General features: G+C 45.3%; 1 protein-coding gene across 10 annotated transcripts; it reads left to right on the top strand.

Moving 5' to 3' along the window:
• Nucleotides 1–13,934: 13,934 nt before the first annotated feature.
• LOC115206232 (stAR-related lipid transfer protein 13) lies at nucleotides 13,935–128,023 on the top strand. 10 transcript variants are annotated; one of them, XM_029772952.1, is made up of 20 exons: nucleotides 13,935–14,342; nucleotides 15,341–15,433; nucleotides 18,354–18,514; nucleotides 19,161–20,377; nucleotides 20,420–21,155; nucleotides 25,346–25,495; nucleotides 27,026–27,196; nucleotides 47,109–47,139; nucleotides 110,373–110,444; nucleotides 113,382–113,463; nucleotides 118,833–118,896; nucleotides 119,791–121,181; nucleotides 121,490–121,660; nucleotides 121,798–121,957; nucleotides 123,145–123,343; nucleotides 123,788–124,001; nucleotides 125,223–125,337; nucleotides 125,612–126,108; nucleotides 126,274–126,450; nucleotides 126,586–128,023. In XM_029772952.1, the coding sequence occupies exons 4-20, from the start codon at nucleotides 19,350–19,352 to the stop codon at nucleotides 126,701–126,703; spliced, it is 5,376 nt and encodes a 1,791-aa protein (XP_029628812.1). In that variant the 5' UTR covers nucleotides 13,935–14,342; nucleotides 15,341–15,433; nucleotides 18,354–18,514; nucleotides 19,161–19,349; the 3' UTR covers nucleotides 126,704–128,023. The 10 variants fall into 10 exon arrangements, with proteins under 10 accessions (XP_029628812.1, XP_029628816.1, XP_029628814.1 ...); XM_029772956.1 differs by having other exon boundaries at nucleotides 18,354–20,057; nucleotides 20,100–20,377; XM_029772954.1 differs by lacking the exon at nucleotides 18,354–18,514 and having other exon boundaries at nucleotides 19,187–20,377.
• The last annotated feature ends 3,761 nt before the right edge of the window (nucleotides 128,024–131,784 follow it).

Genomic DNA, 131,784 nt, shown 5'->3' with positions numbered 1-131,784 from the left:
GAGTTTATCAAAATTGGATTTGTTTTCGAATTCTTTGTGGATCTGTGTAATCTGAAGGAAATATATTTCTCTACTATTGTTATACATTTGGCAGGAGGTTAAGAAGTGCAGCTCAGTTTCCACCTCATTTTGTGGGCAGTGGGCACATAGCCTGTCTTCTCTTGAGAGCCAGGTCTGCCTATGGTGGCCTTTCTCAGTAGCAAGGCTATGCTCACTTGTCATGTTGGTATGAATGATACAGGAGACAAGCGCAGGAATGCATAATAGTTTTTTTTATTAAACCCAGATTACCGTGCCGTCGGGACGAAGACCAAACAAACACATAACAAAACACAGGGTAGAAACCCAAAACTAAAGAGCGAGGAGTACCTCGAATAAATACACAAACGCACAATGATTATCACACAGGACAAGACCCGTAATCATCTGTGCAATCCACAATGGCACGAATGCCAAAACACACAGCACAGGTACTCACACACACCAATGGGCATTGTAACAATAATGGACAGCCCAATAGAAACCAAAGGGCACACTTATGCATGTACTAATCAGTGGGAATAGGGGACAGGTGTGCGTAATGAAAGCTCCGGAGGGATCCGTGACATCACTGAGTCTATACATAGTCAAAGCTTCCTTAAATTTGGGTCAGTCACAGTGGTCAGGTATTCTGCCACTGTGGTCAGGTATTCTGCCACTGTGTACTCTCTGTTTAGGGCCAAGTAGCATTGTAGTTTGCTCTGTTTTTTGTTAATTCTTTCCAATGTGTCAAGTAATTATCTTTTTGTTATGATTTAGTTGGGTCTAATTGTGTTGCTGTCCTGGGGCTCTGTGGGGTGTGTTTGTGAACAAAGCCCTAGGACCAGGTTGCTTAGGGGACTCTTCTCCAGGTTCATCTCTCTGTAGGTGATGGCTTTGCCATTGAATGTTTTGGAATCGCTTCCTTTCAGGTGGTTATAGAATTGAACAGTTATTTTCTGGATTTTGATAATTAGCAGGTATCGGCCTAATTCTGCTCTGCATGCATTATTTGGTGTTTTACGTTGTACACAAAGGATATTTTTGCAGAATTCTGCATGCAGAGTCTTCATTTGGTGTTTGTCCCATTTTGTGAATTATTGGTTGGTGAGCAGAACACAGACCTCACAACCATAAAGGGCAATGGGTTCTATAACGGATTCAAGAATTTTTAGCAAGATCCTAATTGACATGTCGAATTTGATGTTCCTTTTGATGGCATAGAATGCCCTCCTAGCCTTGTCTTTCAGCTCGATCACGGCTTTGTGGAAGTTACCTGTGGCGCTGATGTTTAGGCCGAAGTATGTATCGTTTTTTGTTTGCTCTAGGACAATGGTGTCTAGATTGAATTTCTATTTATGGTCCTGGCAACTGGACCTTTTTTGGAACACCCTTATTTTTGTCTTACTGAGATTTACTGTCAGGGACCAGGTCTGGCAGAATCTGTGCAGAAGATCTAGGTGCTACTGTAAGGCCCTCCTTGGTTGGGGACAGAAGCACCAGATCATCAGCAAACAGTAGACATTTGACTTCAGATTCTAGTAGGGTGAGGCCCGGTGCTGCAGACTGTTCTAGTGCCCTCACCAGTTCGTTGATATATATGCTAAAGAGGGTGGGGTTTAAGCTGCATCACTGTCTCACCCCACGGCCCTGTGGAAAGAAATGTTTAGTGTTTTTTTTACAATTTTAACCGCACACTTGTTGTTTGTGTACATGGATTTTATTATGTTGTATGTTTTTCCCACAACACCACTTTCCATCAATTTGTATAGCAGACCCTCATGCCAAATCGAGTCAAAGTTTTTTATTTTATTAACAAAGCATGAGAAGACTTTGCCTTTGTTTTGGTTTGTTTGTTTTTCAATTAGGGTGTGCAGGGTGAATATGTGGTCTGTACGGTAATTTGGTAAAAAGCCAATTTGACATTTTCCCAGTACATTGTTTTCACTGAGGAAATGTATAAGTCTCTCTACCTTGCACTCTCTCTCTCTTGCGCTGTTTCTCTCTTGTGCTCTCTCTCTCTCTCTCTCTCTCTGACTCACTGTGATTACATCTACTACTATTGTTCTTCAAAACCTCAGGTCGTCTTCTGTCCTCACCTGTCAGACAGCATGACAAAAGGGAGTTGTGTTTGTTCCTGTGGTGGTGAGTTGACTTGTGGTGAACTGTCATAAATTGTAAGTCTTTTCTTTTGTTGTTTGACTGTATTTTACCTGCTATAAACTTCTGTGTGGTGTGACATATTTATATAATACAGGAACTAGGCCTATTCTCTGGAATAAAGGGCATGAAAGTCACCCTGTGTGTGTTGTGTGTCAGTGTGTGTCTGTGTGTGTTGTGTGTCAGTGTGTGTCTGTGTGTGTTGTGTGTCAGTGTGTGTCTGTGTGTGTTGTGTGTCAGTGTGTGTCTGTGTGTGTTGTGTGTCAGTGTGTGTCTGTGTGTGTTGTGTGTCAGTGTGTGTCTGTGTGTGCGCTTGTGCATGTTTGTGTGTTTGTGTGCCTGTCCACAGACAGACTATTCAGCCAAGTGTTTGAGTTCGATAAGTCCAGTCTCCACACTGAGAGATCAAATAACTGCAAAATGAATGTTATCAGGATTTACAGTATGATAGCTACAATGTGTAGATGGGAGAAACGGTTGTCTGGGTGAATAGGGAGTGCATCCAAAATGGCACCCTATTGCCTATAGTGCCCTACTTTTGACTAGAAATAGAGTGCCATTTGGGAGGCAACCTCACATGTTTGTTGTCTGACCTGTACTGTTGAGGGGTGGGAGGGTGGGATCTGACATCACGCTGAGCATTCAAACATACCTGTTAATTGCTTAGCCATTATGGCATAGATCCCCCCCCGCTCTCCTCCCACCTCTTCCCACTCCCTTCTTTCCACCTCTCCTCCTCTCCTCATGTCCCACCTCTCCCTCCTCTCACCTCGGAAGGAAGGAATTTTTACATCTGATTGCGAAGCTGGCAGAGCATGTTACAGCAGGTGGGACGGAGCTTGTTGTTCAGGTGAATACAGGGCCTTCAGAAAATATTCACACCCTTTGACTTTTTCCACATTTTGTTGTGTTACATCCTGAATATTACTGGTCTGCACACAATACCCTATAATGTCAAAGTAGAATTATGTTTTTAGAAATTTTCACAAATTAATAAAAAATTTTAAAGATGAAATGTCTTGAGTCAATAAGTATTCAACCCCTTTGTTATGGCAAGCCTAAATAAGTTCAGGAGTAAGAATTTACTTAACAAGTTGCATAATAAATTGCATCGACTCACTCTGTGTGCAATAATAGTGTTTAACATAATTTTTGAATGACTGCCTCATCTCTGTACCCCACATGTACAATTATCTGTAATTTCAAACACAGATTCAACAACAAAGACCAGGGAGGTTTTCCAATGCCTTGTAAAGAAGGACACCTACTGGTAGATGGGTAAAATAAAGAAAAAGCAGATGTTGAATATCCCTTTGAGCATGGTGAAGTTATTAATTACACTTTGGATGGTGCATAAATACACCCAGTAACTACAAAGATACAGGCGTCCTTCCTAACTCAGTTTCTGGAGAGGAAGGAAACCACTCAGGGATTTCACCATGAGGACAGCGGTGACTTTAAAACAGTTAGAGTTTAATGGCTGTGCTTGGAGAAAACTGAGGATGGATCAACAACATTGTAGTTACTCCACAAAACTAACTTAAATGACAGAGTGAAAAGAAGGCCTATACAGAATATACATATCCTGTTGGAAATAAGGCACCGAAGTAAAACTGCAAAGATAATTGCAAAAAAATGAACTTTAAGTCCTGAATAGAAAGTGTTATGTTTGGGGCAAATCCAACACATTAATAAGTACCACTCTTCCTATTTTAAATCATGGTGTTGGCTGCATCATGTTATGGGTATGCTTGTCATCAGCAAGAACTAAGGAGTTTTTTAGGCCTAAGCACAGGCAAAATCCTAGAGGAAAACCTGGTTCTGCCTGCTTTCCAACAGACACTGAGAGACAAATTCACCTTTCAGCAGGACAATAACCTAAAATGCAAGTGTCAAGGTGTGGGTGTAGCTGGTGCATTGGAAGTCAGGCGCAGGAGAGCAGAGATGAGTGGACAAGGCACTTTACTGAAGCAATATATGAATAGAACGCAACCGCGTCACAAAAACAAATGCCCACAGAACAAGTGAGACTGTTTAGCAATGATCAACAATCAATTTGACAGAGCTTGAAGAATTTTAAAAGGAATAATGTGCAAATATTGTACAATACAGGTGTGCAAAGTTTTTACAGACTTACCAAGAAAGACTCACAGATGTAATTGCTGCCAAAGGTGATTCTAACATGTATTGACTTAGGGGTGTGAATACTTATGTCAATTAGATATTTCTGTATTTCATTTTTAATAGATTTGCCAAAAAATGTAACACCATATTTTCACTTTGTCATTATGGGTGATTGTGTGTAGATGGGTGAGATTATTTTTTATTTAAACCATTTTGAATTCAAGCTATAACACAACAAAATGTGGAATAAATCAAGAGGTATGAATACTTTCTGAAAGCACTGTACATTTCCGGTGTATAGTGCCTGTGCATGTGTGTGTGTGCCTGTGCGTGTGCACGTCTCTGTGCCAGTGCGTGTGTGTGTGCATGTAGAACAGAGGCAGCCAGCTGCTCACCCACACGCCTGACTCTACCTCACTGTAATCACAGAGCAGCAGCATGGAAATGACAGGCTTGATGATGGGACAGTGCAGTATTTCAGGTCATGGTATTTCAGGCCCTCTCTTCCCATTGTCATTTCAACCAGCGCCTTGATCATCTCCACTCACACATAGTTCTGGATGTTTGAGAAATTGTTTTGTGACATCAGGGATGGAGGTGTCCTGTTGTTATGGTGTATTACCTATTGATGCTGCGCCCCAAATGGTACCATATTCCCTATATAGTGCACTACTTTTGACCAGAGCCCATGTAGTGCACTATATAGGGAATTGGGTGCTACTTGGGATGCAAACTATGTGTAATCTCTGTTCTTCCTTCTCTCCTGACCAGGATAAAGAGGCTGACATGACTTTATGCGTTAATGTCAGCTCTCGTTTACACACCAGGTTATATGCAAAAGCAACTCTGATCGCAGTGTAATATCTAATACAACACTAGACTAGAACATGTGTGAGTTTGTTCAAGGTCTAGCTTGTTCTCAAAGATAAGGGTGACACATTGCAATAAAGCATAATGAGATTGAATTCTATTTTTCCATCAAAATATTGAAAACTAGTCTTCAGTAGTAATCTCTGTTTAGGTCTGATGCTACCTGCTGTTGGCCACAGATAAACCAAATGAGATGCAGATCCAGTCTCTTGGGTGTTCTAAGGCTAACAGCTAACTGTGCTCTGAAGATTAGAACAATTCATTCACTATGGCTCCATTCCAATAGGGCCTGGTCAAAAGTAGTGCACAAAATAGGGAATACAGTGCCATTTAGGACACAGTCTGTGTTGATAATCTGGGGTCCCTGGGGGAGAAGGAGGAGGGTCTAGACCCAGCAGCAGCAGCACCAGTCTCGCCGCTATTGTCTTCGGGGGCCTTCCCAAATGGTACCCTATTCCCTATATAAACTTCTGACCATAGTCCTGTAGGTTGGTTAAGAGTAGTGCACTATATATGGAGAAGGGTGCCATTTGAGACAGCCCTGGTCCTTCTGTATCACATTCACATCCTTCAAAGACTTTGAAATCTCTCTCTCTCTCTCTCTCTCTCTCTCTCTCTCTCTCTCTCTCTCTCTCTCTCTCTCTCTCTCTCTCTCTCTCTCTCTCTCTCTCTCTCTCTCTCTCTCTCTCTCTCTCTCTCTCTCTCTCTCTCTCTCTCTCTCTCTCTCTCTCTCTCTCTCTCTCTCTCTCTCTCTCTCTCTCTCTCTCCCCCCTGGGGCTCTGTGGGGTCAGCTTGCTTAGGGGACTCTTCTCCAGGTTCATCTCTCTGTAGGTGATGGTTATTTTCAGGTGGTTATAGAATTGAACGGCTCTTTTCTGGATTTTGATAATTAGCAGGTATCGGCCTAATTCTGCTCTGCATGCATTATGTGGTGTTTTACGTTGTACACAGAGGATATTTTTGCAGAATTCTGCATGCAGAGTCTTCATTTGGTGTTTGTCCCATTTAGTGAATTCTTGGTTGATGAGCGGACCCCAGACCTCACAACCATAAGGGCAATGGGATCTAAGACTGATTCAAGTATTTTTAGATAGGTCCTAACTGACATGTCGAATTTGATGTTCCTTTTGATGGCATAGAATGCCCTTCTTGCCTTGTCTCTCAGATTGTTTACAGCTTTGTGGAAGTTACCTCTGGTGCTGATGTTTAGGCCCAGGTATGTATCGTTTTTTGTGTGCTCTAGGTTAACGGTGTCTAGATGGAATTCGTATTAGTGGTCCTGGCAACTGGACCTTTTTTGGAACACCTTTATTTTTGTATTACTGAGATTTACCGTCAGGGCCCACTCACACTGTCTATCTCTTTCTCTCTCTCAGAGGTAAATCAATTGTTTCAGTAAACCATCTTAAATACTGTAGGCTACAGTGTAAAGGTGTTGCCGTGAATTTGATAGTAATTTACAGGAAGCTAATTGGCTAAAGTACATTTCTGTATTTCAAATTGCAGTATACCTAATGTAGTCTAAATACAGTATCAATCAAATTCAATCAAATGTATTTATAAAGCTCTTACATCAGCTGATGTCACAAAGTTCTGTACAGAAACTCAGCCTAAAACCCCAATCAGCAAGCAATGCAGGTGTAGAAGCACGGTGGCTAGGAAAAACTCCCTAGAAAGGCCGGAACCTAGGAAAAAACCTAGAGAGGAACCAGGCTATGAGGGGTGGCCAGTCCTCTTCTGGCTATGCCGGGTGGAGATTACAACTGAACATGGCCAAGATGTTAAAATGTTCATAGATGACGAGCAGGGTCAAATAATAATAATCACAGTGGTTGTAGAGGGTGCAACAGGTCAGAACCTCAGGAGTAAATGTCAGTTGGCTTTTCATAGCCGATCATTCAGAGTATCTCTACCGCACCTGCTGTCTCTAGAGAGTTGAAACAGCAGGTCTGGGACAAGGTAGCACGTCCGGTGAACAGGTCAGGGTTCCATAGCCACAGGCAGAACAGTTGAAACTGGAGCTGCAGCACGACCAGGTGGACTGGGGAAAGCAAGGAGTCATCAGGCCAGGATGTCCTGAGGCATGGTCCTAGGGCTCAGGTCCTCCCAGAGAAAAAGAAAGAGAAAGAGAAAGAGAGAGAGAGAGAGAGAATTAGAGAGAGCTTACTTAAATTCACACAGGACACCGGATAAGACAGGAGAAATACTCCAGATATAACAGACTGATATAACAAAGCAAGCACTGTGTAATGACACACAGTACAATACTGTAAATGTACTGTATTATACTGTAAAAAAGTAAACACTACTTTAGTCGTAATGGATGGTTGAATGAATGACATTTTTTAAGTGGCAATGGGGTTTGTATTTCACAGTATTTTGCTGTAATTACACAGCATTACTGCAAGCAGGCTGCTTGCTAATAGTATGTTAATGAGACAGGAACAACAATACCATGCGCCTACTAGTGGTCAAATTATTTTTGGTGCAGCAGAAATATGTTACGGTACTGTATTCTGTGGGGTGGAATTACAGTACCATTCAAAATACAGCAATTCTTTCCCTGCCTACAACATTTTCCCACAATGGGCCATCATTTACAGTATGCTGTAGTAAAATGTTTCACAGTATTTACTGTTGATAATACCCCAAGTTACTGTATAAATTACAGTTTTCCATTACAGTGTACGAGTTATCTGTCTCTAAATATGAAGATAGCAGTTTATGATACTGGGTTAGGATAGAGATGGCATGGTAGAGAGGAGAGAGGTGGCACGGAAGAGAGAGACAGAGCGAGTGAGACTGAGATGTAAGGGGGGTGTAGAAGGGAGGAGAGAGAAAGACAGACTTTAGAATTGTATCTTTTGTTATTGTGACATCCTCATTTGTTTAAAAGCACCACAGAACCCCCCCCCTATCTAAGAGAGAGAGAGAGATTGCAGGGAGGAAGGATAACACGGAACATCTGTCCATTCTCTCTGGAATGCTGGAAATGCAGGAGAATTGAAAAGGAATGGGAATGGAATGGGAATATTGAGTCAAGGACAAAAGTATTGCTGCAATGTTCTACAAAAGAGCGTTATCTCACTATGGTATTTTATTCATTGTCCATGGGTGGTGTAAATATTGTGACTGTTGCGTAAGAGTACCATTTGAAATGTAACGTCTGACATTCAGCCTGCGCCCAAAATGGCACCCTATTCCGTATATAGTGCACTAATTTTAACTAGGGCCCTATGGATGCAGCCCCCGATTAGCCTATTGTCTTGTTTGGGAAGGTGATCTTAGAGGTTTTACCCAAATTTGAAGTTAAGTGAAGAGCAGTCTCTCAGACTTGGCTGAGCACAATAGCATGTTTTGTTGCTGGCAGGCAGCAGGCCTTCAACCATACAGCCACATGTTGCAGCTGGCTTCTCTCTCTCTCTCTCTCTCTCTCTCTCTCTCTCTGTCTCTGTTCTATAGGAACCACAATCTCTTGACGTTCATCTTCTGTCCTGACAGTCCGTCTGATTCATTCCACTGATTAGAGACAATATAGAGACAAGGCAAGAGTAATGACAGTGCACTTGGTTTTTGTCATACCAGAGAGATGTGTGCAATGCTCTTGACAGATTAAAATATGTTGTGCAGCCTTGTGATAACAACAGTATTTAGCTGGTGGTTAGCATGCAGCGTTAAGAGTGGTGTCCCAGTTTACTGGGAGATTTATTACTGAATGAGCCCTCATCTCATCTGGTGTCCTGGGGACCCTAAAAGGGTCTGCATGCTGCCCATCCGAAACAGTTCAGAACAGTTTGTGCATATTTTATGACAACATTTTGTAACATTTTTGTTCGTTTTGGTCTTCTGCAAGGTTTTTTGGGCTGTTCGTGCACACAACATTTTTTCTCAAGGCAAGCCGAAGTCTACACCCCTTCGTCGGTGATTGGTCAACAGGAGGGATTCTTCAATGTTTGTTGTCATTCAACTAGAGACTAATAGTTTTCATGCAAGTTTTTTCACTTGCGAAATACTGCACCAAACGTCTTAGTTAGATGTAAAATTGTGCAACTAACATCTCGGTAAAAACATCAGAAGGAAAAACATCAGAAGGAAAAACATCAGAGTGAAAAACATCAGAAGGAAAAACATCAAAAGGAATGACAGATGTCTTGAGTGATCTTAGAATAATTCTGAGATTATTTTCTGGCTACAGCGTCTCAAAATGGACAAACAGTACTATTGCCGATTTTTTCTAGTTTTTTCAAGTGAAGGTCTTTTATTAAGGAAATATGTGAGAACACTCATTCGGAAGTCGGCTAGGCACCAGCCGAACCGAAGCATGCTGACGCCTTAATTCCCCTGTGATTGGGTCATGACCCCTGTCAATCACAACTTTGTCCAATGGGCTCTCTGTTAGAAGGAGGGAATTCTATATACTATACATCAGCAGAAGATGAAGAGGTGTGTCATAAAGGAAAATAAAATAGAAATACCCAGTAGAAACATTGTAATCAACTCTAGAGGAACAGCAGTATCCTGTTTCTGGCCCTGGCATGCTTGCATCTCTAGCTGTTGGTTGTCTTGGCAGACTCCTAGGCCCTCCGGCCATGTCTTCACATAGCTGTCATAGCAGCCTGCGGGTTGGGGAAACAGCTCTATATTGCTCACCGCTCACCAGCAGAGCAATATCCCATCAACCCTGCCTCCTGTCAATCTACCACCTGAATCACACATAGAGACATGCATGAGCGCACACCCACACGCACGCACGCACGCATGCACGCACACATATACACACACACATACACACTGTTGTTGTAAGATTTTAGTTCACAGCTAGATACTAGGTACTGTGTCATTACATTAGCCAGTTAGGATTGAGACAATGAAGTAATTAAGTAACAATTAATTCTTGTGTTTGATGTAGTATTTAGTCCCCAGAGCTCAGTGTGACTGTGACTTTCTGTTAGGTCATTTTCAGTTCTCTGAATGACCCTGCAGATTCTATTGCTTCTCTGGTTATGTCCAAAAACGCAACCTGTTCCCTATTTTGCCAAGAGCCCAATAGGGTGCCATATGGGACGCAGACAGGGTCTAAACCAAGCTCTGCCTAGCACGGCTCAACTCAACTGCTTTTCAGGCCAGGTGCCCTCTTTTCCCTCATTTAGTCGTTCCTCTCTCTCTCTCTCTCTCTCTCTCTCTCTCTCTCTCTCTCTCTCTCTCTCTCTCTCTCCGTGGACACAAACAAGTCTGTTCTCCAGCGGGGCAGCAAGGCCTGCCTTTCGAAACATTGAGCTGTGTTTGACTAGAGCTGTTCCCAGCCCTAACCCTAACCTCTGGTCACACAGAACCTGGAACAGACAGACCCTGTCTGTGTCCCAAATGGCACTCTATTCCATATGTAGTGTACTGCTTTTGACCAGGGCCTCTGCACTATATAGGGGATAGGGTGCCATTTGGGAGGCAGACAGGACCTCTTCACCTCAGCAGCTGAGCCAGATGAGACCAGATGAAGACAAAGGCAGCCTTTCACTAAAACAGCCATTTTTTCAACGTGTTCCTCCAACTGTTGCCCCAATGTTGTTCATAAGAGCTGGCAAAGGGAATAATTAGTTCTCTCCTCTCCTCTTCCCCTCCTCTTCTTCTCCTCTTCTTCTCCTCTCCTTCTCCTCTCCTTCTCCTCTCCTCTCCTCTCCTCTCCTCTCCTCTCCTCTCCTCTCCTCTCCTCTCCTCTCCCTCTTCTACACTGAAAAAAATATAAACGTAAAGTGTTGTTCCCATGTTTCATGAGCTGAAATTAAAGATCCCAGAAACGTTCCATAAGCTTATATCTCTCGAAGGTTGTGGACAGATTTTTTTTACATCCCTGTAAGTGAGTAATTCTCATTTGCCAAGATAATCCATCCACCTGACAGGTGTGGCATATCAAGAAACTGATTGAACAACATGATCATTACACAGGTTTACCTTGTGCTGGGGACAATAAAAGGCCACAAATGCGCAATTTTGTCACACAACACAATGCTACAGATGTCCCACGTTTTGAGGAATTGTGCAATTGGCATACAGACTGCAGGAATGTCCACCAGAGCTGTTGCCAAAGAATTTAATGTTAATTTCTCTACCGTAATCCGCCTCCAACATTGTTTTAGAGAATTTGGCAGTACGTCCCACTGGCCTCACAACTGCGTTGTTTAGACGAGCGATTTGCTGATGTTAACGTTGTGAACAGAGTGCCCCATGGTGGCGGTGGGGTTATGGTATGGGCAGACATAAGCTATGGACAACGAACACAATTTCATTTTATCAATGGCAATTTTAATGCACAGAGATACAGTGACGAGATCCTGAGGCCCATTGTGGTGCCATTCACCCACGCCATCACCTCATGTTTCAGCATGATAATGCACGTGCCACATGTCACAAGGATCTGTACACAATTCCTGGAAGCTGAAAGTGTCCCATTTCTTCCATGACCTGCATAATCACCAGACATATCACCCATTGAGCATGTTTGGGATTCTCTGGATCGATGTGCCCGACAGTATTTTCCAGTTCCCGCCAATATCCAGCAACTTCGCACAGCCATTGAAGAGGAATGGGACAACATTTCACAGGCCACAATCAACAGCCTGATCAACTCTATGCGAAGGAGATGTGTCGTGCTGCATGAGGCAAATAGTGGTCACACCAGATACTGACTGGTTTTCTGATAAATACCCCTACTTTTTTTAAGGTATTTGTGACCAACAGATGCATATCTGTATTCCCAGTCATGTGAAATCCATAGATTAGGGCCTAATGAATTTATTTAAATTGACTGATTTCCTTATATGAACTGTAAGTCAGTAAAGTCTTTGAAATTGCAGCATTTTGCATTTATATTTTTGTTCAGTATAGTTCAGGGAGAGTATCTCCATTTATTCAGGAGCAGGCTACTGAACTGTTTGGAGTTTTCCTGCTTTGTGTCTCATTCCAAAGTCGTGTCATTTTGCACACAGAGGTCAGAGATCATAACAGACTGTATAAGACACTGTAGTAAAGATAATTTTTATCTGCTCGTTCAGGCAACAACAAAGCCAGATAGGACCACCAAGGACACTAAGGAATGTCATTCAACCTAGCAGCATGCAACAGAACCAAAAGGGGACCATGCTATCTAATGTATTCTCTCTTCATATCTCTCTAGTTACACTGTAGACTTCTGACTCTTTCCAGATTCTGTTGCCATTGAACACTACTGTATGTGAAACACCCCAGGAAAATCGCTATATTAACTGTTTTACCTAAAGAAAACATCTAAACCTCTTTCCTTACAACTATGGCACATTTAATTTAGATATGACACTACTGTACAAGCATAACAGTACTATTTCTTGTGTGTATGACTGTTCTCTGATGTTTGGATGTACTGGTATGTTAGGGCGGGGTTGGTTGATCATAAACCCCTTAAACTAGATGTATAGAGTGCCGTGACAACGGCAGGGCAGAGAACAGCTTTCCAAGGAGATGGCGGAAACTATTGTTGACAGAGAAAGATAGCCATGACTGGATAGCGGAGTATTTTATGAATGAGAGTAAGACAGAGGAGGTCAGAGTGCAGCAGGGGCTGATTTGTGATTATGGCTTCGAGAGAGAGGAGGAGAGAAGATGGGGAGGAAGATGGGTTAGGAAGATCAGGGAGAGGGGGTGAGGAGAGGGTATAGATGAATGCAGCTGCTCTCTCCCTCCTTTGGCATTCTTCATTAGCTACTTTAACCTATCAGATGGCCCCTAATGAATGTAAATAACACACACTCAGCCAATCAGCAGACAGCAGCTGTAGTGTACCCCCTCACGTGTGTGTGTGTGTTTACTCTTCTTATCACCCTCTGAGGAGCTCTGTATGACAGGCTTCTAGTTAGTTCTAAGAGTGACTCTATCTCCTACTGAATGTAGACAGAGCTCTGTTCCCCTGGACTTCTCTGGATCAGAGGTCAGGTTAGTTCAGACTCCTTCCTTTAATAGTCTGATGTCGTGCAGAGCTGCCATCAATGACTCCTGTCTGTCATTCAGTAATGGACAGCACATGGCTGAACTAAAGTAGATTAGTTATGACTAACTTCACATTCTAACTGTATTATTTTGGACAAACAAGGCACTATCACTATGGCAAATACTTCACATACCTTATTATATCTCTGTTTGACACTTTTCCCTATAACATAGCAGCATATCTTTGATCCTGAGAAGATCCTTTGGAATTCCTTATCTCGGCCATCTGTGTCTTTATATTTTAACCAGCTACAGCAGGATATCAAGGCATGTTGCCACTCCTCCTCAGTAGGAATCCACTCTGCTGCGCCTGACTGCCATGTTGTTGCATCCAGATAGGATGACACACTACACACACACACACACACACACACAGACACAGACACAGACACACGCACGCACGCACACACACACACACACACACACACACACACACACACACACACACACACACACACACACACACACACACACACACACACACACACACACACACACACACACACACACACACACACACACTCTGAGTTCAGTGACAATAGAGTCATGAGCTCACTCTGTCTTCACAGCCTAACATGTTGTGTTAGCTGGAACCACATATTACCTTGTTCTCTTACTGTGCCAAATACCAAATAATACTCCTCTCCCTCACTTCATCTCTATCTCCCCCTCCCTCTCTCTCCTATCTCTTCTCTCCTCCCCCTTCCACCTCCCACACAAATGCACACACTCACTCTCACACTCCTTGCCCTTACACATATTCTGAATGGCTTAGTCAGAGCGCTAGCAGCATGCATAGAGGTAACCAGCGTTAACCTCCACTAAGCCCTGAGGGAGGATAGAGAGGTATAGTTGAGGAATAATTGAGGAATAATTGAGGAAGAGTTGCCCTGCAGAGGAAGACCTGCTTGAGTGGCTTCACTTCTGACAGGAGACTCTTCTACTCTCTCTCTCTTTTCACTCTCTCTTCTACTCTTGTCTCTTCTGACAGAGACTCTCTTAGTCCCTCTCTCCCTCACTCTCTATCCTGCTCTCTCTTTTGTCTTAAGAGAACTGTGGCTTCACTTTAGGACTCTGTCTCTCTCCAGTGTTTTGTTGCTGTGATCTCAGTTTGTCTGTTTAGACAACAAACAGGACTATTCTCCACCTAACAGGTAAGACTCTACTTGTGTCTCAAATGGCACCCTATTCCCTATATAGTGCATTACTTTAGACTAAAGCCCTATCCATATCGGCCCGGGTCAAAAGTAGTGCACTATAAAGGGAATAGGGTTCCATTTTCTGTCTGTTTGTTTTTTGTTTTCATTGCCCTTTGAGACACTTTCCATCTCTGACTTGTCAGTCCTGGTGTCCTCACCGTGGGTTCGTGTGAGCTGTAACAGCTCCTGCTGTTACAACTCTCTGCCTTTATCAAGTTGGATTACTTTGTTCTGTGTCAACATGATTTGATCTTTCATTGACTGTTTTAAATGTAACCCATATCCAACTCTATATCTATATTCACATCCAACTCTTTGATTGTGTTTGTAGATACATTTTATAGAAGATAAAAAAATATGTAAAACATTTGTATGTTTCTTAAATTGAAGAAAATTGTTCAAATAAAATTAAACAAGAGATTGAATTCCTCAGTTGTGGGATCAGTTTCACAGAATAAAACATGTAGAGACTAGGGTTGAATATTTTATTGAGAATCTACCAATTTTCCTTCCTGAGAAAATGGAAAGAAATGACTGGGCTTCCCGGTATTCTCGTTTAAACCGGAAGTGCTATTTAAAAGCATATAATACAATCTAAAAAAATCGGACATGATTATACCACTGGAAATGGCTAAATATACACATTCACTAATGATTTCTTGTTGTATTCTTTGCAATTTAATCAACTCAAAGTTCTCTCAAAGTCACCACACTATTTTGTTGATATAGGCTAGTTTTAATGAAGGCCTATGAAGCACTATTGGCCGACTGGTCAAATATTATGAGGTTATTACAATGTTGTTATAATTAGGCTACATAAATGTTAGCCTACATTTGACTGAAAGATGCATCATGGTCCTTTTCTCTCCCCTTGCACCTGGCTATCGGGGGAATTTGGGAAAGTTGTGGCTGTTTTTACTTTATGATATCCGTTTATTGTGCTAATCAAACAGATAAACTGTAGCGGAGATTCAGCATCATGGATAGCGCCGCGGTTGATCATTGCCCGCGAATCTAAACCGCCGTGCATCATGTGCTATTCTAAGGTATGCTATATTTTACATAAAAGCTAACATTTTCTTACTGCATTTGTTATCATTCATTAGCCAAAAAAATCTATGACATTTCTAGCAAATTCTAGTCAATGATCCTCTCTCAAGGTCTTGTTTTAAAATGTTTGTCACAGCATAAAATAAATGAATCACAAGCCTTCTGGCTACACTAAGTTGGACTATAAAATGAAATTAAATAAAGAAGTCAAAATCCAGAGATGATTCTTTTCCGTTATCTGGAACTGAACACCCCCCTCTGCAACTGGATCCTGGACTTCCTGACAGACCGCCCCAGGTGGTGAGGGTAGGCAACAACACATCTTCCTGGCCATGCACAACTCCCAACATCATCATTAATACGTTTGTTGAAGACATGACGTTGGTAGGCCTGATCACCGACGACGATGAGACAAGCCTATAAGGAGGAGGTCAGTGACCTTGTAGTGTGGTGCCAGGACAACAACCTCTCCCTCAATGTCAGCAAAACAAAGGAGCTGATCCTGGGTTACAGTAAACAGGAGGGCTGAGCACACCCCCATCCACATCGACTGGGCTGTGGAGCTGGTTGAGAGCTTCAAGTTCCTCTGTGTCCACATCACTAAGGAATTAACATGGTCCAAACACACCAACACAGTCATGAAGAAGGCACAACAATGCCTCTTCCCCCAAGATTTGGCATAGGCCCTCAGATCCTCAAAAGGTTATACAGCTGCACCATTGAGAGCATATTGACTGGCTGCATCACCGCTTGGTATGGCAACTGCTTGGCATCCAACCAAAAGGCACTACAGAGGGTAGTGCGTACGGCCGAGTACATCACTGGGGCTGAGCTCCTTGCAATACATGACCTCTATACCAGGAGGTGTCAGAGTAAGGCCCTAAGAATTGTCAAAGACTCCAGCCACCCAAGTCATAGACTGTTCCCTCATAGCGTAAGTCTGGAACCAACAGGACCCTGAACAGCTTCTACCCCCTAGCCATAAGACTGCTAAATAGTTAGTTAAATAGTTAACCAAATAGCTACTCAGACTATCTGCATTCATCCCTTTTACACTCATTCTTTTGACTCATCACGTACGCTGCTGCTACTGCTTATTTCTTAGGATTATACTGGTACTCTGTGTATATAGCCAAGTTATTGTTACTCATTGTGTATTTATTCCTTGTGTTATTATTATATAAGGCGGAGTGATTTCTGCATAGTGCCACTTTAAATATGCACTATGCAGAAATTGCTCCTCCCTTTCCTGGTTGTTAAAATTCTAATAGTTCGCCGAATTTCAGTTTATGTGACAAAAAAGCAAGTATAGTGTGAAGAATCATTGTACCATTTAAACCGCTGTGAAATATGTTTTCCATAATCAAAAATATTGTATTTTCAGCTGTTTGAAGCAGGTGTACAAAACCAAAAGTAAAAGATGCAAAACTTAACTTTAAACGTAGAAAAACAAATAGCGCACATAGAACAGATCTACAGATCTACCGCATGTGTGTATTTGAGCAGTTGTTATAAGAGCTAGAGTCAGGGCCATGGTCCAAGATGCAGCAGCTGCTTGGTTCTCAGGGCAGCAGGGTGTGTGTGTGTGTGTGTGTGTGTGTGTGTGTGTGTGTGTGTGTGTGTATATGTGTGTGTGTGTGTGTGTGTGTGTGTGTGTGTGTGTGTGTGTGTGTGTGTGTGTGTGTGTGTGTGTGTGTGTGACAACAGAGCAGCAGGCTGTACTGTAGCTACATGGGAGCCAGCTCTCTGATTCTCTATAGCTGTTTCATGGATAGCTGTGTGTCAGCTTAGGAGTCATCCATTACACCATACACACTTACAAAAAGGTGCTATCTAGAACCAAAAAGGGTTATTTGGCTGTCCCAATAGGAGAACCCTTTGAAGAACCATTTTTTTGTTCCAGGTAGAACCCTTTGTTTCCTCGTAAAACCCTATTAGGTTCCATGTAGAACTCTTTCCACAGAAACCAAAAATTGTTCTACCTGGAACAAAAAGGTTTCTACCTTGAACCAAACAGGGTTCTCATATGGGACAGCTGAAGAACCCATTTGGAACTCTTTTTTCTAAGTGTGTACAGATCAACCATACTACTAAATAACCATCCATTACACCATACAGATCAACCATCCTAATCAATAATCATTCATTACACCATACAGATCAACCATACTAATCAATAATCATTCATTACACCATACAGATCAACCATACTAATCAATAATCATTCATTACACCATGCAGATCAAGCATACTAATCAATAATCATTCATTACACCATGCAGATCAACCATACTAATCAATAATAATTCATTACACCATGCAGATCAACCATACTACTCAATAATCATTCATTACACCATACAGATCAACCATACTAATCAATAATCATTCATTACACCATGCAGATCAACCATATTAATCAATAATCATTCATTACACCATGCAGATCAACCATACTAATCAATAGACTTCTAGCTCTCCATACATACAGATCAACCATACTAATCAATAGACTTCTAGCTCTCCATACATACAGATCAACCATACTAATCAATAGACTTCTAGCTCTCCATACATACAGATCAACCATACTAATCAATAGACTTCTAGCTCTCCATACATACAGATCAACCATACTAATCAATAGACTTCTAGCTCTCCATACATACAGATCAACCATACTAATCAATAGACTTCTAGCTCTCCATACATACAGGAGGAAAAGTTCTTGTCCAGGGAATATGAGGACAGTTGCAAAGGCATTCATGACTGAGTTTAAGCTGTAGCGTGACCTCACAGTTGGGGTTAGTGTATCTATCTGTGAAATGTAGGGAATGCAGTTACTGATGTAACTTTGTTATCAACTTGTTTGGAAAGAGCAGTCTGAGAAAAGCCTCCCTTTGTACCCTGAGACAGATGGGGATCCCTACACAGAGTGGAGTGATTATGGAATGTGTGTGTGTACAACAGCTGCTGGGGAGAGTAGCTATATTCCTGTGTGCAGAGATGTCACTGCCATAGTGTCAGAAAAAGATCCAGACTTGAACGTTGCAGTCTTTGAGAAATGTCCCTGTGAGGTACTTATGACTTGGAACTAATGTTTTTTTATTGTCCGTTTGTTTTAATGCAGTATCTTCTCTTATGCAGTATCTTCTCTGTATCTTCTCTAATGCATAATCTTCTTTGTATCTTCTCTAATGCAGTGTATTCTCTAATGCAGTATCTTCTAAGTATTTTCTCTAATGCAATATCTTCTCTAATGCAGTATCTTCTAAGTATATTCTCTAATGCAATGTCTCCTCTAATGCAGTGTCTTCTCTAATGCAGTATCTTCTCTAATGCAGTGTCTTCTCCGTATCTTCTCTAATGCAGTATCTTATTTGTATCCTCTCCAATGCTGTATCTTCTATATTGCTGTATCTTCTCTGTTCATTTAATGTTGTAACGTTATCTTCTATCTTTGTTTTGCTGTATCTTGTCTGTTTTTAATGCAGTATCTTGTCTGTTTTTAATGCAGTATCTTGTCTGTTTTTAATGCTGTATCTTGTCTGTTTTTAATGCAGTATCTTGCCTGTTTTTAATGCTGTATCTTGTCTGTTTTTAATGCTGTATCTTGTCTGTTTTTAATGCTGTATCTTGTCTGTTTTTAATGCTGTATCTTGTCTGTTTTTAATGCTGTATCTTGTCTGTTTTTAATGCTGCATCTTCTCTATTTGTTTCAAGTGATCTGCTGTTTGATCTGTGTGAAGGTTGGTGTTGCTAATCCAGGTGATGAGGATGTCTGAGAGGAACATGGCAAATCCATATAGCTCTTTCATCAGACAGCAGTCCCTCTGGATCTACCTGACCACCAGCCACACCACCAGACTACCTGTTCCCTAGTAACACACTGTAACAGACTGTAGAGACAACATGGACACAGCTCTGATGTTTACTCTGGAGGAGCGACAGTCTCTGGCCATGTCAGCATCACCAGGCAGGACCTTCTCACCACAGACACAGCCAACAGCACAGACACAGGTACAGCAACAGACACAACCACAGACACACACACACAAGTCCTCCTCAGACTGTGCTCCAGAGTCTTCTCATGATGGTGACAGCTCCACAGAGAGCAGTGAGGATGTCTGTCTGCCAGGACCTCTAAGCCTGGAGCTGTCGAAACTGGAACTAGACCACCAGGACACACCCCAGCAGGACAGGGAGGCTGGTAGTGAATATAACAGTACTGGAGCTCCTGGGATAGAGGGAGATCTAGCTGTTAGTACTGGAGGTCCAGGAGGGCCAGCAGGGCCAGCAGAGTCTGGTTCTGATGTCTCCCCTCCTGACCCTCTAGACCTAGTCCAGATCGTCTGTCCCGCGGGTCTCCTCAGTGAGCCAGGCAGTGTCACATCACCATCGCCTGATGATGCCAATAACAATGGATTGGATTTACACAGCACTTCTCCAGGAGCAGCTGAGGACCACTGCCTAGCCTCCAATGTTCCTTCTCCTAGGATAGAGGGAGATGTGGATGTTCTTGCTCTTAGGATAGAGGGAAACCTGGAAGTTGAGGACAGTAACAGACGTGTAGAATCAGGACATACCCTGGATGCTAACCTCTCTGGTCAGTTAGAGGACATGGAGCTGGGACATACCTCACCCAGGCAGACAAAGACCGACATGGAGCTGGGACATACCTCACCCAGGCAGACAAAGACCGACATGGAGCTGGGACATACCTCACCCAGGCAGACAGAGACAGACATGGAGCTGGGACATACCTCACCCAGGCAGACAGAGACCGACATGGAGCTGGGGCATACCTCACCCAGGCAGACAAAGACCGACATGGAGCTGGGACATACCTCACCCAGGCAGACAGAGACCGACATGGAGCTGGGGCATACCTCACCCAGGCAGACAGAGACAGACATGGAGCTGGGGCATACCTCACCCAGGCAGACAGAGACAGACATGGAGCTGGGGCATACCTCACCCAGGCAGACAGAGACAGATAGGGAGGTAGAGGAGGAGTCACCCAGGTGGACAGAGACAGACAGCCAGCCTGAGGACTACTCAGAGGGGCCTGTGGAGAACGGACAAGTCCCTACTGATCTGGAACACACAGAAGACAACCATGTCCCCGTCCCTCTAGTCCCAACAGAGAATGGATATATCCCTACCCTTCTGGTCCAATCCGAGACAGAGGTCAGCCACGTCACTATCTCTGTGGTCCAATCAGAGGCTTTTAGCTCTGTCCCTTCTCTAGTGGTCAGTGTAGACAACAACATGGATCCCTTCAGACCTCCCTCCCTCACCCTGGCCCTCTCTGAGGCCCCCTTGGCAGGGCTAGGCCTCTGCGATCACCCCTGCATTATCAAACACAAACCTAGCTCCATCACCTTCTCAGACTTCACCTGTAGTCCCTCCACCTGTCACTCTAGCACCAACCACAGCCTCTTCATCAACAACAGCTCTGACTGCAGGGAGTCTTCCTCAGAGAAGGATGATGAAGGTGAGGATGATGAAGATGGGGATGATGAGGACACATTCCCAGAGCTGCTTCAGAGCAGGGAGTTCCTGGTCAGTCGGAGGAGAAGGAGCAGCAACAGAGACAAAGGAGTTAAGGAGAGAGGATCTACAACCAACACTACAGCCAGCTCCCACCTCTCCTCCTCCTCCAAAAACCAGAACCACAGCGGCTACGAGGCAGAGACTGAGACCAGCAGCACAGAGGTAGGCTACTGTTTATTGTCATTACAGACGCATTTTAGAGACAACTGTAAAGATAGTCCCACCTGTATTCCTCACATATTGATGTAATATTCATGTCCACCTAAGGTCAGCTGGTTCAGTAGAGATGTGTTTGAAAGTTTATGTCAGAGTTGGGCACTGTGTACTAACTGTAGTTCAACACCATTAGATACAGTATATTAATGTATATGAATCCATCGTATGTTAATATAATCCAGCCTGTTCTCTCAATGAGGAAATGTAACTGTTTCTCCCCCAGGCCATGTATTTCCTGCCTCTTTGCCAGGGGCCATATGTATCAAGGGTCTCAGAGTAGGAGTGCTGATCTAGTTCTGCCTTATAGATAGATGATAATGAATAAGATTACATGAACAGAGGGGACCTGATCCTAGATGGTAATGAATAAGATTACATGGACAGAGGGGACCTGATCCTAGATGGTAATGAATAAGATTACATGGACAGAGTGTAATGAATAAGATTACATGAACAGAGGGGACCTGATCCTAGATGATAATGAATACGATTACATGGACAGAGGGGACCTGATCCTAGATGATAATAATACGATTACATGGACAGAGGGGACCTGATCCTAGATGATAATGATACGATTACATTGACAGAGGGGACCTGATCCTAGATGATAATGAATACGATTACATTGACAGAGGGGACCTGATCCTAGATCACCACTCATACTCTGAGATGCTTGATACAAAAAAGTCTTATATTATTTAATTCCACTAAGGCTCAGTACAAACACAGTGCTTTGCTATACAAACACCTTCAATAGTCTGCTCCCCACTGTTTGTTGTTTTTGCATTCTGAGATATTACTCTGCTGGAATGAGTGTGTAGGAGTAAATTCATCTAGCATTTGGTAGATTACCATCTAGACCTTGGTAGTTACCAGGCTGTGAGTCCATCCCTCCAGGTTTACTAGTTACCAGGCTGTAACTCCATCCCTCCAGGTTTACTAGTTACCAGGCTGTAACCCCATCCCTCCAGGTTTACTAGTTACCAGGCTGTAACCCCATCCCTCCAGGTTGACTAGTTACCAGGCTGTGACTCCATCCCTCCAGGTTGACTAGTTACCAGGCTGTGAGTCCATCCCTCCAGGTTTACTAGTTACCAGGCTGTAACCCTATCCCTCCAGGTTTACTAGTTAACAGGCTGTAACTCCATCCCTCCAGGTTTACTAGTTACCAGGCTGTAACTCCATCCCTCCAGGTTTACTAGTTACCAGGCTGTGACTCCATCCCTCCAGGTTTACTAGTTACCAGGCTGTGAGTCCATCCCTCCAGGTTTACTAGTTACCAGGCTGTAACTCCATCCCTCCAGGTTTACTAGTTACCAGGCTGTAACTCCATCCCTCCAGGTTTACTGGTTACCAGGCTGTAACTCCATCCCTCCAGGTTGACTAGTTACCAGGCTGTGAGTCCATCCCTCCAGGTTTACTAGTTACCAGGCTGTAACTCCATCCCTCCAGGTTTACTAGTTACCAGGCTGTAACTCCATCCCTCCAGGTTTACTGGTAGCTACCAGACTATGAGTGACCACATCTTCCAAGGTTTACTGACGTCTAAAAGTCTCTTCTGGATGTTTATGAATCATGTTTACATCATAAATCTATGGTTTAACTTTACAAGTGTCAGAGACACCAGATCTCTGACAGTGCATAGCTGTCATTCCTCAGCTAAACCCTCTGTAGATAAGATATAATAGCAACCCTAACCCTGGAGATGAGAACATACAGTAAAACAGAAGGGAGAGGTTAGGTAGGGAACACTCCCACTGTCTCTGCTGATAGCCCTGGCAGGCTTTACAGGCTGTTTGACACCACACTGGGAATGGGCTGTTTGTGAGCATAAAGGTTGTTTGGGGAAAGGGAGGAGGAATGCTTTAAATACCTGGAATTGGTTTAAACTGTGACCTTGTCAAAAGTTGTACACTAGATAGGAAACAGGGTGCCATTTGGGACGCGACCAGGAGCTCTGACAGGCAGCACTCATGTTTGTTCTTCAGACAGTCCATTTTAACTGCAGCTTTTCATACTAACCATCTGAGGGCACTATTGCTACATAGTAATCCTGCAAGGCCTATCCACACGTCTCCCTCTCTCCCCCACTTTCTCTCTGGGCATCAATCAGTTGGTTATGTATGTTTGTGTATACTGTAAAAAGACACATGTTTCTGTGATGTTGTTTATCTTTCTATAGTTTATAAGTGAAAGGATTCTACTGGTGTGACTGTTCTCACCAGGCAATAGACCTGGGAACGTAGCGGGTAACACCTAGAAAGTTAGGAGAGACTGGGTTTTAAGTTAGGAGAGAATGGGTTTTAACTCTTTTTCAGTGGAGAAACCCATTAGCCTAGCCGTTGTGCCCTTTTGCATGCCACCCTGCTCAAACTCTAACCCAGTCATCTCCAGTCCTCTCCCTGACTGGTGATCTGTACCTATCTCAGTGGGTGGTATGGTCCAGGCACGGTGCCCAGAGCTCACGCACTTAACTCCTCATTACCATGTCAAAGACCCAGCCTTGGGGTTTACAATGTGGCCAATTTGCACTGATGAAGTTATCGTCCCTCTCACATTTAGCTATCTTCCTGAAGATAACACTACTCATACCGGCAGCATTGCCATGGTATCAGTGTTTCTCACTATCGATGGGGCCAGAGAATTGAGGAGAAAGGAATCATGGGTAGTGTCTCTCTCAGCTTCAAGCCTCTGGAATTCCACTCATTCTGAGGAAAAGTGTTCACATTCCGAGGCAGGCAGGCAGCACTGTGTGTGGCTGTCAGAGAGAAGAGAGACAGTGGGAGACAGTGTGTTGTAGTGTGCTCCAGATATAGCACAGAGAGACAGACTGACAGATTGAGGAGTTTCCCCTGTCAGAGGTCAACCAGCTGACCTTAGGTGGACTGACTTCTGCTCTGATCACTAGCACCCTACTAGTAACATCTTTATGTTGTAAGAACTCTCTAGAGGCATTAACACCTCTAGTTCCCTGTCTCTACATTGGTTGTTGTTTCCCATTAATTGTATTTCCTATATTTTCTTGTCCATTCCCATTTTGTTTTCATTCTGATGAAGGCCATGGACGGCCAAAACGTCATGGCTTTAACTTGAACTAGAATAAAAAAGATCAAGATTTTAATTGAGAGGGAAAGTCGTTCCTATATACTGTATGTTGTGAGTGTGACTCTGCCTTTACATTGAAGCAGGAAGAACAGGAGGCCAATGGGAGGGTCACACCCATCTCCACCGAAGGAGGCTGTGGCTCAGACACCAGCACTACGGTAGCCCCGCTAGAGAACACACCCCTCAATAGGATGATTGTCAGGAGGAGAGGGGTTTTAATGCAGCATGGAGTAAGAACTGGGGGCACAGGGGCTCCTGGGGGCCCTAACAGACAGAACATAGAGCCGGGGGCCAGGGGCTCCAACAGACATACAGACACACTCAGAACACAGATGACAGTTCCACAGGTTAATTCCAGGAAATGAATTAATGGCTTTGTGTCGGCTGCTTGTCTTCTGAGTCACACCGTTGCGCAACAAGGCTCTCAAATAGAGAGAGAGATCGTAACCTCCAGATCCTCTAACACAGCTCATGTTTGTCTCTGGATGCGTCCCAAATGACACCCTATTCTCTATATAGTGCATATGGGCCCTGGTCAAAAGTAGTGCACTATAAAGGGACCAGGGTGCCCTTTGCCACACATCCAGAGACAAACATGAGCTGTGTTAGAGGATCTGTGTTACTGCGTGATGGCTGCTGAGAACTAGGTGGTGAAGCTATCACATTTCCCTCTATGGTGGTCTGTACTGTTTACTGCTGTTAACTTTCACTCTGACATTTATAGAAGTATTTTATTGCTCCTCTAATGATCTCTTAAATGTATTTAGAGTTTTTGTTATCACCTGGTGCTCATAACCTTCTGTTATTATCCAGAGAATTCAATGGTAACTCTCTGAATGATCTTCTTTATTTCCTGTCCATCTACGGAGTAGTGATTGTTGTGGTCCTCAATCATTTACCTTTGTTTCTGATAACTGCATGCTCCAGTTTAGTACATGGTGTCACAATAGTCTGTTTCTGCAGAATCTATAGGTTTATCCAGTGTTGTCTAATCACACACTCTTCCCCCTGCCTTTCTCTTCCCCCAGGAGTCTCCCCTGGTCCAGCCTCAGACCCCATGGTGTGAGTCTATGAGCCAGCTGATGAGGGAACTGGACCAGCTCAACCTAGACATAGAGGAGGCTCTGAGTGCATCATCCTCCCCCTCGGACACACCCTGCACTGCACGCAGACAACAGGTCAGTCACACACACACCCTGCACCTCACGCAGACAACAGGTCAGTCACACACACACCCAGCACCTCACTCAGACAACAGGTCAGTCACACACACACCCTGCACCTCACGCAGACAACAGGTCACTCACACACACATCCTGCACCTCACGCAGACAACAGGTCAGTCACACACACATCCTGCACCTCACGCAGACAACAGGTCAGTCACACACATCCTGCACCTCACGCATACAACAGGTCAGTCACACACACACCCTGCACCTCACGCAGACAACAGGTCAGTCACACACACACCCTGCACCTCACGCAGACAGACAGCAGGTGACATGACCATGTTAATTGAAATGCGAGCCATGTACTGACCAGTGGTACATATGGGAAATGTATTCATTCTTCTGCAGCCTATCATGATGGCACATGCTTTTTCATGCTCTCTGCTGTCTATAATCAATTTACTGAGCTTTGTGAAGAGGAAATCCCGATGGATTATTGTTATAGTCATTCAACAGGTGTCTAACAGGACTATAAGTCCATGCTGCTATATCATGTACTGTACATTACACATACATTCACCTAGCTAAGCCCCTGACCCAGACAGAGAGAAGACTAGACTCAGGATCAGTCCCAAATGGCACACTATTCCCTTTATAGTGCACTACTGTTGACCAAAGCCCTATGGGTGCCATGTGGGACGCATGCCTCAGAAGCTTGTAGGTCTGGGAAGGACTGTTCCGTCATAAGCCTTAAGGATAACTGTGATATATGTTGATATACATACAGTTTGTTGTCATACAGTGGAAGCTGTCTGTCTGGAACACTATGGCCATTGTCAGGCTGTCTTTGATTTCGCTTCTCTGACTGCTGCTGGCGTCCATTTTATGATGTGAGAGGAAGGAGCTGGCTGTTAGAAAAGCTGTTATAGTATGTAGTGTGTCTAGCAGTAGTCTGGCCAGGGTGGTGGGCCAGGCGGGGCGGAGACAGACAGACAGCCATTGTGTAGAGATATTGTTACCGGGACCATGTAGCTCTGGTCCTACATAAGACTCCTTTGGAGGCTTGCATCATGACATATCCCAGCAGTCAGTTAGCAGGGGGCAACAACAAACCTGTATGGTTCTGTATGTGATCAGCACAGAGGTCTTGTTGTGTGGGTAGAAGAGGTTGTTTGTATGATTGAGCATGTTAGGAATGGTTACCGAGTGGTTTGCAGAGGGGCACATGCCTGCAGGCATCAAATCAACAGCCATAACACACATTCACTGAGACAGCTTTAACTAACAGCCAGCCGCTGGTGAAGGAGATCACACGACGTCTTTACTAGGGGGAGTTGACAAGGTCCTTTGTCCTTTCAATGGACAATTAACACATGATACAGGCTGCCTTGTCACTATCTGTTGCTGTCTGTCCAGTAGAACTGGAACTAAAGACTGCGTTCCCTGCCGCTGACCATCCCAGAGACAGAGAGACAGAGAGACAGAGAGACTGACTGGGATCCAGTGTTGACGGTTGTTGTTGTGCTGTTATTGCAGTATGGAGCTGTGTCTGGGACGGCAGTAAACCAATCTCTTAACGAGGAGGACAGTACACTGCTGCAGCGAGGGGAACCAGATACAGAAGAATGTCCCAGACAGGACCAACACAAGACCTTGGCCCTGCGTAGCTCAGCCGAAGGAACCAGAGCCAGGACCAAGAAGACAGTCGTAAGTTCCTATCAGAGTCTCCCTCCTCCTCTCGACTCCTGTGTGCTCTGTGCCTGTCTGTCTGGGTCTGGGTGAAACCATGTGGTATAGATATCATCAGATAGCTCTCACTTTACATACAGTGCCTTCAGAAAGTATTCATACTCCTTGACTTATTTCACATTTTGTTGTGTTACAGCCTGAATTCAAAATAGATAACATAGATGTTTTTCCCACCCCCATACACACAATAGCCGATAATGACAAAGTCAAAATATGTAAAAAAATATATATATATTTTTGCAAATCTATATAAAAAAAGTATTCACATAAGTATTTACACCCCTAAGTCAATCCATGTTTGAATCACCTTTGGCAGTGATTACAGCTGTGAGTCTTTCTGGGTAAGTCTCTAAGAGCTTTCCACACCTGGATTGTACAATATTTGGATTGTACATTACATATTATAATTGTTTTAATTCTTCAAGCTCTGTCAAGTTGGTTGTTGATCATTGATGGAAAGCCATTTCCAAGTCTTGCCATAGATTTTCAAGCCGATTTAAGTCAAAACTGTAACTAGGCCACTCGGGAATATTCAATGTCATCTTGGTAAGCAACTCCAGTGTATATTTGGCCTTGTCTTTTAGGTTTTGTCCTGCTGAAAGGTGAATTTGTCTCCCAGGGTATGTTGGAAAGCAGACTGAACCAGGTTTTCCTCAAGGATTTTGCCTGTGCTTATTTCTATTCCGTTTCTTTTTGTCCTAAAAAAAACTCCCTTGCCGATGACAAGCATACCCATATCATGATGCAGCCACCACCATGCTTGCAAATATAAAGAGTGGTACTCAGTGATGTGTTGTGTTGGATTTGCCCCAAACATAACACTTTGTATTCAGGACATAAAGTGAATTTCTTTGCCACATTTTTTGCAGTTTTACTTTAGTGCCTTACTATGTAAAGGTTAAATAAGATAAAAATATTACAAACAGGATGCATGTTTTATAATATTTGTATTCTGTGCATGCTTCCTTCTTTTCACTTTGTCATTTAGGTTAATATTGTGGAGTAACTATAGTACAATGTTGTTGATCCATCCTCAATTTTCTCCTTTCACAGCCATTAAACTCTGTAACTGCTTTAAATTCCCCATTGGCCTCATGGTCAAATCTCTGAGCGGCTTCCTTACTCTCTGGCAACTGAGTTAGGAAGGACACCTGTAACTTTGTACTGACTGGGTGTATTGATAGACCATACTAAGTGTAATTAATAACTTCACCATGCTCAATCGGTGGCCTTCTTTGCAGGGCATTGGAAAACCTCCCTTGTCTTTGTGGTTGAATCTGTGTTTGAAATTCAACTGCGGAACCTTACAGATAATTGTATGTGTGGGGTACAGAGATGGGGTAGTCATTCAAATATTATGCTAAACACCATTATTGCACACAGAGTGAGTCCATGCAAGTTACTATGTGACTTGTTAAGCACATTTTTAGTCCTGAACGTATTTAGGCTTGGAATAACAAAGGGGTTTAATACTTATTCACTCAAGACATTTCAGCTTTACATTTTTTATGAATTTGTAAAACAAAAATAATTCTGCTTTGACATTATGGGGTATTGTGTGTAGGCCAGTGACACAAAATCTCAATTGAATACATTGTATTCAGGCTGCCTTCAGCTAGCTACAGAAAGATAGACCTTCTCTCTACTAATGTAAACAACATTCCTCTTATTAGCTGGGTAATGTAATTCATGAACTAAGGATGGCAGCAAGAATGAACGTTTTAAGTGATATACTGTACGTATTCTTTTTGTCCAGATGGGATAGGGCAGTATTCAGTGTGATGGCGATTGGGTCATCTGTGGACCTGTTGGGGCGGTATGCAAACTGAAGTGGGTCTAGGGTGGCCGGTAAGGTGGCGGTGATATGATCCTTGACTAGCCTCTCAAAGCACATCATGATGACAGAAGTGAGTAGTACGGGGCGGTAGTCATTTAGTTCAGTTATCTTTGCCTTCTTGGGTACAGGAACAATGGTAGCCGTCTTGAAGCATGTGGGGACAACAGAATGTGATATGGAGCGATTGAATATGTCTGTAAACACACCAGCCAGCTGATCTGCGCATTCACAGAGTTCAAGTAACAGACACATCTCAACTTCAACTGTTCAGAGGAGACTGCGTGAATCAGGCCTTCATGGTCGAATTGCTGCAAAGAAACCACTACTAAAGGACACCAATAAGAAGAAGAGACTTGCTTGTGCCAAGAAACACGAGCAATGGACATTAGACCGGTGGAAATCTGTCCTTTGGTCTTATGAGTCCAAATTTGAGATTTTGGGTTCCAACTGACGTGTCTTTGTGAGACGCAGAGTAGGTGAACGGATGATCTCCGCATGTGTGGTTCCCACAGTGAAGCATGGAGGAGGAGGTGTGATGGTGTGGGGGTGCTTTGCTGGTGACACTGTAGGTGATTTATTTAGAATTCACACTTATCATGGCTACCACAGCATTCTGCAGCGATACGCCATCCCATCTGGTTTGCTCTTAGTCGGACTATCATTTGTTTTTCAACAGGACAATGACCCAACACACCTCCAGACTGTGTAAGGCTAATTTGACCAAGAAGGGGAGTGATGGAGTGCTTTATCAGATGACCTAGCCTCCGCAATCATCTGACCTCAACCCAATTGAGATGGTTTGGGATGAGTTGGACCGCAGAGTGAAGGAAAAGCAGCCAACAAGTTCTCAACATATGTGGGAACCCTTTCAAGACTGTTGGAAAAGCATTCCTGGTGAAGCTGGTTGAGATGCGTAGCACTCACGTCTGTAGCCATGAAGTGCTTTGAAAGGCTGGTCATGGCTCACATCAACACCATTATCCCAGAAACCCTAGACCCACTCCAATTTGCATACCGCCTTAACAGATCCACAGATGATGCAATCTCTATTGCACTCCACACTGCCCTTTCCCACCTGGACACAAGGAACACCTATGTGAGAATGCTATTCATTGACTACAACTCAGCGTTCAACACCATAGTACCCTCTAAGCTCATTACTAAGCTATGGGCCCTGGGACTAAACACCTCCCTCTGCAACTGGATCCTGGACTTCCTGACGGGCCATCCCCAGGTGGTAAGGGTAGGAAACAACACATCGGCCACGCTGATCCTCAACACAGGGGCCCCTCAGTGGTGCGTGCTCAGTCCCCTCCTCTACTCCCTGTTCACTCATGACTGCATGGCCAGGCAGGACTCCAACACCATCATCAAGTTTGCCAACGACACAACAGTGGTAGGGAAGATCACCAACAACGATGAGACAGAGGAGGTCAGAGACCTGGCCGTGTGGTGCCAGGACAACAACCTCTCCCTCAACGTGATCAAGACAAAGGAGATGATTGTGGACTACAGGAAAAGGAGGACCGAGCACGCCCCCATTCTCATCGACGGGGCTGTAGTGGAACAGGTTGAGAACTTCAGGTTCCTTGGTGTCCACATCACCAACAAACTATCATGGTCCAAACACACCAAGACAGTCGAGAAGAGGGCACAACAAAACCTATTCCCCCTCAGGAGACTGAAAAGATTTGGCATGGGTCCTCAGGTCCTCAAAAAGTTATACAGCTGCATCATCGACTGGTTGCATCACTGCCTGGTATGGCAACTGCTCGTCCTCCGACTGCAAGGCACTAGAGAGGGTAGTGCGTACGGCCCAGTACATCACTGGGGCTAAGCTTCCTGCCATCCAGGACCTCTATATCAGGCAGTGTCAGAGGAAGGCCCTAAACATTTTCAAAGACTCCAGCCACCCTAGTCATAGACTGTTCTCTCTGCTACCACACGGCAAGCAGTACCGGAGCGCCAAGTCTAGGTCCAAGAGGCTTCCTTTTAACAGCTACACCCACTTTTTTGGTTACTACATGATTCCATATGTGTTATTTCATAGTACTGATGTCTTCACTATTATTCTACAATGTAGAAAATAGTCAAAATAAAGAAAAACCCTTGAATGAGTAGGTGTGTCCAAACTTTTGACTGGTACTGTATATAAAGACCATCCATACCTGTTTGGATATAATGAGAAGTCCACAGCAGAGCTGTCCATTATTTCCTCTTCTGTTCCTTGTTTTATGAAGTGTGTACGCAGGACGTGTGTGTGTGTGAGACAGCTGAGTGGTTTACTGTCCCCAGGTCAGGTGTTAGTCTGCCTATTAGACAGGCTTAGAAAGGGAAGCGATGCAGCAAGTGCAGATGGAGAGGTGGTGCTAGGTACATTTTGTGGCAGCTGGATGGAAACTGCTAACGGCCTGTGTTTGTACAGGTACCATGTCTGGATCAGGATCACAATCGATAGGTGAATGACTAATTCGATTGGTGGAAACAGAATGATGTGGTTTTCTGCTGTCCAGTCCTGATGCAGTCTGGTTCTCAGAGTCTCAGAGCAGATTACAAAGTCAGAAAGCTGCAGAGTAATGCGGAACACCACCAAGGTCTGAGTCAGAGACAGACAGGCTGCATGGAGACCACCTTCACACTGTACACAATGTCTTAACCCTAACCCACTGTCACACTACTGCACAATGGTTCCAACGTCTGGCCAGGAAACACTGTGTGTTTGTGTGTGTGTGTGTGTGTGTGTGTGTGTGTGTGTGTGTGTGTGTGTGTGTGTGTGTGTGTGTGTGTGTGTGTGTGTGTGTGTGTGTGTGTGTGCGCGTGCCAATCTCTATAACACTGACCTCAGGCCAGGGTTAATGATAAGCCCAGGATTACTTCCCTACAAGCCCCAGGCTGACTCCAGGATCTAGACCACCCCTAACACATGCACACGCCCCTCAGCCACTTACATTAGGGTTTTGGAGGGGGTGTGAAAGCAGTGGAGAGAGAGAATGTGATGTTAGAGTGAGCTGCTGCTGTTATGATGAGGGGCTCAGAATAACCTGACCACGGTAACTAACTACTGTCATGTAACTGGACGGTTATGAGCTGATAGAGGGACTGCGACCCAAATTACACCCTATTCTCTATATTGTGCACTACTTTTAACCAAAAAGGTTTTTGACAAAAAAAGTGCACTATATAGGGAAAAGGGTTCCATTAGGAACGCATACAGAATGTTTGGAGTCATTGTTTAACAGGACGTTGTTATGGAAGTTCCCCCTGACCCTGCCTGTCTCTAGGTTAGGGTCACCATTTTTCGGTTGGTTTCAACATGACACCTGTTGTATTGACATGCAGATTCCCGTCCACAATGGTTTGCTAGATGGAAAGGGTATTTAATTCCTAACATTCTGGTTCCACCTCCACCTGCACCCACTGCATAGTGACTGAGGTATCTGTTCTGTGTTTGATGCGCGAGGGTGAGACCGTCAGGTATGTGTTCGGTGTTTAAATGTTCTGCAGCACATGTGTTCCTGTGTGTCTCAACATGACTGCAGCCACTGCATTCCTGAGACCTGACACTTCAAATAGAGAAAGAAAAGTTCCTCCTCAGAACCTGGCAGGATGGAGCTGGTCTGATGGTCCTGGCAGACATTGTGTCAAAGCATCAAAAGACCCACAGACAGACACACATCCAGAAAGGCAGCAGTGATGGATAAATTATAAATGATCCTCTGACATGATGAAAGGTCTTCCTATTGGTTGTGACCCATTGAGACAGTGTTCTAAATGTAGCCAGGTGTTTTCCTGTCTGTCCAGGGGTGGGATAGAGGAGGCAAAGGATGAGGCTGGTCTACTGGTTTACTAATCTACTGGTCTACTGGTTTACTAATCTACTGGTCTACTGGCTGGTCTCTGGTCTATTGGTCTACTGGTTTACTGGCTGGTCTACTGGCTGGTCTACTGGCTGGTCTACTGGCTGGTCTACTGGTTTACTGATCTACTGGTCTACTGGCTGGTCAACTGGTCTACTGGTCTATTGGCTGGTCTACTGGCTGGTCTACTGGTCTACTGGCTGGTCTACTGGTTTACTGATCTACTGGCTGGTCTACTGGTCTACTGGCTGGTCTACTGGCTGGTCTACTGATCTACCGTTCTACTGGTCTACTGGCTGGTATACTGATCTACTGGTCTACTGCTCTACTGGTCTACTGGCTGGTCTACTGGTCCACTGGCTGGTCAACTGGTCTACTGGTCTACTGGCTGGTACACTGATCTACTGATCTACTGGCTGGTCTACTAGTCTACAGGCTGGTCTGCTAGTTTACTGGCTGGTCTACTGATCTACTAGTCCACTGGCTGGTCTGCTGGCTGGTCTACTGGTCTACTGGCTGGTCTACTGGTTTACTGATCTACTGGCTGGTCTACTGGTCTACTGGCTGGTCTACTGGCTGGTCTACTGGTCTACTGGCTGGTATACTGATCTACTGGTCTACTGCTCTACTGGTCTACTGGCTGGTCTACTGGTCCACTGGCTGGTCAACTGGTCTACTGGTCTACTGGCTGGTCTACTGATCTACTGATCTACTGGTCTACTAGTCTACTGGCTGGTCTACTGATCTACTAGTCCACTGGCTGGTCTGCTAGTCTACTGGCTGGTCTACTGGTCTACTGGCTGGTCTACTGGCTGGTCTACTGGCCTACTAGTCTACTGGCCTACTACTCTACTGGCTGGTCTGCCAGTCTACTAGCTGTTCTGCTGGTCTACTGGTCTACTGGCTGGTCTACAGGCTGGTCTACTGGCTGGTCTACTGGCTGGTCTACTGGTTTACTGATCTACTGGCTGGCTGGTCTACTGGCTGATCTACTGGTCTACTGATCTACTAGTCTACTGGCTGATCTACTGGTCTACTGATCTACTAGTCTACTGGCTGATCTGCTAGTCTACTGGCTGGTCTGCTGGCTGGTCTACTGGCTGGTCCACTGGCTGATCTACTGGTCTACTGATCTACTAGTCTACTGGCTGATCTACTGGTCTACTGATCTACTAGTCTACTGGCTGATCTACTGGTCTACTGATCTACTAGTCTACTGGCTGGTCTACTGATCTACTGGTCTACTGGCTGGTCTACTGGTCTACTGGTTTACTGGTCTACTGGTTTACTGGTCTACTGGCTGGTCTACTGGCTGGTCTACTGGTCTACTGGATGGTCTACTGGTCTACTGGTCTACTATTCTACGGGCTGGTCTACTGGTCTACTAGTCTACTGGCTGGTTTACTGGTCTACTGGTCTACTGGCTGGTCTACTGGTCTACTGGCTGGTCTACTGGTCTACTGGTCTACTAGTCTACTGGCTGGTCTACTAGTCTACTGGCTGGACTACTGGTCTACTGATCTACTAGTCTACTGGCTGGTCTACTCGTCTACTGATCTACTAGTCTACTGGCTGGTCTACTGGTCTGCTGGTCTACTGGCTGGTCTACTGGTCTATTGGTCCACTAGTCTACTGGCTGGTCTACTGGTCTACTAGTCTACTGTATTAGAAGGATTACCTTATCCTATCCCAGGTATTCCTTAAAGAGGTGGGGTTTCAGGTGTCTCCGGAAGGTGGTGATTGACTCCGCTGTCCTGGCGTCGTGAGGGAGCTTGTTCCACCATTGGGGTGCCAGAGCAGCGAACAGTTTTGACTGGGCTGAGCGGGAACTGTGCTTCCGCAGAGGTAGGGGGGCCAGCAGGCCAGAGGTGGATGAACGCAGTGCCCTTGTTTGGGTGTAGGGACTGATCAGAGCCTGAAGGTACGGAGGTGCCATTCCCCTCACAGCTCTGTAGGCAAGCACCATGGTCTTGTAGTAGATGCGAGCTTCAACTAGAAGCCAGTGGAGTGTGCGGAGGAGCGGGGTGACGTGAGAGAACTTGGGAAGGTTGAACACCAGACGGGCTGCGGCGTTCTGGTTGAGTTGTAGGGGTTTAATGGCACAGGCAAGGAGCCCAGCCAACAGCGAGTTGCAGTAATCCAGACGGGAGATGACAAGTGCCTGGATTAGGACAGGCACCGCTTCCTGTGTAAGGCAGGGTCGTACTCTGCGAATGTTGTAGAGCATGAACCTACAGGATCAGGTCACAACCTTGATGTTAGCGGAGAACGACAGGGTGTTGTCCAGGGTCACACAAGGCTCTTAGCACTCTGGGAGGAGGACACAATGGAGTTGTCAACCATGATGGCGAGATCATGGAACGGGCAGTCCTTCCGCGGGAGGAAGAGCAGCTCCGTCTTGCCGAGGTTCAGCTTGAGGTGGTGATCTGTCATCCACACTAATATGTCTGCCAGACATGCAGAGATGCGATTCGCCACCTGGTTATCAGAAGGGGGAAAGGAAAAGATTAATTGTGTGTCGTCTGTGTAGCAATGATAGGAGAGACCATGTGAGGATATGACAGAGCCAAGTGACTTGGTGTATAGTGAGAATAGGAGAGGGCCTAGAACGGAGCCCTGGGGGACACCAGTGGTGAAAGCACATGGTGCGGAGACAGATTCTCACCACGCCACCTGGTAGGAGCGACCTGTCAGGTAGGACGCAATCCAAGAGTGAGCCACGCCGGAGATGCCCAACTCAGAGAGGGTGGAGAGGAGGGTCTGATGGTTCACAGTATCAAAGGCAGCAGATAGGTCTAGAAGGATGAGAGCAGAGGAGAAAGAGTTAGCTTTAGCAGTGCGGAGAGCCTCCGTGACACAGAGAAGAGCAGTCTCAGTTGAATGACCAGTCTTGAAACCTGACTGATTTGGATCAAGAAGGTAATTCTGAGAGTGATAGCAAGAGAGCTGGCCAAGGACGTCACCCTCAAGAGTTTTGGAGAGAAAAGAAAGAAGGGATACTGGTCTGTAGTTGTTGACATCGGAGGGATCGAGTGTAGGTTTTTTGAGAAGGGGTGCAACTCTCGCTCTCTTGAAGACGGAAGGGACGTAGCCAGCGGTCAAGGATGAGTTGATGACCAAGGTGAGGTAAAGGAGAAGGTCTCCGGAAATGGTCTGGAGAAGAGAGGAAGGGATAGGGTCAATCGGGCAGGTTGTTGGGTGGCCGGGCGTCACAAGTTGCAAGATTTCATCTGGAGAGAGAGGGGAGAAAGAGGTCAAAGCATAGGGTAGGGCAATGTGAGCAGGACCAGCGGTGTCATTTGACTTAACAAACGGGGATCGGATGTCGTCAACCTTCTTTTCAAAATGGTTGATGAAGGAATCTGCAGTGAGGGGGGGAGGATTCAGGAGGGAAGAGAAGGTGGCAAAGAGCTTCCTAGGGTTAGAGGCAGATGCTTGGAATTTAGTGGTAGAAAGTGGCTTTAGCAGCAGAAACAGAGGAAGAAAATGTAGAGAGGAGGGAGTGAAAAGATGCCAGGTCCGCAGGGAGGCTAGTTTTCCTCCATTTCCGCTCGGCTGCCCGGAGCCCTGTTCTGTGAGCTCGCAATGAGTCGTCAAGCCACGGAGCAGGAGGGGAGGATCGAGCCGGCCGGGAGGATAGGGGACATTGAGAGTCAAAGGATGCAGAAAGGGAGGAGAGGATGTTTGAGGAGGCAGAATCAGGAGATTGGTTGGAGAAGGATTGAGCAGAGGGAAGAGATGATAGGATGGAAGAGGAGAGAGTAGCGGGAGAGAGAGAGTGAAGGTTGCGATGGCGCAATACCATCTGAGTAGGGGCAGAGTGAGTAGTGTTGGAGGAGAGCGAGAGGGAAAAGGATACAAGGTAGTGGTCGGAGACTTGGAGGGGAGTTGCAGTGAGATTAGTAGAAGAACAGCATCTAGTAAAGATGAGGTCAAGCGTATTGCCTGCCTTGTGAGTAGGGGGGGACGGTGAGAGGGTGAGGTCAAAAGAGGAGAGGAGTGGAAAAAAGGAGGCAGAGAGAAATTAGTCAAAGGTAGACGTAGGGAGGTTAAAGTCACCCAGAACTGTGAGGGGTGAGCCATCCTCAGGAAAGGAACTTATCAAGGCGTCAAGCTCATTGATGAACTCTCCAAGGGAACCTGGAGGGCGATAAATGATAAGGATGTTAAGCTTGAATGGGCTAGTGACTGTGACAGAATGGAATTCAAAGGAGGAGACAGACAGATGGGTCAGGGGAGAAAGAGAGAATGTCCACTTGGGAGAGATGAGGATTCCAGTGCCACCACCCCGCTGACCAGATGCTCTCGGGGTATGCGAGAACACGTGGTCAGACGAGGAGAGAGCAGTAGGAGTAGCAGTGTTTTCTGTGGTAATCCATGTTTCCATCAGCGCCAAGAAGTTGAGGGACTGGAGGGTAGCATAGGCTGAGATGAACTCTGCCTTGTTGGCCGCAGACCGGCAGTTCCAGATGCTGCCGGAGACCTGGAACTCCACGTAGGTCGTGCGCACTGGGACCACCAGGTTAGAGTGGCAGCAGCCACGTGGTGTGAAGCGTTTGTATGGCCTGTGCAGAGAGGAGAGAACAGGGATAGACAGACACATAGTTGACAGGCTACAGAAAAGGCTACGCTAATGCAAAGGAGATTGGAATGAAAATTAACAAAAAAACTGGGGAAGCGAGAGAGCAGGGCCTCCCTCACTAACCTTTCACTGAAACACTCAAATATAACTCTTCCAACTTCCACTTTAGAAATTATAATTGATGTAAACTACAGTGGTTTAATGTTTCCAGGAATAGGCTCAAACTTAGTTTATTCAGCTAGATAACTTGGTACAGTATTCTTCCGTGAAACCCACCCAGTGCACCGTATCCTATGACGCCGTAGCTAACTAGCATGCTAGCATCCAATAACACATGGTTAGCACCAATACTTGGTTACAACAAACTACCAATGGATCATTCATGTCCGTGTCTAGTTCCTTTCATAGCGCAGAAGTATTTAAACGTTGGCTAGCTAACACAAAGTAGGTCCTGCTAGCTACACAAGTGGACTACACATCTCGAATGTTCAGAAAGTTAAGCTTACTTTGCAAAAATCTTATTGACTAAAATGATACAGTACTGCTAGCTGGTCTACTGGCTGGTCTACTGGTCTACTGGCTGGTCTACTGGTCTACTGGTCTACTAGTCTACTGGCTGGTTTACTGATCTACTAGTCTACTGGCTGGACTACTGGTCTACTGATCTACTAGTCTACTGGCTGGTCTGCTGGTCTACTGATCTACTAGTCTACTGGCTGGTCTACTGGTCTACTGGCTGGTCTACTGGCTGGTCTACTGGCCTACTAGTCTACAGGCCTACTAGTCTACAGGCTGGTCTACTGGTTGATCTACTGGCCTACTGGTCTACTGGCTGGTCTGCTAGTCTACTGGCTGGTCTGCTAGTCTACTGGCTGGTCTGCTAGTCTACTAGTCTACTGGCTGGTCTACTGGCTGGTCCCGTGTGGTTCAGTTGGTAGAGCATGGTGTTTGCAACGCCAGGGTTGTGGGTTCGATTCCCACGGGGGACCAGTACGGGAAAAAATAAATAATAATAATAAATGTATGAAATGTATGCATTCACTACTGTAAGTTGCTCTGGATAAGAGTGTCTCCTAAATGACTAAAATGTAAATGTAAAATGTCTACTGGCTGGTTTACTAATCTACTGATCTGCTGGTCTACTGATATACTAGTCTACTGGCTGGTCTACTGGCCTACTTGCTGATCTACTGAGACCACATCTGACCGGGGAGCAGAGCAGACCCCCAATGATCTCTTTCTATCCCTTATTTTTTTCTTAGACTCAGAGTAAAACTAGATTTATTTTCCCAGGGACATAGAGAGTAGGTCTGAGGTTTTATTTTACAACCGAGAGAACTATCTGAATGTTGTGGAGAGAGATGGATTCAGTCCTGTGAGTTCAGCCCATAGTTACGTGTTATGTGTTAGGGGTTGTGGATCATGGCTATGCCTTGGCGTAGAGGCCTAGAGGAAGTCTCTGGAGATATGCTGTTAGAAGCCACAGAAGAGTAATGGCCGTGGGGAGACCTCATCCATCCTACCCTGCCCTGAGCTATGATGAGAGGCCTGGATTGTTACATATAGCTGCGTCCCACATGACAACTCATTCCCAATATAGTGCGTTACATTTGACTTGGGCCCATTGGGCTCTGACCAAAAGTAGTGCACTATGAAGGGAATAGGGTGCCATTTTGGAGGCAGCCATATACAACTATAGGTCTGGTTATATAATATCAGGCATAGGTTTGGGGGTTCTCTGTCTTTCTCTGTGAACAAATGTGATTCAGGTTAGTCGCGCATGCCAATGAAACACAATGAATGATTGGTGGGGTAACCTCAGACTTCACTCTGTGGGGTTGGGTGTGTTCAGGACTGTTAAATCCATCCCAAATGCAACCCTATTCCCTGTATAGTGCACTACTTCTGCCATTTTGGATGCATCCTAGACAGACAAAAGGGCTCTGTTGGGTTGAGAGTGTACTCTACATAGACCACAGGAGGGAAGGGGGGAGTTGAGAAACGCAGGAAAAAGTCAAACACAAACGTTAACGTTGTTCATTGGGGATGTAAAGAAATGCATGATGGGGATTATGTAATTCCTTACAGATATCGTGTGAACTTTGTACAGCATCCCATTGCCAGCTACAATGTATATCAGCATCTCAGAGAGTACTATTAGAAAGCATGGACATGTCCCATAGCCTGTTAGGAATGTTTTCCACTTGTTTTGTCTGAACTAGTTGATTTATTTAGTCACTGCAGCAGACAGGTAGACAGACGAGTTATCAATCACTAAAGACCAGACATGTCAGTCCATATAAAAATCTTGGTTGTTGTAGCAGAGGTAGCTTCCTGATAGGGCTGTGTCTTCTTCTGTGTCTTGTCACCTGACCCCTGACCTCTAACCCATAACCCGACGTGGTGATTGCTCAGAACTGAGGCGGTGTGGTATAACCATAGAGATAGAGGACTCTAGAGCCTAAAGGCTTGTTTTAGCTTGAGCAGTGCTACTGAGGACTTTCAACATTTTGAAGGCATTAACTGGGAGAGACTTCCTAGGGGTTAAGGAAGGATCACATAATTCCATCCAGGTTACCTGGAGGGATCAACCAATGCATTATAGTCATGAGGAAACATTCCATAACTGCAGGTGTCAGTATATAGCCAACCTTGGCTTCATACCTGTTCAAACAACCCTCTCCGGGTGGCAGTGTGCACCCTTTGTTTGTTTGCCAACTCATAGTAGAAGAAAATCTACTTTTTCAAAATGGAGATGGCCTCAATGGTACGATGCCCATGCTCTCACAGATGCCATAATGGGACATATCCAATGATGCAATGTCTATCTAAGTCCATGGGTATAACTAAACCAGTGAAGAGGAAAATGGAAGGACACTAACAGGACTTTATCCAGGCTGTCGAGTTACAGACATAAGTCTAGGACAGTCTTTGAAGTTAAAGAGACTGGTATCTCCATTGGGGCCATTCAGTCAGTTCTAGTAGGGTAATTTTCATCACAGCTTTATTTGTAGATGTGGGTCAGAGCCTGTTATTAGATCTATTATGTTAACACACGTCAGTTTAGAGTTTAGACAGCCCCATGGGCCCGGGTCAAAAGTAATGCACTACATAGTGAATAGGGTGCCATTTGGGATGCAGATCTAGTTTCCTCTGTCTGCAGAATTAGATGAGATGCTTGGTTAGAGCAGAGAGTTGAGAACGACTGTTATGCTCGTTGATGGAAGGATTGGACCGAGGTGCAGCGTGGTAGGCGTACATCTTAATTTATTAACTGAACACCGAATAACCAACAGAATACAAACGAAACGTAAAGTTCTGGGCTGCTCACAGGCAGCTAACCAAAAACAAGATCCCACAAACAACAGGGGGTAAAAGGCTGCCTAAATATGATCCCCAATCAGAGACAACGATAGACAGCTGCTTCTGATTGGGAACCATATCAAGCCAACCTAGAAATAAAGGAACTAGAATGCCCACCCTAGTCACACCCCGACCTAACCAAAATAGAGAATAAAGGATCTCCAAGGTCAGGGCGTGACAAAGACACTGTCAGCATTGCTTCTGTTCTCCAACCCTATGACTGAAGAGGACAGAAACTTAATAATACAATTCGACCCTGTTATGCTGAATCTCACAGTCAATAAGCAGGGATACTTTGGAAACAACATCAGTCCCTTCACCTCATAGTTCACCTCATTCTGCCTGAGACCAGATATTGTTTGTTTGTCTCCACCTGTTAACCACCTCACTCCTCTGCTGTTGGACAGAGGCTACTATTTGTAACATACAGTTGGAAGTCGGAAGTTTACATACACTTAAGTAGGTTGGAGTCATTAAAACTCATTTTTCAAACAATCCACAAATTTCTTGTTAACCTCCCTGGGCAAGGTGGGACGTTTGCGTCCCACCTAGTCAACAGCCAGTGGAATCGCGTGACGCAAAATACAAATACCTCATAAATGCTATAACTTATACAAACATATGACTATTTTACACCATTTTATAGATACACTTCTCCTGAATTGAACCACGTTGTCCGATTTCAAAAAGGCTTTACAGCGAAAGCAAAACATTAGATTATGTTAGGAGAGTCCATCGACAAAAACAACCACACTGCCATTTTCCTAGCAACTAGCATGCATCACAAATACCCAAAACACAGCTAAATGCAGCACTAACCTTTGATGATCTTCATCAGATGACACTCCTAGGACATCATGTTACACAATACATGCATTTTTTGTTCGATAAAGTTCACATTTATATATAAAAACAGCATTTTACATCGGTGCGTGACGTTCAGAAAATATTTTCCCTCAAGTACTGCCGGTGAATCAGCGCCACAATTTACAAAAATACTTGTCATAAACATTGATACAAAATTAAACTGTCATTCAAAGAATTATAGATGAACATCTCCTTTATGCAAATGCTATGAAAGATTTCAAAAAAGCTTCATGAGGAAAGCACTCTTTGCAATAATCTGAGTACTGAGCTCAGAAAAATACACTAGGCTGTACAGATAGCCGCCATCTTGGGGACATCTAAAATCATACATTGCATTAGAAATATTCCCTTACCTTTGATCATCTTCATCAGAAGGCATTTCCAGGAGTCCCAGGTCCACAACAAATGTTGTTTTGTTCGATAAAGTCCATAATTTATGTCCAAATATCTCCTTGTCGTTCGTGCATCCAGTAAGCTACTCCAAGTGTAGGAAGCGCGTGGACGATGTCGCGACGAAAAGTAAAAAAAGTTGTATTTACGCTCGTTCAAACATGTCAAACGTTGTAAAACATCAATCTTTAGGGCCTTCAGAACGTGAAGATTCAATAATATTTCAACCGGACGGTTCCTGTGTCTTGATAAAGGTTTTGGAACGGGAGGATCCTCCCTCGTGAACGCGCCCCAAGAAGTGATGTCACCCCCTGCCTCAACAACTTCCCCTCCTTGTCATTCGGGCTCTGTTCATCGTAGAAGCTTCAAACAACTTTGTAAAGACTGTCGACATCTAGTGGAAGCCGTAGGAAGTTATTACTACGTCACTGTGTATTCAATAGGAAATGACTTGAAGAGAGCCCATGCATCCAGATTTCAACTTCCTGGTAGGATTTCTCTCAGGTTTTTGCTTGCCATATGAGTTCTGTTATACTCACAGACACCATTCAAACGGTTTTAGAAACTTAAGAGTGGTTTCTATCCAAATCTACTAATACTATGCATATCCTAGCTAGTTTAATATGGGCACATATTTTTTCCAAAATTGTCAATACTGCCCCCTAGCCCCAACAGGTTTTAACAAACTCTAGTTTTGGAAAGTCGGTTAGAACATCTACTTTGTGCACGACACAAGAAATATTCCCAACAATTGTTTACAGAAAGATTTTTTCACTTATAACTTACTGTATCACAATTCCAGTGGGTCAGAAGTTTACATACACTAAGTTGACTATGCCTTTAAACAGCTTGGAAAATTCCAGAAAATGATGTCATGGCTTTAGAAGCTTCTGATAGGCTAATTGACATCATTTGAGTCAATTGGAGGTGTACCTGTGGATGTATTTCAAGGCCTACCTTCAAACTCAGTGCCTCTGCTTGACATCATGAGAAAATGAAAAGAAATCAGCCAAGACCTCAGAAAAAAAATTGTAGACCTCCACAAGTCTGGTTCATCCTTGGGAGCAATTTCCAAATGCCTGAAGGTACTATGTTCATCCATACAAACAATAGTATGCAAGTATAAACACCATGGGACCACGCAGTCGTCATACCGCTCAGGAAGGAGACGCGTTCTGTCTCCTAGAGATGAACGTACTTTGGTGCGAAAAGTGCAAATCAATCATAGAACAACAGCAAAGAACCTTGTGAAGATGCTGGAGGAAACAGGCACAAAAGTACCTATATCCACAGTAAAACGAGTCCTATATCGACATAACCTGAAAGGCTGCTCAGCAAGGAAGGTGCACTGCTCCAAAACCATAAAAAAGCCAGACTACAGACTAAACAGCAAGCAATGCAGGTGTAGAAGCATGGTGGCTAGGAAAAACTCCCTAGAAAGGCCAAAACCTAGGAAGAAACCTAGAGAGGAACCAGGCTGTGAGGGGTGGCCAGTCTTCTTCTGGCTGTGCCGGGTGGAGATTATAACAGAACATGGCCAAGATGTTCAAATGTTCATAAATGACCAGCATGATGAAATAATAGTAATCACAGTGAACAGGTCAGGGTTCCATAGCTGCAGGCAGAACAGTTGAAACTGGAGCAGCAGCATGGCCAGGTGGACTGGGGACAACAAGGAGTCACCATGCAAGGTAGTCCTGAGGCATGGTCCTAGAAAGAGAGAAAGAGAGAAAGAGAGAAAGAGAGAATTAGAGAGAGCATTCTTAAATTCACACAGGACACCTAATAAGATAGGAGAAATACTCCAGATATAACAGTCTGACCCTAGCCTCCTGACACATAAACTACTGCAGCATAAATACTGGAGGCTGAGACAGGAGGGGTCAGGAGACACTGTGGCCCCATCTGATGATACCCCCGGACAGGGCCAAACAGGCAGGATATAACCCCACCCACTTTACTAAATCACAGCCACCACACCACTAGAGGGATACCTTCAACCATCAACTTACCATCCTGAGACAAGGCCGTGTATAGCCCACAAAGATCTCCGCCACGGCACAACCCAAGGGGGGTCGCCAACCCAGACAGGAAGACCACGTCAGTGACTCAACCCACTCAACTTCTGACCCACTGGGAATACTATTATTCTGACATTTCACATTCTTAAAATAAAGTGGTGTTCCTAACTGACCTAAGACAGGGAATTTTTACTAGGATTAAATGTCAGGAGTTGTGAAAAACTGAGTTTAAATGTATTTGGCTAAGGTGTATATAAACTTCCGACTTCAACTGTACTTATGATGAGTTTCCACTGGTACTTTTCAATGGCAATTTACATAACAAAAACTAACGGTGAACTTTAACACCTCCCACAAAGAAACTGTCTTCCTATTCTATCCTCCTGATTCCTACTTACAAACAAAAATTAAAGCAGGGAGCACCAGTGACTTGGAAAATAAAAAAGTGGTCAGATGAAGCAGATGCTAAGCTACAGGACTGTTTTGCGAGCACAAACTGGAATATGTTCCAGGATTCTTCTTATGGCATTGAGGAGTACACCACATCAGCCACTGGCTTCATCAATAAGTGCATTGATGATATTGATGCTATTCATTGACTACAGCTCAGCATTCAACACCATACTGCCCTCAAAGCGCATCAATAAGCTAAGGACCCTGGGACTAAACACCTCGGTCTGCAGCTGGATCCTGGACTTCCTGACGGGCCATCCCCAGGTGGTAAGGGTAGGTAACAACACGTCCGCCACTCTGATCCTCAACACAGGGGCCCCTCAGGGGTGCGTGCTCAGTCCCCTCCTCTACTCCCTGTTCACTCATGACTGCACGGCCAGGCACGATTCTAACACCATCATTACATTTGCCGACGATACACAACAGTGGTAGGCCTGATCACCGACAACGACGAGACAGCCTATAGGGAGGAGGTCAGAGACCTGATCGTGTGGTGCCAGGACAACAACCTCTCCCTCAACGTGATCAAGACAAAGGAGATGATTGTGGACTACAGGGTAAGGAGGACCGAGCACGTCCCCATTCTCATCGACAGGGCTGTAGTGGAGCACGTTGAGAGCTTCAAGTTCCTTGGTGTCCACATCACCAACAAACAGTTGTGAAGTCGTGAAGATGGCACGACAAAACCTATTCCCCCTCAGGAGACTGAAAAGATTTGGCATGGGTCCTCAGATCCTCAAAAGGTTATATAGCTGCACCATCGAGAGCATCCTGAGTGGGCGCGTCACTGCCTGGTATGGCAACTGCTCGGCCTCCGACCGCAAGGCACTAGAGAGGGTTGTGCGTACGGCCCAGTACATCACCAGGGCCAAGCTTCCTGCCATCCAGGAACTCTATACCAGGCAGTGTCAGACAAAGGCCCTAAAAATTGTCAAAGACTCCAGCCACCCTAGTCATAGACTGTTCTCTCTGCTACCGCATGGCAATCAGTACCGGTGCGCCAAGTCTAGGTCCAAGAGGCTTCTCAACAGCTTCTACCCCCAAACCATAAGACTCCTGAAAATCTAATCAAATTGCTACCCAGACTATTTGCAATGCCCCCTCCCTGTCACGGGTGTCGTAATGTTGAGACCTAGGCGCAGCGGGTTGCGTGCTCATCATTATTTATTTATTAAGTGAACACGAAAAACAAGGAACGACAGTACGACAGTTTTGCAGGCTAAACTAACAGCAGTGCAAAGACAACTACCCACAAAGGAACAGGTGAAAAACAAGCTCCTTAAGTATGACTCTCAATCAGAAACAACGATGTACAGCTGTTCCTGATTGAGAGCCACACCAGGCAAACAAAGAAATACACAACCTAGAATACAAACAAGAACATAAACCAAAAACCCCGGAACACATAAATACAACACCCCTCTAAGTACACACACACCCCGAACCATATAAAACAAATACCCCCTGCCACGTCCTGACCAAACTACAATAACCAATAACCCCTTATACTGGTCAGGACGTGACACCCCCCCCCTTCTATGCCACTGCTACTCTCTGTTATTATCTATGCATAGTCACTTTAATTACTCTACCTACATATACATATTACCTCAATTACCTCGACTAACCGGTGCCCCCGCACATTGACTCTGTACCAGTACCCCCTGTATATAGTCTCGCTATTGTTATTTTACTGCTGCTCTTTAACTACTTGTTACTTTTATTTCTTATTATTATTCATATTTTTTAAACTGCATTGTTGCTTAGGGGCTTGTAAGTAAGCATTTCACTGTAAGGTGTTGTATTCGGCGCACGTGACTAATACAATTTGATTGGATTGGATTTTAATGATGCAGAGGTTGTAGATAAAGCTCACTATAAGTCATTAGTGTCACACTCCTGATGGAAACACAATAACACTAGAGATGACATTAACATAAAACACTGGCGATACACTGGTGTGGTGGTAAGCCTCAATGGAAAAGCTCCATATTGTAGTGCACCCTGGTCAACAGTATTTCCCCTTTATTGAGAATCGGATGCCATTTGAGATTAAAGCCATGTGGTTAGTCTAAGTTGGTCTAATAACACTAGACAGTGGATGTTATAAATACTTAAGCGATGTATAAACATGAGCCAGCTGTCCATATTGAACCAGCCATCAAGTCTCTATGGTAACACAGTAAAGCAGTCAGCAGCCATATAGATCAGTCATTAACCCTTAACTTTTATGGCTGTGTCATTACTAGGATACAATTCGGTTCAATACTCCTCTCCTCTCTGAATATATACTCTGGCATTATTAGGATGCCACAGACACCTGAGTTGTACAACACTGTAGTATTTATAACATTATTCTTTATAACATGAAAAGCTGTGTATTCTTCAACCAATCTGTTTTGTTGTTGTTTGTGACAGCCATGCAGTTAGAGCGGTATTGGGGGCTGCAGTAAACTCTGTTGTTGTCTGACTAACCATTGTCTGTTTCTCTTCTTTGCAGATGTGCAGTAAGATGACCGATGCAGGTGCAGGTAAGGCTTTTTTATGTGTACATGTTTCACCAGGCTGTGTTGGATCTGGCATGTGCCCTAAACGGAACCCCATTACCTACATATTGCCCTGTTCAAAAGTAGTGCACTATATGGGGAATACAGTGCCATTTGGGACATAGCCACTGTCATTAGATTGTCTTCAGATGGTCCTCGCTGCAGGACAGTTTTAATTCTCAGCACTGTTGGCCGGACACTCTTCTCTGTTAGTCCAGGGTCTTCTCTGTTAGTCCAGGGTCTGCTCTGTTAGTCCAGGGTCTGCTCTGTTAGTCCAGGGTCTGCTCTGTTAGTCCAGGGTCTTCTCTGTTAGTCCAGGGTCTCCTCTGTTAGTCCAGGGTCTTCTCTGTTAGTCCAGGGTATGCTCTGTTAGTCTAGGGTCTGCTCTGTTAGTCCAGGGTATGCTCTGTTAGTCCAGGGTCTTCTCTGTTAGTCTAGGGTCTTCTCTGTTAGTCCAGGGTATGCTGTGTTAGTCCAGGGTGTTCTCTGTTAGTCCAGGGTCTGCTTTGTTAGTCCAGGGTCCGCTCTGTTAGTCCAGGGTGTTCTCTGTTAGTCCAGGGTCTACTCTGTTAGTCCAGGGTCTGCTCTGTTAGTCTAGGGTCTTCTCTGTTAGTCCAGGGTCTTCTCTGTTAATCCAGGGTATGCTCTGTTAGTCCAGGGTCTTCTCTGTTAGTCCAGGGTCTTCTCTGTTAGTCCAGGGTCTGCTCTGTTAGTCCAGGGTGTTCTCTGTTAGTCCAGGGTCTGCTTTGTTAGTCCAGGGTCTGCTCTGTTAGTCCAGGGTGTTCTCTGTTAGTCCAGGGTCTACTCTGTTAGTCCAGGGTCTGCTCTGTTAGTCTAGGGTCTTCACTGTTAGTCCAGGGTCTTCTCTGTTAGTCCAGGGTATGCTCTGTTAGTCCAGGGTATGCTCTGTTAGTCTAGGGTCTGCTCTGTTATTCCAGGGTATGCTCTGTTAGTCCAGGGTCTTCTCTGTTAGTCTAGGGTCTTCTCTGTTAGTCTAGGGTCTTCTCTGTTAATCCAGGGTATGCTCTGTTAGTCCAAGGTATGCTCTGTTAGTCCAGGGTCTTCTCTGTTAGTCCAGGGTATGCTCTGTTATTCCAGGGTCTGCTCTGTTAGTCCAGGGTATGCTCTGTTAGTCCAGGGTCTGCTTTGTTAGTCCAGGGTCTACTCTGTTAGTCCAGGGTCTGCTTTGTTAGTCCAGGGTCTGCTCTGTTAGTCCAGGGTCTTCTCTGTTAGTCCAGGGTCTGCTTTGTTAGTCCAGGGTCTGCTCTGTTTGTCTAGGGTATGTTGTCATTCAGGGAGCATTCCAAGTGTAACAGAGGTGGTTGAGTGAACCTTTCTCGGGTGATGAGTAACCTTGTGTGAGACCTGAAGTCTTGCATTAGCCAATGCCTGGACTTTAGCTCAGTGGGCTAACACATAAGACCTGCATGGCTTCAAACCCAGTCGGTTACATAAGGCTGCCTGCTAGTGCTGTGGTCTTGTTCTGTACGATGGTATGGCTGTTACTGTGAGACAATGGGGTTGTGAGTGACGGATGGGGACAGATGTGCCAGCCAGGGTCCAGGTTTCACTCCGTAGCAATGTCTAGAGAATGTCCAGAGAATGTCCCTCCCGACACACAGCCTGTCAGGCTCTTCTTTTAAAGGCCTATTTATACTGACCGCCTGGCTTGGCGGGACACAGATAAAATTAGGAGGCATGCCAGATCATTGTTACTAGTACTACATAGTTACTGCTGAGGGAACTATTTGTCGTGTCGTGGCCCTGGGGGCAGCTGGAGGATTATGGGGTGATGCCATTTTAGTCTCAGGTTCCACTCTCACATGAACTCTATGAGCAGGGAGGGTAATGGGGAGTAACAGGGGGTATGTCAGTAATGTACAGGAGACCCTGTTCACATTCCATCACTCTCACCTATAGGTAGGAATGTCTGCTGTGTGGTCTGGATGTGATTTATGACGTACTTTTTGAGATCAACTGACACTAACCAAAGAGTTTATCAAATTGAACAACTCTGTACTCTGTACTCTGTACTGTACTGCTCCAATAGATAGGATTTCAAAATGTACTCTGTACTCTGTACTGTACTGCTCCAATAGATAGGATTTCAAAATGTACTCTGTACTCTGTACTGTACTGCTCCAATAGATAGGATTTCAAGGGTAATCTAGAGTGATGTATCACTGCTAATGGTTGTAAATCTATGGGCTTTGTGTGGTACTTACCTTGTTGATGACTTCAGTAACTATTTGTCAACACAACCAAGACATTTCCTTCCCTATGGTCTTGTTGATGTCATATTTTAGTACAGTGTGTTTCTACCATCTCTGCTTTAATAGCGTACAATATATTTAGCCACAAGACTCTCGACATGCCGTCTCCCTTTTACAACCATATGCTGGCTGAAATAAGACAGACAAAAGTCTGTGTCAAAGTCAATCTGATGTGGTCAGAATCACTTACAATAAGAGAACCGTAGTTAACGGAACATCTGTCTTCAATAGAAACACAGGTTATGTCCCAAATGGCACCCTACTCCCTATATAGGGCACTACTTTTGACCATAGCACATATGGGGGCACTGGTGAAAAGTAGTGCACAATACAGGGAATGGGGTGCGATTTGAAACGCACACACAGTCAGGATAATAACTGTGAGTAGGATGATGATGATGATGACGTAAAGAGATGAAGCTAACTCTGAGCGCTGATATTCTCTGCCTATATTTGACAGCCTTACCGTAGAGACTGTATAGACTGTATGATGTCATGTTACTGGACCAGATGGTCTGCAGAATCTATGGTTATGTCCCAAATGGCACCATTTTCCCTATATAGTCCATTACTGTTGACCAGAGCCATATGGGCCCTGGTCAAAAATAGTGCACTATAAAGAGAAAAGGGTGACATTTGGAACACAGACTATAACATAGCACCAGTCATCATAACCACCAGTTCACCTCGCTATAGTGACATAGTCCAGCCGAGGAAACCTCTCTGGGCCCATATCCCAAATAGCCCCGCGTGTGACTAAACACACCACGTACATATATATCCAAACCACATATGCGCACTGTCTAGGGTAGAGGTTAGGGTGGTCAGCTCTCTGGGTAGAGGTGAGGAGAACCATAAGTCAGACAGAGGCTTAAATTCTCATCTCTCTGAACCATGGCCTGTGTTACCTGAATGTATTATATGTGTAGTCTCCTGACCATAGCTTATGGCCTTTAAAATCTATACTGATGAATATCTGTTGCTATGTTTTCATGTTGAGAGGAAACTCCAAGCATATATGGGAAAACGCCATACCTTTCTGTCCAACAACAATGTTTTTAAACCCCAGACCTTTCTGCCCACTATAATGTTTTTAAACCCCAGACCTTTCTGCACAACTAAAAGGTTTTTAAACTCCAGACGTTTCTGCCCCACTAAAATGTTTTTAAAATCCAGAATATTTTTGTTAGCTTGTTTTCCCTCAACTCCCAGAAGGACAGGTTCAGGAATAGTTTGGTTTGTTTTAACAAAAATCAACAGCTTATTTTTTTGAAAAGTTTACCAACACTTCACGAGAGAGGGATAGAGAGAGAAGAAAAATGGAGAGAGAAGACAGATATGAAGCGATGGAGATGGAGAGAGGGAGACAGGAGGATGGAGACAGGGAGATGGAAAGAGGGAGCTGGAGAGAGGGAGCTGGAGAGAGGGAGATGGAGAGAGGAAGCTAGAGAGAGGGAGATGGAGAGAGGGAGATGGAGAGAGGGAGCTAGAGAGAGGGAACTAGAGAGATAGAGAGAGGGAGATGGAGATGGAGAGAAGGAGATGGAGATGGAGAGAGAGAGAGCTAGAGAGAGGGAACTAGAGAGATGGAGAGAGGGAGATGGAGAGAAGGAGATGGAGAGAGGGAGATGGAGATAGACAAAGAACAGTGCAAGAAAATAGCAGTTGCACTTAGCCGCTGTGTCGTTCAGTCGTGGCCTGTAACCTGCTGCTTTAATAACCGTCCGGGTGTTTTGTTATGGTAAACATCACCTTGGCTGACCTGCTCTCTCACAGTGATGGGACAGGACACTGCAGTGCCCTAGAACTGTCTATCACTGTCCTAGACCACACACACACACACACACACATATGCACACACACACACACACACACACACACACACACACACACACACACACACACACACACACACACACACACACACACACACACACACACACACACACACACACACACACACACACACACACACACACACAGATCTCCTCTCTGAATACATCCTCTAATCTGTGTTGACTGGTACAATCTAAAGACCGTTATTCTGTGGTTCTGTGAAAACAAAGGAAGAGCTGTGTGGAGAGGGTTCATTCTCTTAATAAGACACTCCGTGTCTGAAGGCTCCATTGGGTTATTAAGATACTGCGTTCCTCACACCTCTCTGTGAATGACTCCAGCGCAAAGCATTCAACAACCTGGCTGATTTCCCTCACCAGGAAAAAGGACGCGTCTTTAAGACTCTTTGTAAAACGGTCATTCTTCTTTAGTTTACTTCCTCTTCACTCTTCAATTTCACCTTGTTATAATAAGGACTTGAGGCATGCTGCTGGTCCTATTGACTCTACTGTCAGGCTGCTGATTTGATCAACTCAGAGTACTGACTGACTGGTTAACCATGGAGGAGTCCTCTTCCTCATGATTACACCCCAACATGTCATCCTCACGTCAGATCAGGCTATACCCTAGTATATTCATTTACAGCGAATAGTTGTGAGTAGACTATCTTTTGGAGGTTTCCTAATCTAATAGATGCTAGCTGTTTTGTTTATGTGTGATTTATTATAGAGTTCTGCACCATTAATGTGAACTTGGCTGAAGCTGAGTGTAGTCAATTGATGTTGCCACAGGGACCATTCCTAGAACACTAGGGAACACAGGAACAGGAACATTAGAAAACTTGGGAACACTGTTAGAGATAACGTGGAATAATACCTCTGTGAAGTTCTGCATTCTGCCAAGCTCTTTCTTCCCCCCAGACTCCCATAACATGGCTGTGGTCAGTGTGATCATTCATCTTGGTGTAAAACAAGGTCTGTACTGGCCCAGTCAGTATATACAATATTCTAAATCACTACTCTGGGTCCTGGGTCCAGATGACTCACCAGTGCCTGTTATATAACTCCAGGCCAGGCTGGTGATAATCATCCAGAAGATTTGTCTTTTATTTTTGTTTGACTCATCTCTGTCCCACCAGAGGCACATCACATTGCTCCCAGCTGCCTTCTCAAACCGAGGCCTCTTTCCTCTTCCTTCTCTCTCACTCTCTCTTTCTCTCTCTCTCTCTCTTGTTCTCTCACTCGCTCTCTCTCTCCCCAGCCTCTCTCTCTCCCCCCTCTCCCCCTCTCCATCTCTCTGCAACCTCTCTCTTCCACTTCCACCCTCAACTCATTTCTCCTCTCTCCTTTCTCACCCTCTTTTCCCTCTGCCAGTGACCCTAGACAGCTGCAGTTTCTCTGCTCCTCTACCAGAACACTCCCAGGCTGTCACATGCACACACGCACACACGCACGCACGCACGCACGCACGCACGCACGCACGCACGCACACACACACACACACACACACACACACACACACACACACACACACACACACACACACACACACACGATTGATGATGAGGGAGAATGGGGTATCACCTGTACAACCGTAGACAGAACACATGCAGAATGTAGGCGCAATTTAGTGTGAGGGCGAGCATGTTGAACTCAGACAGTCTCTATCTTACTGATGTGTTTATGATCACATCTATGTATGGTGTCAGTCAAGGTCAAGAGGGGGACCGAGGGGGAAGAGGACCGAGGGGGAGTCTGGCAGAAGGTGTGTGTGTGGGGGGGGGGGGGGGGGAGAGAAGATGACCAGCGACAGATCTGGAACAGAGATGTCAGGACAGATCTATAGATTCTATACAGAAATACATGACGTATTCCCTACATAGTGCACTACTTTTGACCAGAGCCATATGGGCCCTGGTTAAAAGTAGTGCACTACATAGGATAATAGGGGTTGATTTGGGACACAGCCACAGTGTTATGGATAAGTGGCTGAAGGATCACCGGCTGGATGAAGCATGTTGTTGCTGTGGCCTCAATAGAATACAGGTGTTCTCTCCAAGGTGGCCTAAATATTTAGTGAAGGCACTGTGTGCGTTCGCTTGTGTTTTCCAGTGAATGAGGCCAGGACATTCAGTGTTTTTATCCATTTAGCGACCTTAAAATACTGTAATAGACAGCAGGTCTGGACTGTGTTGATGTGTCAATAGTGACTACGCTCAGCACTTAGAACTTGGAACTCCTGGAAAACCTGTTTCCATGTCATTATACTGTTATTCACTCCCCCTCTTCTCATTGGCCAGCATGGTCTGATCTATGACATAATGTGTTATATTTACTAGCCAGTCGTCATGTGTAGCTTTATAAAGAGCTCCTGGCCTGGCCGGAGAATGAAACATTACACACGGGGAAAGATGGAAAGTAACTTGTGGTTTCCTGAGGCCACATACCAGCCAGACTGTTTGACAGATGAAAAAAACTGTCCTAGGTTTTAAAAAGACTCTCTCCTATATATACAGTCATTAGAGAGACTCTTCTTCATTAGGCTTTGCAGAAGATGTGAGTAACTACTTCAACTACTTCAAACTACTACTAGAAACCATTAGTAATGTTGTATTAAAGCTTTTGTCATTTGAAATGCCACGTTACTTCTGATGCCTTGTATCCTGGATAAAACCATGAGCTTGGCCAGGAAATCCGCATCATTACCAGAATGAATGACCCAATATAAATCCATCCTGTAGTTTGATTGTGCCATTGTGAACAGTTAGTCCATGCTGCCTGCACTGTGTCACAAATGCACCCTCTTCCCTATATAGTGCACTACTTTTGATAAGCACTCTGGAATAGGGAAAAAGGTGCATTTGTGAGAGAACAGGGTTTAGTCAGAGTTAATGAGGCAGGAAGGCCATTAACACTGCTCTGGGACATGCCTACAGAGCCAGCATGACCACCTCCACTTCTGTTGAATGGCAGTCAGTCTGTCTGTCTTCTCCTGGCTGTGTGTTTGTCCAGTGGAGCTTGGCTGTGAGGAAGCATGCAGCAGGAGCTTTACATAGCTCTGTGCTTTCACCTGTACACTGCTGTAACATTGTTACAGCAATAAACACCCTCTAATAACAAAAGGCTACTTTCTGCCTCTTTACAGTGAATTCAACTACAGTATGTGACTCAGTAATCAAAGAGCAATAAGAGAGAGACAGGGGCAGAGCGAGAGAGAGAGAGAGAGTGAGAGAGAGACACACACACAGAGAGAGAGATTGAATTGAGAGCGAGAGAGATTGTATTGAGAGAGAGACAGACGAGTGAGAAAGAGAGAGAGAGAGAGAGAGAGAGAGAGACCTATTGCTCATCTCTTGGCTACAGCACAGTGCACTATATGATTACAGACATTGTACATTCTCTCTCAGCTCATTCACTGTCAAGCCACTAACACCTCTGTCTGATCACTGCCAAATTACGTTGTTCCTCAAAAGAACAGACCTGGAAACAACCACACATTTACAGCCCAGTAAGCTGTACAAGATCAGAAATTCATACAGATGGGCCCAAAACAGCACAGAAGAATACCAGAAAGCAACCAGTAACCAAAATAGAGATGGATACCACATTCACTCACAGTAAAGATGGCATCAATCTACAACATCAAACGGCAAAAGAAGCACAACTTAAATTGATAAAAAACAAAACAAAGAAGACCACAGATGACAACTGGTTTGATGCAGATTGTAAATTCCAACCAAAAGCAGAGACCCAAATAATGGTGAATTACGCCTTCATTACTGTGAGACTTTAAAACTCTATAAACGTACACTCAGAACCTAAAAAAGCACAGTACAACAGCAAGCAGCTGACACTAATTGAGGAGTCCAGAAACACAAACAACTTCTGCCAAAATTTGAAATAACTAAAAAAATCTAAACAAGAGGAATTAGTGATACAAAGTGGTGACATACGGAAAACCCATTTTAAAACACTCTACAACACCATTCAAATTGACAAACACAGAACAATGCTAAATTCATGAGAAGTTGAATGGATTACAAAAAGCTATAAATGACAATCAAAATCCATTGGACTCCCCATTTACTCACCAGCAGCTCTATAAGAAACTTCAGGCCCTCAAATGTAAAAAAGCATGCAGACCTGACGGCGTCCTAAATGAGATGCTCAAACTCACAAGTGCAAAATGTAAATTGGCTATATTAAAACTGCTTAATGTGATCCTTAGTGTAGGTTATTTCCCTGACATCTGGAATCAAGGACTCATGACCCCAATTTTTAAGAACAGAGACAAATTTGACCCTAACAACTGCAGAGGCATTTGTGTGAACAGTAACCTGGGAAAGATTTTCTGTAGTATTATACTCTATGTAAGAGTTCTAAACTTCCTTTATAGCACAATGTCTTGAGTAAAAGCCAAATTGGATTTATACCAAAACATCTCACGGCTGATCATATTTACACCCTACATACCCTGATAGATAAACATGTCCACCAAAATAATACCAAAATGTACGCTTGTGTCATGATCTACCAAGAGAATTCTCTTCGATCATAATCACAGCCGTGTATACCCCCCCCCCCCCTGTTCCCAAGAAAGCTAAGCTAACTGAGCTAAATGACTACCGCCCTGTAGCACTCACTTCCATCATCATGAAGTGCTTTGAGAGACTAGTCAAGGACCATATCACCTCCACCCTACCTGACACCCTAGACCCACTCCAATTTGCTTACCGCCACAATAGGTCCACAGACGACGCTATCGCCATCACACTGCACACTGCCCTAACCCATCTGGACAAGAGGAATACCTATGTAAGAATGCTGTTCATCGATTACAGCTCAGCATTTAACACCATAGTACCCTCCAAACTCGTCATTAAGCTCGAGACCCTGGGTCTAGACCCCGCCCTGTGCAACTGGTCCTGGACTTCCTGACGGGCCGCCCCCGGGTGGTGAGGGTAGGTAACAACATCTCCACCCCGCTGATCCTCAACACTGGGTCCCCACAAGGGTGCGTTCTCAGCCCTCTACTGTACTCCCTGTTCAACCATGACTGTGTGGCCATGCACGCCTCCAACTCAATCATCAAGTTTGCAGACGACACTACAGTGGTAGGCTTGATTACCAACAACGACGAGACGGCCTACAGGGAGGAGGTGAGGGCCCTCGGAGTGTGGTGTCAGGAAAATAACCTCAAACTCAATGTCAACAAAACAAAGGAGATGATCGTGGACTTCAGGAAACAGCAGAGGGAGCAGCCCCCTATCTACATTGACGGGACAGTAGTGGAGAGGGTGGAGAGTTTCAAGTTCCTCGTCGTACACATCACGGACAAACTGAAATGGTCCACCCACACAGACAGCATGGTGAAGAAGGCACAGCAGCGCCTCTTCAACCTCAGGAGGCTGAAGAAATTCGGCTTGTCACCAAAAACACTCACAAACTTTTACAGATGCACAATCAATAGCATCCTGTCGGGCTGTATCACCGGCTGGTATGGCAGATGCTCCGCCCATAACCGGAAGGCTCTCCAGAGGGTAGTGAGGTCTGCACAACGCATCACCGGGTGCAAACTACCTGCCCTCCAGGACACCTACACCACCCGAGCCACTGCCTGTTCACCCCGCTATCATCCAGAAGGCGAGGTCAGTACAGGTGCATCAAAGCTGGGACCGAGAGACTGAATAATAACTGCTTCTATCTCAAGGCCATCAGACTGTTAAACAGCCATCACTAACACTGAGTGGCTGCTGCCAACATACTGACTCAACTCCAACCACTTAATTAATGGTAAAATTGATGTAATCAATTTATCACTAGCCACTTTATATTACATAATGTTTACTTACCCTACATTACTCATCTCTTATGTATACATATACTGTATGCAATACCGTCTACTGCATCTTGCCATCTGATGTAATTAAATGTATCACTAGCCACTTTAAACAATGCCACTTTATATAATGTTCTCATACCCTACATTGCTCATCTCATATGTATATACTGTACGCTATACCATCTACTGCATCTTGCCATCTTGATGTAATGTATCACTAGCCACTTTAAACAATGTCACTTCATATAATGTTTTCAAACCCTGCATTGCTCATTGCTCATCTCATATGTATATACTGTACCCTATACCATCTACTGCATCTTGCCTATGCCGTTCGGCCATCACTCATTTATATATTTTTATGTACATATTCGTACTCATTCCTTTATACTTGTGTGTATAAGGTAGTTGTTGTGAAATTGTTAGATTACTTGTTAGATATTACTGCATGGTCGGAACTAGAAGCACAAGCATTTCGCTACACTTGCAATAACACCTGCTAACCATGTGTATGTGACAAATAAATTTGATTTGATTTGACATTGGCCTGTTGGGGGAGGTTTATGACCCCCATAAATACCTTTCCCTCTCTCTACTCTACCGATGTGACTATTGAAAATCCATTTGTTAACATAGAGAGTCTGGTAACATCAAAAGGTGGGAAATTGAACCATATTTTGGTAATCCATCCAGTTGAAAATATGCGTTGGTACTTAATGAATATGATGTCAGATCAGTTGGCGTCTGAGACATTATTACTGATGATAGGACGACATAAACTGTATCTTGGAAAGTCTACACATTCCAGTTATCAGATTCACATGGAATTGTTGTGCAATTTAAATGTTTAAATATGAAACTATTTGTGAAAAGATTAAATGTAATTTTATCTTCTTAAATGAGAGAACGGTTTGTCATAGAGAATCTCTGCTCACTCAGAGGCCCCGCCCAAGTGAACAGACACTGGTTGTAAACTATGAAACACGCCCTTCTTTCACCACTATATAAACCCGTTGACGAAAATTCAACTTCCTGTTCCAAGGACGTGCGTGCTTGCGGTCCCCACATTGAAAGGACAAAGATCAGCTACAGAACTAAGCCAACCTCAGCGTGAGCTCTGGTTGAACAACAAGAACCTAATGAGATTAGCATCGAATTTCATCGTGAAGATGACGATCAACACGCCGAAAGGATGAATTTCGACTATACCAGCCAGAATATAGCTTGAGCTTAAAAGTAATGCAACTTGGTATGAACTTTGAACTCTTATTCACTAAAGAAGTGATACCCTCTCCGCATACTAAACGTGGGCTAGGAGAGGATGGGCAGAGTATCCATTCTACCACGCTCCAGTTCACCACTAGACATTCTTCAGAGGACCAGAGATCCATGCTGGACAACCCGCCTTCTATCTACGACCAATCTACCGAAGCGCAGCTCAGAGTAAATATTTATGGCATTTTCCTTTTTCAAATGGGCGGTTATTTAGAATGCATAAGATACTGTATTTACGATAGCATAGCTGCCTACGGCCCGATAGAGACACAAAATATTTTTGTTCCTCAGTCTTCCCGCTCTTTCATTATAAAACCCAACCCCCTTTCTTTGTGTAACCAGCCATCATATATGTTCCGTCCGCTTGGGACGTTTTCCTTTCTGACATAATTTGTAATCAATGTATACATTCTGTGTATATGTAATTCTGTGTGATTATTTAGGTATTTAGTAAATAAATAATTAAACCTGATTCAACTTGTTAGCCAAGGTTCGTGAAGATAACCAAGTATTTACAACTTTCAGATGAGACTGAATAAAGTGACGATTAAATATTGACTGCAACTGATGTAAAAGATTATTAGGTCTTTAAGAGTTTACTCGGAAGATAACAGCTCTATAAACATTCTTTTGTGGTGCCCTGACTTTCTAGTTAATTACATTTACCTGATTAGCTTAATCAGGTAATATTAATTACAGAGAAAGGATTTTATAGAATAGTATGTCATATCACTTAATCCGGCATAGCCAAAGACACAACACTTGCTTTATTGACTTCCAAAAAGCATTTGATTCTATTTGGCATACAGGACTGTTCTACAAAGTTATTGAAAGTGGTGTGGGGGGTAAAACATATGACATAATTAAATGAATGTATACTGGCAATACTTGCAGCATCAAAATTGGCAAGAAAGGAACAGAATTCTTTAACCAGGGACGGGGCCTTCACCAGGGTTGCAATCTGAGCCCTGTACTCTTCAATATTTACATCAACGAATTGGCCACTATTCTAGAGAAATACTCAGCCCCTGGTGTTAGTCTCCACAATTCAGAGGTTAAATGCCTGCTCTTCGCAGATGACGTATGCCTGCTATCACCCACAGCCCATGGCCTACAGCAGAGTCTGGACCTGCTAGAGCAGTACTGCCAGACCTGGGTCCTGGCAGTAAACCCCAAAAATACAAAAATAATGAATTCTGAATTCTGCATGCAGAGACCAATCAACCTGCACATGTCCTCTACTGTTTGCTTATTGTTATTGTTCAATGTATGGTTATTTTGACCCTTGGTTATTGTTGTTACTGTTGTCCTGTTGACAATTTTGATTCTTATTATTTTCATATTGTAAATATCCAAAGTAAGCTTTGGCAATATGTACTGTACATTGTCACGTCATGCCAATAAAGCAAATTGAATTGAATTTAATTGAATTGAATTGAGAGATAAAGACGAGAGAGAGAGAGAGGGAGAGTGACACAGAGAGAGAGAGAATTCAGAGAGAGAGAATTCAGAGAGAGAGAGATAGAGAATTCAGAGGGAGAGATTGAATTGAGAGAGAGACAGAGAGAGAGATTGAATTGAGAGTGACAGACAGAGAGAAAGACTGAATTGAGAGAGAAAAAGAGAGAGGGGGAGAGAAAGAGAATTGAGAGAGAGAGACAGAGAGAGAGATTGAATTGAGAGAGAGAGAAAGACAGCGAGAACGATTGAATTCAGAGAGAGAGACAGACAGAGAGAGAGATTGAATTGAGAGAGACAGAGAGAGAGGGGGAGAGAGAAAGTGGGGGGGGAGAGAGAGAGGGGAGAGGGATAGAGAGAGAGGGAGAGATGGAAAGGAGAGAGAAATGGAGACAAAGAGAGAGAGAGAAATAAAGAGAAAAGAGAAAGAGAGGGGAGAGAGTGAGAGATAAAGACATGAAAGAGAGAGAGACAGACAGGAAAATACAGACACTTGTATATTCTATGATTCATGTTTAATACTCTGGCTCCCACATTTTATCTTGCTAGACAAACATATGAAATCTATCCTTCACAAAACATTATCAATCCACCCCCTTTCCTCCTCTTCTCTTCCGTCTCTTTCTCTTAGTGTGTGTGAGTGTCCGTGCAGAAGCGTGTGTGTATGCATATGTGCGTGTGTGGGGAGGGGTGGGTTGGGTTCAGTGCTAATAGAAGCCAGGTGGTGCAGACAGTAAATGGGTTCCCATGGATTCTAGTGGCTAACAGGGCCATTACATGCCATGTCATTCGCGTCTTGTTAAACAGTGAAGAAACAATAGCCATGTTAGCTTGGCTTGCCAGTTACACTCTCTCTCTTCATTTCACTTTGTAGGCTTTGAGTGGTCTCTCCTGTTATTACAATCCTGAAACTAACAGTCTATTACAGTCTAGTACGACATGAAATGTACATACTTTAGCAGCAGGCATCGTCATGGTGTGTGTGTGTGTGTGTGTGTGTGTGTGTGTGTGTGTGTGTGTGTGTGTGCGTGCGTGCGTGCGTGCGTGCGTGTGTGCGTGCATGTGTCCGTGTGTGTGTGTGTGTGTGTGAGTAGGCTCTCTCTGGAGAACCCTACTCCTACTCTCTAACCCCTAACCCGTCATCTAAACCCACATACACACCACATGTTGCTCCTCTGGAAAAATGGAAAAGCATCTTGGGAATATACGGTCAGGAAATGTATAGTCCATGAGTGAGATGGGCCTGTAAGAGTGGGGCGAGGGGGGAGACTGGGCCGTGAGAGTTCCCTGGTGCGTCTTTTTTCCATTAGGTTGGGAGTGTAATCCCCCTGACTATTGAGGGGGCGTGGCCTGGGATCTCATCATTCAATCACAGAGCAGAATCAGCTTCTCCACATCTGGGAATTTCTCACTGCGCCGATCAGACAACATTCCACACATACACATACACATGCACCCACGCACACACACACACACATAATGTAAACATGGGAGAGGGCGAGAGAGAGAGAGGGAGAGAAAGAGAGAGAGATAGAGGAGAGAGAGAAAGAGAGAAAGAGAGAGAGAGAGAGAGATGAAGAAAGAGAGCGAGAGAGATGGAGGAAGAGAGAGAGCAAAGAAGTTAACTAGCTCTCTGAGAAGTTGCATGTTTCTCAACGAGATGAGGAGTGGTTTGAGTGGCTTGTCCAAAACAAACATTCAGAGAGTCAGAGAGGAGATTATTGATATTTCCTCTCTCTGCACCTCCCTCCCCCTTATCTCTCTCTCTGGCATGGGAGACATATGTTAACATTGCCAAAGCAAGTGAAGTAGGTAATATACAAAAGTGAAATAAACAATAAAAATTAACAGTAAACATTACACTCACAGATGTTCCAAAATAATAAAGACATTACAAATGTCATATTATGTATTTATACAGTGTTGTAACGATGCGCAAATGGTTAAAGTACAAAAGGGAAAATCAATAAACATAAATATGGGTTGTATTTACAATGGTGTTTGTTCTTCACTGGTTGCCCTTTTCTTGTGGCAACAGGTCACACATCTTGCTGCTGTGATGGCACACTGTGGCATTTCACCCAGTAGATATGGGAGTTTATCAAAATCGGGTTTGTTTTCGAATTCTTTGTGGATCTGTGTAATCTGAGGGAAATATGTGTCTCTAATATGGTCATACATTGGGCAGGAGGTTAGGAAGTGCAGCTCAGTTTCCACCTCATTTTGTGGGCAGTGTGCACATAGCCTGTCTTCTCTTGAGAGCCAGGTCTGCCTACAGGAGCCTTTCTCAATAGCAAGGCTATGCTCCCTGAGTCTGTACATAGTCAAAGCTTTCCTTAAGTTTGGGTCAATAACTGTGGTCAGGTATTCTGCCACTGTGGGCCTTCCCTGTGGGCCTTCCCTGTGGGCCTTCCCTGTGGGCCTTCCCTGTGGGCCTTCCCTGTGGGCCTTCCCTGTGGGCCTTCCCTGTAGCTCAGTTGGTAGAGCATGGTGTTTGCAACGCCAGGGTTGTGGGTTCGATTCCCACGGGGGGCCAGCACAGGGGGGAAAAAATGTATAAAATTGTATGAGATGTATGCATTCACTACTGTATGTTGCTCTGGATAAGAGCGTCTGCTAAAAATGTGTACTTTCTGTTTAGGGCCACATAGCATTGTAGTTTGCTCTGTTTTTTTGTTAATTCTTTCCAATGTGTCAAGTAATAATCTTTTTGTTTTCTCATGATTTGGTTAGGTCTAATTGTGTTGCTGTCCTGGGGCTCTGTGGGGTTTGTTTGTGTTTGTGAACGGAGCCCCAGGACCAGCTTGCTTAGGGGACTCTTCTCCAGGTTCATCTCTCTGTAGGTGATGGCTTTGTTATGGAAGGTTTGGGAATCGCTTCCTTTTAGGTGGTTGTAGAATTTAACGGCTCTTTTCTGGATTATGATAATTAGCGGGTATCGGCCTAATTCTGCTCTGCGTGCGTTATTTTGTGTTTTACGTTGTACACAGAGCATATTTTTGTAGAATTCTGCATGCAGAGTCTCAAATTGGTGTTTGTCCCATTTTGTGAATTCTTGGTTGGTGAGCGGACCCCAGACCTCACAACCATAAAGGGCAATGGGTTCTATAACGGATTCAAGTATTTTTAGCCAGATCCTAATTGGTATGTCGAATTTTATGTTCCTTTTGATGGCATAGAATGCCCTTCTTGCCATGTCTCAGATCGTTCACAGCTTTGTGGAAGTTACCTGTGGCGCTAATGTTTAGGCCAAGGTATGTATAGTTTTTTGTGTGCTCTAGGGCAACGTTGTGTAGATGGAATTTGTATTTGTGGTACTGGCTACTGGACCTTTGTCACGACTTCTACCGAAGTCGATGCCTCTCCTTGTTTGGGCGGTGCTCGGCGGTCGAAGTCACCGGTCTTCTAGCCTTCATTGATCCATTTTTCATTTTCCATTGGTTTTGTCTTGTCTTCCTACACACCTGGATCCAATCCCATTCATTGCATGTTGTGTATTTAACCCTCTGTTTCCCCTCATGTCCTTGTCAGAGATTGTTTGTTGTTATGCTCGTGATATTTGATTGGTGCGCGACGGGTTCTTGTACCCACGTTTATTTTATTATGTACTTTGGTTTTGGAGGTTTTGTTTTACGTTATTAAACTACTCCATTTATACCAAGTTTGATTCTCCTGTGCCTGACTTCCCTGCCACCTAGACACATGGCATGACAGAATCTCTGACCTAAAATATGAAGTCAGCAGGAGAAGGTACCCCGGACATGGCGGAGCGCGTCCAGGAGCATACGGACAAGCTTTACCATCTGGGTGCCGCCATGGATCGCGTTGTCCAGAATATGGACCGCTGGGAGAGACAGGGAGTTCTTCTAGTGCCTCCACCAGCACAACCGGGGTCTATCCTGAGCGCCTCTTTTCCACATGAACCCAGTGGGATCCGTCTCTCCATGCCACAGGGGTACAACGGAAGTGCTGCCAACTGCCAGGGTTTCCTCCTCCAATTAAACCTTTATCTGGCCACGGTCCACCAAGCCCCATCGGACCGTGAGAAGGGTTTCGCCCTCGTCTCGTGCCTCACCGGGAAAGCCCTGGAGTGGGCCAGCGCCGTGTGTGGAGAGGGAGATGCGGCGTTGGACCATTTTGAGGAGGTCACCCGCAGTTTCTGGGCAGTCTTCGACCACCCACCCGAGGGCAGAGCGGTGGGTCAGCATCTCTACCATCTGAGGCAGGAGACGAGGAGCGCCCAGGAGTTTGCCCTGGAGTTTAGGACCCTGGCTGCCGGCGCGGGATGGAACCACAGGGCCCTGATCAACTATTACCGTTGCAGTCTGCGCGAGGATGTCTGTCAGGAGCTGGCCTGTAGAGACACCACCCTCACTTTCGACCAGTTCGTGGATCTGTCCATCCGGCTAGACAACCTGCTGGCTGCTCGCGGACGTCCAGATCGGGGTCTGGTGGTTCCATCCTCCCGCACCCCCTATCCGATACCCATGGAGCTGGGAGGGGAGGTGCGCAGGGAGACCGGAGGAGGTTCCTGCTCGTGCACCATCTGTGGCCGCAGAGGTCACACTGCTGGTCGGTGCCGGGTTGGTTCCTCTGGGAATCGAGGTAACAGGCAGGGCGCTATGGCGTCACCCCAGGTGAGCCGGCACCATTCTCACTCAGAGCCCTCTGTTGCACATATGTTTGTCTGTCACTTTTCCTGAATTTTCCCCACATTCCCAGCATAAGGCACTAGTAGATTCAGGCGCAGCTGGGAATTTCATTGATAAAGCGTTAGCTCATAGTTTAGGGACCCCCATTGTACCTGTAGATGTGCCTTTCCCCATTCACGCCTTAGATAGTCGGCCATTAGGGTCAGGGTTTATCAGGGAGGCCACCGCTCCTTTGAGTATGGTGACGCAGGGGGTCACACGGAAAAGATGTGTCTTTTTCTTATTGACTCTCCTGCGTATCCCATGGTGCTGGGCCTACCCTGGTTAGCTTGTCATAACCCCACTGTTTCATGGCCACAGAGGGCTCTCACGGGGTGGTCGTGAGAGTGCTCAGGTAGGTGTTTAGGGGTTTCCGTTGGTGCTACTACGGTGGAAAGTCCAGACCAGGTCTCCACCGTGGGCATTCCCCCAGAATATGCCGATTGGGCTCTCGCCTTCTGTAAAGAGAAGGCGACTCAATTACCACCCCATCGACGGGGGGAGTGTGCGATAAATCTCATGGTAGACGCTGCACTTCCCAGGAGTCACGTGTATCTCCTGTCGCAAGCGGAGATGGTGGTTATGGAGACATATGTCTCCGAATCCCTGTGTCAGGGGTATATTCGGTCCTACACTTCACCCGTCTCCTCGTGTTTCTTTTTTGTGAATAAGAAGGATGGAGGTCTGCGCCCGTGCATTAATTATAGAGGTCTCAATCAAATCACGGTGAGGTACAGTTACCCGCTACCTCTTATCGCCACGGCGATTGAGTCAATGCACGGGGTGCGCTTCTTCACTAAGCTGGATCTCAGGAGTGCGTACAACCTGGTGCGTATCCGAGAGGGAGACGAGTGGAAGACAGCATTTAGTACCACCTCAGGGCATTATGAGTACCTCGTCATGCCGTACGGGTTGATGAATGCTCCATCAGCCTTCCAATCCTTTGTAGATGAGATTTTCAGGGACCTGCACGGGCAGGGGGTAGTGGTGTATATCAATGACATTCTGATATACTCCACTACATGCGCCGAGCATGTGTCCCTGGCTCGCAGAGTGCTTGGTCGCCTGTTGGAGCATGACCTGTACGTCAAGGCTGAGAAATGCCTGTTCTTCCAACAGTCCATCTCCTTCCTAGGGCATTGCATTTCCACGTCCGGAGTGGAGATGGAGAGTGACCGCATTGCAGCCGTGCGTAATTGGCCGACTCCCACCACGGTGAAGAACATGCAGCGATTCTTAGGGTTTGCCAACTACTACCGGAGGTTTATCCGGGGTTTTGGTCAGGTAGCGTTTCCCATTACCTCACTGCTGAAGGGGGGCCTGGTGCGCTTGCAGTGGTCGGCTGAGGCGGATGGGGCTTTTAGGCACCTGAAGGCTCTGTTTACCCCGGCTCCTGTGTTGGCCCATCCGGATCCCTCTTTGGCGTTCATAGTTGAGGTGGACACGTCCGAGGCTGGGATAGGAGCTGTGCTCTCTCAGCGTTCGGGTACGCCACCGAATCTCCGCCCCTGTGCCTTCTTCTCTAAGAAGCTCTGCCCGGCGGAGCGAAACTATGATGTGGGGGACCGGGAGCTGTTGGCTGTCGTCAAGGCTTTGAAGGCGTGGAGACGTTCGCTTGAGGGGGCTAAACACCCCTTTCTCATCTGGACTGACCACCGCAATCTGGAGTACATCTGGGCGGCGAGGAGAATGAATCCTCGCCAGGCAAGGTGGGCCATGTTTTTCACCCGTTTTGTGTTTATCCTCTCTTACAGACCAGGCTCCCAGAACGTTAAGGCAGACGCATTGTCCCGGCTGTATGACACAGAGGAGCGGTCCATAGATCCCACTCCCATACTCCCAGCCTCTTGTTTGGTGGCGCCGGTAGTGTGGGAGCTGGACGCGGACATTGAGCGGGCGTCACGTGCAGAGCCCATTTCCCCTCAGTGTCCAGCTGGGCGTCTGTACGTTCCGTCTGATGTCCGCGACTGGCTGATCTATTGGCCCCACACGTCACCCTCCTCTGGTCATCCTGGGATCGGTTGGACGGTGCGCTGTCTTAGTGGGAGGTACTGGTGGCCCACTTTAGCTAAGGATGTGAGGGTTTATGTTTCCTCCTGCTCGGTGTGCGCCCAGTGCAAGGCTCCTAGACACCTGCCCAGAGGTAAGTTACAACCCTTACCCGTTCCACAACGGCCGTGGTCACACCTGTCGGTGGATTTCCTAACCGATCTTCCACCTTCACAGGGTAACACCACGATCCTGGTCGTTGTGGCTCATTATTCTAAGTCCTGTCGTCTCCTCCCTTTGCCCGGTTTCCCTACAGCCCTACAAACTGCTGAGGCCCTGTTTACACACGTCTTCCAGCACAACGGTGTGCCAGAGGACATAGTGTCTGATCGGGGTCCCCAGTTCACGTCAAGGGTCTGGAATGCGTCAAGGGGGTCTCAGTCAGCCTTACCTCAGGTTTTCACCCCGAGAGTAACGGGCAGGTGGAGAGAGTTAACCAGGATGTGGGTAGGTTTCTGAGGTCTTATTGCCAGGACCGGCCCGGGGAGTGGGCGGCGTTCGTGCCCTGGGCAGAGATGGCCCAGAACTCGCTCCACCACTCCTCCACTAACCTTTCTCCCTTTCAGTGTGTATTGGGGTATCAGCCGGTTCTGGCTCCTTGGCATTAGAGTCAGACCGAGGAAACAGAGGAGGAAACATGGGACGCCACCCACGTCCACCTTCAGCGCGCCGTACTGTGGCAGAAAGTTGGTGCAGACCGTCACCGCAGTGAGGAACCGGTGTTCGCACCGGGGGACAGGGTCTGGCTCTCGACCCGAAACCTGCCCCTCCGCCTGCCCTGCCGGAAGCTGGGTCTGCAGTTTGTGGGGCCGTTTAAAGTCCTGAGGAGAGTGAACAAGGTATGTTATAGGTTACAGCTTCCCCCGATTACCAGTCACCGGTCTTCTAGCCATCATTGATGCATTTTTCATTTTCCATTGGTTTTGTCTTGTCTTCTTACACACCTGGTTCTAATCCCATTCATTACATGTTGTGTATTTAACCCTCTGTTTCCCCTCATGTCCTTGTCAGAGATTGTTTGTTGTTACGCTCGTGATATTCGATTGTTGCGCGACGGGTTCTTGTACCCACGTTTATTTTATTATGTACTTTGGTTTTGGAGGTTTTGTTTTACGTTATTAAACTACTCCATTTACACCAAGTTTGATTCTCCTGCGCCTGACTTCCCTGCCACCTACACACACGGCATGACAACCTTTTTTGGAACATCATTATTTTGGTCTTTCTGAGATTTACTGTCAGGGCCCAGGTCTGGCAGAATCTGTGCAGAAGATCTAGATGCTGCTGTAAGGCCCTCCTTGGTTGGTGACAGAAGCACCAGATCATCAGCAAACAGTAGACATTTGACTACAGATTCTAGTAGGATCTCTCTCTCTGTCTGTCTGTCTCAGTCTAGCCACAATCTTCTACAGAGATAACAACAGCCTTTGTTCTGGCTGGTAGAGGGTTTCAAATCAGGGTCGGGGTCAATTCAGTGTGTGTGTGTGTGTGTGTGTGTGTGTGTGTGTGTGTGTGTGTGTATGTGTGTGTGTGTGCGTGTGTGTGCGTGTGTGTGTGTTCCTTCAGGCATTCTGCCCAATGGGGCTTGGACAAGTGGAGCTGAAAATAGCAACAAGCAGGTCACCGCTGAGGAGTTCCATACATAGCATAGTTTATAGCCTTTATAGAGAGAGCAGCAGTGGGTTGTTTTCCAGTAAGATATAGCCTGGTGCTGACCCTGCAGTGTGTTGTCCTCCAGTAAGATATAGCCTGGTGCTGACCCTGCAGTGTGTTGTCCTCCAGTAAGATATAGCCTGGTGCTGACCCTGCAGTGTTGTTCTCCAGTAAGATTTAGCCTGGTGCTGACCCTGCAGTGTGCTGTTCTCCAGTAAGATATAGTCTGGTGTTGACCCTGCAGTGGGTTGTTCTCCAGTAAGATATAGCCTGGTGCTGACCCTGCAGTTTGTTGTTCTCCAGTAAGATATAGCCTGGTGCTGACCCTGCAGTGTGTTGTCCTCCAGTAAGATATAGCCTGGTGCTGACCCTGCAGTGTTGTTCTCCAGTAAGATTTAGCCTGGTGCTGACCCTGCAGTGTGTTGTTCTCCAGTAAGATATAGTCTGGTGTTGACCCTGCAGTGTGTTGTTCTCCAGTAAGATATAGCTTGGTGCTGACCCTGCAGTGTTGTTCTCCAGTAAGATATAGTCTGGTGCTGACCCTGCAGTGTGTTGTTCTCCAGTAAGATATAGCCTGGTGCTGACCCTGCAGTGTGTTGTTCTCCAGTAAGATATAGCCTGGTGCTGACCCTGCAGTGTGTTGTTCTCCAGTAAGATACAGCCTGGTGCTGACCCTCCAGTGTGTTGTTCTCCAGTAAAATATAGCCTGGTGCTGACCCTGCAGTGTGTTGTTCTCCAGTAAGATACAGCCTGGTGCTGACCCTCCAGTGTGTTGTTCTCCAGTAAAATATAGCCTGGTGCTGACCCTGCAGTGTGTTGTTCTCCAGTAAGATACAGCCTGGTGCTGACCCTCCAGTGTGTTGTTCTCCAGTAAAATATAGCCTGGTGCTGACCCTGCGGTGTAAATCACCAGCCTGAACCCTATTCCAGGGCAGAGCAATGAGCGGTGAATGTCCTGGTGGAAATTAAGTAATGTTATCCCAGCTGGACGCAGAGAGGGAGAGAGAGAAGGGGAGAGAGAGGGGGAGAGAGTGAGGGAGAGAGAGGGGGAGAGAGAGGGGGAGAGAGTGAGGGAGAGAGAGGGGGAGAGAGAGAGGGAGAGAGAGGGGGTGAGAGAGAGGGGAGAGAGAGGGAGAAAGAGGGGGGAGAGAGAGGGAGAGAGGGCGGAGAGAAAGGGGGGAGAAAGAGGGAGAGAGGGGGGGTGTGGGGGGGGTTACAGCAGAGTTCAGGTCAGGAGTCAGGACTATCCATTATAGAAGCTGTCTGTCAGTGTCCAGCTGGTCCTTGTGTATTATAGATTTGAGAGAATTATATTACTGCATAACTGTCTGCTGAAGTTCAGCTAGGTTGACATTATAAGACTCAGGTCAGACATGGGCTGAACAGGGAATAAGACAGTTATTGCACTTCTTCTACACTGTCTACTTCTACTCACGGCACGCCCATTATCTTGATAAAGAGTTTTTTACTTTTATATATGAAAATCGAGGAGGCTACTCCAGACTGAACCGGTTGTTGTTACAATAATATCTGGAGTTGAACTTAATATGATATTGACACAGCAAAGTCACTATGATGTCTGGTGTGATATTGACACAGCAAAGTCACTATGATGTCTGGTGTGATATTGACACAGCAAAGTCACTATGATGTCTGGTGTGATATTTTATATCAATTTTGATATAGCCCTAATTTCACATGTTCTGAAACATTCCATGGTTTTTACTTATGATTCACAAGAGTGAAAGCTCTGTGTAGTGAAAGTGAGAGTAGCCTGGTGAGTGAGAGGGAAGAAGGGAGGGAGGGAAGTGGAGGGGTGAAAGATAAAGGGAGGGAGAGAGAGCAGCTAGTGTAGTCTATCTGTGAGTATAGACTGACCGTCACCGTGGTGGAAACTTCAAACAGCCACACATCTGCTCCAAGCTTTGTCCGGCACCGGGGCTGTCGAATCAAATATCGTTTAATTGAAGGACTTGGCAAAGATGGATACTTCATACTGAACAGGTATCTGTTCTTCGGTAAAATGTATGGCTGGTTAATTAATGGTTACACTACTCTGCGACTGTAACTCAGTCCTAATCCTGTGAAGACGCATCGGCGCGAGCGCAGGGGTGGTGCATTCAGAGGAAAGACGCAATAACGGGTTCATGAGGATCGGGATTTGTTTTATTATGATGGACTCACGGATTTACTATGACAACTAAGCGCAAATCGATGGAACGGAAGCTGCGGCGGTGTTTCAGTGAGACGCTGCGCGATTCCAAGTCGAAAGCCTGGGATCTACTATGGAAAAATGTCAGGGAGCGAAGACTCGCAGGTCAGTCTCCAAAACGTATCGGTGTTGTATTGAATTCACACTATATTTATTTGATATTTATTTATGCTGTTAGAAAATAGCCATTCTTAACTTTATTAGATTTAAAAATATATATATTTTACACAGATAGATTCCAGCATATAACTGTTTTCCAACATGATTTTATTAAACAAGTAGCTTAATAAGCCCACTAAGTAACAAACTTGGCTGTTGTAGTTAATTTTCTAATCAATCAAGTGAATGTTGAAGGGGCAATCAGCAGTTGCTAGATCCATTTTTGACGTATACATTAATGATATGTAACCCTACCCATTGATTCTTGAAGAGTATATCTTATAAATGCCTCCTATGAGTTTAGTTCAACTGTCATTCCCCATCAGAACCCAAAATATAAGCTTGTTTTACTGCAATGTCTGTAAACACAGTTAATGTAAACAAAACGATATAGCCTCAAAACATGGTTACAACTATAATTGTGATATAATGGATGGTCAGTCCTTGAGTCCATAACTCTGTCTATGAATTTCAGTGGTTGTCCAGCCTCACCACTCAGCTTTTTAACGAAACAGGTACGCGGAAAACGCTTTGTTATTGTTCCTACTGTTGATTGCTGCTTTAAACTATACATCGTACCGCTGATTGGTGGATTGACAAAGGCAGCCCAAATCTGATATTTTTCCCAAGAATTGGTCTTTTGACTTTTCACATCAGATCTTTTTAGAGCTGATTTGATTGGTCAAAGACCAATTAGTGAAAAAAAAGATCAGAATTGGGCTGTCTGTGTAAACGCAGCCTATATGCACAGAATACATTCTGAACAGTTGTCCTCATAATTAGTCTTCTACAGTAATCATATCCATTAACACGTGTTCACCAGGTGTACTTACCTTAGTTTCACATGTGACTTACCTTGCTCTTATTTTTTTATTTTTAAGATCTTCTAATTTACAATAATAATTATTATTTAACAAACCAATTTGCAATACAGTTTTACTTTTTATTCACAGCTGGTTGGTTATAATGATTGATTTGGATTGAAAGCAAAACAATATCACAGTATATGTGAATAATGTTCTCACATGTAGCACCAAAGCAAGAGCCATTATTATCCCAATGTGAGTTTGTGCTAAGCAAGTAGTAGAAGATGTATGAAACGGTGGGTTAGAGACCAGACCCCTTACTGTCACTGCTGCTGAAGGCTATACTTAATGGTTAGAGGTGTTTCCTGAATTATTTTGCCTCATAATTCAAATGTGCAGAATATGCATCCCAAATAACATTTACTGTATATAGACTTTAAAAAAGTATTATTATTTTTTTCTCTATTGTGTTATTGACTGTGTGTTTGTTTATTCCATGTGTAACTCTGTGTTGTTGTTTGTGTCACACTGCTTTGCTTTATCTCGGGCCAGGTCGCAGTTGTAAATGAGAACTTGTTCTCAACTAACCTACCTGGTTAAATAAAGGTGAAATAAATAAAACAATTAATTCCCTTTATAGTGCACAACTTTTGACCAGGGCCCATAAGGCTCTGGTAAAAAGTAGTGTACTATACAGGGAATAGGATGCCATTTGGGACACATCCACTGAGAGTTATTTCCTTCTGGTAAATTTCTGCCAGAGATTTAAAATATAGCTGGAGCTGCTTGCTGGGAGAATGATATTGTATTTTCTAAAGAGCTGCTGTATCATGGTTTGTGTGTGTAGGGAGCCCAGTACACCACTAGGGGGTGCCAGTCAAATTCTCCATACAGCAGGACAGTAGTCTAGCAGGTTATTAAATAATTTTAGAGGGATTTGTTCTCCATCTGTATTTCAGTGTTAAAATGATGTTATAAGGTTATGTGATAGATGTTGACCTCAACTATCCCAGGAGATTGTAATTGAATCAGATTGGTGCCAGTTATGTCTTCTTATTGCAATAGTATGGGCCGGTTTCCTGGACACAGTCCTGGACTATATAGCACTTTCAATTGTGATTTTCCATTGAGTTTGGTTTTTAGTCCAGGACTAGGCTTAATCTGTGTCCGGCAAACCGCCTCTATAAGCAAATTATATTGCAACACTATAGGGGATATACAGTGCCTTCGGAAAGTATTCAGACCCCTTGATTTTTCCATATTTTGTTATGTTAAACCTTATTCTAAAATTGATTAAATAAAAAAAATCATCAGCAATCTACACACAATAATGTGTCTAGATAGCCCATAATGACGAAGCGAAAACAGGTTTTTAGCATTTTTTGCAAACGTATATAACATAAAAAACATAAATACCTTATTTACATAATTCAGACCCTTTGCTATGAGACTCAAAATTGAGCTCAGGTGCATCATGTTTCCATTGAGCATCCTTGAGATGTTTCTACAACTTGATTGGAGTACACCTGTGGTAAATTCAATTGATTGGACATGATTTAGAAAGGCACACACCTGCCTATATAAGGTCCCACAGTTGACAGTGCATGTCAGAGCAAAAACCAAGCTATGAGGTCAAAGGAATTGTCCGTAGAGGTTAGAGACAGGATTGTGTTGAGGCACAGATCTGGGGAAGGGTACCAAAAAATGTCTGTAGCATTGAAGGTCCCCAAGAACACAGTGGCCTCCATCATTCTTAAATGGAAGAAGTTAGGAACCACCAAGAATCTTCCTAGAGCTGGCCACCTGGCCAAACTGAGCACGGGCCTTGGTTAGGGAAGTGACCAAGAACCCGATGGTCACTCTGACAGAGCTCTAGAGTTCCTCTGAGGAGATGGGAGAACCTTCCAGAAGGACAACCACCTCTGCAGCACTCCACCAATCAGGCCTTTATGGTAGAGTGGTCTGACGGAAGCCACTCCTCAGTAAAAAAGCACATGACAGCACGCTTGGAGTTTGCCAAAAGGCACCTAAAGACTAAAGCCTCTGAGAAACAAGATACTCTGGTCTGATGAAACCAAGATTGAACTCTTTGGCCTGAATGCCAAGCCTCACGTCTGGAGGAAACCTGGCACCATCCCTACGGTGAAGCATGGTGGTGGCAGCATCATGTGGTGGGGATGTTTTTCAGCGGCAGGGACTGGGAGACTAGTCAGGATCGAGGGAAAGATGAACGGAGCAAAGTACAGAGATCTTTGATGAAAATCTGATCCAGAGCGCTCAGGACCTCAGACCGGGGCGAAGGTTCACAACAAGACAACAACCCTAACCACACAGCCAAGACAACGCAGGAGTGGCTTCGGGACAAGTCTCTGAATGTCCTTGAGTGGCCCAGCCAGAGCCTGGACTTGAAACTGATCAACATCTCTGGAGAGATCTGAAAATAGCTGTGCATCGCCGCTGTCACGTCCTGACCCTAGTAAGATGTCATTTTCTATAGTAGAGTAGGGCAGGGCATGACAGGGGGTGTTTTGGGCTAATCTATGTTTTGTACATTTTACATTTACATTTTAGTCATTTAGCAGACGCTCTTATCCAGAGCGACTTACAGTAGTTAATGCATACATTTCATACAATTTCATACATTTTTTTCCTGTGCTGGCCCCCCGTGGGAATCGAACCCACAACCCTGGTGTTGCAAACACCATGCTCTACCAACTGAGCTACAGGGAAGGCATGTTTAGGTTCTAGTTTGTCTATTTCCATGTTGGGATTAATTGGGGTTGATCTCTAATTGGAGGCAGCTGATCCTCATTGCCTCTGATTAGAGATCATATTTAAGTAGGGGTTTTTCTCATTGTTGTTTGTGGGTTATTGTCTTTTGAGCAGTGTGTTGTCCTCTCTGCGTCACGGTTTGTTGTTTTTGTATTTTCAAGTATTTCAGTGTATTGCATTCAGTTTCACTTTTAATAAATATGTGGAACTACGAACACGCTGCATTTTGGTCCACTTCTTCGAGCTGTGACAGAATAACCCACCAACGAAGGACCAAGCAGCGTGGAATGGAGCAGCAGGAGAAATGGACTTGGGAAGAAATCCTTGATGGGAAAGGACCCTGGAGTCAGGCTGGGGAGTATCGCCAACCGAAGGAGTAACTTGAGGCAGCGAAGGCATAGCGACGATACTACGAGGTGTTATATGCACCGAAAGGCAAGTGCGAGAGGCAGCCCCCCAACATTTTTTTCGGGGGGGCACACGGGGAGGTTTGCTAAGTCAGGATGGAGACCTGAGCGAACTCCCCGTGCTTACCGTGGGGAGCGGGTGACGAGGCAAGCACTGAGCTATGCGGTGATGCGCACTGTATCGCCAGTGAGCATTCACAGGCTGGTGCGATCTGTGCCCGCGCCCTGCATTAGTCGAGCTAGGTTGAGCATCCAGCCAGAACGGGTTATGCCAGCTCTAAGCTCGAGATCTCCAGTGCGCATCCACGGCCCAGTATATCCTGTGCCTGCCCCACGTACCCGGCCTCCAGTGCGCCTGCCCAGTCTGGGGTGTCCTGTTCCTGTTCCTGCTCCCCGCACTCGCCCCGAGGTGCGTGTGACTAGTCTGGCGCCTCCTATGCCAGCCCCACGCATTAGGCCTCCAGTGCGCCTGCCCAGTCCGGGGTGTCCTGTTCCTGCTCCCCGCACTCGCCCTGAGGTGCGTGTGACTAGCCTGGCGCCTCCCATTCCAGTCCCATGTAGCAGACCTCCAGTGCGCAGCCATAACCCGGTACAGCCAGTGCCTGCTGTGAGCACTCGGCCCTTAGTGCGTCTCCCCAGTCCGGTGAGACCGATTCCTGCTCCTCACACTATTCCTCCAGTGCGCAGCCATAACCCGGTACAGCCAGTGCATGCTGTGAGCACTCGGCCCTTAATGCGTCTCCCCAGTCCGGTGAGACCGATTCCTGCTCCTCGCACTATTCCTCCAGTGAGCAGCCATAACCCGGTACAGCCAGTGCCTGCTGTGAGCACTCGGCCCTTAGTGCGTCTCCCCAGTCCGGTGAGACCGATTCCTGCTCCTCGCACTCTCCCTCCAGTGCGCCTCCATAGCCCGGAGCCTCCAGCGACTCTCCTCAGCCCTGAGCCTCCAGCGACGCTCCTCGGCCCTGAGCCTCCAGCGACGTTCCTCAGCCCTGAGCCTCCAGCGACGCTCCTCAGCCCTGAGCCTCCAGCGACGCTCCTCAGCCCTGAGCCTCCAGCGACGCTCCTCAGCCCTGAGCCTCCAGCGACGCTCCTCAGGCCAGAGCCTTCAGCGGTGGTCTGCAACCGAGAGCGTTCAGCGGTGGTCTGCAACCCAGAGTCTTCAGCGGTGGTTGGCGGTCCGAAAGCCTCCGGCGATGATCCATGGTCTGGTTCCTCCGGACATACAGAAGTGGGGGGATCAGCGGGTGGTGGGGGTACTAAGTCCGGAACCAGAGCCGCTGCCATAGACATTAGTCACCCACCCTACCCTCCCTTTGTGTTTTGTGGTTGTTTTTTTTTTGTTGTTTTTTTTGTCTGTGTGCATTCGGAGTCTGCACCTTTGGGGGGGGGGGGGGGGGTACTGTCACGTCCTGACCCTAGTAAGATGTCATTTTCTATAGTAGAGTAGGGCAGGGCATGACAGGGAGTGTTTTGGGCTAATCTATGTTTTCTATTTCTATGTTTAGGTTCTAGTTTGTCTATTTCTATGTTGGGATTAATTGGGGTTGATCTCTAATTGGCTGCAGCTGATCCTCATTGCCTCTGATTAGAGATCATATTTAAGTATGGGTTTTTCTCATTGTTGTTTGTGGGTTATTGTCTTTTGAGTAGTGTGTTGTCCTCTCTGCATCACAGATTCTTGTTTTTGTATTTTCAAGTATTTCAGTGTATTGTATTCAGTTTCACTTTTAATAAATATGTGGAACTACGAACACGCTGCATTTTGGTCCACTCCTTCGAACAGCCGTGACAGACGCTCCCCATCCAACCTGACAGAGCTTGAGAGGATTTGCAGAGAAGAATGGGATAAACTCCCCAAATACAGTTGTGCCACTCTTGTAGCGTCATACCCAAGAAGACTCAATGCTGAACTCGCTGCCAAAGGTGCTACAACAAATTACTGAGTAAAGGGTGTGAATACTTTTGTAAATGTGATATTTTAGTTTTTTATTTGTGTGTAGATTGATGAGGAAAAAATAGAATTTAATCAAATTTAGAATAAGGCTGTAACGTAACAAAATGTGGAAAAAGTCAAAGGGTCTGAACACTTTCTGAATGCATGTGATCAACCTTCACAATATTGTCTTTGTCTTGTTTTAGCAACATGTTTGTCGAGTCTCTGTGTATTTAATGTTGTTTAAACCCTGTCAGTCCATCTCAGCTGTGGAGTACTGAAACACCTCTCAGATTTAACTGCCTTTAGAGTCCTGTGGCTGCATTGTTGCTTTGTTGTTGCTGCATTGTTTGAAAGGTTGACACATGAATCCAACATTCTATTCCATATTTGTATCCTGGTGATATGCCATGGTGCCATGTATCTGGCAGCCCATCCATTGGACCTACTACTAGCCTTGGCCTGCTGTCTGTTTAGAAGCACTCTAAACAATCAGGGCTGTTTATGGGCTGGGCTGGATACAGCTGACTGTCTGGCCTGTGTGTGTGCATGCGTCGATTAGACTTGGCTGGCTGGTGTTCTATTGCTTTTAACTGTCATAATGAGTCATCATTTTAACACATCTATTACATTTTTATGAGACCATTAAGTAACAGCACCTCTTTGGAAATGGTCTGGTCATAGAGATGCCTGTAGGTTGTGTTTTCACTGAGGAGTAATTCTGACATCTATTACAGAAACAATAGTTACATGTCCTATAATCCAGCTCCATGAGAAGACCTGGCTGACATTGAGGGATAGAGCCTCTCTTCAGCTGGCACCTGCTCGAGAACATGTGCTTGGCGTGAATAAGAGACTCCCAGCCAAGACTGTCCTCAAAGTGAAAGCACCTGCTACAGTCATATTGGTCCTGGGCTTTCTCTCTTTGAAATGTCTTCAGATCTTACAATCAAACAGGACATTCCTACTGCAGCCCAGTGTCATACCCAGTCTAACAGGTTGGTTATTTGGATCATGGGGTGGAATTCATCAGTCGTTCTGAAGCTACCACAGGACAGGAGCCAGACCAAAGCCAGAGTCATGCAGGACTACCAGCGTTTCTCTCTGAGTCACTCCCCACTTCAAACCAGACCAGAGCCTAAACCTTTACCCAGTTGCCTCTGATCAGTCCTGCTTCCAGCCACCTAGTAATGCTATCTCCAACCCTGGTTCCAACCACCTAGTAATACTATCTCCAACCCTGGTTCCAGCCACCTAGTAATGCTATCTCCAACCCTGGTTCCAGCCACCTAGTAATGCTATCTCCAACCCTGGTTCCAGCCACCTAGTAATACTATCTCCAACCCTGGTTCCAGCCACCTAGTAATACTACCTCCAACCCTGGGTCCAGCCACCTAGTAATACTACCTCCAACCCTGGGTCCAGCCACCTAGTAATACTACCTCCAACCCTGGGTCCAACCACCTAGTAATACCACCTCCAACCCTGGGTCCAACCACCTAGTAATACTACCTCCAACCCTGGGTCCAACCACCTAGTAATACTACCTCCAACCCTGGGTCCAACCACCTAGTAATACTACCTCCAACCCTGGTTCCAGCCACCTAGTAATACTATCTCCAACCCTGGTTCCAGCCACCTAGTAATACTACCTCCAACCCTGGGTCCAGCCACCTAGTAATACTACCTCCAACCCTGGGTCCAACCACCTAGTAATACTACCTCCAACCCTGGGTCCAACCACCTAGTAATACTACCTCCAACCCTGGGTCCAACCACCTAGTAATACTACCTCCAACCCTGGGTCCAACCACCTAGTAATACTACCTCCAACCCTGGGTTCAACCACCTAGTAATACTATCTCCAACCCTGGGTCCAGCCACCTAGTAATGCTACCTCCAACCCTGGTTCCAACCACCTAGTAATACCATCTCCAACCCTGGTTCCAACCACCTAGTAATACCATCTCCAACCCTGGGTCCAGCCACCTAGTAATGCTATCTCCAACCCTGGTTCCATCCCTACTACCCCGTTGGGATAAATAATACAAATGTATTATGGGCTATTTTCAGGGCAGACATGGCATGTTTGGGCAGGTTTGATAAGGGTTACAGCTGTTGTAGCAACCAACACACGGATCACACCACATAGAGGACCACATGTAATACCCGACACAGAGCACCTAGCACCACATAGTACCTAGCACGACAGAGCACGTATAACCACAGACCACCTAGCATCACAGACCACCTAGCATCACAGAGCAGCTAGCACCACATTCTGTAGCACCTAGCACCACAGAGCACCTAGCATCACATAGCTCAGACTACAGGAATGCTCAAAGCAGTGCAGCCATAGACAGGGACCTCCACCCCCTCACTTCCATGAACTAACAACCTTTGTGTGTGTGTGTGTGTGTGTGTGTGTGTGTGTGTGTGTGTGTGTGTGTGTGTGTGTGTGTGTGTGTGTGTGTGTGTGTGTGTGTGTGTGTGATTAACAGTAGAGTCAACACATGAAATCATTTGCACATTGTCACAGCACCACCTGAACAAATCTGAACAAACAGTTTATCCACAGTACCACAGTATAACAGCTCCTGGTGTGTGTGTGTGTGTGTGTGTGTATGTGTGTGGGGTGGGGGGGTAGCTAGTCAAAGCCAGAGGTAGTGCATGAAAGCATATAGAGGGTTGTGGGGCCCTGAAGTGAAGGGAGCTGTGGGTGAATGGGTGAATGGTAGTCTTTGTTGCCCAGGGAGGGTCCTGCCAGCCAGAGGGACAGGGGCTGTTCGCCTGCATCCCAAATGGCACCACCCTATTCTTTATATAGTGCACTACTTTTGACCAGAGCACTATAGGGAATAGGGTGCTATTTGGGCAGGGTTGGGGAGTAACGGATTACATGTAATCTGTTACATGTAAGGGATTTCAAAAACGGTAACTGTAATCCGTTACACTCCCAGCAAAAGTATTGTAATCCGATTACAGATAACCTTTGAAAAACTAGATGATTACTTGAAGGATTAATTTAAATTCAGAAAAAACTTTGACACTGTTTTCTCAATGACATTGAAAAAAGCATTGAAAAAAGGCGGAACTTTAAGTTTGTTCCACCTGAGCGAGTCTGACCACAAGTCAGACCACTATGACGACACACCAAATGGGTTTGATGGATACCGGGAAAAGAGCAAGAATAGGCTTTTGTAGGCTACAGTCCAAGCTATGTCTTCCAATGGTGCGACTGCTGTCGGCAGATTATCCAACTTGAATAAACGCTTGGAGGTAAGGATGACAGCAGTGGTGTAGTCTACAGCGATACGGATATCACTTATCATTGATATCTACATAGCACATTGATGTGAATCACACTGCTGCTCTCTCATTTAGCTATTTGCGCCTTACGGATTGTGGTTGTTGTGGATGGCTGTTCACAAATCTGAATGTGTATTTGAACCCAATAATGGTTGAATTCAAATCAGTTTAAGCTACCTATCAATCGTTGTTTTTGAAACCAGTGGACAACCAGTGAAAAATGCGCTCTTGCAACAGCTGCATAGTGTGGATCCCAGCCTATGGAATAAAAGTGGGGCTTTTATTGCTCAATCTAATTAATGCCGATAAAAACAATTAAATTCATAGGCCTTTTAAAATGATAAACTTGAATTAGCTAACACAACGTGCCATTGGAACACAGGAGTGATGGTTGCTGATAATGGGCATCTGTACGCCTATGTAGATATTTCATAAAAAATCTGCAGTTTCCAGCTAAAATAGTCATTTACAACATTAACAATGTCTACACTGTATTTCTGATCAATTTGATGTTATTTTAATGGACAAAAATATTTGCTTTTCTTTCAAAAACAAGAACATTTCTAAGTGACCCCAAACTTTTGAACGGTAGTGTAATCTAAAAGTAATTGAATGTAATCAGATTACGTTACTGAGTTTGGGTAATCCAAAAGTTACGTTACTGATGACAATTTTGGACAGGTAACTTGTAACTGTAACGGATTACATTTAGAAAGTAACCTACCCATTCCTGCATTTGGGAGGCAACCTTTGACTGTTTAGCTTGGTGGTGGGCCCTCTAGCAGCGCCAGTCCCATGTGGAGCCCTGTGGTGCTGGGCACAGGCAGGCTGTATGTTGAGAGGGGTGACAGCACCAGAGTGGCCCGCTGAGACTGGGAGTGGGTGGGTCTGCTCTGTTTGCAAGGATGTGGACTCTGTTTTAAATGTAAATGATGACTTCTGTTGTTCCATCCTGTTCCAAACTCAACAACACTACTGGAAGGTTATCAAGTTTCAAGATCTACTTTTATTACTATTTAGTTTAAACTTCACTATTGCCAACTGTATCTTATCATCATATCTCAATCTCAAATTCTAGCGGCTTTAGTGTTGTGGCAGTAGCTTGGCTGTTTTAATGAACCGGAAAGCTTATTGGGGTCTGTTTTAACCAGTTGTGTAGTGTTGAGATTCATTATAATCCCGGTGTTTAGGCTCAATGGTTTCTTCTTCACAAGGTGCCACAGGCTTCCTGTCCTGTTGAACCCCACTGGGAATGGAGACGGGCTGGGAGTGGTGTTAGAGAAGGGGTGTGGGCGGGGGCCTGGGGGTGGAGAGGGGGTTGTTGGGGAATGGTGACTTTGGGGAGGAGAGATTAGCATTCTCCCTCTCGTTCATCGCTCTCCTTCTTTTCACTCTCTTCATTCTTTCAATTCAATTCAAGGGGCTTTATTGGCATGGGAAACATATGTTAACATTGCCAAAGCAAGTGAGGTAGAAATTATACAAAAGTGAAAACATTCCACTCACAGAAGTTCCAAAAGAATAAAGACATTACAAATGTCACATTATACATCGTTACAGTGTTGTAATGATATACAAATGGTTAAAGTACAAAAGGGAAAATAAATAAGCATAAATATGGGTTGTATTTACAATGGTGTTTGTTCTTCACTGGTTGCCCTTTTCTTGTGGCAACAGGTCACACATCTTGCTGCTGTGATGGCACACTGTGGTGTTTCACCCAGTAGATATGGGAGTTTATCAAAATCGGGTTTGTTTCCGAATTCTTTGTGGATCTGTGTAATCTGAGGGAAATGTGTGTCTAATATGGTCATACATTGGGCAGAAGGTTAGGAAGTGCAGCTCAGTTTCCACCTCATTTTGTGGGCAGTGTGCACATAGCCTGTCTTCTCTTGAGAGCTAGGTCTGCCTACAGCGGCCTTTCTCAATAGCAAGGCTATGCTCATAGAGTCTGTACATAGTCAAAGCTTTCTTTAGGTTTGGGTCAGTCACAGTGGTCAGGTATTCTGCTACTGTGTACTCTCTGTTAAGGCTCAAATAGCATTCTAGTGTGCTGCTTTTTTGTTAATTCTTTCCAGTGTATCAAGTAATTATCTTTTTGTTTTCTCATAATTTGGTTGGGTCTAATTGTGTTGCTGTCCAGGGGCTCTGTGGGGTGTGTTTGTGTTTGTGAACAGAGCCCCAGGACCAGCTTGCTTAGGGGACTCTTCTCCAGGTTCATCTCTCTGTAGGTGATGGCTTTGTTATGGAAGGTTTGGGAATCGCTTCCTTTTAGGTGGTTGTAGAATTTAACGACTCTTTTTTGGATTATGATAATTAGTGGGTATTGGCCTAATTCTGCTCTGCGTGCGTTATTTGGTGTTCTTTCTCCTCTGTCTTTTACTTGAGTCCATTTGTCAGCGTGGTAGAGGGACTCCCATCTCCTGAGTAAACTTGTAGGTCGTCATTGTAAATAACAATTTGTTTTTAACTGACTTGCCTAGTTAAATAAAGGTTAAATGTAAAAAACAAATTTACTTGGCACTTGTGTGCAGATCCACACTCTACAGCGGAGGATTGTTTTGGGCAGGACGGGTCCTAACAATACTGTTTTTCTAAGCCCTCCCATATCCTCCTCCCTCAGTCAGTTTACAGGCTTTCTTCTGGTATTTATATTTCCCTCCAGACCAGCGTTCAGGCTTTCAGTCGGTTCCTCTCCCTCTCTCACACAGACAGACACTGGATAGAGCTCAGCAAGGTGGGCAGTACTCCAAGTACTGATCTGCCACTGGCTGCTGTCTGATCACCTGACCTGGAGAGGTGTAGTGTTGTGCTGGCACTCCTCCTCCCTCCCCTCCTCTAGCCTCTCAGCTCTCCTTCCGAGCCCCAGCCTTTCAGATCACACCGGGCTGCTAGCGCCTGGACGTGAAGCCTTCTGCTGCTGGATCCTGTCTGAGAGAGTGTGTTTATCGGTCAGGGGCCAGTGTAGTGTGTGTGTCTGTCAGTCTAGCAGTGCCAGTGCTGTAGTAGTAGTCATGTACAGGGATCTGTCTGACAGTCACTCTGAGTCCCAGGGACCAGGCAGTGAGTGTCTGGGCAGCAGTATGAGTCAGGACAGCCAGGATTGTCTGGGCAGTATGACCCAAGAGAGCCAGGATATCTACCTAAGGATGGACCACCACCGTCGTCGCTCCGGATACCGCCTGGGACGCATAATTGCCCGGCAACAGCTGCTCCGGAGGATAGCTGGAGGTAGGAGGAGGAATGGTAGCTCTAGTCCAGGATGTTATGTGTGGCTTGCTGGCACAGCCTTAAGCGGCAGCAAGCCTCACATAGTGCCCTGGACTAGAGCTAGTGGAGTGGATACTGTAGTCGGAGTGGTGGTGGAAACTCACTCTAAGAATGATAACTTCTGGACACACAGTATTATGATGGATGTTGACCACATGAAGGCTGGTGAAGATTGACATTGTGAATGACAGTCAGAAAGTTCCTAGTTCCTGTATGAAAAGAGCCATAGTCTGTCATGGTTATCTAAACAGCCTATAGCTTGATCCAGCAGCAGCCCTGCCCTGCTAGTGTGTGTGAGGACATGAGCTCTAGCTAATGTCTGTCAGTCTGTCCGTGTGTAAGGACATGGCAAGGTGCTGGACTCAGTCAGGAGTAACTCTGGTGTTGCTTAACTTACTAACACATTTAGCAAGCTGTGTAAAGGGTGACTAATATTGTTGTTCTAGGCTGGCACACCACAGTGTTCCTACATTCCAGAAGGTTGATTTTGTGGACTATTCCCTAGGTATGTAACATACCTGGGCTGTGTCATTCGCTGAATTATTGTTTTGATCCTAAATACGATATGCAAGTCAAGACAGCTCAGAACACCACAGTAGGCGCAGTGTGTTGGGAGCATGACAAGCTATCAGCCCCACCTGAACCTTGATACAGTAGGTGACCTACAGTGCCTTCAGAAAGTATTCACACTCCTTGACTTTTTCCACATTTTGTTGTGTTACAGCCTGAATGTATTAAATGTAGATTTTGTGTTACTGGCCTACACACAATACTCCATAATGTCAAATTGGAATTAGAAATGTTTACAAAATAATTAAAAATGAAAAGCTGAAATGTCTTGAGTCAAGTACTCAACCCCTTTGTTAAAGCAAACCTAAATAAGTTTAGGAGTAAAAATGTGCTTAACAAGTCACATAATAAATTGCATGCAATAATAGTGTCTAACATGATTTTTGAATGACTCATCTCTGTACCCCACATATACCCCACTCTGTAAGGTCCCTCAGTCGCGCAATGAATTTCAAACACAAGATTCAACCACAAAGACCAGGGAGGTTTTCCAATGCCTTGCAAAAAAGCAGACATTGAATATTATCTCTTTGAGCATGGTGAAGTTATTAATTACACTTTGGATGGTGTATCAATACACCCAGTCACTAGAAGAGAGGAAGGAAACAGCTCTAGGATTCCACCATGAGGCCAATGGTGACTTTAAAACAATGACAAAGTTTAATGGCTGCGATAAGAGAAAACTGAGGATGGATCAACAACATTGTAGTTACTCCACAATACTAACTTAATTGACAGAGTGAAAAGGAGGAAGCCTGTATAGATTACAAATATTCCAAAACATTCATCCTGTTTGCAATAAGGCACTGAAGTAAAACTGCACAAAATGTGGCAAAGAAATTAACTTTAAGTCCTGAATAGAAAGCATTATGTTTAGGGCAAATCCAACAAACACATCACTGAGTACCACTCCTGAAATGTTTAAGCATGTTGGTGGCTGCATCGTATTATGGGTATGCTTGTCATTGGCAACGACTGAGGAGTTTATTACAATAATAAGAAACAGAGTAGAGCTAAGCAAAGGCAAAATACTAGAGGTAAACCTGGTTCAGGCTTCTTTCCAACAGACACTGAGAGAGTCACCTTTCAGCAGGAGCACAAGTCCAAATATACACTGGAGTTGCTTACCAAGATGACATTGAATGTTCCTGAGTGGCCTAGTTACAGGTTTGACTTAAATCGGCCAAGGCAGCAGCTACTCTTCTTGTGGTCCAAACACATTAACGCACTTACATTACATATAAAACGAAATATAAAACAGTACATCATATAACGTTATTACACACCAAAATGTATAATACCACCATACAATAATATTACAATGTACGTGTGTGTAGAGTGTGTGTGCTAGTGCTTGTGTGCCAATGCGTGTGTCTGTACCTTTGTGTGCGTCTCTTCCGGGTCCCCTCTTGCTTGATAATGTATGTGAAATCAACAGAGAGGTATATTTTCTGGGTGATTTAAGTATTGACTGGCTTTCATCAAGCTCAGGAAAAAACTTCAAACTAACCAGTGCTTGCAACCTGGTTCAGGTTATCAATCAACCTACCAGAATAGTTACTGTCATAAATGTTGAAGCCGTGTTGAATGGACCAAACTGCAGGCGGAATGTGGATACTCATCTTTTAATGTAAAAAAAATAATAAATTAAAGCAAAGTATACACAGGAAAACAATAAACACGGCCCTCACGACATGCTTACTACACACAAAAGACTAGCAGTGTTAGCACAACCACCCACAAACCCAAGTGACAAACATACTCCTAAATATATGACTCCCAATCAGGAACAACGATCCCCAGCTGTTCCTGATCAGGAGTCACAAGACTAACACAGAAACAGACATACTAGACAACACATACAGACTTCTTCTGCCATGTCCTGACCAAAATACTACACCACTACTCCCTCTGCTGGTCAGGACGTGACAGTTACAAACAGCACATGAATGAAATCATGAACATGTATTGATCACATCTTTATTAATGCTGCATAAATTTGCTTTAAAGCAGTATTCAAATCCATAGGATGTAGTGATCCCAATATAGTAACCATATCTAGGAAAACCAAAGTTCCAAAGGCTGGGCCTAATATAGTGTATAAGAGGTCATACAATAAGTTTTGTAGTGATTCTTATGTTGATGTTGTAAAGCATATTTGCTGGTCTGTGGTGTATAATGAGCGGCAACCAGATGCTGCACTTGACACATTTATGAGATTGCTTATTCCAGTTACTAATAAGCATGTACCCATTAAGAAACTGACTGTAAAAACTGTTAAATCCCCTTGGATTGATGAGGAATTGGACAGTTTTATGCATGAGTGGGATGAGGCAAAAGGTATGGCAAATAAGTCTGGCAGCATAATCGATTGGCAAATGTAATGCAAATTGAGAAATCATGTGACTAAAGAAAAGAAAAATAAACTATACTATGAAACAAATGAATGATATAAAGAATTATAGTAAAATGCTGTGTGTCACGTTGGTATAAAGGGTCGGGAGACAGGCACAGGAATGCGCAATAGTTTTTTTTATTTCTTTACCCAAGTTACAGCGTGCCATGTAAAGGCACAGGGACGAAGACCAAACAAACACGTATACAAAACACAGGGTTGAGACCCAAACAAAAAAGCGAGGAGTACCTCGAATAAATACACAAGCGCACACAATGATTATTACACGGGACGAGACCCGTAATCATCTACGCAATAAAAATAGCACGAAAGCCAAAACACAGCACAGGTACTCACACGACCAACGGACATTGGAACAATAATCAACAGCTCAATGGTGAACCAAAGAGCACACTTATACAATTACTAATCATTGGAAAATGGGCACCAGGTGTGCGTAATCAACAGTTCCAGAGGGATCCGTGACAGTACCCCCCCAACGATCACAGGAACGCTGTGCGGGTCGATCAGGACCCACTGCCGAAGTTGCGGCGACGTCGGACGGACCAGTTGCAGTGGCGTCGGATGGACCGGTTGTGGCGGCGTCGGACGGGCCAGTTGCATCTGCTGAAGTTGCGTCGTCGGATGGACCAGTTGTGGCGACGTCGGATGGCCCAGTTGCAGCTGCTGAAGTTGCGGTGGCGCCGGACGGACTATTCCCACTGTCTCCCTTAATTGTCGATTATTCTGTCACGCTGATATAAAGGATTTGGAGACAGGCGCAGGAACACATCATCTGGGTTTTTAATACACCCAAAACAAACACGTATACAAAACACTGGGATGTACCCAAACAAAAGAGCGAGGGTAAACCTCGTAGAACGACACAAGACGAGACCCGTAATACACAATGCACAAAACACGCAGCACAGGCTGAGACAATGCATAGGCACTCACAAGACCAACGGACATGGGAACAATAATCGACAGCCCAATGGGGAAACAAAGGGCACATTTATACAAACACAATCAGTGAGGAATTGGAACCAGGTGTGCGTAATGACACAGTTCAGTACACCCTGGTGACGGTGACGTCGACCTCCGGAACTGGTGAACAGAATGAGCAGCAGTACCGGGGGGATCCGTGACACTGTGGAGCAGCTTAAATTTAGTTTTGGGTAAAAAAGCAAACTCAACTCGATCATTCATTGAATCAGATGGCTCATTCATTTTTTAATTGGCAAGATTTACTGGCTCAATTAGCCGAACAATCAGCCTGTTACCAACCCATAGTAAACTTTTGGAAAAAAATGGTGTTTGACCAGATACAGTGCTATTTACTGTAAACAAATTGACAACAGACTTTCAGCATGCTTATAGTGAAGGTCATTCAACAAGCACAGCACTGAGAGAAATTGATGATAAAAAGATTGTGGGGGCTGTTTTGTCAGACTTCCATGCGGCTTTTGACATTATGAATCATAGTCTGCTGCTGGAAAAACGTATGTGCTATGGCTTTACACCCCCTGCTATAATGTGGATAAAGAGTTACTTGTCTAACAGAACACAGAGTGTGTTCTTTAATGGAAGCCTCTCAAACATAATCCAGGTAGAATCAGGAATTCCCCAGGGTAGCTGTTTAGGCCCCTTGCTTTTTTCTATCTTTACTAACTACATGCCACTGGCTTTGGGTAAGGCCGGTGTGTCTATGCATGCGGATGACTCAACACTATACACGTCAGCTACTACAGTGACTGAAATGACTGCAATACTTAACAAAGAGCTGCAGTTAGTTTCAGAATGGGTAGCAAGGAATAAGTTAGTCCTAAATATTTCCCTAACTAAAAGCATTGTATTTGGGACAAATCATTCACTAAACCCTAAACCTCGACTACATCTCGTAATGAATAATGTGGAAATTGAGCAAGTTGAGGTGACTAAACTGCTTGGAGTAAACCTGGATTGTAAACTGTCATGATCACAACATATTGATACAGCAGTAGCTAAGATGGGGAGAAGTTTGTCCATATTAAAGCACTGCCCTTGCCTTCTTAACAACACTATTAAAAGCCAGGTCCTACATGCCATGGTTTTGTCCCACCTAGACTACAGTTCAGTAGTGTGGTCACGTGCCACAAAGAGAGACTTGGGAAAATTGCAGTTGGCTCAGAACAGGGCAGCATGGCTGACCCTGAAAAGTACACGGAGAGCTAACATTAACTACATTCATAGCAATCTCTCAAGGCTCAAAGTGGAAGAGAGATTGACTTCATCATTACTTGTTTTTGTAAGAAGTGTTGACAAGCTGAATGTACCGAGCTGTCTGTTTAAAATACTAGCCTCCAGCTCGGACACCCATGCATACCCCACAAGACATACCACCAGAGGTCTCTTCACAATCCCCAAGTCCAGAACAGACTATGGGAAGCGCACAGTACAACATAGAGACATGACTACATGGAACTCTATTCCACATCAGGTAACTGATGCAAGCAGTAGAATCAGATTTAAAAAGCAGATAAAAATACACCTTATGAAACAGTGGGGACTGTGAAGCAACACAAACATAGGCACAGACACATGCATGAACACATATGATAACATACACAGTATACACACACGTACACATGGATTTTGCATTATAGATATGTGGTAGTGGAGTATGGGCCTGAGGGCACACACTTAGTGTGTTGTGAATTCTGTAATGAATGTGTTGCAATGATTTAAAAATTGCATAACTGCCTTGGCAGCAGCTAATGGGGATCATAATAAATACAAATACAAACTATGTTGGTTATAGACCATATAAATGTGTTTTTTCATATAACCTGGGGCACAATCATTTAAGATGTCAAACATATGATTAAGTTTAAGTTGGTCCACTCTGCAATCCAAAGGCAGGTAGCCTAGTGGATAGAGCATTGGTTGGTGGTTTGAATCCCCGAAGTTACAAGGTAAAAATCTGTTGTTCTGCCCCTGAACAAGGCAGTTAACCCACTGTCATTGTAAATAAGATTTTGTTCTTAACTGACTTGCCTAGTTAAACAAATTAAAAAAGGCAACAAGCCCACCTCCTGGAACACCTGTACCCCTATATGGGTCCCAGGGGGGACATTCAGCATATACCTGATAACATTATTTGTCAATTTCAGCTTTTTTGATAGCCCACTATACCAAGCAGAGCAGGCATAATCAAAATGACACTGAATCAAGGTAGAGACAAGGAATTTTTTAACTTTGATGCTAAAATTTCTAGTGTTACGATATCTATTTGTTCACCATTTTAGAAAGAATTTTAGCAGCAGTCAGGTCTCCAGAAAGGGACTGATCTAGGGACACACCAAGATAAAATACACTTGTTTTAGATTCAATTTCCTTGCCTGCACAGTTTACTTTTATATTGCCAGCCCTAAGCAATCTATGTTTTGTTTCAAACAAAATCGATTCAGTTTTTCCCAAATGTAGCGACAATTTGTATTCAGTCAACCAGTCAACCGCCTCAGTGCTAACAGTTTTACTCTGGTTCATAGGCACATGATTACTACATACAATAGCCGTAGGATCAACAGAGGTATTCTTGCCAGTTAGGGGGACATAAATTAAGTTACAGTTGAAGTCGGAAGTTTAAATACACCTTAGCCAAATACATTTAAACTCAGTTTTTCACAATTTAATCCTAGTAAAGATTCCCTGTCTTAGGTCAGTTAGGATCACCACTTTATTTTAAGAATGTGAAATGTCAGAATAATAGTAGAGAGAATTATTTATTTCAGCTTTTATTTCTTTCATCACATTCCCAGTGGGTCAGAAGTTTACATGCACTCAATTAGTATTTGGTAGCGTTGCCTTTAAATTGTTTAACTTGGGTCAAATGTTTCGGGTAGCCTTCCACAAGCTTCCCACAATAAGTTGGGTGAATTTTGGCCCATTCCTCCTGACAGAGCTGGTGTAACTGAGTCAGGTTTGTATGGCTCCTTGCTCGCACATGCTTTTTCAGTTCTGCCCACAAATCTTCTATAGGATTGAGGTCAGGGCTTTGTGATGGCCACTTCAATAGGTTGACATTGTTGTCCTTAAGCCATTTTGCCACAACTTTGGAAGTATGCTTGGGGTCATTGTCCATTTGGAAGACCCATTTGCGACCAAGCTTTAACTTCCTGACTGATGTCTTGAGATGTTGCTTCAATATATGTATATATATATATATATATATATATATATATATATATGTATATATATATATATGTGGATCACATAGTAGCGTTCACAGCAACTGAGCCCAACTGAGCCCAACTGAGTCGTGGGATCCAAAATCAAAAAGTACATAAAATCTAACTTTACAAGGAATCACTCACAATTTCACAATGATCAACAACCAACGTGACAGAGCTTGAATAATTTTTAAAGAATAATATGCAAATATTGTACACTCCAGTTGTGCAAAGTTCTTAGAAACTTACGCAGAAAGACTCACAGCCAAAGGTGATTCTAACATGTATTGACTCAGGGGTGTGAATACTTATGTAAATGAGATATTTCTGTATTTCATTTTCATTACATTTTTCACTTTGTCAATATGGTCCTTTTGAATTCAGGCTGTAACACAACAAAATGTGGAATAAGTCAAGAGTTATGAATACTTTCTGAAGGCACTGTAGCAATACAATAGAGGAACTTACCAAACAATTAAGCAATATGACATCTGTGAGTAGAAGATAATGTCCCTGGCAACAGCCAGTACAGTAAACAGTATGAATGAGTTTATGATCAAACAATGACTGACTTGACCTTTAGCCTTGGTTACACTGTTGCCATTATCTGCTCACAGGATGCATCTAGACTGTGTGGTTCTGTGGAGGTATAGTTCAGCTCTGTTTCATGTGGAGGTATTGTGATGATCTGGGTAGAGGAGGAAGAGGCCTGTAGAATCATGTGCCTGGGTCTAACTGCTCAGATCAAAGATGTCTAGTGTGTGTCAGCTATTTAGATCAGGGATGATGATAGCAGAAAATATGGTATGTTGTCATGTTGGATCTGACCTTTCTTTTTGTCTTCATGAGTATAATTCCTCTATGACTCATGGGTGTCACCGTCATATAAAGGATCTGAAAGGTTCTCTCTGGGGGCCTCCTGAGTGACGCAGTGGTCTAAGGCACAGCATCGCATTGCTAGCTGTGTCACTACAGATCCTGTTCCAATCCCAGGCTGTGTTGCAGCCGGCTGCGACCGGGAGACCCATGAGGTGGCGCACAATTGGCCCAGGGTTGTCCTTGTCCCATTGCGCTCTAGCGACTCCTGTGGTGGGCCGGGCACAATGCACGCTGACACGGTCACCAGGTGTACGGTGTTTTCTCCGACACATTGGTGCAGCTGGCTTCCAGGTTAAGCGAGCATTGTGTTAAGAAGTAGTGCAGCTTGGCGGGGTCGTGTTTTGGAGGATGCACGGCTCTCGACCTTCGCCTCTCCTGAGTCCATACGGGAGTTGCAGCGATGGGACAAGACTGTAACTTCCAATTCTCTGTTGAGAAGATAACAGTTTTTTCCTGCTATAAACACCTATTGTAGCTAAACACAACATATAGGAGAAGGCATTTACTTTGTGGAATCATATTCTTAAGGTTAGGGTTAAGAATAGAGATTGCCAAACCTAGAGACTCCATATTTACTTTGTCCTTTGTAAACCTCACACATTATTCGCTGATAATTTACAGTGGGGTCCAAATTATTGGATCACTTGATAAAGAGGAGCAAAAAGCTATATTGAATACAAAAAAACATTTATATTATTTTATACTAATACAATTGCTCAGAGAAAGAGACACCACTATATTTTACCATAGGTATCAGGTACTTTTCTGCATATCGTCCTGCTTTTCAACGCCAAACTCACCACTGGTGTGCGTGGCCAGAAAGCTCTATTTTCATGTCATCTGACCATAGCACCGGTTCCAATCTAAGTGCCAATGGCGTTTATGAAACTCCAGGCAGTGTGGGTGACTGGTAGCCTAGCGGTTAGAGTGTTGGGTTGAATAGCCAAGTCGATAAAGTGAAAAAAATCTATTTATGTGCTCTTGAGCAAGGCGCCGTACTACTTTCACTGCAGCTAGCTGGTGTATGTGACAATAAAACATTATTAGTATTATTATTTTTTTCATATTATTTGTATACTTTTTTTATAGTCTTTTATGCTCAACTTTATCAAGGGATCCAATCATTTCGGGCCCACTGTACATTATAACGGTCTGTGTAAAAACTATTGTTCGCTAAATCCGGAGAAATGACGGACCATGTAAAAAACTGTTGGCAACTAAATCCGTCTCGAAGGACCATGTAAAAACTATTGGTCGCTAAATCCGGAGAAATGATGGACCATGTAAAAAAGGTTAGCTGGTATGCCATCACCTGTCTGAGCGGCCGGCTGTGAATGCCCTCTCCCACTATATACTTCTAACTGATTGGTTTGGTTCTGCCCACTATAGCTCTGTAAGGTTAGAACATGATGTTGAGGCCCATACTGGACACTTGGTCACCACCACATGCACACACACGCAGACACAGCTGTTTCTATTTGAGGATGTTTCTATGATTGTGGTAGTCCGAATGACTTTCAATCTAATTGTTGTGGTTATTTTCATGCTCGCACAACATTCAAACATTCGTGTTATTGTCGACAATAAAAAGTCCTCAGAAACATGCGTCTTCTCCCTTCAGACGATAGCACTCTGACCTGAGTGGGCGGGTGCAGTGTCCAGATGCGCATTTCCAAGTGTTCTGAGCTTAGTCATGGACTAAAACGCTGTTTCAAAGGAGATTCTTCATTGATCATGCTATTTATTCCAGGATATCCGCAAAACTGGCCCATAAAATGTGGGTACTATCAATGCACTCAACCTTTTGTCACACACAGTGGTATTAGAGTCTGTCCAGTGAACTGACCTCCTCCATGCCCTGTTGTGGCCTGTCTCTCCTGGCTGGAGCATTCCAGCTGGCCAGCTGCATTGACGTAGCAGGCTAGGAGAGGGAGGGACTGGGCTACCACACCTGGGTTCAAATACTATTTGAAATAATTTTAAATAATTGATCTGTGCTTGATTGAGCTTACCTGTCTGGAGTGCAAGATAGGCGGGAAACCCCATCTATCTGGCACTCCAGACAGGCTAGAACAAACACTCAAATTATTGGAAAGATTGCAAATATTATTTGAAACCATATCTGGGGGTTACCCGGCCATAGTGACTGGTTGTATAGCAGACTGTAGGAGGGAGTGACTGGGAGCTACTGGGAGTTTGTATAGTTTCACCCTGAATTCCCAGGAAGCTTGTCCAGGGGTCTTAGTCATCTTTCCGATCTGATGGCATTGCAGTGAGACTCCAGCTTCGGATGTGTGTGTGGGTCCCATTCAACTGCTTATAGCCAGTCAAAGAGAGTCCATACCAATGAGTTGCTACAGTGTACAACATTCCCAGACCCATTTTGCATTATATAAACATTTGGCAGAGTAGGCCTACAGAGCAGTGACTGTGGTCCAATATCTAGCAGGGTTTTCCTGGTCCACAGAGTGAAGGAATGAGCCACTTTATCTGCAACAGGGTATGAAGATGAGGCCAGCCTCTCTGCAGCAGGGTATGAGGATGAGGCCAGCTTCTCTGCAGCAGGGTATGAGGATGAGGCCAGCTTCTCTGCAGCAGGGTATGAGGATGAGGCCAGCCTCTCTGCAGCAGGGTATGTATGCATCCCAAATGGCACCCTATTCCTATATAGCTCCCTACTTTTGACCGGGCCCATGGGGATTTGGGGCCAGGGCCGGTCCCATTTGGGACTTTGCCTATGTGTATGAGGGAAGAGGCCTGTGTTCTATTCTAGAGGAATGTGTCTCTTTCCTGTCAATATTCCTGCAGTCCAACTCAATCTCTCTCTCTAGATCTATAGAGCAGACTGACTGCATCTCTTCCTGTATCTGCTGCTGCTACTAAGGCAGTGGAAAAACCCAACACTTCACATCCGAATATAACTATATAGGTCCTCTGTGTCCAATTCCCCCATACTGACGAACACAGACCCTCACACACGTGGTTGTCCGCCCCTTTGCCCCCTCTGGCCGTACACAATACCTCCTCTGTCCACAGCCAATGATCTTTTCATGCCGTCATGGAAAGAAATTCCTCGCAGAATTCCTGTCTAACGCCCAAAGTTATTTTCATCCGAACTTCAAGTTGCTTTGGATGATGTTCTACTGGCAAACCCATTGTAAAATACTCTGTCTCCACAGAGCAGAACAGAAGCCAGAAGATTGGTCAACTGCTCAGTCAGTAGATCATGTCTGGAGTTGTGGATATTGGTGCCTTGGTATGTTTATCAAGACTACATTCCTGTAAAACTGGCTGTCTATTTCTATCTCTATATATCTCTACCTATATCTATAGCTGCACACATATCTGTAGTGGTGATATACTGCATATCAGAGGAGGCTGCTGAGGGGAGGACGGCTCATAATAATGTCTGGAATGGAATTAATGGAGTGGCATCAAACACATGGCAACCAATTTGATGTATTTGATACCATTCCACCTATTCCGCTCCAGCCATTACCACTAGCCCATTCTCCATAATTGAGGTGCCACCAACCTCCTGTGCTGTACATGGCAGCCTGGGATTTAAAGACTGGCTGAAATGGTGCTTTACTGAAGTAGAACTCTAAACCATGAAGAAAGGCTGGCTCGCTGACACTGTTTGCTTTCTTCATGTCTTCATTGAGGGGTCTGTGTTTGGGACAGGTCCTCCTGACCAGCCTGACCTCCTAGCTGACCCCCGAGTCTGGCCCTCTAGTGGCCCTTCATAACGGCCCTCTGACCCCCCTGTGAATCTCTTGTTGCAGCCAGTGGCTCCATTCTCTCTCTGTGAAAACCATTAGCTCTCTCTCTGTCTCAGGGCTCAGGACACTGTTGGCACCTCATCTACTGGTAGGAGTTACAGCCTGGCAGCTGAATAGCAATAGGCTGGAGTGAATCTGTCTGTCTGTCTCCTCAGGAGGACTATGATAACTAGTACTGTAGATTACATGACTTGGTGGTTGTGTACAGTAGCTATATGACTTAAGGGTTATTATGCATCATAGAACCAGGCTACAGGCGTGCTACCAACCATGATAACCCTCTGTAAAATATAGCCATGTTGATCATATTAAGGATACAGCACCTTAACAGGAAGAAGCTTGGGCCAGGTTTCAAGGTGGGGTGAAAGCCTGTGGCAGAGCCTACGTTGTGCCCTATCCAACACGACCCTGATGGTACAGACAAGGACTTCGTATCTATTTCTCTAGGGAAAGTGATGTGTCGCACAGGCTACAGGCCAAATGACAACCCTGGACCTATTTAGCAGCAGTCCTGCCTCTCCTACAGCCTGTGTGTCTAACCTGACAGCTGTCATGTGCAGACCAGCCCAGTCATAGAGCAGGCTAATGATTGTCTACATACCTGAGCTCCAGTGTAACGATACACACAAGTCATATATTAACAGAACCAGGCTGGAAAACTTTCACTGCTCAGCTCAACTCAAAGGTCAATCACGTTCCTGAGGGGAAATGCTTATTAGCAGAATAATTTCCCAGTGCAAAGTGGCACAAATCAAGTCAATAACTAGATACTAACTAATTGTATCTTAGTAACAGTTACTGAAATAATACTTTATTAGGTCAGTATGTATTAACTGTGGACTGTGATTGTGTCATTTGAAAGTGAAGTCCAGGCCTCTCTTGATCTTTACATTAACCTCAGATGGAGCGTGTGTGGGTGTTTGTATTTTTGTGTGTGCGCGTGCGTGTGTGTGTGTGTGTGTGTGTGTGTGCGTGCGTGCGTGCGTGTGTGTGTGTGTGTGTGTGTGCGCGTGTGTGTTGGAACATAAACAGGGTGTTTTCATGGCAATTCGAGTGGAATAAGATGTTAGAGATGAGAGGTTATTGGTTGTGCCTCCTGGTGATTCAGTAGCCTGTCGTCACTGTTCCACTCGGTTTCCTCACATCACTGGGTTCATCCGTTCTGCTGTCCTCCTCTGGTAGTGATGTGTAACTGCAACACCACATGGAAAGTGTGTGTGTGTGTGTGTGTGTGTGGGTGTGTGCGTGCGTGCGTGCGTGTGTGCGTGTGTGTGTGTGCGTGCGTGCGTGTGTGTGTGTGATCTCCTAGCCCTGTACGTGTGACAGCTGTGGTTCTGGGCCAGAGTAAACTGGCTGTTTGTCTGTTTGTCAGTTATTCATGAGGATCTTTCTCCAGTTGTATTACACACCTCATGGAAAACCAAATGACAGTGTTTGCTATGCAATCAAAGACAGGAGAATTACAGCATACAGGCTTACATTATGACAGGGAAACAGCATTGCCAGACACCAACATTATATTACCCACACACACACACACACACACACACACACACACACACACACACACACACACACTGCTTATAATAGGTGACTGATTTACAGAGGGCTGCTGTCAAAGTGGTGCACATGCATGTCCATTAGCAGGAGGACAAGGTTACTAACTACATAGAACCCAGCTGTGTTATAAACTGCACTGGAGGATGGGGGGGGGGGGGGGGGGGGCTGCAGAGAGAGAAAGACTGTCAGTAAGACTGCTGTAGTGGTGGCAGCAGTAGCAGGAGGACAGCCAGGCATGCAGTGGTGTGGGGACCATCTCTCTCTCTCTGTCTCTCTCTCTGGCTGGAGCCTGTTCCTCTAACCTGTATCTGGAGTCAGTGAACCATCCAATGCCAACAGGTACCTCTCTACTCTTTCTCTCTACAGCCTGCCCTATACAGTACCTCTGGCCACAGGTATTAGCCCTCTCTATAACTCTCTGGCCTCACACAGGTCTGTGGATTTTTCATGCCGATGTCTAGTTTGATAACACTGCTCTATATCTCGTAGACCAAAAACAACAGAAGATAAAAAGGCTATGTTTGATGTTATCATTCTTCTGAGAAAAGAAAACTTCTGAGTTAAGTGTAAACATTTAGTAGCTAGTTCACTATTTGGGAACTTACATCAGTCATCTGGTATGTTAGTGTTTCTATGTCCCATACTGAACTACTCAGGTTATCTCTTAACGTTAACAACTAACACTCTGGATGCGTCCAGAATGGAATCATATTCCCTATATAGTGCACTTCTTTTGCCCAGGCCAGCGGAGATACAAATTTCGGCAAAATCATTCGCAAGGAGATTCCTGCAAAAATATTAATTGAAAGTCCTATGGGCCCTATATAGGGAATAGGGTGCCATTTGCGACTCATGGTCTGATTCCTGAACGGCGAGGAGGGGTGGTGGTGGTACACAATGTGTTGAGAGGGGGTGACAGACGTATGCCTTGTTGAAATGAAAAAGGAAATCTCCAAAAGCCAAAGTTGATGTTTTTCTCTCCTCTATGAAGGGCTTCCAAGATAACTGTCAAAACACTTTAGCATGTGTGGGAAAATGGCCCCGCTCCATCGCCTGGAAATGTTTATATAGAATTTGGGGCTGAGGTGGGGGCTAAAGCTTGAGATTGATCACTGTATGTATTTCACAGAATGCATGGCTGTTTGATTTATGATCTGTTTGGAGCTGCTGGCTGAGTAGGGTAGAGGTGTGAGGGGCTGTGGAGTGTGTACAGGACGGGATCTGTCGAGGTGATTTCTCTGCCCTGCCTGGGGTCGTGAGGTTTCCTGGTACAGGCCTCTCTTCCAGGATTTCTCTTCCAGGACTTGGTAAAGGGATTCATGTGGGTCAGGGTGAGGTTGAGATCTGGGAAGTACTATGGTCAAGAGTAGTGGGGAGACGGGAACACCACTACCCTGTGAGACCAAACCAGATCACTACCCCATCCTTCCCTCAGCCAGGAACAGGTCTGTAAATCACAGTGGTGGTTGAAGAAATGTAAAGCCCGGGTGTATCTCTGAGATCATGACCAGTCTTCACCATGTAGCAGCACTGATTTAGAACATATGTGATGTCTGCTTTTTTAAAACAACTTGAAGTAACACCCATGTCTTTAACCCCTTGAGGATGCATCATTCTAAAAGGTTCATTGTGTTTAAACTAAAGGGGCAGCAGCCATATAACAAATTCAGAGTCAGAAGGGTTTTTTACATCCCTGTGGGCGCTGGATGTTTTGGTGCTGTTGTCATAGTAGATATTGTAGACAGTGGTGGGTGTGAGAGTGACTGTCAAGGTATGTTGTTGTAAGTATATCTTTGTGTCTTGTGTAGTTGAGACATGGTATGTGTCACTGTGTTGTCTAAGGTATCTATTGTTCTAATAGCATTAGAAGTCTGCTCTGTGCTGGGTGAAAAGATTGGTGACTACGTTGGAAGAGAGAATCGGAGAGCCAGTTTAAGAGCTGTTATTCTGCCAGATGAAAGGCTGGTCTTTCTGGGCGATCTTCTGAGCTGTTCCACGGGGTGCATGCAGTGTTGCTACAGCTGTGCTGTTCTTGTTTGAACTCCATACCAGAGTATGCGGAGCTGAGCTGGAGCGGAAATTTTACTGGAGCTCAAGAGCAAGATTCCCAAAGCGTCGGCCTTCTCGCCCGCTCCAAATTCACGGCAATAGCTCTCCAGTAGCACTCCCTTCACGAATTCAGGACATGTCCGGCCCACCATGCATTTGTAGTCTACTTATGTGTTGTGAAAGCCCCTTGCTTTAGCTACTGTTAAATTAAATCAAATTGTATTTGTCACATGTGCCGAATATACAGGTGTAGACCTTATCGTGAAACACTTACTTACAAGCCCTTAACCAACAATGCAGTTCAAGAAATAGAGTTAAGAAAATATATGCTAAATAAACTAAAGTAGAAAATTAAACACAATAAGATTACATAACATTAACGAGGCTATATACAGGGGCTACCGGTACCGAGTCAATGTGCGGAGGTGCAGGTAAGTCAAGGTAATTTTTGGTGCCTTCCTAGTATACACCGCCTAGTATACAGGTCCTGGATGGCAGGAAGCTTGGCTCCACTGATGTATTGGGCCATACACACTACCCTCTGTAGCTTCTTACGGTCGGATGCCAAGCAGTTGCCATATCTGGCAGCGATGCAACCAGTCAGGATGCTCTCGATGGTGCAGCTGTAGAACTTTTTGAGGATCTGGGGACCAAAGACAAATCTTTTCAGTCTCCTTGGTGTATTTGAAACAGGATAGTTTGTTGGTGATGTGGACACCAAGGAACTTGAAACTCTCGACCTGCTCCACTACAGCCCCGTTGATGTTAATGGGGCCTGTTTGGCGCTCCTTTTCCTGTAGTCCACGATCATCTCCTTTGTCTTGCTCACATTGAGGGGGAGGTTGTTGTCCTGGCACCACACGGCCAGATCTCTGACCTTCTTCCTATAGGCTGTCTCATCGTTGTTGGTGATCAGGCCTACCACTGTTGTGTCGTCAGCAAACTTAATGATGGTGTTGGAGTCGTGCTTGTCCATGTAGTCATGGTTGAACAGGGAGTACAGAAGGGGACGAAGCATGCACCTCTGAGGGGCCCCTGTGTTGAGAATCAGAGTGGCAGATGTGTTGTTGCCTACCCTTACCACCTGGGGGTGGCACGTCCAGGATCCAGTTGCAGAGGGAGGTGTTTAGTCCCAGGGTCCTTAGCTTTGTGATGAGCTTTGTGGGTACTATGATGTTGAACGCCGAGCTGTAGTCAATGAACAGCATTCTCACACAGGTGGTCATTTGGTCCAGGTGGAAAAGGTCAGTGTGGCGTGTGATTGAGATTGCGTCATCTGTGAATCTGTTGGAGCGGTATGCGAATTGGAGTGGGTCTAGGGTTTCCGGGATGATGGTGTTGATGTGAGCCATGACCAGCCTTTCAAAGCACTTCATGGCTACCGACGTGAGTGCTATGGGGCGGTAGTCATTTAAGCAGGTTACCTTTGAATTCTTGGGCACAAGGACTATGGTGGTCTGCTTGAAAAATGTAGGTATTACAGACTCGGTCAGGGAGAGGTTGAAAATGTCAGTGAAGACACTTGCCAGTTGGTCCGCGCATGCTCTGAGTACACGCCCTGGTAATCCGTCTGGCCGCGCGGCCTTGTGAATGTTGACCTGTTTAAAGGTCTTGCTCACATTGGCTATGGAAAGCATGAACACACAGTTGTTCAGGAACAGCTGGTACTCTCACACATGCTTCGGTGTTGCTTGCCTCGAAGCAAGGTCTTTAGCTCGTCTGGTAGGCTCGCGTTACTGGGCAGCATCCCGGCTGGGTTTCCCTTTGTAGTCTGTAATAGTTTGCAAGCCCTGCCACATCCGACGAGTGTCAGAGCCGGTGTAGTAGGATTCAACCTTAGTCCTGTATTGACGCTTTGCCTGTTTGATGGTTCGTCTGAGGGCATAATGGGATTTCTTATAAGAGTCCGGATTAGTGTCCCACTCCTTGAAGCAGCAGCTTTAGCCTTTAGCTCGGTGCGGATGTTGCCTGTAATCCATGGCTTCTGTCTGGGATATGTACATACGGTCACTGGGGGGACGACGTCGTCAATGCACTTATTGATGAAGCCGGTGACTGAGCTGGTATATTCCTCAATGACATTGGATGAATCCCGGAACATATTCCAGTCTGTGCTTGCAAAATAGTCCTGTAGCGTAGCATCCGTGTCATCTGACAACTTCCGTATTGACCGAGTCACTGGTGCTTCCTACTTTCGTTTTTTCTTGTAAGCAGGAATCAGGAGGATATAATTATGGTCAGATTTGCCAAATGGAGGGCGAGAGAGAGCTTTGTATGCATCTCTGTGTGTGGAGTAAAGGTGGATTAGAGTTTTTTTTCATTTGGTTGCATGTGACATGCTGGTAGAAATGAGGTAAAAGTATACTTACTACATGCACATGCTAAAAGAAAGGAACAAGGTGGGTAGCTAACTAAGTGTGTCATTGTAGCAGCAATATTTATAAACTAAACATCAGATCTCTTAAAAGTTTAGTTAATTTTAGTTCTATTATCTATATAATATGCCATAATTGATTTTGACCCAATAGGCCTGGCATATTCCCACTTTCAAGGAGCTTTCCATTTTGATTGGGTTATTTTGCCTAAAAACATTTAGACCTACCTATATAAACATTAAAAAAACAACTCTGCATCTCTGCCCAGCCTGGCAAGAGTAGCCAAAACTGTGTTTAGTATCCCCAGTGGCTCTGCAAGCACAGAGAGGACATTATAAACGGCTGGCCTGCTCTCCAGGCACCATCCCGGGAGCCTGAAGCCACAAACTCTGGCCAAACTCGTGTTTCTAAAAATCTATTCAAAGGCACTGTAGACTAAATAAGGCATTTTTCGTATCATTTGTTCATAATTGTAAGTAAGTCACAGCCTATGCAGAATTTATAGACTATAATGATTTACTACAACGAAATGTTTAGTGCTGAGCACTTTATGTACCTATCAACCTATTGTGTCGCAGTCGCAAATGTTCACAATGTATTTCTTTGTAGAATAGCCTTGAAATAATTGAAATAATATACAGTGGCAAGAAAAAGTATGTGAACCCTTTGGAATTACCTGGATTTCTGCATAAATTGGTCACACAATTTGATCTGATCTTCATCTAAGTCACAACAATAGACAATCATAGTGTGCTTTCTTGTCTACATTGAATACATCATTTAAACATTCACAGTGTAGGTTGGAAAATGTATGTGAACCCCTAGGCTAATGACTTCTCCAAAAGCTAATTGGAGTCAGGAGTCAGCTAACCTGGAGTCCAATCAATCAGACGAGGTTGGATATGTTGGTTAGAGCTGCCTTGCTCTATAAAAAACACTCACAAAATTTGAGTTTGCTGTTCACAAGAAGCATTGCCTGATGTGACCCATGCCTCGAATGAAAGAGATCTCAGAAGACCTAAGATTAAGAATTGTTGACTTGCATAAAACTGGAAAGGGTTACAAAAGTATCTCTAAAAGCCTTGATGTTCATTAGTTCACAGTAAGACAAATTGTCTATAAATGGAGAAAGTTCAGCACTGTTGCTACTCTTCCTAGGAGTGGCCATCCTGCAAAGATGACTGCAAGAACACAGCGCAGAATGCTCAGTTAAGAAGAATCCTAGAGTGTCAGCTAAAGACTTACAGAAATATCTGGAACATGCTAACAGCTCTTTTGACGAGTCTACGATATGTAAAACACTAAACAAGAATGGTGTTCATGGGAAGACACCATGGAAGAAGCCACTGCTGTCCAAAAAAAAACATTGCTGCACGTCTGAAGTTTGCAAAAGTGCACCTGGATGTTCCACAGCGCTACTGGCAAAATATTCTGTGGACAGATGAAACTACAGTTGAGTTGTTTGGAAGGAACACACAGCACTATGTGTGGAGAAAAAAAGGCACAGTGCACCAACATCAAAACCTCATCCCGACTATAAAATATGGTGGAGGGAGCATCATGGTTTGGGGTTGCATTGCTGCCATCAGGGACTGGACAGCTTGCTATCATAGACAGAAAAATTAGTTCCAAAGTTTATCAAGACATTTTGCAGGAGAATGTTAGTCTATCTGAGAATGTTAGACTACCAATTGAAGCTCAACAGAAGTTGGGTGATGCAACAGGACAACGACCCAAAACACAGAAGTAAATCAACATCCGAATGGCTTCAACAGAAGAAAATACGCCTTCTGGAGTGGCCTAGTCAGAGTCCTGACCTCAACCTGATTGAGATGCTGTAGCATGACCTCAAGAGAGCAGTTCACACCAGACATCCCAAGAATATTGCTGAACTGAAACACTTTTGTAAAGATGATTGGTCCAAAATTGCTCCTGACCGTTGTGCAGGTCTGATCCGCAACTACAGAAAATGTTTGGTTGAGGTTAATGCTGCCAAAGGAAGGTCAACCAGTTATTAAATCCAAGGGTTCACATACATTTTCCAACCCTGCACTGTGAATGTGTACATGGTTTGTTCAATAAAGACATGAAAACGTATAATTTTTTGGTGTGTTATTGGTTTAAGCAGACTGTGTTTTTTCAAATGTTGTGATCTAGATCAAGATCAGATCAAATTTGATGACCAATTTATGCAGAAATCCAGGTATTTCCAATGGGTTCACATACTTTTTCTTGCCACTGTAGCCTAGATAATGTCTGGCTCCTGACCTATTTAGAGTGTTTACATGCTGTTTAATATGACATGTAGCCTTATTGAAATGATGAGGGCTTCTTACATTCACCTGTTCATGTTTATTAAACTACTTTTCATTCAAATCATATGGTTTCAATACTTCAAAACCAAATGGTTGGGCCAGGTGGTCATAAAAATAGATGAGTGTTGGTTAAATGGGTATTTTAATGAATAGAGCGAATTTTGAGCTAACGTTTTTTTTTTGCGGAGCGTTTGGAAAGGATGTAGAAGGACGTGGAGCGAAACTGACTTCTGACCCAGCTGGCAGGCTTCAACACTGGGCGTTATCCCAAATGGCACCCTATTCACTTTATAGTGCATTACTTTTGACTAAGGTCCATAGGACTTTGGTCAAAAGTAGGGCATTATATACACATTTAGAAAAATGGCTTCGAAAGGGTTCCTTTGGTTGTCCCCATCGGACAACCCTTTTTGGTTCCAGGTAGAACCTCTTTCGGTTCCAGATAGAACCCTTTTCGATTCCATGTAGAACCCTGTGTGGAAAGAGTTTTTACATGGAACCCAAAAGGGTTCTACCTGGAACCAAAAGGGGTTCTTCAAAGGTTTTTCGGTTCTTGATAGCAACTTTCTTTCTAAGAGTGTAGGGAATAGGGTGTCATTTGGGACACGGTCAGGACAACAACAGCAGCCTGCAGCCTTCAGATTTGTAGCTCATGCCCTCCTGTTATCCTGCTGTTGACACTGACAATCAATATACTCTCTCTCTCTCTCTCTCTCTTGCGCTCTCTCTCTCTCGCTCTCTCTCTCATGCACTAAATAGGGAGTAGGGCACCATTTGGGATGCTTTCTGAGGATCTAAGTATGATTCATGGCTGCTGATTGTTGACGGTTTATGTCATGCTTCGGTTTTCCCCACTTTAGCTGCCCACGCTTTTCCGTTCCGTCGATTTGCTGGAAAAACATCTGGATCAAGAAACTCCCCCTCCACCCCTCCTCCCTTACTCCCTCCTCTAAAGCTAACAATGTCCAGCTCTCTGGCTGTGTGACAGGGAGGAGGTGGTAGAGGGGGGAGATGGAAGGAGGTCTGGGATGAGTAAAGGATTCTCAAGCCACGGGTCCAAACGATACTCGTTTTTACGTAGCATTTGATTGTAGTGATGAGGTTTCATTGGGATTACGTCTTTGGAGAGAAAAGTCCCACATTGCACACAGGCATTAGTATACACAGCTCCTGTTGCTTGGCTCCTGGCATGATGTTCCCTGCCAAAAATGTGCTGAGAGAGATGTAGTGGGCAGAGCTGGGTAGGTGGGTACCGCGGGGTAGGGTAGGGATAGAGGAGGGGTATGGGAGGGGTAGAGGAGAGATAGAGGAGGGGTAGAGGTTGGGTAGAGGTCGGATAGAGGAGGGGTAGGGGAGGGTAGAGGAGGGATAGAGGAGGGGAGTGGTAGAGGAGGGGTAGGGGAGGGTAGAGGAGGGGTAGAGGAGGGGTAGGGGAGGGAAGAGGAGGGTAGAGGAGGGATAGAGGAGGGGAGAGGTAGGGGAGGGGTAGTGGAGGGGAGGGTAGAGGAGGGGTGGGGGAGGGAAGAGGAGAGTAGAGGAGGGGTAGAGGAGGGATAGAAGAGGGGAGGGGTAGATGAGGGTAGAGGTAGAGGAGGGATAGAGGAGGGGAGGGATAGAGGAGGGGAGGGTAGAGGAGGGATAGAGGATGGGAGGGGAGGGATAGAGGAGGGATAGAGGAGGGATAGAGGAGGGGAGGGATAGAGGAGGGGAGGGGTAGAGGAGGGTAGAGGAGGGATAGAGGAGGGATGGAGGAGGGATGGAGGAGGGGTAGAGGAGGGATAGAGGGTACAAGGAGGGGAGAAGAGTGGGGAACAGCAGAAAGGGGTGGAGCTAGAGAGAGATCAGAGGGTGGCCACATGGCGGTTTGAGGGTAGATGGAAAGAGAGAGAGAGAAAAAGAGAGAGAGAGGGGGAGAGAGAAGGAGAAAAGGAGAGGGGATTGAGAAAGAAAGAGAGAAACAGAGCAAAAGAGAGAGAAAGAGGGATGTTTGGATGTGAGAGGGATCAGCAGAGATCAGTATCTCTCAGCAGCACTAGAGAGCTGGAATCTAACATTACTTACTGCTGTGTGGGAAGAGGAGAACTAATACGTCTGTAGAACATCTGTAGAACCACATCATAATGACTGTATGATGAAGATAATCAGTGAGTAAACCACCATCTGTTTCTTACAGTCTGGTCATTACATAGTTGAGAATATTTTGGATTTCCTTTTATATTGGACTAATACAGGGAGCATTTGTCTCTCAAGCGTTACTCTTATTTCTTTAGAATGTAGACAAGTCTAGTGTAGTGATTGTATTTTTTTTCTTTCACAAGAGCATGTTTCGTTAGATCATGTTGTATAGGTGTTGATCTACACTGAACAGTATAACCAGTTAGCTTTGTTAACCGCTTGTATCATTCCGGACTCTGTCATGCATCTCTGTCATGTTGTTGGCAGCCAACCAGGCAGGCAGGGTTAGGGGAATGATTAGGGCTTGTACTAGCAGGGTCAGCTCAACCCTCCACCAGCCACTCCAAGTCTGCATCCCTATGAACCCTGGTCAAAAGTAGTGCACTATATTATTAGGGAATAGGGTGCCATTTGGGACACTGCCAGGGAATGTTCCTATATAGGGAATCTTGTTGCGCAAGAAGAGGAAGGAGCATCCCCTGTAGGGATAGGTTGGTCGGCCACACACACACCTTAGTAACACACCCACCGTGCTGGGTTTCATGTCATTGTGGCAATGCAACATTACAGTGTACACAGTAACATGATTACACTGTACACAGTAACACGATTACACTGTACACAGTAACACGATTACACTGTACACAGTAACACGATTACACTGTACACAGTAACACGATTACACTGTACACAGTAACATGATTACACTGTACACAGTTTTACAGCCATGGTTGTGTAGTAACAGGCAGTTCTCGTCCTGGCTCACTGCCAGACCTGGCGTACGTCCCAAATGGCAACCTGTTTCCTATATAGTGCACTACTTTTGATGGGCCCTGGTCAAAAGTAGTGCACTTACAGGCAATAGGGTGCTATTTGGGATGCAGGCCAGCCGTTTCTCCATGGAGGAAAGGAAAAGGGACGTTGGAACGTCAGTTGGAACAGAATGTTTTGAGATTGTGGAATTCCCAGATCGTTTTCCCTGTTCTGTTCCCAACAGTCCCACCTCCAGCTGTGGGACAAAGAATGGAGCTGGAGGCACTCTCACCATGTGGTTTAGTAGAACAATATGGCTCTACTGTACTCAAAACAATATACAACTGGCAGGACAGGCTAGTCCGAAGAGAGAGAAAGACCTGAACTCACGGAAAGTCTTAGTTCTTTCACTTCTGTGACCTTCTGTGATGCTGCTATCTTAAGGCTAGTGACCGTGACTGGAGGTTTTCCTTTTCTATCATGTGTCCTTACTGCACTCAAAGACTTGTACATAGATAGAGTTGAGCATGCTGGTCCTTTGTCTAGTTGGCTAGCTTAGTGTCAGTTATCTTTGCTGCTGGGAGATTTCTCATGTTGACTCAACCTGTGATGTGATCCTGTTATGGAGGTCACTGGAGTGAACAGTGATCTGACGTGAATGTAGAGGTAAACATGGACGTTGTCATCCAGGGACCTTCTGGCTGCATTCCAAATGGTACCCTATTCCCTTTATAGTGCACTACTTTTGACCAGATCCATATGGGCTCATAGAGCTCTGCTCAAACGTGTTGCACTATATAGGGAATAGGGTGACATTTGGTACACACATTCTCCCTCTGGGAACTGTTAATATTTATTCAGTTGGTGGTCTGACCTGTCGGTCTGCGGACCAAAGTCACTAGTCATTGACATGTAGACACAGCGCTGTAATAACACAGGTTAGTCACAACACAGGTGAGTCACAAAGCAGATGGTCACGGTGTTTGAGAGAGGAGTGGGGTAAAGTATAGCCACAGAGCAGGGGTTGGAGAAAGGTGTGGTACAGACAGGACAAATGAAGTTACAGTGGAAGGTTATCTCTGTCACAGACAGTTCTGTATGGAGACCCAGGTGGGATGAACTGTGATAAACAACTAGTGCGTCACAGAGCGTCAGACACAGACAGGCAGTGATTGGGGACATTGCCCTGTGTAAGGTGCTGACTTTCAGATGGGATGTTAAACAGGTGTCCTGACTCTCTGTGGTCACTAAAGATCCATGGCACTTATTGTAAGAGTTAACCCTGGTGTCCTGGCTAAATTCCCAATCTGGTCTTTATACTGTACCATCATGGCCACCTAATCATCCCCAGTTTACAATTGGCTGATTCATCTCCTCTCCCCTGTAACTATTCCCCAGGTTGTTGCTGTAAATGAGAACATGTTCTCAGTCAACTTACATGGTAAAATAAAAAAAAAACATGCTGTGATACCTGTTTGGAGTGGAGTGGTCCTCTGTCCTCTTTATCTACACCAGACATTGTTGGTGACTGTTGATGGATATGGGGTGCAGGATGTTGCTATTGTGTTGATCTACTGTGATATTAATAACACTAGCTGTGATCTAGTCAGTCTACACACCAACGTGCCTGGAGTATACTGCTTCACTGCACAAGACTATTGTAGCGGCTTCACTGTGGAGTTGGGATCATCTTGGAACAGGAGGACAGGTTTGGGATCTAAACAGACTTCTATAACAGACTTCCATATCAAATCTGGACTGTCTATGTCTGTAGTGCCAGGTAGTTGAGAATATTTTTGTTCATAGTAGATGGAAAAGAATTGGAATGTGTTTTTGAATTTTATTACATCATCTTCTAGTAACCTATTGATTTTTTTGTGAGAGTGGTGTGTTGGCTGAGAAGTTAGGGGAGTGAGAGGGGTCTGGTGTGTAAGTTGAGGAGTGAGAGAGGAGTGAGACTGAGAGAGAAGTGACAGGAGTAAGTGAGAGTGAGAGAGGAGAGAGTGAGAGAGGAGGGAGAGGGGTCTGTTCTGTTAGTTAGACGAGAGAGGTCTGTCTGCTTCTTTTCATGTGGGTCAGGAGCTCGGAACCAGAGAGGGGACGTCACCCCTCAGGTGTCAGCAGGGTCAAGTCATGATCCCACCACAGGGGTCACCGCTTGGGGTCACCTGTAGGGGACAGGGTTAGGGTTAGGACAGGACAGCTGCTCTGTCAGGAGGCTGCCTGGACATTTAAATTCAGGTTGTGTTGCAGCCCCAGTCCCTTTGATTATTGTGCTGACCACCATATACACTACATGACCAAAAGTATGTGGACAACTGCTCGTTGAACATCTCATTCCAAAATCATGGGCATTAATATGAAGTTGCTCCCCCCTTTGCTGCTATAACACCCTCCACTCTTTTGGGAAGGCTTTACACTAGATGTTGGAACATTGCTGCGGGAACTTTCTTCCAATTCAGCCACATTAGTGCATAAGTGAGGTTGGGCACTGATGTTGGGCGATTAGGCCTGGCTCGCAGTCGGCGTTCCAATTCATCCCAAACATGTTTGATGGAGTCTGTGCAGGCCAGTCAAGTTCTCCCGCACCGATCTCAACAAACCATTGTGTATGGACCTCGCTTTGTGCACGGGGGCATTGTCATGCTGAAACAGGAAACGGCCTTCCCCAAACTGTTGTCACCAAGTTGGAAGCACAGAATCATTTAGAATGTCATTGTATGCTGTAATGTTAAGATTTCCCTTCTCTGGAACTAAGGGGCCTAGCCCGAACCATGAAAAACAGCCCAGACCATTATTCCTCCAGCACCAACCGTTCTCCTGGCATACACCAAACCCAGATTAGTCCGTCGGACTGCCAGATGGTGAAGCGTGATTCATCACTCCAGAGAATGCCTTTCCACTGCTCCAGAGTCCAATAGTGGCGGGTTTTACACCACTCCAGCCAACACTTGGCATTGCTTATGGTGTTCTTAGGCTTGTGTGCAGCTGCTCGGCCATGGAAACCCATTTCATGAAGCTCCCAATGAACAGGTCTTGTGCTGATGTTGCTTCCAGAGGCAGTTTGGAACTCGGAGTGTTGCAACTGAGGACAGACGATTTTTACACGCTATGCGCTTCAGAACTCGGTGGTCCGGTTGTGAGCTTGTGTGGCCTACCACTTTGTGGCTGAGCCGTTGTTGCTCCAATACATTTCCACTTCACAATAACAGCACTTACAGTTGACTGGGGCAGCTCTAGTAGGGCAGAAATCTGACGAACTGACTTGTGGAAAGGAAGCATCCTATGACGGTGCCAGATGGAAAGTCACTGAGCTCTTCAGTAAGGTCATTGTTTATGGAGATTGCATGTCTGTGTGCTCCATTTTATACACCTGTCATCAACGGGTGTGGCTGAAATAGCCGAACCTACTAATTTGAAGGGGTGTCCACATACTTTTGTATAGTGTATCTAGAGAACATAAGACTGTCAGTCCAGGACAGTTTGATCTGCTGGCTTTGCTTTGCTATGATATCTATATTTAGTATGATTTCTAGATTTCTTCTGTTTGACAACTCCATTTTTTTGTAAAACTCAGATAAAAAAAACACAACAAAAATGCAGTGTTGAGACAATAAAAATGACAGCTATGACTTTAAAGGTGCAGTTGTAGAAATACATATCCCATGTCTTCCTGTGCTGATCCCTCTGCTGTCCAGCAGTGTATCCTGACTTGTATTTATTCCACCCCTCTTTGGGCTCTGTGGTCAGGTTATAGAGCTCAAATCCAAGCTGGAATAGTTAGAAGCTTAGAGACCAGACCTCAGATAGTCACAAGGTTTTATGTCGGTCTACCTGAGGGACCAACTATCTATCACCTTAGTACTAGTTCAAGTTCAAGTTTTATTGTTACATACAGTACAGGGAAATACTTAACTTACATACTATCTAACAGCTTTATGGTTTCAATCTCAACTCTGTTTCTGTTTTTTGTTCTTCCAAGAGAACAGCCTTCCATGGTGAGTGCTGCTAGTTGCTGATGGGTGTTTTTGTTATTGACAAAAAACAGTTGGACAAATGGATGGATTTTTTTCCCATAATTGATAAAACAAAAGAGTGAAATGATTCAGTGAAACAGTGAATACCCCCTACCCAACACTCCGTGTTGGACATATTGCTTATTGTTGTTACTCTAACTGACAAGAAATGTTTTCTTGTTCTGTTTCAGAACTCGAGGCGAAGGAGGCGTGTGACTGGCTACGAGCGGCAGGATTCCCCCAATATGCTCAGCTCTTTGAAGGTAATAAACTTAATCACCCAATAATACACCAGAACAATGCTGGCATCTCCGTAGAGCTCCGAGACAGGATTGTGTCGAGGCACAGATCTGGGGAAGGGTACCCCCACACACACACACACACACACACACACACACACACACACACACACACACACACACACACACGCAACAAAGTCATAACAGACCAACTATAAAACAAAAACGGTAGTTTTATTTTGAAACGTAACATCTGTTGTGAAATGAGCTACTGTTGATTTTAGCTTTGTCTAGAATGTCATTGTGTGCTGTAGAATTAAGATTTCCCTTCACTGGAACTAAAGGGCCTAGCCCAAACCATGAAAAACAGCCCCGGGCCATTATTCCTCCACCAAACTTTACAGATGGAACTATTTACAGTTGGAACATTCGGGTTATTGTGCTGACGTTGCTTCCAGATGCATTTTGGAACTCGGTAGTGAGTTATGGAACCGAGGACAGATGATTTTTACACACTACTCAGCACTCAGTGGTCCCGTTCTGTGAGCTTGTGTGGCCTACCACTTTGTGGCTGAGCCGTTGTTGCTCCAAGACTTTTCCACATCACAATAACAGCACTTACAGTTGACTGGGGCAGCACTAGCAGGGTAGAAATCTGACGAACTGACTTGTTGGAAAGGTGGCATCCTATGACGGTGCCACGTTGAAAGTCACTGAGCTCTTCAGCAAGGCCATTCTATTGCCAATGTTTGTCTATGGAGATTGCATGGCTGTATGCTCGATTTTATACACCTCTCAGCAATGAGTTTCTATATGAGGAGTGAATCATCTGGCACAGTCTGGCTTCCTCTTACACTGCCCATCCCTACCCAACCCAACCCTGTCCCATGTTGTGTCCTTTCCATTCCTCTCCTACCCTCTCATGTCCTCTCCTCTCAGGTCCTATCCTCTCCTCTCCCCTCATGTCCTCTCCTACACTCTCATGTCCTCTCCTCTCATGTCCTCTCCTCTCATGTCCTCTCCTACACTCTCATGTCCTATCCTCTCCTCTCATGTCCTCTCATACACTCGCATGTCTTCTCCTCTCATGTCCTCTCCTCTCATCTCCTCTCATGTCCTCTCATACACTCTCATGTCCTCCTCTCATGTCCTCTCCCCTCCTCTCATGTCCTCTCCCCTCCTCTCATGTCCTCTCATCTCCTCTCATGTCCTCTCATACACTCGCATGTCTTCTCCTCTCATGTCCTCTCATGTCCTCTCATACACTCGCATGTCTTCTCCTCTCATGTCCTCTCCCCTCCTCTCATGTCCTCTCCTCTCCTCTTATGTCCTCTCCTCTCATGTCCTTTCCTCTGGCAGTTTCCTTTACAGAGCTGTCCTCAGGAGTCTCAGGTCTACAGCTTCTTTCAACTCACCCATGGAGGGAGGGAGGAGAGAAAGAGAGAAAGAGAAAGACTCAGTTGGGCTTTGGTCTGGATAGTTCCTGGCTAGAGTTACTACCCAAACATGTCCAGCACACTAAAACAAAGAGGTCATGGGAAAAGGTTTTATCATCATGGTTTAGAAGCAGCCAGCACTCCTCACCCCTACTACCCTTTCCTCCTCACCCCTGCTCCCCTCCTCCTCACCCCTGCTCCCCTCCTCCTTCCCAGCACCCTCGGTGCTCCAGGTCTTTTGAAGTGAGAGAGTGTCATGAATCTCTTGGTGACAGGGATTGTAGCCTGTTGTAAAGGAGACACACTGAGTGTGTTTGTATGTGCGTACGTGTGGCTGCATGTGCGATTGTATCAGTGTGTATGGAAAGCCGCAGCTACAATCTCTCCACTGCTATCCACATTATGTCCCCCTGTATTCAGCTCCATACAGCTTGCTCAGTAAAGGAAACAATGTTTACCAAGACTGTAGTGTTTCAGATTTATTTTATTTGATCTTTATTTAACTAGGCAAGTCAGTTAAGAACAAATTCTTATTTACAATGACTGCCTACACCGGCCAAACCCAGACTACACTGGGCCAAGTGTGCGCCACCCTATGGGACTCCCAATCACAGCCAGTAGTGATACAGCCTGGATTCAAACCAGGGTGTCTGTAGTGACGCCTCTTGCACTGAGATGCAGTGCCTTAGACCGCTGCGCCACTCAGGAGCCCAATTCATGTGAAGCTGTTGTATTGAGGTAGACACTGATGAGTAGACTTGAAGATAGAGTATAAAGTAAGTACATTTTGAAATCATTTCACAATTCCTGCCGGCTGCGGCTCCCCCGACCCAGATCTGTCTGAGTGTATTTTGATATCTGTGTTTTTCCTTATGTGACAGACAATGCTGCGTTGCTTTTCATAAAACAGTCAATGATACCACATGAATGCAGTAGGATGTAATATCTGAAGTGAATCTGTGACTGCGTCCCAAATGGCACCCTATTCCCTACATAGTGGACTATGGGCCTGGTCAAAAGTAGTGCACTATGTAGGCAATAAGGTGCCAATTGGGACGGAGCTGGTGTGTTACATAACAGGAGGCCAATACCCAGAGACAGACGTAATGCTGCTACTGCTCAGTGCCGTTATTTGGGCAAGCCCTGTCTCTCTTCATTACCTCTCTCTCTCTCTCTCTCTCTCTCTCTCTCTCTCTCTCTCTCTCCCTCTCCCTCTCCCTCTCTCTCTCTCTCTCTCTCTCTCTCTCTCTCTCTCTCTCTCTCTCTCTCTCTCTCTCTCTCTCTCTCTCTCTCTCTCTCTCCTGGATAGGTCTCTGGAAACAATGTGCTTTCCTTCTCATAGCTGTTCCGTTTCACTTCCTGAATTAAAAAGAGAAGCTGGTTGTGATCTGCCACATGTGTTCCGCCTGCTGCCCTATTAAGGAGCTAGATAACTACTGAGAGGAGAAATGGACTGAACTATTTAAAGTTGTATCTTTAATCTAATAGCAGCAGTTAATCTGTTAATCTGTTTCCTCCTCCTCAGACTCTCAGTTCCCCATCGACATCTCTCATGTGAAGAAAGACCATGACTTTCTGGACAAAGACCTGGTGGAACCTCTGTGCAGGTGAGTGGATTTAACCTGGTTGGATTTTCCATACTGCTTCCATACAAATTGCAGTGTCATTTAGTTGAGGTTGACTGTGTGAGTTTGTATGTCAGTCAGTAAGGTAACGCCAGAGAGAGCTGAGTGTTTGAGCCTCAGGGAAGTGAAATGGATCTACACCGCTTAAACTGACAGAGTGACAATCACTGTGAACAACAAGCAACTCACGCATCTAGGAGTCCTTTACTAGACAGATGTCACAGAAACCTCACACTAACGTTACACAGCCACCAGAAGAAAACAAACAGCACAATAGATTATCCAACCGAGCAGACTAGAGGGGTAGCCAGCTAACTAAAATATTGTGAAATAACTTTTGATTTTCTGGAAAGATAAACTTGAAATGGGCATTCTCTAATTGACTCAACAACCAAAAACACATACAGTGCATTCGGAAAGTATTCAGACCCTTTGAATTTTTCCACATTTTGTTACGTTACAGTCTTGTTCTAAAGTTAATTGAATACATTGTATTCCTCATCAATCTACACACAATACCCCATAATGACAAAGCGAAAACAGGTTCAGAATTTTTTGCAAATGTATTACAAATAAAAAACAGAAATACCTTATTTACATAAGTATTCAGACCCTTTGCTATGAGACTCGAAATTGAGCTCAGGTGCATCCTGTTTCCACTAATCATCTTTGAGATGTTTCTACAACCTGCCTGGAGTCCACATGTGGTTAATTCAATTGATTGAACATGATTTGGAAAGACACACACCTGTCTATATAAGGTCCCACAGTTGACAGTGCATGTCAGAGTAAAAACCAAGCCATGAGATCGAAGGAATTGTCCGTAGAGCTCCGAGACAGGATTGTGTCGAGGCACAGATCTGGGGAAGGGTACCCAAAAAATTCTGCAGCATTGCAAGAACACAGTGGCCTCCATCATTCTTAAATGGAAGAAGTTTGGAACCACCAAGAATCTTCCTAGATCTTTCCGCCCCGCCAAACTGAGCAATCAGGGGAGAAGGGCCTTAGTTAGGGAGGTGCCCACTCTGACAGAGCTCCAGATTTCCTCTGAGGAGATGGGAGAACCTTCCAGAAGGACAACCATCTCTGCAGCACTCCACCAATCAGGTATTTATGGTAGAGTGACCAGACGGAAGCCACTCCTCAGTAAAAGGCACATGACAGCCCACTTGGAGTTTGCCAAAAGGCACCTAAAGAATTCAGACCATGAGAAACAAGATTCGCTGGTCTGATGAAACCAAGATTGAACTCTTTGGCCTGAATGCCAAGTGTCACGTCTGGAGGAAACCTGGCACCATCCCTACAGTGAAGCATGGTGGTGGCAGCATCATGCTGTGGGGATGTTTTTCAGCGGCAGGGACTGGGAGACTAGTCAGGATCAAGGGAAAGATGAATGGAGCAAAGTACAGAGAGATCCTTGATGAAAACCTGCTCCAGAGCGCTCAGGACCTCAGACTGGGGTGAAGGTTCACCTTCCAAAAGGACAATGACCCGAGGCACACAGCCAAGACAACGCAGGAGTGGCTTCGGGACAAGTCTCTGAATGTCCTTGAGTGTCTCAGCCAGAGCCCGGACTTGAACCCGATCTAATTTCTCTGGAGAGACCTGAAAATAGCTGTGCAGCAATGCTCCCCATCCAATCCGACAGAGCTTGAGAGGATCTGCAGAGAAGAATGGGAGAAACTCCCCAAATACTGGTGTGCCAAGCTTGTAGCGTCATACCGAAGAAGACTCATGGCTGTAATCGCTCCCAAAAGTGCTTCAACAAAGTACTGAGTAAAGGGTCTGAATACTTATGTAAATGTGATATTTCAGTTTGTTTTTTATTATTAATTTGCAACAATTTCTAAAGACCTGTTTTTTATGGTCATTACAGGGTTTTGTCTGTAGATTGATGAGGGAATTTAACAATTTAATCCATTTTAGAAAAGGCTGTAACATACATTTTTGGGGGAAAAACTCAAGAGGTCTGAATACTTTCCGAATGCACTGTATATAAGTTTAACTTTCTTAATGAACCAGAAAACCAATAGTTATTTATGGTTGTTTATCTGGGTAACTCACTAATCCTGCTTTGTAGTATACCCCTCTGGGCCTGTTTTTCAAACCTTCTTCCGTCTGGCAAGACTAGTAGTCAAGTTCAACCTCACCATTGTTTACCCTCTGCTATGCCAAGACATGAACTGTCTATGATTGGGTTAAAAACAGCCTTTTAGTTCCCCATGCTGCCTTATGTTGCTATGTTGCTAACTTTCTCCAGAGAGTGTCAGCAAAAAGAAGGGCTTTGTCCCAAATGGCACCCTATTCCTTATATAGTGCACTACTTTTGTCCAGGGCCCATAGGAATCTTGTCGAAATAGTGCACTATATAGTGTGCAATTTGGGATGAAGCCAAAGTAGGAGGAGGGAAAGGGCTGCCTTCACAAATTAACACACTGTGACTCCAAACAACCCTTAAGCAACTAATCTACATTCCAAACTAGCCCTGCAGACAATGCCTCCCAGCTCCCACCTCCCTGTGACTCTGTCTCCCTGTGAGTGTCACCCCCCTACACCATCCTTGACTTCTCAGCTTCTTTATGGTCACCTGGACCCAGAGGAGGCTGGCAAACATGCTGTCTGCCTGTCACCGTGTGTGGTGAGCAGAGGAACCCCTCCTCCCTCCACACTGGCCATGGGGCTGAGAGGAACAGATAGATGTGTCATGCTCTCCACTGCTGTTTTCTCTTTGATCCCTGATTATTCAGGCTCTATTATGCTCAACTGTCAAAACTTTTTTGTCTTTAGAAGAAGTTAGGAGACCTCAACACTCTCTATAGGGTCTACAGGCTCCAACAGCCACTGTAAAGACTATGGGAACTGACCTAGGCTGAGTCTGAAATGGCAACCTATTCCCTATAGTGCCATACATTTGACTAGAGCTCTATGGGCCCTGGTCATAAGAAGTGTACTATATAGGGAATAGGGTACCATTTGGGACACAGAAATAAAGCCCTACTGTATCCTGTTGGCTCCAGAGCAGCAGGAGAAGGCTAGAGGCTAGCATCTTCTAACTCTACTACATCTGAAGCTTTTTACTGTCACAGAATCCACATAAACCCTGCATGGGACAATATCTGGAGTGGTAAAACGTTACGACTGTCACGCCGCAAATCTTCTGTCAAGCGCCATTTTGCTGGCGTGGGATTGGTTAGGAATGTGTTGTCATGTTTACCTCTCGTTCTTGTTGTTGTCGTTGTTGCTTTAGGCAGGGCAGCTTGTTGGCCTGAGTGTTTCTGTGTCATTTACCTTTGCAGTAGGCCAGCCTCCCCTACTCTCTGCCAGGCTAGGTGTCCCACAGACCCCTACTCTCCTACTCTCTGGCAGGCTAGCTGTCCCACAGGCCACTACTTCACTACTCTCTGGCAGGCTAGCTGTCCCACAGGCCACTACTCTCCTACTCTCTGGCAGGCTATCTGTCCCACAGGCCACTACTCTCCTACTCTCTGGCAGGCTAGCTGTCCCACAGGCCCCTACTCTCTGGCAGGCTAGCTGTCCCACAGGCCACTACTCTCCTACTCTCTGGCAGACTAGCTGTCCCACAGGCCTCTACTCTCCTACTCTCTGGCAGGCTATCTGTCCCACAGGCCCCTACTCTCTGGCAGGCTAGCTGTCCCACAGGCCTCTACTCCTCTACTCTCTGGCAGGCTAGCTGTCCCACAGGCCACTACTCTCCTACTCTCTGGCAGGCTAGCTGTCCCACAGGCCACTACTCTCTGGCAGGCTAGCTGTCCCACAGGCCACTACTCTCCTACTCTCTGGCAGGCTAGCTGTCCCACAGGCCTCTACTCTCCTACTCTATGCCAGGCTAGCTGTCCCACAGGCCACTACTCTCCTACTCTCTGGCAGGCTATCTGTCCCACAGGCCACTACTCTCCTACTCTCTGGCAGGCTAGCTGTCCCACAGGCCTCTCTACTCTCTGGCAGGCTAGCTGTCCCACATGCCCCTACTCTCTGGCAGGCTAGCTGTCCCACAGGCCACTACTCTCCTACTCTCTGGCAGGCTAGCTGTCCCACAGGCCACTACTTCACTACTCTCTGGCTGGCTAGCTGTCCCACAGGCCTCTACTCTCCTACTCTCTGGCAGGCTAGCTGTCCCACAGGCCTCTACTCTCCTACTCTATGCCAGGCTATCTGTCCCACAGGCCTCTACTCTCCTACTCTTTGCCAGGCTAGCTGTCCCACAGGCCACTACTCTCCTACTCTCTGGCAGGCTAGCTGTCCCACAGGCCACTACTCTCCTACTCTCTGGCAGGCTAGCTGTCCCACAGGCCCCTACTCTCTGGCAGGCTAGCTGTCCCACAGGCCTCTACTCTCCTACTCTCTGGCAGGCTATCTGTCCCACAGGCCACTACTCTCCTACTCTCTGGCAGGCTAGCTGTCCCACAGGCCTCTACTCTCCTACTCTATGCCAGGCTATCTGTCCCACAGGCTACTACTCTCCTACTCTCTGGCAGGCTAGCTGTCCCACAGGCCTTTACTCTCCTACTCTCTGGCAGGCTATCTGTCCCACAGGCCACTACTCTCCTACTCTCTGGCAGGCTAGCTGTCCCACAGGCCTCTACTCTCCTACTCTCTGCCAGGCTAGCTGTCCCACAGGCCACTACTCTCCTACTCTCTGGCAGGCTATCTGTCCCACAGGCCACTACTCTCCTACTCTCTGGCAGGCTAGCTGTCCCACAGGCCTCTACTCTCCTACTCTCTGCCAGGCTAGCTGTCCCACAGGCCACTACTCTCCTACTCTCTGGCAGGCTAGCTGTCCCACAGGCCTCTACTCTCCTACTCTCTGGCAGGCTAGCTGTCCCACAGGCCACTACTCTCCTACTCTATGCCAGGCTAGCTGTCCCACAGGCCCCTACTCTCTGGCAGGCTAGCTGTCCCACAGGCCCCTACTCTCAGACTGGAGAGAGTGACTAAGAAGGAGCAGGGACATGAAGTCTGTGTGTGGCTGGAGAAGCAGCAGAGACTAGTCCATTAGCTGTTGATGGAGAATCTCTGTGAACCACAGCGCCTCAGCAGTCTTCACCAATTAGGTCCCTGTCAGGGAGAGAGAGGCCAGAAGCAGACGGACTGGCAGGGAGATAGAGCGAGAGAGGCCAGAGAGCATCTGTCCATTAACATTAAGTTATTAGCCACAGTTAGCAGGCATGATTAGGTTTGTTCTGCCCTTGCTGGGTAGTTGTCAGCCCCACAGTCATTTAACTCCTGGACTGGAGAACTGACTGTGTCTATTCCTGGTGACTTCTCTTGAAGAGAAGGAGGATCTCTGAGATTGTTATTGTTTACATCCACCTGGCTTGTTTCTCTTCCAGACGACTCAACACCTTGAACAAGTGTGCCTCTATGAAACTAGATGTCAACCTTCCTAAGAAAAAGGTAAGTAGAGGTTTTAATTATTATAATATTATTCTATATTATGACCGTTATGATCCTGTTCAGTTGCACAGTGATATTGTATACCAGCTTTAGTCAATGCAAGGCTATTATGTATACTTTTCTAAGGTATTATGGTAATAATTACTGAGGATATCGGCCAAGTAGTAGTCCTGTAACAACAGGACTCCTCCTCCTCTTACCCCTCTATCCTTCCATCCCTCTTTCCTTCCATCCCTCTAACCCAGGTCCTGTGATATGTGAGATGTGACCATTGTCGTATTCCCTAAAGGGTGTACTACTTTTAACCAGAGCCCTATTAGCCCTGGTCACATGTAGTTTACTATAAGGAATAGGGTGCCATTTGGGACGCACAAATCACCTCTGTTGTTTCAACTTCCTTCAGTGTGGAGGGAAGTCCCTCTAGGCTTCAGGACATTTCCGATTGGTTTATTCATGGCTGTAAAACCAGATTAGGAGGTTATATCATCATGATTATGTGATCGATGTATAGAACTGTAATGTGATTATAACTGAACAGACACATCCTCTGGCTCCGTTGTTAACTGTCAGGAAAATGCAGATGACATTTGTCTCTCCTTCCTGGAACAGATAGAGATACAGATAGGCTGTGATGTTACACCCTCACAGATCTCACAATATCTAGATACAGCTGTCCCATCAGCTTATAACTACAACCAATCATTCGGATTGTGTCTTGTTACCATGTGTTGATAACAGTGTACTAGCAGTGCTATGTGTCTTCTCTCTTCCTGTGTGTCCACAGTGAAGACTCGGATGAGTGTGTTTATGTAACTGTTAACTGGTTTAGATTTCTACCTGACTAGGTGATCATGTGTTGATAATTGATTTTGTGTCGTCTTACTGTGTATTCAGAGTGAAGACTCTGATGAGGAGGACCTGTTTGCCATCAGTGACAAATGGACGTTTGAGTGGACGAGCCGCCGCTGGTCCAGACTAAAGGGGGAGGGGCGGAGTCCCAGGGAGGGGCGGGGCCTGCGGAACACTACCAGTAGCGAGAGTGTTCTAACTGACCTCAGCGAACCAGAGGTCTCATCTCTCCACAGTGAGAGCAGTGGGGGGAGTGGCCACCAGGCTGTGAGCACAGAGGACTCAGACTGCTCTAACCGGAACTACTCCGACTCTGCAGCCATGCCTGAACCTGACTCCACCTCCCTTACCCTGCCACACCTCCCTAAGCACCTCCCCTATTACGGCTCGCTGCCCACCAAAAACGACCGCGCCGGACGGACCCGAGCCAAGGACTTCCTGCGCCGCATGGAGACGCTACGTTCCCGGGGCACGTTGGATAGGGGGCGGAGCAAAATGCTGGTTATCAGCGCTCCGGTACTGCAGATGGAGCCGCAAGCCCTGAAGACGATGCCCTGTGTGGAGATCACCAATGGGGACGGGTCGGGGGCGGAGGTACCCACTGGGGGACCAATCCTAGGGCTAACCCCCCAGTGCCCCTCCAGCAGTGAGGGAAGCCACTCCAGCGGCAGCACCGTCTCCTCCCCCAGTCTGAAGGAGAGGAAGCCCCACTCCCAGCGGACGGACCGGTCCAACGCCAAGCGCAGTGGCATGTATCTGGAGGACTTGGCCGTGTTCTCCAGCCTGCAGTGGAACAGTGGAGTGGCCGAACACAACCGGCATAACGAGTACCGCTCCTACGAGGACCTGGTGGTCCACATACCCAAAGACCACAAGCCTGGCACCTTTCCCAAGGCCCTGTCCATAGAGAGCCTCTCCCCCACCCCGGGGGCCTCCGTCCCCTGGCACAGCGGCAGCCTCAACCCCCTGGAGCCTCAGTCCAACCCCAACCCCCGACCTAACTCTAACCCCAGGGAGTTCCACCCCCGCCCGGCCACCCAGTTCTGCCCACGGGGCAGTAGGATCAGTGTGTACGACAACGTCCCTGGGTCTCACCTCTATGCCTCTACTGGAGACCTGCTGGACCTGGAGAAGGAAGACCTGTTCCCCCACATGGATGACATCCTGCAGCACGTCAACGGCCTGCAGCAGATAGTGGACCACTGGTCCAAGAACATGCTGCCCTCTGCAGGCATGGACGGACAGGGGATCCAGCCTGCAGGTTTGCAGTCTTCCAGCCAGATCACACTGGACTTTGAGGGGACGTCTGTTCTGGAGGGACAGAGCACAGCCAGTGACAGGGACAGAGATGGCGTGTCCCTCATTGAGACTCACTGTACAGGACACAGAGAGAGGAGGGACTCAGGGGTGGGAGCATCACTAACCAGACCCAACCGGTAAGAATCATAGTCCTCAAATGGTTATTAACATCTCAGTGTTTAGTTCCTTGTAGAAATCATTATCCTGTCCTTATTTCCATACTGATACTAAATACTTACTCAAAACGTCCGTCTTTTCGAGGTGAAGTCTTGACATCATTGTCAAAGGTTGCATCCCAAATAGCTCTCTATTTCCTAGATAGTGCACCTTTTCCCTGCATACTTTCCCTTTGGGGGATCTGATCAAAAGTAGTGTGCTATATAGGGAATAGGGTGCCATTTGGAACATATATTAACTGTTGTCCTCTCTCTCTATGTGGCATTAGTCTGCGATGGCCCAGCTTCCAGATGTCCAACCGGCTCAGCCACTCAGTGGCCTCGCTCCAGATCACCAACCAATCAGCAGGCCAGCTCAGCCTGCTGCAGAAGTTCTCTCTCCTCCGCCTCACTGCCATCATGGAGAAATACTCCATGTCCAACAAACACGGATGGACCTGGTGAGTACAATCAATCAATCAACCAATCAATCAATCAATCAACCAACCAATCAATCAACCTAAGCTTGTCAAGGTTGAACCCTATTCCTGTGTGTGTGACTAGGCATGGGACTCATCCTGTGTTGTCTCTCTGTCAGGTCGGTTCCAAAGTTCATGAAGAGGATGAAGGTTCCAGACTACAAGGACAAGAATGTGTTTGGTGTTCCTCTGATTGTTCACGTCCAGCGCTCTGGTCAGCCCCTCCCCCTCAGCCTGCAGCAGGCCCTTCGATACCTCAGGAGCCAGTGTCTAGACCAGGTCAGTCTCTCTCAGTTAAACTGTGTTACAATAGACTGTCAGTCTCTCTCTGTTAAACTGTTCTATAGCAGACTGTCAGTCTCTCTCTGTTATTCTGTGTTACAGCAGACTGTCAGTCTCTCTCTGTTATTCTGTATTACAGTAGACTGTCAGGCTTTCTCTGTTAAACTGTTCTATAGCAGACTGTCAGTCTCTCTCTGTTATACTGCATTACAGTAGACTGTCAGTCTCTCTCTGTTATTCTGTGTTACAGTAGACTGTCAGTCTCTCTCTGTTATTCTGTGTTACAGTAGACTGTCAGTCTCTCTCTGTTATTCTGTGTTACAGTAGACTGTCAGTCTCTCTCTGTTATTCTGTGTTACAGCAGACTGTCAGTCTCTCTCTGTTATTCTGTGTTACAGTAGACTGTCAGTCTCTCTCTGTTAAACTGTTCTATAGCAGACTGTCAGTCTCTCTCTGTTAAACTGTTCTATAGCAGACTGTCAGTCTCTCTCTGTTATTCTGTGTTACAGCAGACTGTCAGTCTCTCTCTGTTATTCTGTGTTACAGTAGACTGTCAGTCTCTCTCTGTTATTCTGTGTTACAGTAGACTGTCAGTCTCTCTCTGTTAAACTGTTCTATAGCAGACTGTCAGTCTCTCTCTGTTATTCTGTGTTACAGTAGACTGTCAGTCTCTCTCTGTTATTCTGTGTTACAGTAGACTGTCAGTCTCTCTCTGTTATTCTGTGTTACAGTAGACTGTCAGTCTCTCTCTGTTAAACTGTTCTATAGCAGACTGTCAGTCTCTCTCTGTTATTCTGTGTTACAGTAGACTGTCAGTCTCTCTCTGTTATTCTGTGTTACAGTAGACTGTCAGTCTCTCTCTGTTAAACTGTTCTATAGCAGACTGTCAGTCTCTCTCTGTTATTCTGTGTTACAGTAGACTGTCAGTCTCTCTCTGTTATTCTGTGTTACAATAGACTGTCAGTCTCTCTCTGTTAAACTGTTCTATAGCAGACTGTCAGTCTCTCTCTGTTATTCTGTGTTACAGTAGACTGTCAGTCTCTCTCTGTCGAACCGGTCACTCGGTCAGTGTCTAGACCAGGTCTGTCTGTCTGTCTGTCTGTCTGTCTGTCTGTCTGTCTGTCTGTCTGTCTGTCTGTCTGTCTGTCTGTCTGTCTGAACGTTCTGCTCTACTCGGTCTGCAGGTGGGCCTGTTCCGTAAGTCTGGTGTGAAGTCTCGTATCCAGGCGCTGAGGCAGATGAATGAGTCGTCTCCTGATGATGTCAGCTACGAGGACCAGTCAGCGTACGATGTAGCAGACATGGTCAAGCAGTTCTTCAGAGACCTGCCTGAACCTCTACTGACCAGCAAGCTGGGAGAGACCTTCCTACACATCTACCAGTGTAAGGACTGATACACACAGGCACATACACACATGCTTACACACATGCACACACACACACACAGTCTTGTACAGCTGACGTTTTTGGGACACACAATTCAGTCCCATTCAAAATCTTATTTTCCCTAACCCTAAACCTAACCCTAACCCGTACTCTTACCCTTACCCTTACCCTAACCCTAACCTTAACCCAAAAACCTAACCCTAACCCTAAACCTAACCCTAGCTCCTAACCCTAACCCTAAATCTAACCCTAGCTCCTAACCCTAACCCATAACGTAATTCAAATACTAATTCTAACCTTAACCCTAAACCCCCTAGACCCCCTAAACCCCCTAGACAGACAGACAGACATACAGAAAAATCATACTAAAGTCTCTCTCCATTGCTCATGGTTGGATAGTTCAACCCTCCCTCTATCCCTTCCTCCCACTCCTCCCTCCAGATGTTCCTAAGGACCAGCGGTTGCAGGCTGTGCAGGCGGCCATCATGCTGATGTCAGACGAGAACAGGGAGGTGCTACAAATGTTGCTCTGCTTCCTGTCTGACGTCACTTCCTCTGTGGAGGAGAACCAGATGACTCCCATGAACATCGCTGTGTGTCTGGCCCCGTCCCTGTTCCACCTCAACATCCTGAAGAAGGACAACCTCTCACACAGGTACACTACACCACAAACACACAGGCACATCACCTGATCAGCTGTAAAGTAGAACCAAATGAGGAAGCTTGGACTGTCACTTCAGCAGTGTCTATAATGGACTAATGCAACTATAACCCACTTGGTCTAGTATTTCCTATATAAAGTATGCCCTCCTATTAGACTCCCCAGTGATGATGTCCTCCTAATTAGGTCTCTGTGAAGACTGATTTTAACTAGGTGGGAGTCTGGCTCAGGCATCAGGGGTTACAGTAGACTGGCTATCTGGTTCTGGGTGGTTTTTATGAAGAAGGTTCTGGAGTTCCAGGGTACTCTTTAAAACACTTTGTTTTATGACATCATGCTGTGTACAAACAGTAACCTCTCATTTAACTAACTGGTGGAACTGATTCTTTAAGGATTACAGGATCAAAGGGATAGCATGCAGAGAGAGATGTTGAGATGACAGAGAGGAGGGAGAGGAGAGGGAGAGGATGGCAGGGAGAGGCGAGAGAGAGGGAGAGGATGACAGGGAGGAGGGAGAGGAGAGAGAGAAGAAGAGGATGGCTGGGAGGATGGAGGACAGGAGAGAGGGAGAGGATGGCAGGGAAGGAGGGAGGACAGGAGAGAGAGGGTTAGGAGAGAGTTAGAAAGGCAAGGAAGGAGGGAGGACAGGAGAGAGAGTGTTAGGAGAGAGAGAGGGTTAGGAAGGCAGGGAAGGAGGAAGGACAGGAGAGAGAGGGTTAGGAAGGCAGGGAGGAAGGAGGACAGGAGAGAGAGGGCTAGGAGAGAGAGGGTTAGAAAGGCAGGGAAGAGGGAGGACAGGAGAGAGAGGGTTAGGAAGGCAGGGAAGGAGGAAGGACAGGAGAGAGAGGGTTAGGAAGGCAGGGAGGAAGGAGGACAGGAGAGAGAGGGCTAGGAGAGAGAGGGTTAGAAAGGCAGGGAAGAGGGAGGACAGGAGAGAGAGGGTTAGGAAGGCAGGGAAGGAAGGAGAACAGGATAGAGAGGGCTAGGAGAGAGAGGGTTAGGAGCTGTGACAAGTGGGTGTCTCAGCTGCATGGGGGACTCTGTTTATCTAGGGGGCTGGGAGGGAGGTTAACTAGCTGTATTCAGTGGGAGAGAGGGAAGAGGTTAATGTGTTCATTGAGCACCTCGGCTGATTGACTCTTGCTGCTGTGTTCATAATTGTCTCATTACCCATGATCCTTTGCTGTGTTAATAACTGTTACCCATCATCCTCAGGGCCATGCAGAGGAAGTACACGACAGGCCGGCCCGACCAGAAGGACCTGAATGAGAACCTTTCCGCGACGCAGGGACTCGCCCACATGATCATAGAGTGCAACCGACTGTTTGAGGTAATAGACCTGAATAGAATACAATAGAATACTTCATTAATAATCAACAATGTTACTAAGATGCCTTAGATAAATTGGATGTCATAAAATGTTATAAGCCTCATTATAAAACATTATAAAGGCTCATACCTGCTGACAGGTAAGATATAAAGCATTATACCTTCAGCCTTTTAAGTGTTATCGAACCATTTAAAAACATTGTTTTGTCATTTAGAAGACGCTCTTATCCATAGCGACCTGATCTCTGATTGATCTTTCTTATCCGACCAATCAGATTCCTCATGAGATGGTGACTCAGTCCAGGAACTCGTACGCGGAGGCGGACCTTCACGCTCCCACCTTAGAGGAGCTCTGTAGACAGCAGGAGGAGGACGATGCGTCCTACCAGACAGAGGCCAGACCCTGCCAGACACACACAGAGACCAGACCGCAGAACCTGTACCAGAGCTATGTAGAGAGCAGGCTCCAGGAGCTCCTGAAGGAGGTCAGAGAGAAGGCTAAGGGCTGGGTGTCCTGCACCAGCTCAGACAGCACTGAGCTCTACTGTAAAAAGGTGGGTGATGGGAACCCTTTGCGGCGGTGGCGTGTGGTGGTAGAGGTGGAGGCCCCTCCCTCGGTGGTGTTGAACCGTGTGTTGCGAGAGCGCCACCTGTGGGACGTGGACCTGCTGCAGTGGAAGGTAGCTGAGACTCTGGACAGACACACTGAGGTGTTCCACTATGTCCTCAACCGCATGCCCCCACACCCCAGCAGAGACTTCCTGGTCCTACGGTGAGTGTGTGTGTTTGCGTTTTTGCATTTAGAATTTTGACGTTTACATTTCAATTCAACTCAGTTTGTTGTTCCTGTAGAGCTCACATCAACCTAAAGCCCTGTCGGCTCTAGCTGTGCTGAATGAAGCTGACTTTGTCTGTCTTTCTCTGTCTCTTTCTGTAGGTCATGGAGGACTGACCTTCCCAAGGGGACGTGTGCATTGGTGTGTGTGTCTATAGAACATGAGGACTGTCCCCGGGTTGGTGGGGTAAGGGCCGTGGTTCTAGAGTCTAACTACCTTCTAGAACCCTGCGGCTCTGGGAAGTCCAGACTCACTCACATCTGCAGGGTGGACTTCAAGTGAGTCCACACATAACATACCTTAGCATATACTGTATAAATAGAACGTTAATTTCCGAAGATTGTGTCGATGTGTGTGTGAATCTGACTGTGTTGTTGTGTTTGAACCTGACCGTGTTGTTGTTGTTGTTCCAGAGGGCGGAGTCCAGAGTGGTACAACAAGGTCTTTGGTCACCTCTGTGCTGCTGAAGCTGCTCGCATTCGCAACTCCTTCCAACCAATCAGCACAGAGGGGCCAGAGACCAAGATCTGACACTAGAGTCTTCCATCCATAGAGCTAGACCCACACATACCTGGAGGGAACTAGACCCAACCTGGCCTGGCCTAGAGCTAGTTTAAACGAGTTGGATTTGTAACCTCACTCCCCAGCCTGAAATATCTCCACCCTCACTATCGAACTGCTAACTTTTGGGTAGCGTAGTTGGCTAAGACGTTGTCAAGATGCTAGTCACCTGTGTTTGCTAGACAGAGGATGCAAGATCAAGGACAAGTAAGGATTTGTGAGTGAGGAAGCTATACCGAGAAAGCACAGTGTTACACTAGACGGAATGATGTCTGGAGCTACAGTGGGTGCTAGAGGAGGACTGAGAGGAGGAGTATATATTCATAGTCCTGAAGCCAATAGGCAGAGCTGAAACACTAAACCAGCGGATGGCCGCCCTTTGGCCTCTGACCACCGAACATCGGTCATCATTTTCTATTTATTTCCCGACGATTCTACATGTTTAATCGCCACCGTTTGTCAACCTCTAGCAGGTGTGTGCGGCCAATGTTCATGTTGGTCTGTCTTGAAATGTGATGCCAGAACACAGACTAAAGAGAGTATGGAGCTTTCTGGACTGTCTACACAATTACACAACAAGATCTCCTTAGGTGCTGGACGTTATTAAGACGTTATTATGATGTTATTATGACATGTATTATTATTATTATTATTATTTGTATTATTATGACCGAAAGGGGAACAGAATGATCCTGCCAATGTCCATTAGTATTTAGTATTAGAGTTATGTCTAGGACATTTAAGCTCTTTAAAGCTTCTGGAAAGCTGTATATTATTTTATTAATGTAAAATGTCATGCTTTATGTAAGATATGCTATATGTGCACGCATGTGTCTGTATATATATCTGTGTGTGTGAAAACATACATACAAATATACTAGCTGTATATACTGTATAATTGAAAGGCTTAATGCTACAACCTGCGTTGTGTCATTGTTATTATAATTCATTTGGTACTAATCTGTAAACTGGTTTTACGGTGCTTCAACAGTACTGTGTGTTTCTGAATGGGTGTAATGTTATTCAATGTGACCTTATTGTTTAAGGTTGAAAACATGTCTGCGTCCTAAATGGCACCCTATTTCCTATATATTGCACCACTTTTTACCAGAACCGCAATGGGGCTCTGGTCAAATGTAGTGCACTATATAGGGAATAGGGTGCCATTTGGGATGGAGCCTATGTGACTCAGGTTTGATCTCCAGACCTGCTGTAGAGAGCTGGCTGGACTGAGCTTCAGTTTAGTTCCAGAGACAAGATTTTTTAATTAAACAATGTAAAAAAAAAATACAAATGTTTATATTGCGTATTTTTACACAGACAAATTCAATTAGAATGGATTAGAATAGAAACTTAATTGCTCTAAGGGAATTTGATTAATTGAAAGTCGCTCTCTCTTCACTCCATTTGCAGTTTGTTTATTTGTATGTTGTATGTTCCGCTATTCAACACTTCACCTCACGTGGTGTTCTCTACTTCACATCCCAAATGGCACCCTATTCCCTACATAGTGCACTACTTTTGACCAAAGCCCTGGTTTAAAGCTGTGCACTATATAGGGACTAGGGTGCCATTTGGGACGTATTATATGCCTTTACTCTATACCACCCTGCATCCCAGTGCTGGCTTCACTCTGAAGCTAAGCAGGGTTGATCCTGATCGGTCCATGGATGGGAGACCAGATGCTGCTGGAAGTTGTGTTGTGGGGCCAGGCAATGTGATTGGGAACATTGCCCTGTGTAGGGTGCTTTCAGATGGGACGTTAAACAGGTGTCCTGACTCTCTGCGGTCACTAAAGATCCATGGCCCTTATCGTAAGAGTTAACCCTGGTGTCCTGGCTAAATTTCCCATAAACTCCCATACACTCTTAGTTAGACAAGGACAAGTTAGAGTTATATTAGCCATAGAATAGTTATAACCCTGGTCTCCTAATAGCAGCTGGCTAGGCAGTGGGTTGGTGTCCAGAGTCACATGCTACACATACAGGACAGGATTGGACTGGAGGCCTTACTTCTGTCAAGAACACAATGACCAGGGGAGGTGTGGGAACACATAGTGGTGTCACGCCCTGATCTGTTTCACCTGTCCCTGTGATTGTCTCCACCCCCTCCAGGTGTCGCTTATTTTCCCCAGTGTTTCCTGTCTCTCTGTGCCAGTTCGTTTTGTATGTTTCCAAGTCATCCAGCGTTATTCCCGTTCTCCTGCTTTTTGCTATTCTCCTTTTTCTAGTCCTCCCGGGTTTGACCCTTGCCTGTTTCTGGACTTTGTACCCGCCTGCCTGACCATTCTGCCTGCCTTGACACAAAGCCTGTCTGCCACTTTGTACCTCCTGGACTCTGATCTGGTTTTGACCTTTTGCCTGTCCATGACCATTCTCTTGCCTACTCCTTTTGGATTAATAAACATTGTAAGCCTCCAACCATCTGCCTCCTGTGTCTGCATGTGGGTCTCGCCTTGTGTCATGATAAGTGGAATGGAACCAGGGAGAGAATAGAGTGATACCGAACTTGAAATATTACCTTTGAATAGCACCAATAGTTTTTTTTGAGGGTGGCAGAGAAATCTGTAATACTGTGTATTACAACCTGCAGTCAGCCTGATGAACTATCAACTCAGGGTTGTTGTTCATCTGTATTTTGTGTTTCATACATATGGAATACGTTTTATTTAAATAATCCGATTTATAATGGAGGGATCACAAAAGGTTGCTTATTGCAAATTGATCCCTACGCCCTATGAACTTGTGGCGATATGAACGGATTTTACAGCTGGAGAAATATGGTAATAGCTCCAACTGCATACACCAATCAAGTACATAGGGCATAGGTTCTAGGGCACACATGTCAAACTCATTCCACAGAGGGCCGAGTGTCTGCGGGTTTCGTTCCTCCCTTGTACTTGACTGATGAATTAAGGTCACTGATTAGTAAGGAACACCGCTCACCTGGTTGTCTAGGTTTTAAAGGAAAAACCAAAAACCTGCAGAAGCTCGGACCTCCATGGAATGAAGTTTGACTCCCCTGTTCTAGCGGTTGACTTGGGATTTTACTGAGTTACAGTTCATATGAGGAAATCAGTCAATTGAAATAAATGAACTTGGCCCTTATCTATGGATTCCCCACGACTATCACAGATACCTTTAAAAAAAATGGGCCACACAATGGGCCTCAGGATCTCGTCACGGTATTTTAGTGCATTCAAATTGCCATCGATAAAACGCAATTGGGTTTGTTGTCCGTAGCTTATGACTGCCCATACCATAACCCCACTGCTACCATGGGGCAGGCACTCTGTTCACAACGTTGACATAAGCAAACCACGCCATACACGTGGCCTGCGGTTGAGGTCGGTTGAACGTACTGCCAAATTCTCTAAAATGACATTGGAGGTGGCTTATGGTAAAGAAATGAACATTCAATTCTCTGGCAACAGCTCTGGTGTATATTCCTGCACTCAGCATGCCAATTGCACACCCCTTCAAAACTTGAGACATCTGTTTTGTTGTGTGACAAAACTGCACATTTTAGAGTGGCCTTTTATTGTCCCCAGCATAAGGTGCACCTGTGTGATGATCATGCCTTTTAATCAACGTATTGATATGTCACACCTGTCAGGTGGATGGATTATCTTGGCAAAAGGAGAAATGCTCACTAACAGGGATGTAAACAAATTTGTGCACAAAATTTGAGAGAAATAAGCTTTTTGTGCATTAGGAACCTTTCTGGGAGCTTTTATTTCAGCTCATGAAACATGGGCCCAACACCGCGTTTATTTTTTTGTTCCGTATAGTTACTTCACAGAAATTATGTATTTCTTTATCCACTGGATGGCGACATCTGACTTCTGAACAATACAGGTTAATCAAACAGAGGAGATGCTGAAGGTTAGATTTATTTAGCATCCCAATTGGCATACTATTCTCTATAGAGTGCATTACCTTGACCAGGATCCCATCCCAAGTGGCCCCTATTCCCTACATAGTACACAACGTTTGACCAGAGCCCTATGGGCCCTGGTCCAAAGAAGTGCACTATATAGGGAATTGGGTGCCATTGGGGACATATAATTAATAACTTCCCCCAAACCTGTTCTTTCTGTTCAGTCTATTCTTCTATGGTTCTGCAGGATGACTCTTCAAGGTCACTTCCACATCTACAGACTGTTCAAGGTGCTGAAGAGACACCAGGAGTCCTATTTACATAATGAAATAAAAGACAAGTAGACAGCCTAACCCTGGTGTGTGTGTGTGTGTGTGTGTGTGTGTGTGTGTGTGTGTGTGTGTGTGTGTGTGTGTGTGTGTGTGTGTGTGTGTGTGCGTGCGTGCGTGCGTGTGTGTGTGTGCGTGCGTGCGTGCGTGTGTGCGTACGTGGAATACGGTTTGATTAATTTTAATTATTTATTGTCTTTAGCTGCAATTAAAAAGAGATTTGTTTCCCCACACAGTTTAGATTCAATAATGATTTAAATTAAATAGATTTAAATTAAAACAGAAAAGGTACAGTAATTGAGTCTTTTTTCACTTCCAACATTTGGTCCAGTGATGGTTAAATTGTTCAATAGAATGATTAATCTACCACAGTGAAGCTGTCTGGAAGTAAAAGGAAATGTTAGAGTAGTGAGTAGAGTAGTGTCCTCCCATTGTAGCGCTCATATAACTCAGAGGATGAGTCCCAAACGGCACTCTATTCCCTTTACAGTGAGGGAAAAAAGTATTTGATCCCTTGCTGATTTTGTACGTTTGCCCACTGACAAAGAAATTATCAGTCTATAATTTTAATGGTAGGTTTATTTTAACAGTGAGAGACAGAATAACAACAAAAAAATCCTGAAAAACGCATGTCAAAAATGTTATGAAATGATTTGCATTTTAATGAGGGAAATAAGTATTTGACCCCTCTGCAAAACATGACTTACTACTTGGTGGCAAAACCCTTGTTGGCAATCACAGAGGTCAGACGTTTCTTGTAGTTGGCCACCAGGTTTGCACACATCTCAGGAGGGATTTTGTCCCACTCCTCTTTGCAGATCTTCTCCAAGTCATTAAGGTTTC

The sequence above is a fragment of the Salmo trutta genome, chromosome 13 (genome assembly GCF_901001165.1).
Source record: "Salmo trutta chromosome 13, fSalTru1.1, whole genome shotgun sequence".
Taxonomy (NCBI): domain Eukaryota; kingdom Metazoa; phylum Chordata; class Actinopteri; order Salmoniformes; family Salmonidae; genus Salmo; species Salmo trutta.
The sequence above is the reverse complement of the archived record's forward strand: the minus strand, read 5'-3'. Positions and strand labels throughout refer to the sequence as shown.

Excerpts from the sequence above, each read along its gene's own strand:
- LOC115206232 (XM_029772954.1), top strand. The coding sequence starts at position 19,350 with ATGGACACAGCTCTGATGTTTACTCTGGAGGAGCGACAGTCTCTGGCC. Across the intron at positions 20,378-20,419 it reads CTGGGGCATACCTCACCCAG|GCAGACAGAGACAGATAGGG; the intron begins GCAGACAGAGAC and ends TACCTCACCCAG. Across the intron at positions 125,338-125,611 it reads AGTGCAACCGACTGTTTGAG|ATTCCTCATGAGATGGTGAC; the intron begins GTAATAGACCTG and ends CCGACCAATCAG.